General features: G+C 30.9%; 1 protein-coding gene across 1 annotated transcript; it reads right to left on the bottom strand.

Moving 5' to 3' along the window:
• Positions 1 to 61,616: 61,616 nt before the first annotated feature.
• On the bottom strand, positions 61,617 to 117,701 carry LOC129912566 (uncharacterized). The gene is made up of 3 exons (XM_055990871.1): positions 117,610 to 117,701; positions 61,883 to 62,058; positions 61,617 to 61,811 (listed from the first exon to the last, which is right to left on the bottom strand). The coding sequence occupies exons 1-3, from the start codon at positions 117,699 to 117,701 to the stop codon at positions 61,705 to 61,707; spliced, it is 375 nt and encodes a 124-aa protein (XP_055846846.1). The 3' UTR covers positions 61,617 to 61,704.
• Between the last annotated feature and the right edge of the window lie 731 nt (positions 117,702 to 118,432).

Raw genomic sequence — 118,432 nt, 5'->3', positions numbered from 1 at the left:
AGCGAACCATTATCTTGAGGAGACGATGGATATAGGTGTTAGAATATTTTTATCTTGATAAACAGATAAAAATATATTTAGATTAGGTTAGGATAGCTTGTATTAAGGGGGGTTAATTTTACTAATATATTCTATTGGTAATTTCATATTTTAAAATTAATTTTATAGTTAGTTATAAGATATAGTTTATCTAAATTCAAGATAGATATTATTTTCTTTCATCATTTATCCATCCTTTCGTCAAGGTAATGGCATAGGCAATGTGCAGTATGTTCCTTTTTATTTATTTCTTTTCTCCTATCGTCCGAACAAAGTCCGTCTGATTAAAATTATAGATCTTTAGTTTTCTCCTTCTTCTTTTTAAATTTTTTTTATATACAATCGGCATGATTTTTTTGAGAGTGAGCCTAGAGTGTGAGTAAAGGACAAGAACCACCCCGTCCGACGAGCCTTAGCCGTGCCCGAGACAAGCATGCCGTCGTCCTTTAACGAAGCACAATATCGCCCCTATGGCCAAAACCTAGCTCATTTCAATGGCGCCCAACGTTTTTTTTTTAAATCATTTCTCGAGACTAATTGCTACTTCAAGGGGACGATTTTCTTCGGAAAGTCGTCACCTTGGACTTTCAATAGCCTCTTCAAAACTTTTAAAATTTTACTTTTCTATCTTTACTATAAAACATACTCACAGCCGTACATACTCCTGCTTCTTCTCATTAATTTAAAAATTTCTGCCCAAAACTTATAGGTCCTTAGAACCAGTGTTTCCGTGAGGAAATTGGAAGATTGATATGGAAGCAGGAGTGGGACGATTTTGAAAGGCCATATGCATCGCGCTGTCCTTTGAATTAAAGGCACAGTCCAGATTCTAGTGAGGCGTGAGCTTTGGTCTTGAAACATCGTCCGTGTTGATGCTTAGCTGGAAGTTCAGGCCAGCCTTCTATCAGTTTTTTTCAAACGTTGCAAGTAGTGGCAAGAAGGAAAGGTTATGCATCAACACTCGCTGGGATCAAGGGGGTTCCAGCTAATAACATGACAGACTTGACTGACAGGACATACAGACATTTTCCTTTTTTAGAATGGATACCTGACACAGGGACTTCACACACCACCGCATCAACGAAAGAATCTTCCTTAAATAGAAAAAAAAAAAAAACAAATACATAAATAATCCATTAAACAAATAAGAACAAAGAAAAAAAAGTATATTTGCTTATATTATTCTTTAATAAATTCAAAATTTTGTTTTATCGTACAAATACATTTTTTTTAATACATTTTTTTTTATACATTTTTTTTTATATTTCTTTACAACACGTTTTTTTTTTTATTTTTGATATTTTTTTTAGTTCTTTCTTATCAGATTTTATTTTTATTTTGTTTTTTTTTTTTATTATTTTTATACACATTTTTCATTACACTGAAAGAAATTTTCTACACAATTTTTTTTTGGTTTTCATTTAAGAATTTTTTTTGTTTTGCAAATTGAAGTATACTTAAAGCAAAATAAGTGAAAATAATATTTTTTTTTAGTTAGTAATATTGGTTGAATTCCATTTTTTTTTTTTTGTTATTATTTTTTTTACTTTTTATATTTTTTTTTTATACCATTTTTTAATGTGAATTTACAAGTAAATATTATTAATTTTATTGAATAAAATTTACTAATATTATTAGTACACTCTTTTAAATTTCTTAACTAGTTAGTTTTTTTTCAAAAAAAAAAACTAAGTCTAGTATAAAAGAAGATCTGAATTCTTAGTAAAGAGGAATACTTGAATTTTTTTATCTTTTTAAATACATTTTTTTTTTAATTTAACAATTTTTTTTAGATATTTAAGATAATTTTTTTTTTATTTCTGAATTTTAGCTTGAATTTTTTTTATATAATTTCTTTATTATTCTCTTTGATTTTTTTTATAAATCATTGCTGAGTAAAATTTTTGTTTGATTAAATTTTTTTTACGTTTGATACTAATTCAAACAGTTTATAAAAAGTGGAATTCAAATATTAAAGGATTATTCGAAATATGGCAGGTAGAAATACAGGTGCTGTATCTAGGAATGGTTTACCAAGTCCTTTTGTGAGATTTCCTCTCAGGACTCTTACGGAGGAGATGGAGGATAGGACATCTACAGCTGGGAGCAGTCCTAGTGCAATGTCCACTTTGAATGGCGAAGCTCTAAGTAGGTCATTGGGTGAAAATCCGCCTATGCTATATGGGTCAGATAGACCCAGTGGCATTTCAAGTAAGGGAAGTATTCGAAGTGAATCAAATAGGGAATTTGCTTTTCATCGAGCAACTATAGAAGAGATCGATGAAGAGAATAGCCTAGACGGCGTAGATGATGATAACGACATCATAAATCAGATTCGAATTTTACAGATCGAGGACAGAAATGTCCGTGCTGAGATGGAAGAGAGAAATTCACATCGCGAAAAATCTCGTGAATCATTAGATTCTAATCTTGGGTCAGGGAAAAGAGCTTCTGAGAAGATTGAAAAGAAAAGTCAACTCTATGAATCCGAAGCTGACTACATTAAAAAAATAGCAGAAGAAAGTATCTCAAATAAAATAGAATCGGCGATATCAGTGGCAGTGAGGGAATGTAATGATCGGACACTTAATATGTTTCACGATGGTATGACAAAAATGTTTACAAATGTGGAAAATAAGTTTAAAGAAATAAACAAAAAAATAAGTGAACTTGAAAACACTTCCACTTTTATAAAAGATAATGTTCCTTCTCTGTCTAAACAATCTAATAATACTTTTACGTTCAATTCAAGTGTTAAAAATCCGATAGTTCCTCCCACTGCTAACCTATCTTTAAATACAAAACCACCAATAAGTGGAGGTAACCAAACTAATTGTAGGGATACAGAAAACTTTAGAGATACACGAAAATTAGATGTACACAAATGGGATGTAAAGTTTGATGGGTCATCAAAATCTGTGTCTGTTGAAAGCTTCATTTTTAGAGTTGAATTCATGAAAAAGAATCATAACTTAAGCAACAAAGAATTACTTAAAAATTTTCATTATTTGTTGTCAGGTACTGCTCGGACATGGTACTGGCAGTATCTAGAGGAAAATTATTTAGCAAATACAATCCTCAACTACGAGGATTTGAAATCGGAACTTTTAAATCAGTTTAAGAATAAAAGAAAAGATCCTGAAATCCTTCGACAAATTATGGATAGGAAGCAACTTCAACATGAAAGCTTCGATGAATTTTATAGTGATATTAGGGGTCTCTTTTTGCAAATGCGAAATCGCCCTAATGAACAGGATTTGCTAGGGATTTTAATGCCAAACATTAAGGATAGGGTAGCAAATCTAATTTTTAGCTCTAACATAAGTACGATTCGTGATTTAAGGGAAGAATGTAGACGTGCTGAAATTCACTTAGCAACTAGAGAGAAGTTTAGAAAAAATGTTAGCGAAGTAGATTATAAAAAAACAATTTTACAAGAAGATGAAGGGACAGGTGAAGAAAGCTTCTTTAATGGCGAAGAAGAAGAATACGATATTGCTGCTATTCAACAAAATAGATTGAATACGAATTTTAATAAAAGAGGTTCAGGTCCACCTAAACAATCCGAAAGGGAAAAACCACATTTTAGTGGAAATGACCGCAAGAAAGAGGAAGGGAATTGTAATGCAAATTGTCCTTCAAGTTTCCATACAATGACATGCTTCAGTTGTGGACAGGGAAACATATCATTTAAATGTGCATCTTGTATGGGAAAAGTACAAGTCGGAAGTGCATCCGGGAGTCCACTTCCGACGAAAATGCAATCTCCTGCGAACCCGAGTCAAACGGAAAAATAAATATATTAAGAAGAATAACCAATGAAAATGAAATTGAACCAAAACCTGAAATACTACCTGTAAAATCGCTTCACCAACGGCTTCTTGATTATCAAGAAGCTAGAAAACGTATCTTTGGTGAGGAGATAGAACAGGTAACAAAAAAATCTAAAAATTATAAGAAGATTGAAAAATTAAGGGAGAAGTGTGCAATATTGAGGTTACATAAAAAGAGAATCGAATCATCGATTATAACAAATACAGACGACAATAGACCATATACAAAAGTACATATTGATGGAGAAGAGATGCTCGGTCTTTTAGACAGCGGAGCATCTGTTAGTTGTTTAGGGATTTGTGCAATAGATTTCTTAAGAAATCATAATATAGAAATCATAAAAATGAACATTGGGATAAAAACAGCTGATGGTAAAAATCAACAGATCTTAGGTAGATTCAAAACTAAAGTCTCCTGGGGAAATAAAACTGAAGAATTAGATATTTATGTCGTGCCAGGTCTTCAGCAAAAGTTATACTTGGGAGTAGACTTTTGGAGAGCTTTCAAGGTAGCTCCGAATATTGTGAGTGCTCTAGACATTCCATCACCGATGGTAGGACCGGATACTGATCCTGTACGGGATCTTTCACCAACACAAATTGGAGATCTAGAGCGGGTCAAGCAGCTGTTTCCTTCGTTTGCAGTGTTGGGATTGGGGAAAACTCATCTCGAAGAACACGTAATAGAAATGGAAGATGATATACCCATAAAACAGCGGCATTACCCAATCTCACCTGTGATACAGAAGTTGATGTACGCGGAACTTGACCGGATGCTCGAACTCGGAGTCATAGAAGTAAGCAATAGTGCATATAGTTCTCCAGTTGTGCTGGTGAGAAAACCTGGGAAGAACAGACTTTGCTTAGATTCACGTAAAGTGAACGCGGCTACAAAAAAGTTTGCATATCCGCTACCACATATCGAAGGTATTATAAGCCGCCTGCAAGATACACATTTTATATCCAGCATTGACTTAAAGGATGCTTTCTGGCAGATTCCACTGGAGGCCAAGTCAAGGGAGAAGACAGCTTTCACAGTCCCTGGACGACCATTGTACCAGTTTACGGTTATGCCGTTTGGACTGTGCAATGCCGCTCAGAGAATGTGCAAGCTGATGGACAAAGTCATTCCCGGTCATATGAGGGAGAATGTCTTTGTTTATCTGGATGACCTTTTGATCTGTTCACCAGACTTTGAATCTCACATTAAAGCACTAGAGGAGGTAGCAAAATGTTTGCGTGACGCTGGTCTCACTATTAACGTGGAGAAAAGCAAATTCTGCTTCAAGGAGATTAAGTACCTTGGTTATTTCATCGGTGATGGATGTCTTAGAACTGATCCGGACAAAGTCTCAGCGGTGAAAGACTTCCCAATTCCAAAGACTTCCAAGCAGCTCCGTCGGTTCCTGGGAATGACAGGCTGGTATAGAAGGTTCATACCAAATTTTGCGACCATTTCAGCTCCAATGACCGATTGTCTTAAGCAAGGCAAAGCTTTCTTCATGACAGACGAAGCGGTCAAGGCCTTCGAGGAGCTGAAAAACAAGTTGGTAACTGCGCCAATTTTAATAAACCCGGACTTCTCGAAACACTTTTACATTCAGTGTGATGCATCGACTTCAGGTGTAGGGAGTGTTCTTTTCCAGAAAGATGCTGAGGAGAACGAACGACCCATAGCATTCATCTCTCAAAAACTGAATTCCGCCCAAAGGAATTACACAGTGACTGAACTTGAATGCTATGCGGCCGTTCTGTCGGTAAAGAAGTTCAGGGCATATATTGAGGGATTACCATTCACAATAATCACGGATCATGCTAGTTTGAAATGGTTAATGACCCAAAAGGATCTGTCTGGAAGATTGGCCAGATGGAGTTTCAAACTGCAGGGTTTCGTTTTTAAAATCGAACACCGAAAAGGGGTCCTCAATGTAGTCCCTGATACTCTCTCACGAATCCATATGGAAGAGCTCAATCCCGAAATAGAAATGCAGGAAGTTGATCTCAGTTCTCCATATTTCTGTTCTCAGGAGTATGAGGAGCTGAAGAAGACAGTGGCGGAAAACAAAGAAAGATTGCCTGATGTATGTGTTTCGGAAGGTTTCGTTTACAAACGGACAGACATAAGAACCGGTGACGAGCTTCAAGAAGACAGAGCCTGGAAACTCTGGGTTCCGAAGGAGTTGCATGGAAACCTTTTGGAGGCGGCTCATAATTCACCAGCTGCAGGACATGGAGGAATCCATAAGACCTTGGCAAAACTGCGACAAAAATATTTTTGGCCAAACATGACCACCGACGTGCGGGAACACGTAAGTTCATGCGAAATTTGTAAGTGCAATAAACCTCTAACTGTGATATCACGACCTCCAATGGGTAACCAAGTCGTGACTGAAAAACCTTTTCAAAGGTTATACATAGATTTTTTAGGACCGTATCCTAAGACAAAATCAGGAAATACTCATATATTCATTTGTTTAGACCACTTTAGTAAATTCGTGTTTCTAAAACCCATAAGAAAAGCTACTTCAGCAACCATAGTGCAATATTTAGAAGAGAGTATATTCCATATTTTCGGTGTACCAGAGTACATACATTCGGACAATGGAAAACAGTTTGTATCTGAACTGTTTTCCAGCTTTCTCAAAAGATATGGGGTTAAACACATCAAAACTGCATTTTATTCGCCTCAAGCGAATGCATCCGAACGAGTAAATCGTTCAGTTTTAGCAAAAATAAGATCCTATTTGGAAACCGATCAAAGAAACTGGGATATGCATGCAAGCAGTGCAGCATTTTCTTTACGAAGCGTAATCCATGATTCCATTTCATTTGAACCATACTACGCGGTTTTCGGTTCACAAATGGTACAGCATGGAGGATCTTATGAACTTTTGCGAAAACTAAACGCGTTAAAAGATGGCAATATAGCTATAAGCAACACTAACGATAAACTAGAATTAATAAGAAAAAAGATTTTTGAAAATTTAAAGCTAGCACATGAAAAAACCACAAAAACCTATAACACACGAAGTAGGGACATAAAATACCAAGTAGGTCAAATTGTGTATAGGAGAAACTTCAAGCAAAGTAGTTTAGCAGACCACTACAATGCGAAATTGGGACCAAAATTTCTGAAGTCCATTGTTTTAAAAACAATTGGGAATTCTCTATATGAACTAGGTAATCTCAGAGGAGAAAAAGTAGGAACGTTCCATGCTAAGGATCTTCATACTTAAATCTTCAAAAATCCTGACAATCTGTACTGCTAAGTCAAACCTATGTGATTAATTTTTGTGATATACTATTCACTCTGACAAACCTACTTCTGTCAAAACCTTTACTTTTGGAAAAACCTACTTCTGTGATTAAACTGTGATATAAAACCGTGATAAACTTCTGTGATATTTTTAGTTTTTAAGAGAAAGATTTATTTAGTATTTATTTAGTATCAGAGATTTATATTTTTATTTATTTACTTATTTATCTTAACATAGTTTTATTTTTTTTATTTTCCTTTAACTTTAATGTGCAATATAGTTTTAAGGGCATTATTTTATTGATATGCAAAAGAATCTGTGATACTAAGAAAATTTTAAATACATCTTTCATCTGTGATATCCACGTAACGTCCCTTTTATGTAAACTTTAACGTTCCGACTAACGTCCTCCACAAAAAAAAAAAAAAAAAAAAAAAAAAAAAAAAAAAAAAAAAAAAAATCTCGAAACACAGTATAAGCACAATCATGTATCTTAATAAAAGCCCGGCTGTAACAGTAGAGCATTAGTTCAGGGCGGGGCTCTTGCCACACGTTTGACGAGAAATAATTTGTTGAAAATCGCATATACATACAACCAGCACCACTCCTTTTTACGACGCTTTTGACCTCACGACCACTCAGCCAAAATCGTCGAGCTTGTAACGTGAGCCAGTTGTATGTTGAGAAAAAAAAAAAAAAAAAGCATTTCATTCTTAAACCTAACTTTAAACCTAACATGCAATCAACAAACTACCACTACTTTAATAAAAATATAATAATAAATAATAATAATAAAATTAATAAAATCATCTTAAAATAAAATCTAAACTACAATCTATCTACCATTCATACATAGTGGGAGGGAGGAGGTGATCATACACCACCCCCTCAACCTCGATTCATATTTTTGGATCCATATTCCATCTTCCACTTGTGGGTGCATATCATCCACAATATTTTTTTGGAGTGTATCTTGTACATCCCATAATGCATACAAGATATATCCCCCAGATAGTGGAAAAGCAGTGCTGGATAGTTCGCACTACAACAGGTAGTGGCGAATCAAATTTGCAAATTTGCCTTTGTTGTTTTTATCTCCATCTATCTGGGGCACTAAGTCTTTCGTTATTCCATTTATGTATTCATTATCATTCTCTTATATAATATAGTAAATCTAAAAGAAAAAAAAAAAGGTCATTAAAAAAGAAAATAAAAAAGAAATAAATACCAAAAATAAAACTTACCAATTATGCCATCCATTCGCCACCACGTTTAGTTTTGTTTTCATAATTTACATAAAATAGTTTGACATTTCTTAATAACACTCTATCTGTCTCTTTCTTAAAGGAGAGAAAAGAGTACAGATAGAAATTATGTAATTTAAGTCGGCCATTTCTTTTTGCGGCGAATTCAAAAAGAAAGGAAAGTACCAAAGGATGTAGTAGAATTATTTATAGGAAGTTAAGATCGTAGCCGGAAATACGAATTCTAGTGTCGGTTACACTTTGAAAACAGGGAAAGAAGTAGTAAAAGCAATAAATAGTATTTTAGAATGTTTTAGGATTATAAGATGCAATATTTATACTGTGATACTAGTTTATAAGATAGGAATATACTTATAATCTGTGATATTAGTCATAAGGCAACCAAATATAGTACAAACAGTACAATAGTAGTGAATACTTGTTATATGTATAAGGGTAATACGTTACCCATATTAGGCTTGTAAGTACAAAAGAGTGAAGAGTACGAATGTTAATACCAGTAACTATGTCCAGCTACCCTACGGTTAAAGCTTATGTATCTCATAAAACAAAGAATTTTAGAAGTATATTGGGGGTCTTTGTTTAAGGGTTTAGACAAAGGGTAGTCATATGACCAAGAAATCTCAGTCAGATCAGTGTGAATCTTGTCGCAGAATTTTTGATTAGCAGTTGAAGAAAGTTTCACGAAGTTTTAAACCAATTTAGATTTTTTTTATTTTTAAAATAAAATCAAAGTTAAGACTGAAAAAGTGAAAAATTACAACAAATAATAAAATAAAAAAAATTCTAAGAGACAAATAAACTTAAAATTACAAGAAAAGTGAATTAAGTGAGATTTCGTTAATAAAGCTGCAAAGCCCCATTAAGCAGTAAAGGATTTCTTTTTAAGATAAAAAAAAAAAATAAGCAGAGGTATGTAGCTTCACCAGGCATAGATTGTGGTGACTTTATCTTGAACATTTTTTTTACATTCGTGTATAGGTACTCATTTGTAGTCCTGGGGCTACGAAATTCAAGGTGGACACAAAGGTGCCTCTGCCCCCTTTTTTATCAAGACCATAGATGTCCTGTATGAAGGTTGTCTGACAAAAGGAAAAGGAAGCCATTCAGTACAGGAATCCATGTCAAACGAGGGATCTTATAGATTATTAAATCTAGACGGGGACATTAGGATCTAAAAGGAGCTAGAAGCTGCGAAAGTTTAAACAAATAAAACGAAGAAAGAAAGAAATAAGTGACTAAAGAAAGAACTAAAGAGAACAAAAAAAAATAGAAAGAAGTGAATTAAAGATATATATATAAATTTGAATACAAAAAAAAAAAAAAAAAAAGAATATCAAAGAAAGGTTCAAAAATTAAAGTAAAATTAGATTTTTTTAGTAAAGTAATTTTAAAAGTAATTTTAAAAATATAGAAAAGAAAAAGAGTGAAAAGCTTATCTGCATTTGAAATACAAGTATTAGTATCGGTAAGAACAAAAAAAAAAATAAATTCAGTGATTTGAAAACGACGTTCCTGATACGTGCTGCCGGCAGGACTTCGAGGGACGTGTAAAAACGTGAGTAAACCAAAGATTTACATATATATACATATATATATATTTGTCTGGGACGACAAAGAATTCCCCAGATCCAACCTAAAATTACATATATATATATACTTATTATTAAGTGCAGATTTTTTGCTTCTATAACTATATTAAATTTTGATAATTTTTTTTTCTTTAAATTGAATTTTTATGATTTTTATGAATATACTGATGAAACATCAAATATTAAAAATTTTTGAACTTTCAAACAAATGAAAATCTTTCATTGCTACCAGAATTTGGTGGTTATATTTTAATGATTTTAACAGCAGGATGATTTGCTAAAATTCGAAGCATTTGGTGTGTGAAGGGTCTTTGTCAGACCACCTAAAAGGAATGGACTAGAACGAGAACATGACATAAGATATATTTTTTTTAGCTGGTAAGCAATATAGGGGCTATCTTCCACAACATGGGCCAAGGAAGATAGCGAAGGATATGTTTTCGAACATATGGGAGGGATGGCCAAGCGGATGCCAACAACACCGGGCAAACCTTCATGGTTCCAGCGAACCATTATCTTGAGGAGACGATGGATATAGGTGTTAGAATATTTTTATCTTGATAAACAGATAAAAATATATTTAGATTAGGTTAGGATAGCTTGTATTAAGGGGGGTTAATTTTACTAATATATTCTATTGGTAATTTCATATTTTAAAATTAATTTTATAGTTAGTTATAAGATATAGTTTATCTAAATTCAAGATAGATATTATTTTCTTTCATCATTTATCCATCCTTTCGTCAAGGTAATGGCATAGGCAATGTGCAGTATGTTCCTTTTTATTTATTTCTTTTCTCCTATCGTCCGAACAAAGTCCGTCTGATTAAAATTATAGATCTTTAGTTTTCTCCTTCTTCTTTTTAAATTTTTTTTATATACAATCGGCATGATTTTTTTGAGAGTGAGCCTAGAGTGTGAGTAAAGGACAAGAACCACCCCGTCCGACGAGCCTTAGCCGTGCCCGAGACAAGCATGCCGTCGTCCTTTAACGAAGCACAATATCGCCCCTATGGCCAAAACCTAGCTCATTTCAAACTTTCAAATAAGAAAGATCAAATTTAATTGAAAAATTGATACTTTTTCTCTATCCGAAGTAAAAATACCTTTATCCAGAGTATAAAAACAAACGGATAATACAAATTATTAATTCAGCATTGCTTTTAATTGTTTTCTGGATAGAAAAAAATAAGATCTACGCTTTAATTGAAGGTAATAGTGGTTTTCAAAAAGAAAAGACAAAACAAAAATGGAAAAATTGATACTTTTTTCTTTATCCGTGGTGATAATCACTTTATCCGAAAAAAAATCAACCAGATAAGGTAAATTATGATTTAGAGGAAAGAAACAGTAATTTTCAGATAAAAAAGAACATATAAAATAGAATAATCGGAGCTTTTTCTTTATCCGAGGTAAAACCTCTTTACCCAACGTTAAAACTAACTAATTGTTATCCGGATATCTGGAATTATGAAAAAACTAAAGATATATGATTTAATTGAAAGAAATAGTAAAAAGCAATGACAACAAAGATCAAATTAGATAACAAAATTGATACTTTTTACTTTATCTGAAGTAATAACCTTTATCCTGAGTACAAATACAAAGGGTTAAGAAAAATTATGAGTTCAGCAATACTTTTGACTGTTTTCCAGATAGAAATAAATAAGATATATGTATGTACGCATCAGCAAATACAAAATCAAATACTTTTTACTCCGATGAAATAATCTCTGTAGGAATCGTAAAAACTCAAATGGATAAGGAACATTATAAATTTGGAAGTATTTTTTATTCTTATCCGGAAAGATAAAAACTAAATTTCTACGGCTAAAAAGAACAAACAGTAATTTTCAGATAAGAATGATCAAATTAAATAGAAAAATGTATAATTTTTTTTTATCCGAAGTAATAATACATTAATCCTGAGTAGAAACACAAACAGATAAGACAAATTATGAGTTCAGCATTACTTTTGATTGTTATCCGGACGGAAAAAAGAAGATATACTCTTAAATTCAAAGTTATATTGATTTTCAAACAGCAAAAACAAAATAATATAGAACAATATTGATACTTTTTACTTTATCCGAGGCAAAAACCTCTTTATCCGAGGAAACAAACTCAAACGGATAAGGGAAATTATGAACTCAGTATTGGCTTTGTTAGTTATCTGGATGGAAAAACTTGGATTTAAGTTCAAGTCTGTAAAAAACACGTTACACAAATATATCCGAATTGAAAATACTTCATCTGAAAGCACATGATATCATATTAGCAACTTTTTTCCTGAGATATGCCGAAAATAATACTTTTCGTGGTGTAAATACTGAATACATTTTCCAATCTTATTAAGACCTTAATCGTTTTACAATTAATTTCTGCTTACCAACCATCATTTCCAAACCACATCACAGTATAGAGCTCTTTCGCTATTGCCAATTGACCATTTCCTAATAGGTTAGCTACTTATTCCAACACATCATGCGAATTATTACGAACCAAAATTGTCGTCGTTGTCCGTTGGCATCGCTTCGCATCGTCATCGTAGTTAAAGTCACTTTTGTCGACATCAAAACAAAAGTAGCTAAAGAGAATGCAATTGAAATTTTCAACCGCCCGTTGCGCCGCTGGGCGTATTAATTTGTGCAATGCGTGCAACCGCATTTAATTAGGTTATTTTGTTCCCCCTAAATTAATTTTCTATATTTCGTGTTATTTTCGAGTTCTGTTGACGGTTCTCTTTTACCATAGTTAACTTCTAACGGTGTTTTAGCCTCCTTTGCATCTATCAGGCCAAAATCTGATGCAGTTCTCTTGATATAATTTGATTGACATAGTTCGAAATTTCCATATGAGTCTCTGCTAACTTGCATACCCAGATAATGTTTAATTTCACCCAGATTTTCCATTTTAAATTTTGACTTGAGAATACCTTCAATTTTCTTCATTTGATCAATTGTCATACAAACCACTATAATATCATCCACATAGACAATAATGTAACAGTAGTCGTTTTCGATCATTTTTGAATACATGCATGGATCATTGTAGCTCTGATTAAAGTTCCCTTCAATCAACACATCATGTAACGCATTGTTCCATGATCTTGCGGCTTGCTTTAGTCCGTAAATGCTTTTCTTTAATAAGCAAACTTTTGATTCATTGTTACTTTTGAATCCCTCTGGTTGTCGCATGTAAATTGTTTCACTTAACTTCCCATTCAGAAAAGCTGTTTTAGCGTCTAAGTGGTAAACAATCATATTTCTTTTTGCTGCTACTGAAAGTAAAGTTCTGAATGTGGTGTGTAACACAACAGGTGCAAAGACCTCATCATAATCTTCGCCATATTTTTGCGAATAACCTTGCGCTACATACCTTGCTTTGTACCTTTCAATTTCACCACTTGAATTTGTTTTTATTTTAAATACCCATTTACCTCCAATGGCTGTTTTACCTTTTGGTAAATCGACCAGTTCCCATGTCCCATTTGATTCGTGAGACTCAATCTCCTCCTGCATTGCAATGAGCCAATGCTCCTTTTCATCACTCTCGATAGCTTCAGTATAAGTCTTTGGTTCAATCAGTTCTTTTGCCATAAATATTCCGCATGCTTCATTTTGAAAACGTTTTGGTGGAATTCCCTTATTTATTCGCTCTGAAACTCGTCTTGGTTGATGTAAATCTTGTAAAACAGGTCTCTCATTACACTGGTCAACAAGGTTTTTGCCACAAGAACCAGAATATACTTTTCTATATGTTTTTGATGTGCTGAACTCGAAAATGAAGTCAGAAAATATGTATTGGCCTCCGTTTTTGAAATATTACCGTTAGAAAATGCCGAAAAACGTCATTTTGGCTGTTTTCGAGGTTTTGTTTTTATGTGGTGTAATTCATTTTGAAAAAAATTATAACGGTGTCTATAAGAACTGGTTTTATTCTTCCAAAAAATGTTTAAATCTTTCCGATATCACTTTTACTGTCCGAGATATTAAAAAATTAAGTACCAGTCTTTGACTCAGAAGCAGCACTGGCCAACCAAATTCAATTTTTTATGCCACAAGAACCAAAATATACTTTTCTAGAGGTTTTTGGGTTGCTGAACTCGAATCCGAAATCAAAAAAATTCTATTGGCCTCCGTTCCGGAAATATTACCGTTATAAGATGCAACAAAATGGTTTTCTTATAACGGTTATATTTCAAGAACGGAAGCTAATAGAATTTTTATGATTGTAGATTCGAATTTAGCGATTCAAAAACCTCTAGAAAAGTATATTTTGGTTCTTGTGGCAAAAATTGTATGCCCAGGGACTTAAACTTTAGATTAAATTTAGTTTCTCTTTGGCCTACTAACTGAAACTTAAGATATCTCGAGCAATAAAAGAGATATCGGGAAAATTTAAACAGTTTTTGAAAGAAGAATATCTGTTCTTAAAATCATCGGTACAAATTTGTTTATAATGAACTACCCCACATAAAATTTGAAGCTCGAAAACAGCCAAAATGACGTTTTTTAGCATTTTATAACGGTAATATCTCAAAAACGGAGGCCAATCAAATTTTTCTGACTTCAGATTCGAGTTCAGCACATCAAAAACCTCTAGAAAAGTATATCTTGGTTCTTGTGGCAAAAAAAAAGTTCAATTTTGTTGACCAGTGTTATCTATTGGCTGTTCTTGAATGTCTTGATTGTTGTTTTGAATATCTGGTTGAACGTCTTGATTGGTGTTTTGAATATCTGGTTCCGGTTCCTGTAGTATTTGCCCATCATCTGAAGTTTTCTCTTGACAGTTTCTTGATCTATGAATAGAGCTCAATTCGATAAATTCTTCACTTTCGTCATCAATTTTGGTAATTTTCGAAGAACTAAATTTGACGTCTCGACTAATTGTGATCTTTTTCGTTATTGGATTATAGCATCTATAAGCTTTTGACTGCTCATCGTATCCTAAAAATATCATTTCGATTGCAACACTGTCAAGTTTCTGTCTCTTCTCTGCTGGTATATGGACAAAGCATTTTGAACCAAATATTTGAAAAACATCTGTACTTGGTTTTGTTCCGTTCCATCGTTCATATGGTGTCATATCTGTAGTTCTTGTAATTATACGATTTTGAATGAAATTGGCGGTTGTTACTGCTTCACCCCAGAAACTGAATGGAAGATTAGCATCTATAAGCATGCAACGTGCCATCTCAATCAACGTACGATTTTTTCTTTCCGCTTTACCATTTTGTTGCGGGCAGTACGCTGCAGTCAATTGAGTCTGAATACCTTTTGACTTCATGTATTCAATCAAACTCTTCGACGTGTATTCACCACCTCTGTCTGAACGGATGACTTTAGGTTTCTTCAAAAACTTCGTTTCACATAATGCAACAAACTCTTTCAGCTTCTGTTCAACTTCTGATTTGTGAGCCAACAAACAAATAACGGTAAAACTTGAAAAATCGTCAATAAATGTGACGATATATCGTTTGCCACTTGATGTCATTGTTTGCATGGGTCCACAAACATCCGTATGGACCAAATCTAATGTTGCTGAAGATTCTGTTCTTGATTTCTTTGGAAAAGGTACTCTAGTTAATTTCCCTTTCATGCATGTGTCACAAGTTTCATTTAAACCACAGTCAATTATCTGCAAGTCTTGAATCGTGCCTTTTGACTCCATAGAACGAATGGCTTCTGGATTTCGGTGACCCATCTTTCGATGCCATGTATGTATGCATTTGTCATTGTGTTTTAAAGCACAAATTGCATTTGGTTGGCGTAACACATACAAATCACCAACAGCGTCTGCAACCCCTATTTGTTCACCCTTGTACTTTATTTCACCAATGCGATTGTCAAATTCAACGCGCATACCATTGTTTGTAAGACGTTTAACTGACAAAACATTGCCGACCAAATTTGGAACAAATAGAATTTCAGTTATTTTCGCTTTATGTATCTCATTACGTTCGTTACAAAACTCTAGAAATCCAGTACCAATACCTTCGACTCGGGCTATTTCACCATTCGCCAATTTTATTGTACTTTGGTAGGATTCATCGAAGTTTGTAAATAAGTTCTTATGGTTCACAACGTGTCTGGTCGCACCTGAGTCAATTATCCATTCATGCGACAAATGACCAACTGTGAAGAGAAAATCTTGCTCATTGACCTTATACGAATTACCTGATGAAGATTTTTCTTCAATGCTATTGACTTTATCAGCTGAAACCTTCATTTTGCCCTTGAACTTCTTCTCTAACCATTCTTTATACTTTGGACAGTTTTTCTTGAAATGATCTTTCTTTTTGCAGAAAAAGCAAATGCTTACTTTTCCCACAACTTTCAGGACTGAATCATTTATCCCTTCGGAATGTCGTTCATATTCAGCTATTACTCGTTGTTGAACCAACGCATAAATATCTTTAGCGCAAACAAAAGCAAGAAAATAAAATAGACGACTTATTTTGTTGATATGAGCTTTTACATCACCACCTTCTTCGAGTTTCAAAGAGCATATGGATCGCATTAAAAATACTCTATTTGACAGAGTATTCTTCTCGTGATATTCTTTTAATGCATCCCATGATTCTTTGGCTGTTCTTTTCGAACGAATATGTGGTAGTTGATCGTCTTCAACCGACAATCCAATCGTTCCCCTTGCCTCATCGTCCAACTGATCCCATTCATCGATATCTTTTTGATTTTCGACAATACCAGTTGCCCCTTTTCTTTCTTCAGGTCTTTTTCCAATGATTACCTTCTTCCACAAATTTTGCTTTAGCAACAAAAGTTCAGTTTTGAATTTCCAATTTGCATAATTTCTATTATTGAGTTTTGCAAACTTGGATGTAACTTCTGCCATTTCTCTTGTACAAAATTCTGCTTCGTTTTTCTTTTAATCTGGACCTTAGCAATTAATATTGTTTAAACAAATCTATATTCTATTTCTGCTTTTGTTCCACAATAAGTCTCATAATCTGTAGAATTTAAAATATCTTTAGCGCAAACAAAAGCAAGAAAATAAAATAGACGACTTATTTTGTTGAAACAATATTAATGAATAATAAATTTATTGAAAATATTTTCTGATAAGAAACATAAAAAGTATTAGATTATAAATTAAAAATAGAGTGTGAACGAATACAGTAAACATATTTTAACATATTTCAACAATAACATAATGTATTGAATGTATCTAACGTGAATACGAACAACATAGAAACAATCCCCCATTTCAGCATATAAAAGTAGTTTTGATTGCGTCATATTGTTGAAGAAGAAAATTTTAATTTAATTTAATTCGTGTCATGATGATAGTTGTTTTTGTTGTTGTTGTTGTTTTCTGTTTTGAAAACTTAAGGGGGAAAATTTCAAAGCAAATTAGTTTGAAACAATACGTTTCCTGTCACATTGTATAGAGTCAATCGTAGATTTCTGTAATTTTATTATAATTACTTTTGGTAATGGAGTTGAAAAAGTTAAGTAGATAGTAAAGTGGTTAATTGATTTTGGGTTTAAACATTGAAAAAAATCTGAGCTTCCTCGTGCAAGAGATTAACTTATGGTAAACTTGTCTTTGCAAAAAAATTCTCTACCTTTTTTTCTTGTCTAATAGTATGAGCAAAAAACTTGTTTCAATCATTTCCTTCATTTTCTATAGCAAATAGACTACGGTCCCATGTAAACTGCTACCGATTGGCTTCAACTTTACGGACCCTTTATCAATCTTGTCACTTAAATCTTTTTTTGACGTGATAATGTTTTATAAATTGATGAACCAAGGCAGCATCCACGAAAAATTGACGACATTTTCTCCCGTTCCACTTGAAATTTTCAGCAATGCGGCGGAGAATGGAGATACAAAAATATTATATAGCTTTTTGAAAGATAATAACCTAAAATTGAATACTAATGAAGGATTTTTAAAAATTCAATCATTAAACAGGGTACATAGGGGTAAAACAAAATTGCAAAAAAGTGGTTAAACGCGAAGTTAGAAAGTTGAATTAAAACTAAAAATTAAATAAAAAATTTATTAAACTGTAATAAGCATTTGCTATATCTCATACATAGCCGTATTTAGGGGGGGGGGGGGTTTGGGTGTTTAACCCCCCCCCGAAATTTTTTTTCAGAAAATCAAAAGATACCTATACTATAAACATATACAAGTCTAACATATGCAGCACTAAATGATTTGTTTTTGTATTTTAGTGATTTGATTACCTATATGAAAATCTCCCTTAAAATCACTACCAATTTTGCATCGTTGCAGAAGCTGTCGATGAAGTTTGTATAAAGGAAAACAAAAATTGTTTGGTCAATTACAAAGAGTTTTTATCTCTTTGACCATTTCCTTAAGCACTATGTTAACACCTTAAAATTCTCTTTTAAGAACCCTTTAAATACCACAAGTACTTATGCAGGGTTTTTGGTGCCGGGACTAAACTATGCTTTTTCAAAGGGTTTCGGTGGCCGAACTCGAATCCAAAGACGGACTTATTCGATCACATCTCGTTTTTGAAATATTACCCTTAAATCTATTTAAATCTTTCAGACATCTTTTCTACTGTCCGAGATATCTTCAGTTGCTTATTACCCACTTTTGTTCTATGTTAACCTTAAATCCAGTATGTAAGCGAAAATAAATGTATCGATTTATTCAGAGACTGTAGTACCTACCAACGCTAGGAAATAACCCCGAAAACTGGTAAAAAGCGGGATTTTCGATTTTCTAACGTTAATATCTCAAAAACGCGATGTGATAGAATTTTTCTGAGTTCGGATTCGAGCTCAGCACATAAAAAACCTTTAGAAAAGTATATCTTGGTTTCTGTAACAAAAACCTTGTTGGCCATACTCAAAATAAAAAAAATGCGATTATACTTTTGCAATGGAAGAAAAACTTGTTTTTATTTCTAAAAATTATAAGAGAAAGTAACGGGACATTTTGTTCTTCTCAATATTCTTGTTTTTTGATCCCCTTTAATAAATAAAATAGTAGGGTGTCGCTGCAATACTCGGTTTTATATGAATAGCATTTTTATATGGTGCGATTATACTTTTGCAAACCACTGTATTTACAACATTTCGTTATTCTTTTGTTTCAAATTATAAAATTAAACAATTTCAGTTTATTGTTAAATTTAAAAGTGAAGTGAAGTGAAGTACAGAAACCAGGGTATACTCTTCTATAGGTTTTTTGTGTGCTGAGCTCGAAACCGAAGTCAGAAAAATTCGATCATATCACGTTTTTGAGATATTCCCGTTAGAAAATCTAAAATGCCGCTTTTTACCAGTTTTCAGGGTTATTTTTTAGCGTTTACTTATTTTTTTTTAAATTGAATTTGTAAATCAAATTATCAATTACACAATCGGACCTTTCTTCTCATCCAGATTTTTCGCGGTTGGACAATCAATTTTCATGGTAAGCCTTGATTTTGCCCATTTCTGCCTGCGGCAAGGGTTTTTCACGCCTTATTTAAAAATAACCGAAAAATTTTACTTATAAAATGTTCATAATGGGTTAAATTAATTTTCCAACTGTTTTGCTTACTTTTGGTTACATTTGATCTCGCTAAACAACACTTTTAATGTGAAAATCAGCTGTGCCTTTATAATTATTTCGCACCAGAAATTCAAAAAATAATTTTTAAAATTAAGTTTAGCGAATTAAATAAAAATAAAGGGTGGCAAACAATCCAGTATATACTTGTCATCTTATTCGTGCAAGGAGTAAAAATAAAATATCCTTTATATGGTTTAAAAACGAAAAAAATCGACTGCCTTTATAATTATTTCGGTGAGTGTAGAATGTACCTGTCAATTTTCTGCTACAAAATTTCAGTGCAAGAAAAAGTCCATTTTTCAATATTTTATATATTAAATTGTACGAAATAATTTTTTTTATAAAGCCTTAGAATGGTTAAAATTTGTTTCTTAAAAAAAAATTTCTTCCTCGCTAACGCTCGCAATTTATATCAACCAACTTATCACTCTTTGTACCTACAAAACTAGAGATGCCGCTGAATATTCGGCCATTTTTAAATTCGTTTACGAATTCCTCTCTTAAAAAATACTTAAAAAGGATATTGGCAAATTTTTCGCTTCTACACAGTTCAAATGACTATTTGATTTAGCGGGATTTAAAATCGACTGCAGTTACATATAGTTGATACAAAGTATTGTGATTTCTAAAAAAATTTTTGTTTGGTCTGAGCTACCCCCCCCCCCCCCCCCGAAATGAAATCCTAGCTACGGCTATGATCTCATATATCAATACATTTACTAGAAGCTACACAATGTTACCATAAAAACTTGAGAAATACCTCAAAATACCTGTGAGTTTGAAATTTCGACATGGTTGGCTTTAAAAAATTCTTACCTTTTTGTAGACATCGTAAAAATATGATTGCAGCTTCATATGAAAGATGAACTAATAAGCTTTCACATGATATAAAATTTATTACAGGTTGTCAAAGAAAATAATTACTTTAATGGTGTTTAAAGAAAGAAATACATGATTTTTTTGCTTTTTTCATGAAAAATATTGTTTTCAAAAATGGTTTTAATACTTTTTACGCATTGTAAAAATTTGAATACCTATGGCTGTATTCTGTAGAAGGAATATTAAAATTTTTAATGGTGTAATTTTTTTTTGTAAGCTTTTCATATAAAAAAATTGATCTTATACATTTTTTTTACAAGAAATTTTAGATAATATATTTTAACAAAACACACAATCTGTTTTTTTTTTTTGACGTTATCACATAAAATTATTGTCCCTAAACCGACTTTACAGACAACCACTTTTTTTTTTTAGGCCATAATCCCTCCACTCTTGCGAAAAGGTGTTGTTTGTACAGGATGTTGACGTGATTTTGTTCAACACGCGTTACACTTTTTCAACATGATGAAGTGATACCATTTAACCTTCTTTGAGGTAACTTTTCCTTATTCTAAATAAGTGTTTCAATGACGTACCAGCCACTTTTTGAATTAGATTAGTAACATCTTTTAACCCTCCACATCAAATACAAATTGACACCTTCTATTAACCACCCATTTAAAAGCGATATTCAGAAAAAATGCATCATAGTAAAAAAAAAAAGCAATCTCAAACTTAAAACCTCCATTCTGGCACTCAATTCCTGGTTCAATCAAATATCTCTCCTTTCGATATAGTCTAGGTAAGGTACCACTTCACTGCAGACAAACAGACAGTCAGACTGGATTGACATTTTTTGTAGGTAGGTACTGCTACTGCTACTGCATCGAACTATATTATACAGAATAGATAGAGGGAGAGATAGACCAACCGATGAACGACACATCTTTCCGCATGAGAAAACGAAAAATGTATTCAACTGCAAAAAGTCGGTTTATACTCACATAGAGAGTAGGTAGCATTCATCTTTTGGTTCGTCTCTTCTCTGAATCCTAGAACTCAATCCTTTGGGATTTTTTCATCACACTGGGAAAAATAAATAGAAAAAAGAAATAAAATGCTGTCAATGGGTCGTATAAAAATGCACAAAAATGAAATCCAATAATGTTTCTGGAAAGGAAAAAGTTTTAAAAAAAGTTTTTTTTAGGGAGTTGTTTTAAGGGTTTCGGTCAATATTTTGATCAAAAAGGTCTACTGTAGAAATTTCTTTTTTAATACAATGAGATTTTTAAAAGTATGTATTTGAAAAATAAATTGAAGAGATATTCAATCCACGCAAGAGTTTAAATATGAAAATGGAGGTATTAGCCCCACTTTCGGTACCGAAAATTCCACTGTACCCATAGAGATTTCAGAATGAGAGGAATTCACTTTTGTTATTGAGTAGTTCACCTTGTTATTGAGTACACTCAACTCTGGAAATAATCATATACCTAAATCAACTTTCTGACTACCCAAAGCAGGAGATTATTAAAATTGAAAAGAGGTATTAGCTCTAGTTCTCAAACCAAACTGGGGTTGGGGTCATATTCCCGAAAACCCAAAATCCGGAAAATCCAAAATCCCGAAAACCCAGAATACCAAAAATCCTAAATCTCCAAAACCCCGAAAAGCCAAAATCCCGAAAACCTAAAATCCCGAAAACCCAGAAACCTAAAATCCCCCAATCCCGAATGGGATCCCGAAAAATTATATAAAATGAGAAAAAAAGACAATTTTTCAAGAGGTTGTTTTTTATTTTTCCTGTTTAATTTTCGAGATTTTGGCTTTTCTGGATTTTGGGTTTTCGGGATTTTGGTTATTCGGGATTCTGGGTTATAAGAATTTTAGATTTCCTGGATTCTGAGTTTTCAGGATTCTGGATTTTTGGGATTTTTGAAATTCTGGGTTTTCTGTATTCTTGATTTTTAGGATTTTGGGTCTTATGGATTAAAATTTTCGGGATTGTGTCCGTCTCCCATTAAACAGTCTACTATATCAATGGATAAAGTTCGAGGGTACGATTCAGACCACCCGTTCAGTAAAAAAGTCTACTTTAATTCCTTACGACAAAAATTTCATCAAATTTATTTATAAATCCAATACATTCCCTAAATAACTAAAAAGTCCAAATGAAGCAAATCAAAAGAAATCACCGGTAAATTTCTTGTCCTTGATGTCGCTTCGCTACTACCGTATTTTCTATATGCTCATACTACATTGATGCACCTAGACACGTATTTTTAGTCACACATTCACATAAAACGAGGCATAACACACTTGAAGAAATAAAAAAAAAAGGAAAAAAAAAAACAAAAATGGATTAAATCCTCAACAGATTCATTCGGCTGCTACTAAAGGGTAAACAAAGTGTTCCAATGTGTGCACATGCACAGATAGGGTATACGACTTGGTAAGGTTTTTCCTAGAGATGCAATTCGCCCAAAATGAAGATATCAACTTTCTGCAGACAAATTCCTGCAAATTTGGTAGAATTTTTGTTTTCGTTTTCTTTCCTTTTTTTGTTGAAGTTGTTCTATGTGGAATGGATACTCTTTCACTTGCAGCAATGTGGTACCGCAGAAGAAGGTACAAAAAAGGGTTACCTATAGTTGCAAGAGTCTCCTCTACAGACAGAGTTTAGGTGAGCTCTCATGTGCCAATATAACCGCACCCGAGCCCAGTTTTTTGTGGTTGTCATGCCACAGAGACCCTTTTTTTTGGCTTTTGGTCAGCAATTGAGAGTGCAAAGTCGTTTGCAAATTGTAGTATGGTAAAAAAAAGGAGACCTATTTTTCTGGCTGAGATCCTTCCACAGGAAGAAAAAAAATATATGCAATGAAGTAAGCTTTTAACTAATTAGGTTTTATATGTTTCTGGTGAACGGATGGTAGAACGGGTATGTTGGGGGTACCTTCAACAAAAAGTGGTCCCCAGATATGAAGACACCACTTTGGTTACAACAGAGAAAGTGAAACCGAGCTTCGCCTCATAAATATTCATTTAACAAGGATAAAAGGGTACAAAAGAAAAGTTGACTTAAAGGATGAAGTGAGAGATGTGTGTAAGTGCAGTAGCAGCAGTCACATATTCTATGTGTGTGATGAAATAAAGTGTTTTCGGAGCAAAGAAATGTGTCCGGGTAATGTTTTACAGATTTTATTTAAGTTTAACATTGTCTGGTGATATGAATTTCATTAAGCTTAAAAGATTGTCTGATTGCTCTTAAACTCATTTAAACAATCTACCTTCTACTTTGAAAGTTGGAAAAGAGAAGAGAAATAACGTTAAACTTGGATCAAAGTTTGTACAGAAAAATAGATTGGAAAGAGTTACGAGAAATAAAGCCTGGACTTATATTTAAAAGGTCACTGTGGTGTATGTGTAACTAAAAAAATATTGATGTTTTAGAAAAGTATCCTTCTTGAATAATTATTTTTGTTACGCATACGCCACAGTGACCTTTTAAGTATAAGCTTTCCTTCATGAAGGAACATTTTGTAGATAATAAATATTTTTTGACGTTATAACGTCTTATAAATCGATGAACCATGGCAGCCACCACAAAAAAGTGACGCCATTTTCTAACGTTACACTCTCGCATTTTCCCAGTACGGCAAAAAATTTCAAATCTCCTGAAGCTTATTTGAAAGATAATAATCTAAAGCCTAATCCAAATGAAGGATTTTTAAAAACTCCGTCATTTAATAGGGTAAACAGGGGTAAAACGGAAAGATGAAATTTGGGCTAAAATCTAAACGCGTAGTCGCAGAGTGTTGATTCTTTTTGTTATAGATAGAAGAGACTGATTTAAGGATAACTGCATTTAAGAAAAAATTTTAAAAAATACTGGAACTCCGCTATAACGTTTTGTTTGAAAGCCGATCAGGTGTTGTGGGTATGACAAAATGTTGATTATGGGTAGGGGAAATTTTTTTGACAATTGTAAAGGTGCCAGGTTAAAAATGAAGAAAAAAAAAATTAGGTGTCTCATACGGATTTTTTTCCAACACTCTGCGTTTCGAAATATGAATTTTTGAAAAATACCTACTTTTTTAGGGGTATTTTTGGGTAGTTTTTGATTGTTAGCTTTTTTTGGAGCGTTCAAAAAAGTTATATGGGACATGTAGAACTGATAAATGCGCATACATGTGCAAAAAATTGGAATCGTTAAAAGAGTTTTGACTGAATGCGGAGAAAAATAAGTTTTTAAAAAACAGGTTTTTTATCCGTTTTTAACCGATTTTCATCGTTTTTTATTTTTACCTTTTTTTCTTTAATATATAGAGGAATATTATATATGGAGTAATGATAGACTATATGTGTGCGAAATTTCAATCATTTTCGTAAACACAATTTTGAGATAACGGTAAAATAAAATTTTAGAATTCAACAGGTTATAACTTTTGACGAAGAGCAGATAGAATTTTTATTAAACTTTTATAAGCATCCTGATAAAATTACCTTTCATTTGGTATATCACACATAACGGTAGACTAACTACAAGCTACACAATGTTAAATCAAGAAACTTGCGAAAAACATCATACCACCAGTGGAGATCTGTTGCGCCATGAACAGCCACCAGTGTGGGAAGTACCGTAATCTCAGTCTGGAAATTCGACATGGTTGACTTTAAAAAATTCTAACTTCTTTTGTAGGCATTTTTGAAATAAGATTGATACGTCATTTGAAAGGTGAAATAATAAGCTTTTACATGGTATATATTTTTTATAGGTTGTCAAACAAAAAAATTGATTCCATATCCTGAGAACATAAAAATAAATGTTTTATTTTGCTTTTTTTTAATGAAATTTGATCGAGTTCAAAAAATTCTAGCTTTTTTTTTTAGATGTCTCATAGACCTGATAGATATACATATTTTGAGACAATAAGCTTTTAGATGGTATAAAATTTTGTATAGGTTGTTAGGGAAAAAAATGGAATTAATGACGTGAGAAGATAAAAATTCATGTTTTCTTTGCTTTTTTTGATGAAAATTATTGTTTTCAATAAATTATGTTTATACTTTTTGCGCATTGTAAAAATTTAAAAATGGTTTTATTCTTAAGAAGAAATACTTTGAAATTGCATTATTTTTTTTGTAAGCTTTTAAAATAAAAAAAATTAATATAATGAGAAAATAAAAAAGCAATTTTTTTTTAGCTTTTTCTTGTAAATTATGATTGTTTGAAATAAGTAAACTCTTCAATTGACTCATTTTAAACAAAAGCACACAACCTGTAAATCGGCTTTACAGACAACCTCTTTTTGACGTTATAACGTCTTATAAATCGATGAACCATGGCATCATCCACGAAAAAGTGACGCCATTTTTTCCCGTTCGAACTGATTTTTTTTTTCTTAATCGATATATTAATTTCTTGTTAGGCTGGCAAAGATATTGAAAAAATTCTAAAAAACACTTCAAACCAAAGTTATAAACCGTTTTTTAAAGCTAAAACATGTGTTGCTACCCTTTGACAAAGTTATGATTTTAGATAGGGAAAATGTTTTTTGATAATTTGAAAAATGTCATTCGAAAGATAAAATAAAAAAAAATATTATGAGTCTAATACGCACTTTTTTCTAAATCTCTGCGTTTCGAAATATGAATTTTTGAAAAACACCTACTTTTTTAGATATATATGTATTTGGGTGGGTTTTTATTTTTAGCAATTTTTTGGAGCTTTTAAAAATCTCAAACTTAAAGGAAATATAGGCATTGGCCATGCTTTGACTGAATAACTGGAAAAACAAGTTTATTTGCCCCAAGTTTTTTGCCGTTTTAAACGTTTTTTATTTGTATCTTTTTTCTTTAACAGATAATTGAATAATATTTATTTTGTAGATAGATAATAGATAGGACTATATTCCTACAAAATTTTAATCAATTTTGTATACCTACACAATTTTGAGATAACGGTAAAATAATGTTCTTTTTTTAACACGTTGTATCTTTCGATCTAGAGCAAATATATATATATATAATATATCACTCCTTACGGTAATCTTAAATTTAAAACTTCAAAAATACCACAAAACAGCTGTGGACATCTGTTGCCGATGATCACCCTGGTAGGAAGTACCGTAATATCAGTTTGAAATTTGGACATGGTTGGCCTTAAAAACGCTTGCGTTTTTGTAGCCATCGTACAGATATGACTGCAGCATATATTAAAGCCGAAATAATAAGCTTTTAGATGATATAAAATTTATTATAGATTGTCATATAAAAAAATGAACTTTAAGTTAATGGAATACTTTTTTTTGGTGAAAATTGCTGAGTTAATTCAAATTTCATCTTTTTGTATAAATGTCGTACAGATAAATAGTTGATAGGAATATTTTGAGCTTAAATAATAATTGGCTACAATTGGTATAGAAATGATTGTTTTTAAAAAAAACTTATTTTTATACCTTTTGTGCATTGTAAAAATTTAAGTATGGTTTTATTCTTTAAAAGAAATATATAGCTTTTCAATGGTATAATTTGTGTTCATATAAAAAATTTATATAGGTACTAGCTGACCCGGCGGACTTCGTTCCGCCATTTTTTTGTATTTATTTTTAATTTTCGACTCTATATAATTAGTTAACATTTTAAATGAAAAAGGGAATCAAAACTTCAAAAGTTCGTAAAATGAGTTTAAAAATATTCACTTATAAAAATTACAAAAAAATTAAAAACTACTCAAAAATGTCCCTAAAAATTAGTTGTTTTTCAAAAATTCAAATTTCAAAATCCAGGGCCTATGAAAAATATTCGTATAAGACGCCTACATTTTTTTCTTAGTATCTTTCCAATCGTGTAACTCAAGTTTCCGTAAAAAAATTTCCCTACCCTTAATAAGCCTTTTGTCGAAGTTCTACCAAATGTTTTCACTGCACAAAAACCTTCACAACTTAGTTTTGAAATTTTTTTGAATTTTTGCAAAACCTTTTTCAACCTTACAGTAAATTTATCTAGGTATCATTTAAAAAAAAATTCAACTCCCTACAACTTACCGTTTAGAAAATAGCCTCTATTTTCAATGTCGTGTTACCCCTATTTAACCTTTAAAATCATTAATTTTTTAGCTTAAGGGGGGAAATCCCTCTGGAAATTTTCATTTTTGCATTAATTTTTTTTTGCCTAATAAATTCATTTATCAACCGAAGAAACTATTTTTAGTGGTTTAAGCCTTAAATAAAGCCTCAAAAGCCCCTAGATAGTCCCGAAACCCATGCCCTCCGAACCTACCACAGTACGAAAACGAAAACTTTAGACGCTTTTTCCTCGAAACGCGTTTTTTTCCGCGCCGTGCAACGTTACTCAAAAACTAATGAAGCTATCGACTTGAAATAAATTGCAAATTACTCTTTAATTTATTGGTCATTGCATGAACCTAAAAGTTCAATAAAAATTTTTACAATAATTTTTTTTTTAACAATTTGTTTATAAAAAAACACTGTTTTTTCGTTTTTTTGGTATCTAATTTTTATTTTACACTTTTTTGTACTAAATTTAGGTTCATGCAATGCGTATAAATATATTTTATAGGAAAAAAATTTCTTTTTTGACTATAAATAATTTTCTGGACCTGGACCTTGCACGGCGCAAACTCGAGGCGTCAACTTTAAAGAGCTGTAGAGCCGCCATTTTGTTTTTTTTTTTAACTTCAAAAAAATTGTATCAATACTTCATAATGTCAATAATACCACATGCTTTTCCAAATTTCAATAATTGCTTTCAGTCTTCCAAAAAAAATTATTGAAAAAGCTGTCGTCCAGAGGGATTTCCCCCCTTAAAACCTTCTACTCTTATTCCATTTTGATTTTAAAAAAATAAACAAAATAAGTTAGCCGGTGTGGCCGGTTAGCGAACGTGCAAAAAACCAAACTTTAATATATATAAAAAGCAAAAAAAACATGTAATTTTATTGTCTCACGATTAAAATGAAAGGTAATATTATCAGGATGCTCAATAAAGATAAATCAAATTTTTATAAGCACCAGATCAAAAGATGTAATATGTTGAAAAATAGAGTTTTATTTTACCGTTATTTCAAATTTGTCATTACAAAATTAATTGAAACTTTGTACAAATATAGTCTTGTCCATTATCTATCTACACTGTAAATTTTATTCATTTATCTATTGAAGAAAAAAAGATAAAAATAAAAAACTGTTAAAAACGGACAAAAAACTTGGGACAAAAATAAATTGTTTTTCCAGTTATTCGGTCAAAAATCATTTTAAAAATTTCATTTCAAAATTTTGTACATGCATGCGCATGATTGAAACCTATATTTCCTATAAGTTTGAGATTTTTTGCAGACTTTAAAAAATTCCAAAAAAATAAAAGACTACTCAAAAATGTCCCTAAAAATTAGGTTGTTTTTCAAAAATTTTTATTTCAAAATACAAGGCCTATGGAAAAAATCCGTTTTAAACCCCTAATTTTTTTTTTAATATCTTTTTCATGGTATAACTCAAATTTCTGTGCAAAATTTTGGGTACCTCTAATTAGTCTTTTGTCGAAGGGGTATGACTGCAAAAAAACCTTCACAACTTGGTTTTGAAATTTCTTTGAATTTTTTTCAATACGTTTTTTAACTATTGAATAAATTTATCTATCATTTAAAAAAAAAGTCAACTCTTTACGACTTACCGTTTAGAAAATAGCCTCTTTTTTCAATGTCGTGTTACCCCTATTTACCCTATAAAATCTTAAATTTTTTTGCCTTAAACCTTCTCCTCTTACAACTCTTTGATTTAAAAAAAAAATTAAGAAAATAAGTCAGCCGGTGTGGCCGGTTAGCGAACGTACACAAAACCAAACTTTAATATATATAATAGATAATGAAAAAGAAGAAAAAAAGTGGATTTTTTTAAAGCTTTTTCTTGTAAATTATGAAAAAAATTATTTTGTTTTTCTACAAAACATACAGATATAAATATGTAAGGTATTCATTTTTGGCTTAAGTACTTTACTATAAGATTTATTATCTTATAATTTTTTTAAAAAGAAAGTTAAAAAAAATATAATTTTCACATCTTTTTTTTTAACAAAAGCACACAACCTATATTCTTATGGTATCATCACGTAAAATAATCTTCCCTAAACCGATTTTACATTCAACCACTTTTTTTTAGTTACGCATACGCCACAGTGACCAGTGCAAGCTTTGAAATTTTAGCTTGTTACATTAACAGATTTTCAAAGCAATTATACAACCTTGACGAAAAATTAAAGAAAATTTCTACCAAAAAGAGACCAAGATTGATAGAACTTGTTTTCAGACTTAGCAAATCAATTCCTTCAACACAACCAACAAACAAATATAAATTAAAATACCCAAATAATCTGCGACAATCTGATAGGTTTCCAAATGTTAGTTAAAGACATGTGTAGTCCTTCGAATTACCAACCCCAAATCAACACTAAAGTCCTTTTCTGTCCACCATGACACCATCTTCCACAAGAATCTAATTTCATCATCTGCTTCACCTGACCAATATATTGGCCCAGGTGATTTGAACATGCACTCTGGGTGAAACTGGATGTTCGTTAACTGAATGTTAATTATCTGAAGAGTTGTACAAAGTGTTGGCGCGCATACTACTTTTTGTGTTTTTGCACAACATAAAAGTGCACTTTATCAACAATGTGTTGGATTTTTCAGATGGGAACACAAAATATATACCGACACACATTGGATTGTCATTTGTCAAGTGTGTATGTACTCAATACGCGCGAAGTACGCGTCAACGGTTTTTCGAGTAATTAACGAATCGTGTTACCATGGCTATCTGACAGGTGCGACCTTGTGCCTACATTCACACATTTTGTGTTGTGTAAGCAGTTTGCTGTTGTTTGATACCTAGACAATACTTCGATTCGGTGCATGTCAGCCGTGACATTGCTCGGGTGACCCACAAAAAAATTCCAAACTGACGGAGATAATCGTTTGGTTGGGGAGATGATGATAGAACCTTGTTGCCTTTTGGAATTCTCTGTAATTAAATGGTAATAAATTGTCTTTTGGGGGGTTTTGCAGTTGGAGGTGTTTGTCACCGGATAGCAAATGGAGTGTTTAAATACAAGCACAAGGTGATGAATTGTTTCAGGGCACAGTTACATGGACTAAAATTGCATCGTGTGAATTTCCTCTTTTACATTTAATTGAATTTTTTAGTCTTCGAGAGATGTTGTTGGTATTCCTAGATGTCGCTGAATATTATATAGATTTCGGGCTAATAGAATACTCTAGGAAAATATGGACTGGTACTCGTAGATACTCTTGGTGACATGATGTAAACTTCAAGGACTTGACAAGCAAAAACAGTATTTCGAACATAAGCTCAAAAGTTTTGAAATTAATTTACTCAATGTTTTCTCTTTGAAAAAGATTTTTTATATTTCCCAAAGACGTATTTGAGGTTATCTCTGAATACTACCACTTATGTTTTTATAGCTGATTAATGCTATACGAATCTTAATTGAACATAGTTGTTAACAATATAATCCCAAAAATGGCAATTTTCTTAGAATAAAATAGAAAAATGTTAAAATTGTGCTAATTAAAAAAAATGCAAGAAATCTCATATTAAAAGGATTTGGTTTTTAAAATACTTAGAATTTTTATAATTCAATATGAACAGAAAATCTAAGCCCGATATCGAAAACCATTTTGATATCAATATATTTGGGAAATCGCATTTTAATGTTCGGAAGATTATTGCGAAAGAACTAACAATTGGCATTTTTTGATATTTTAGTATGATAAGTTAAAATTTATCTTTTATATACATGTTATTATAACATCTGAAATTCGTATAGTTTTCAAAATATTAAAATTTTTGTCTAATATGAGTTTACCGTATACGCCATGAAAATCAGAAGTTTTTTTTTAATCATACGCGTACGTCAAATAATCATTTTTCTCAAAAAACAAAACCGATTTCCATGTTTTTTCTTATAGTTTCTATGGCCAAGCTGAACGTTGCAGGCACCAGCTTTCCAATACAAAAATAATTATCAAAATTGGTTCACTCAGTCCAAAGTTATGAGGTTAAAAAACATAAAAAAGGGACCCAATTCCGCAAGAGTGAATTCCTCTGTTCACACGAAAAAACGTGTAAATTCCCTAAATAACAAGGCAGAGAAAAACTCACACAGAAAAACACACTCTTGCGGGATTGGGCCACAGACGAATTGAATACCTCCTCTTTTTTTAAGTCGGTAAAAAAACATAACCGCATTAAGACGTATGTCAAAACAATTCTCAAAATTTTCATAAATTGCATGATAAATTTGACGTAAATGGCAAAATTTGGTGTTAAACAATAGGTGAATATCTCAGCAACGAAAAAAGATTTAAAAAAAAAAAAAACGGATAATAGATAACAGGTGGAAAAGAGCACCCTCAAAAACATAAGACTGCATACCTAGTTCAAAAAATGCAATTTGGCGTATACGGCACTGCAATATTAGGACGACGATGTATTAAGGTAAGCGGATTTCTGCATTTTTTTTTGGCCAAAAAGATTTCCGTCTTAAATATAGCGGACGGAATCATCTTTAATCCACTTTACTAAAAAGTTAAGTAATCTTTATATTTTTATGTGGAGAAATTTTAATTAAAAAAAAAACTGGCAATCACTGGAGATCGATCTTACAACTGTTGAAAATAAGTAGGTATAATAAACTACAACTAATTAAAAATAATTTCATTCTTATTCGATTTTTTAAGACGAAAATTAATTTTAAAATTAAATGAAGTTCACATTAAATTTAACAGAGTTTAAACTTATTTTAAGCAGAAATCGTTTTGTTTTAAGAAAGTAATAAAGGATCTATGCAAAGTTCTCTAATATCCCTTTAGGAACAAAAACCATGAACTATGCGAGCTTGGGTTTTGAACCTTTTGAACCTTACTTATTGGTTTAGCATTCAAATTTGAAAAATAGGTATAAAAGAGGAAGTGTACATTAAAAATTAAGTTTTGGTCCATGACTTTTACCTGTATAAGGCGCATTATTGGTGGCTAAATATAATAATTAATCACCGTAAACGCAAGACACTTTAAGGATAATGATAAGAAAACGAGCTCTGTGTCCAGTTTTTCTCCATTTTCTTGGATGTCTCCTCTGCTTTTCTTCATCATCTCTTCCAATTTACAGCTTTGGCCCTTCATACTTTTAACTCGTGAGTCTAATTTTTTTTTTCTGATCGTGACGTGAGCAGTTTTTATCTTGCTTGGCCAGAACCACACTTAAAAATTCTACAAACAATTAAAGTCATAAAAAAAGAGTTATATGTGTTTCTTGTAAAAACAAATAGCTTCGTCATCGTAAAAAAACGAATGCGCGCACCAGTCCTAGAGTATTTTGACTTCAACATCAATTAATGACATATTTCACTAAGTAGTTATCTAGTTAATCGAGTAAATGGTGTTGCTGCCCCCTTCCCTTAACAAATAAATACAAAATAAACAGTTCCCAAAAATCTCTGTAAACTTAAAAGAAAAATATTTGCAACATCCTAAGATAGACTGCTTATATTAATAAGCTGAAATAAAAAAAAAGGTCCTCCTGAAAATGAATTAAATAAAAAAAATATAAAAAATAACATTGGAGCCCCATTTCGCTAAAACGGGAAAAAAACACAATTTTTTTTTGTTGCTGTTGAATAAAAGTCTGAAAAGAATGAATTTTTATTCAGAAAAAAAAAACCTGTAAAATAAAATTAATAAACATTAATAAAAATATTAAAAATATAAATATTAAATATACCATCGCATCGGTTCGAAGGTTAAATTAAATAACAAAAATTAAAAATAAAAAAAAAATATCAAAATATTAAATTTTAAACTAATTTAACCTTCGAACCGATCGCGATCGTAAATAATATGTTAAACTAAAACAGATTGTGTAAACAGTAAAAAAAATGCTTCTTCTGTCCATATCTTTTAAAAAATTCCATATTCTTTGCCTAATTCTATGAAATTTGAGCTTTATCCACTCCAGCCTGATATTTCTTTCCTGAAACAAAAATAAATCAATCAAGTATTCATTTTCAAATAAATTAAAAATTAAACGTCAAAAAAAATATAAATTCTCAATATTTTCATACCGAAAATTGAACGATTTTCTTCTTCGTAAAAATGGGTTCAATTCGTGTTGCGGTTATTACCACATGCTCCCCCTCAGCAAGGGCAAAACCAAGATTCGGCTGAAATGAAAAAAATACCAATTCAAGAAATTAATTCAAGAAAATATTAAAAAATCAAGACTTACAAAGACACGCAATGCTGAAGGAATTGGAGTCTCAATTGGATAAATCCAATGATTTCGGCCCAACTTTTTATGAAAATTAAAACCACCAATCAATAACAATTACAAAATAATAATTAAATTAACCTACCCTCATATATCTTCTGTCGAAATCCATCATTTCAAAAGACAATATATTTCTATTTTGCATTTTGATTTTTTTCTTTTTGTTTTTGTAAAATTTTAGTTGATTTTCAACAAACTGAGGAAAAAAATCATGAAAATTTTCGGGATAAGGTAATTTTTCTGCCATAAGTGGATGTGAATTGGGAGATTTTTTTCAAAACAAAAAAAATGCCAAATTCAAATTGCCATTTTTTGGCATATGTCAAGAAGAAAATTGACGTTTGTTGGCATAATGTCAAAAAGGAAAAGTCATTTTGACACAAAGGTTTCAAGCCCAAGAAATGTTGGAAAATTGGTTGGTGTTCTTTAAAATTTGTTTAAATGGTTATTTATAGCACCAGAATGTGCAGCGGTAGGTGCATCAAAAATCGTAAAAATGCACTTTTTTTGAAAATGTTCAGAATAGTTCAAAACTTAAATCTGTGGTTGAATTTTGGACTAAAGTGCAATGGAAATGCATTAAATATGGTAAAAATGCACTTTTTTCAAAAATGTTCAGAATAGTTCAAAACTTAAATCGGTGGTTAAATTTTTGACTAAAGTGCAATGGAAATGCATTAAAAATGGTAAAAAATGCACTTTTTTCAAAAATGTTCAGAATAGTTCAAAACTTTGATCTGTGGTTGAATTTTGGACTAAAGTGCAATGGAAATGCATTAAAAATGGTAAAAATGCACTTTTTTCAAAAATGTTCAGAATAGTTCAAAACTTTTATCTGTGGTTGAATTTTGGACTAAAGTGCAATGGAAATGCATTAAAAATGGTAAAAATGCACTTTTTTCAAAAATGTTCAGAACAGTTCAAAACTTTGATCTGTGGTTGAATTTTGGACTAAAGTGCAATGGAAATGCATTAAATATGGTAAAAATGCACTTTTTTCAAAAATGTTCAGAATAGTTCAGAACTTAAATCTGTGGTTGAATTTTGGACTAAAGTGCAATGGAAATGCATTAAAAATGGTAAAAATGCACTTTTTTCAAAAATGTTCAGAATAGTTCAAAACTTTTGTCTGTGGTTGAATTTTGGACTAAAGTGCAATGGAAATGCATTAAAAATGGTAAAAATGCACTTTTTTCAAAAATGTTCAGAACAGTTCAAAACTTTGATCTGTGGTTGAATTTTGGACTAAAGTGCAATGGAAATGCATTAAAAATGGTAAAAATGCATATTTTTCAAAAATGTTCAGAATAGTTCAAAACTTTTATCTGTGGTTAAATTTTGGACTAAAGTGCAATGGAAATGCATTAAAAATGGTAAAAATGCATATTTTTCAAAAATGTTCAGAATAGTTCAAAACTTTAATCTGTGGTTGAATTTTGAACTAAAGTGCAATGGAAATGCATTAAAAATGGTAAAAATGCACTTTTTTTTCAAAAATGTTCAGAACAGTTCAAAACTTAAATCTGTGGTTGCATTTTGGACTAAAGTGCAATGGAAATGCATTAAAAATGGTAAAAATGTTCAGAATAATTCAAAACTTTAATCTTTTTTTGAATTTTGGACTAAAGTGCAATTGAAATGCATTAAAAATGGTAAAAATGCACTTTTTCAAAAATGTTCAGAATAGTTCAAAACTCAAATCTGTGGATGAATTTTGGACTAAAAAAGTTTTAGTTTTTTATATGAATAAAAAATATATGGCAATTTGATTCGCCAAAAAAATTTCACTCCTGTTATAAAAAAACAAATATAGTCCTGGCCATCATTTTACCCACCATCTCAATTCTCCCATCAACAAAACGACTGAAAATGACATAAACTCGAACCACAAAAATGCAAAAAAAAAAAACTTTTCCAAAAAAAACCACTACAAGTTTAATGAGTTATAATGTACGACGAAGTCAGTTCGTTTTGGACAAAACCAAAAGCCTGCAAGCTTGGTAATTGTCAACAGAATTTATATAGACAAAACTTTCCAAAAAACCTGCAGTCACAACACAAAATATCCTTCCCTGTCCATCCAATTTTCAACTCTCTCCCTCGTACAAAAAAACAAAAAAAAAAAACAGTTTAACTGTGTCTAATAGTTTCCAAATCCTTAATTGAAAAACTTTTCTACCCGGAAGATTGTTTTTTCGTCTGGATTTTACCGTTTTTGGTTCAATTAAAGCTACAAATTTTGTTATATTCTGACCCAATAAATGGGAAAAATAGTTTTTTACCAACGAAAACAACACAACGACTGCGAGAACAAAGGTAGAAGATAGAACTTTTCCAAACAGAGACATTTTGACAAGAGGCAACCAACTCCGCCACCAAACCGGATCCTAGCGAAGTTCCTTTCGTCAAAGTTGTGAGTGATTGTTTTTTAACTCCTCCCCATGACGAGTAAAAAAACAATCCCAGAATTGGAATACCGCCGCAGTATTTAACTTTTTTTTTTGTCCTAACAATTCTACAATTTAAATCATGAAACAATTGAAGGATTTATTTGAAAAGTTTCTGTTAGCTTTGTCCTAGATTCCCGCCACCAACTCCATCGTCCTCGTTCTCGGCGTTGTCATCGTCAGCGACGTCCTTGTCGCATCCAAAACGATATTGGCTCCATTTAAAATGATAGCAGACGGAAGTAATACGCTTGTCTGAGTGAGCTGCTTTGATTTGACGAGGGTGGAGGCGGAATTCCTTCCGAAAAAAAAACCCGAAAAAAATCCCCAAAAAATATATAGGGGAGCAACAAAAAAAAAAAACCGGCTAATCTGTTTTCTGCAGAATAACATATGTGTTAACACACTGACATTTATCAGGACGAGCAGTGACGAGAGGATAGTCGTGAGGGGGAGTATATAGAATAAAGTGGAACCCAAAAATAAAATAAAAAAAAACGTACACGACGACAAATACATTTAATCCTCCCATATCCCTCAGAGCGTCATGCAGTAAACATCATGTCAAACGAGAGGATTGCTCCTGGCACACAGTGACACACACACACAAACGAAAATGAATTTATACATAAAAAGAGATAAATACTTTTGGTCCTTGATCCTGGAAATCTCCTCTTCAATTGCTCAATGTCAGCAAAATATTTTACGCTTTTGGTCAGAAGTGAAGGACAGGAAGCAAGGATTTGCCTCAGACGCACGGTGATGGTGGTAGTAAGAATTCCTTCAGCATGCCACAGCGTGTCCTTTAAGAAAGTTGAAACTGTATTCAAAAGCTTTCATTGCTGAAAAGTATGGGGTTTTGGATCCCTAAGGAGTTTGATTAATGAGAGCACATTGCTAGGCGGATCTTCGCATTTTATACACCCGCCCGCCGCGTCGCACCCTTTTTTTTTTTGTTTCAAGGAATTTTGTACAACATCCGGTTCCGTTATTCGAGGCGGGCGGATTCATACGTTTATATGTTTGTTGAACATGACTCCATTAATCTTTTTTGTGTGACAACCAGTTTGGTAGTCGGATAGGGTCCTTGGAATCCTTGGCCACGCGAACTCTTCTTTGTTCGTCGGGATTTCTTATTGTGTTTTTTTTCTTGGTCCTTCAATACCGAACAAGGATAACATTAATGATTGATTTTGAATGGCATTTTGTGGCTGTTTGACAGCTGGGAAATCATTAATAACCGAATTGATTGGAAAACTGTTTTATTTTTGTGAAAAGAACACAAACAATATGCCAAGGATCAAATATGGCGAATTAAGAGTTCGAAAAGGTGACGCACGAATAGTGACGCGACTGTGGTATTTCGTTGAAAGTTTTTTTTGTTGGATTCTAGTGGATATCCTTGGAAAGTGAGTAAGGACAATCCATTAATTTTATCATTGACAGGAAAAAGAGTGTTATAACGGAAACGTGCAGGAATTTCTATGAGGATTTTGGTTTGGCAATGAGTAATTGAATTTATAGATTTAAATGAATTAGTTGGCTGTAGTGAAATAATGTTTAGGTACCTACTTTATTAATTTAAATTCTACTTTCTGTTCAAAAAGTGATAGGTAGTAGTTTTTATATCATTTAGTGCTTTTGGCTCAAATTTTAAGAAATATGGGTCAAAATCATGGAGGTGGAAAATTTGTTTTATGATGAAAACTTCATGCTCAAATGTTCGCTTTATCGATAAATGCTTTATTTTCAATTTACCGCAATACCCTAAAATTTGTACAAGAAAAACGTTGCTCGAAATGGTGGTGATATCTTCAAAACGACTTTAGGGGTCTAGAAATAGTATCAATGTGAATGATGTATCATCACAGCCTAAACGGCTGGACCGATCTACTTCAAACTTGGTATATGTAGCAGTTTTTGGATCTTTTACAGAGGGGTTTTTGGAATTAATTTTTTTACCAAAAATAACTGTACTTACGCTGTTTCCGTTATATATCAATTTTGGAAAGGTTTAATATTCTCAAAAACGGCTTCTACGATTTTTATCAAGTATTAGTTTTTAAAGGCGGTTTATATTTTAATGAAAAAAGTTTTTTTCAAAAGCCTTTATTAACGGTACCTCACATAGAATTTCAAACTATCTTCCAAATTACTGGGTAAATTTTAATGAATTTTATATGCAAGAAACTTCTTATACATATAGAAACTATAAATCAAAAACAAATTTTTAGGATTTTTTTTTTTTTTTTGAAAAATCAAATTTTCGAAAACGTGACATTGCATTTTTTTGAAATTTTGGTTTTGCATGTTGATTAAAAGTTTCTACAAAATGACATACCGAATTTATTTTTTAGTTTTTTTTTTTAATTAGTTTTAAAAAATTATGTACCTTTTTAAAAACAGCTCCAACGATTTTGAAAATTTTTTCTAAAAATATGTACATACGTACTGCACACTTTTTTGGAGCTCAATTTCATATACATTTGAAAAACAAATTTTTAGTTTTTTTAATAGATTTACATATAACAGTCATACTCAGATAGGATACTGATTAAAAATACCCAAAAAATGCAAAATTATGTGTTTAATACCACATTATTTATTCAAATTCTAAGAGCGTTCCCGGAAATGACGTTTTGACCTTAATTTATTTTTATTTTGTATGTCACAAAGTAAAACGAAATATTTTTGAGATTATGTATATTGTAGTGGCCTCGATTTTTGATCACCAAAAAAATAAAATTTTAATCTTAATATATCCCCAAAACAAACGTTCCCGGAATGACGTTTAATTTGATGTACGCTACTTAAATGAAACTAAAACTAGCTAACTTATAGGTAACATAAATTTAATATATTTATCCATAAAAATAAGTGTGGACTGTGGAATGATTTATCTATATAACATCAACTTTGAAATCAGCTTGCAAACACCATTTGTACGTTAGATGATTAAAATATTGACATTTTCATAAATGTACCAAAGTACGATGAGTCATTTTTATTGGGAAAACTTGTATTTATGTATAAAAAATGGTACAATTTTATTTTTTTGTAAGAGATGTACACTAATGAAATTAGTCTCAAATGAAAGGTTAGATCAAGCATATTACATTAGTAAACTATTTTAAAAATCATTGTTGGGGTTTTCGAGATATTTGAGTTTGAAGTTTCGGATCTCAGAATCAAGATTTTTGTTGATTGTAGAATGCGTAATAAGTGTCGTACAAAAATAACATATTGGTATCAAATGAAAAGTATTTCTCTTGTCTATAAATCTGAATCAAAAATGTTTTTCATTGTTAAGTAAAATTAGGTGTTTACTAAGAAAATCCAGTCAAAAATCCTCTAATGCGATCTTTTAAGCTTAGTAGATACCCTTTTTTTTGCAGTCTCTAGCATCGTTGCCTATAGTGCTTAATATAATACTCAAGGATCGTACTCCTGCACGTTGCATTTACTAAATTATTTGATTGAAATAGTTAAGTAATTGAATTTAACAGAAAAAAGTAAGAGTACCATTCTTTCATGTAAAATTAAATATTGGACATTTTTTTTTTTTTTTTTGATAGGCCATTATATTTCGTATATTTTACATGAATACCTAAAAAAAATATATCAAATATTTCCAAATAACAAAAAAACAACATCATAAAAAAAAATAAATATATTTTAACACCCAATACCCACTTCCTTGTTAACAATTTTATTTAATGTACTCTCTCCAACTTCCAATATAATGACCTCATCATGACACGTTTTGCTTTAAGCACTTTTTGTATACTCCTCTCCCAGGCAATATCCTGTCACTAAATTACCTCCATAACATCATCATAAGCTGCTGCTGGCATATACTACACTCCTCTATAAAAGTTTATTGTAGAAATATTTTCAAGTACCCCAACACACTTCCAAAAAAGCAACCAACCGTGACAGCTCTTGAACATGGACAACACTTCGGTCCTACGCAATAAATTTATATCCTTGATCCAAAGAAAAAGTCAAGAAAAGAAAAAAAAACAAAGTTATTACACTTCCCTTGCCCATAAATTAAATAAATATTTGGATAATTTAGGTGATTTTGCTTTCAGCGAGGAGGCAGAGAGGAGGAAAAGGAGAAGTTTGAATTTGGACATTTGGCAGTTGCAGGACATTATGTCTCGGAATAAGCTAAAAAGTTTGTTTTTTTTTTTTCTTTCCAAACTGCTGCTTATTCAATGACAACTGAAAGTAGGTATGTTTTTTTTTTTTTTTTATTTCTTTTTTTTTGTTCATCGTTGAAGGAAATATTGGAGCATTCTCCAGTATGACCCCATACTGTTGGAGTTTTCTTAATGAAAGTTTTTTCTATTGCCGGGAAATAAAGAAAAACTTTTCGTATAAATAAAAACGCTAGCTTTTCTACGAAATGATGTACTTTATATAAATCTTTCTCTATTTTTTTTGTGTGTTTTGTTCGAAATACTTCTGGTTTTCTTCAGTTTTTTTTTAAGCAATATCAAGTGGTAAAATATAAAACGAAAAAATATGAAGACATAAATAAGTCTCCAAGTTTGAATTGTACGACGAAAAAAAAATTGAATAAAAGTTTTAAACATGAAAAACATGATAATGACCACTTGCCACTGTTTCTAAAAATAATATTCTCACAGGATAAGTAAGTATAAGAAAGTTTTTAAACAAAAATAAGGGGAAAAATCGGTCTTGAAGTACTTACATTCCTTAAATAATAAAAAAAAATTAAACTAAGAAAGATTTACGTACATAAAATGTTCTAGTAGCTGAAGCCCAAGGATTTGCATGTTCATCTAAAAACAAAAAGTGATATGAAATTAAAAAACTCTTTTATTGGTTAAAATACACTTTATTATACAGTCACTGTAATTAAGTACAAAATTCTTACATATTTTAAATGGAATCGTAATTAAAAAAAAAAATACAATTTTACTTTAATACTATAATTTTATTGTTATTTAGTTTTTATTTTATTCAAGCCTTAAAAGTTTTCTTTTTCGAAACTATGTTTTTGTTGAGCCATAATCGAGTCACAGAATGGTCAATAAAGGTCAACTCGTCTAATTAATTATCGAAAAATAGAATAGTTTCCATAGAGTTTTTTTTAATACATAAAAGGTCATAAATACACCACAGTGATTCTCGAAGTTTCTTATAATTTAATATTTTGATTAATATTGAAAAAACTTCATTTTATAAATTTTGTTTTTCAAAGTTTACTAAAAGTATGCACTTAAAATTATCAAATGATGCACAATAGAAGATTTGCTCAGAATACGACCATTTATATTGATCAAATTCATTGCATACTTTAGGAGTTAAGACAATTTTTTAATCATATCCACAGATTATGATTATATTATTAAACAGGGTGTCTGGAATAAGCCAAGGAAAATTTAAAGGGTGATTCTCGGTTGATACTATTTAGCGATTACACTGGTTAACAAGGGCTCTGTTGCCGAAACAAAAATATAATTTTCTGAAGGTTTTCGGTGTGCTGAATTCGAATCCGATGGCAGAAAAAATTGATAAGCTCCCGTTTTTGAAATATTACGGAAATATTTTGACTACTTCGGACCTTATTCTTTAATATAAGGAAAATTGTTAGAAGATATTTAGTAACGGTTTCTATAAGAACTATTTTCCGTCTTTCAAGAACTTTTCAAATCTTTCCGATATCTTTGTTATTGCCCGAGACATCTTAAAATGAAGTACAGTAAAACCCGGATAAGTACCTCACCTTAAATGCACTATTTTGACAGGCACTAAAGCGGGTAAGGTACTTACAAGAACCCGGTTAAGTGCTCATAGGCACTTATCTCTATATTTATTAAATAATAAAAAAAAATATGTTTGATTACTAAAAACATAATCTTCACAAAAAAAAAATTACTTTGAAAGTTTAAAATAGCTAACTAGTTAATTTCTACCTTTAGTAGAATTTTTGAATTTAAAGCGGTTTAGGAAACGAAGTTTTTCTTTCAGTTCAAACTTGTTTCAAATGTGTACTTAAAAGAATTTTTTGCAAGTAAATTCAACTATAAGTATTTGAAAAGCCAGGCAATTAAGCGGGGAAGGCAGTTAAGCGAAAGGTACTTAAAAGATGAATTTTATATGAAAAAATCCTTAAAATTTCGGTTCTAAAAAACAAAGGTACTTATGCGGGTTAGGCACTTAAGCGAGAGGCACTTATCCGGGTTTTACTGTAAGTGGCTTTGGCTTCATTTATCATAAAGGAGATAATGACGTTATAAAATTTATGAAATATGCAAACAACTAATGATATCTCGAGAAGTAAAAAAGATATCGGAAAGATTTAAACAGATTTAAAAAGGTGCTATTATAAAAACCGTTGCTAAATATGCTCAAACAATTTACCTTATATAAAAGAATAAGGCCCGAAGTACTGCATTTTCTAACGGTAATATTTCAAAAACGGGAGCTGATTAATTTTTTCTGACTACGGATTCGAGTTCAGCACACCGAAAACCTTCAGAAAAGTATTTTTTTTGTTCCGGCAACAAAATAAAAGTTTAATTTTGTTAACCAGTGTTATTTAAGAAAACCTTTTCTTTGGTATGTCTTTTAATTATAATAATGAATAATAATTTTTTTGTTCATACCTAATAGTGGTAGAAACTTGGTAAAAGTCTTTATTTATAAAAGAAATGTTATTCTTTGTAAATGAGTTTAAAAACTTTTCATAATATCTTCTTTGGTTGCTCAGATATTAATTTTTAAAGCTGTTTAGTTTTTCTTACTCATGATAATTTTTTACTTTGAGCCGAATTTTCTGTGAGAAGTGTCTGGTAAACAAATTGTTTTATTTATTCTTATAAAAACAATAGTTATAACGATTTAATGCATGTTAGAATCAGTTTTTTGCGAATATTAAGAGATGGAGGTTTTGAAAAATAAATAATTTCTTACAAACACTGTCTAGTAGTGTGAGCAGGAAGAGCTTCTTCACTTTGAAATATCTGTACAGTCATCTAGTTCCAATATGAAATTATGTACATATATAGTCCCGAGTAAAAATAGAAATTGAGTTTTTAAAAATCATGAACGCCGCACCACAGCTGCACCCACAACCGTTTGGCGGAAAATTTCGACTGCACCACGTCCGCACTATGTAATTTTGTATGAAAAATTCGCCACACCATGATACATAATTTTGGATTATTGAAAAATAAAAAAAAAAACTACCGACAAGAATAAGGAGATTCGAACCCGAGTATTCAGAGCACTTTCATTAAGAAGTCCAACACCTTAACCACTTGACCACCAAGTCATGTTTTTACGAACTGTCAATTTGTTGCTTAAGTCAAAACAACTTTCAAGACGACTTAAACATTTGTATAAATAAATCATGTGGTGCACCGAATTTTTCATTAAAAATGAAATAGTGTGGACGTGGTGCAGTCGTGGTGCAGCGAATTTTTTTCATATTTTTTCATTTTTTCAAAATGAAATGATGCGGACGTGGTGCAGCGCCTCAGTGGTGCGGCAGTTTAAAAATGTTAAAAATTGATCGGATGTGGTGCAGCGGTGGTGCGGCGGTTTAGAAATTTTTGATCATGGTGTGGACGTGGTGCAGCGGTGGTGCGGCGTAATAAAAATGTCTGATAATGGTGCGGACGTGGTACAGCGGAATACCAGTTTTACTCCGTTTCTTTTAAATAACTGACACAATATTGTGCAGGGGTCGCCAAAAACTATTTTTTATAAAACTCGCGAAGAAGTCGAGAAACAAAAAATGCGTAGAAAGAGAAAATCCTGTTAATAACTTTTGATAAGTATTTTAAAACCTAGTGTGGCTGGCAAGTTTTAGTATTTGTAAGAATTTTTAAAAAATTTTCAATTCTCTTTTCTTAAAATAAAAAAAAAATAATAATACCTAACACTTTTTTTAAGGCTAGTTTTGGTTTTTATATAATTGCTTGATAATTTGCGTTACATAAAAAAAATTATAAAAGGAGACTGGGCACTTTTGTATGGGACGTGGCCCATCGGTGTAACACATTGTGACATACATCAAATGAAAGGTCTCGATGAGTGTATTGTTTTTTAGAATGGGCACAAGTCTGTATCTCGTGCAGGGAAAGTGCAGTGATGCATTTTATGTTCAAAAATATATGTAATAAAATTTAGAAAAGTATAAATTTTGACTAGATGCTCGATTAAATTGTTTCAAAAACATTACATAACTGTGTTGGAAGTTCAATTGGGCAACACTGCACTTTCCCTGCACGAGATAGAGTCTTTTGTCCATACAAAAAAATAACACGCTCATTGAGATACCTACACCAATGAGCCACGTCCCATACAAAAGTGTTTTAAAAACCGAAAAATGCATTGCGTCATAGGTGAAAACTGTTGATAGAATAGCCCAATTGATCTCCCAACACAGTTATGTAATTTTTTTGAACCAAGTTAATCGAGCGTCTAGTCAAAATGTATACTTTTCTGAATTTTATTACATACATTTTTAGACATAAAATGCATCACTGCACTTTCCCTGCACGAGATACAGACTTGTGCCCATACTAAAAAACAATACACTCATCGAGACCTTTCATTTGATGTATGTATGTCACAATGTGTTACACCAATGAGCCAAAATGCCCACTCTCCTTTCTTTAAAAAAAATTTAAATTAAGTTTAAACCAATTCGTTTTTTAAATATGATAATGATGTTATATATTTCACATTTTTGTATAAAATTATTTTTTTGCAAGTATTTTAATGATTGGTAGCAATTTTTTTTTGTAGATAAAATAGATCGATTTTTCAAATTTGTTGTGTTTCCATACTTTCTGTCTTACGTCAGTTAGTGAAATCTTTGTGCAGCAACAATTTAAAAATGCTGCCAATACCAACTAAGTAGTTTTATGGCTAGAGTTACAGCTTTTTGGTGGGTAAAAAACCAATTCAATCATTAGACTCCTTTTTTTTTCTATTTATTTGTGGTGCTCAGTAAATCGATTGAACTTCCAATTGAAAATTAAAAAAAATCTCTCCAATATCGTTGTAACGGAATTTTTTAAATTGTTTCCAATTTGTTTTCGTCTCCCATCCGCATAGCAAATTTCTACTTCCACAAGAATTTTTTTCTCATTTCCTTAAAATAAAAAAAAAAACAAAATGGAATCTGCAAATAGAGATCTTTGAACTCACTCAGACATGTGACAACACATTCAACAGTTTCTCCTATATGGCAATCTGGCATAGGTAAAAGGTATGCCAACTATCAGAGAGAGAGAGTATAATTTTACTCCATTCCTAGGCCAAAAGTTATACCTACAGAATTTTGTTGGACTACTAGGTACATAATTTGCAATATGTTCACCGCCCCGGAAATAGGATCTCATCAAAATGGGTGTGCCTCAATTTCCTGGTCAGAATTGCAATAAATTGTCTCCCTGTATTCTGTATGTTGTTAGGTATACCTACCAACGACATATTCAATTTTCATCCTTTTCCGAATTGAAAAAGACCACAAAAAAAAAAGAACACACAAAAATATTTGTGTGTTGTATCCTCTTTTCATGCAGGACATTCAGCCAATTCACCCAAAGAAAACAGACATGTGTGGGGATAGGAAATAAAAATACCGAAAAATTGACAATCAGGATATTTGCTATTTTACTTCAAAATTTTTTTTTTCCCAAAAAACACTTGTCGTAGTCTTATACACTCCGGCATTCTCTGATTGCTTAACACAAGAATAGAATACAGCTTATTAAGGAAGAGGTTTTTTTTTATTGAGGAATTTTTGTGTCCTTGCCTACTTCAAATTTTTTTTTATGATTTTTTTTTTCAATCGACTGTCATCACATCATTTTTTTTTTCCTGTGGTCGTCTTCAGTTGATGGAATAAACTCACAAAACACAACAAAGAAGGAAAGAAAAACAAACTTCCATCACCAGAAAATAATTTCCACCACCCTCCTCCCACTTGAGCTTAACCCCATTTGTGTGTGTGTGTGTGTGTGTTGTTTACACACACGCACACATGTGGAAAAATTATTCGCCCTCTGTATTTTTGTTTGTTTGTGTGCTGACATTTTTCCTCGACTAGGAAATTGAAAAGTACACAGACAAACACTTGATTGAAGGAAAATTCGACACTCGAAGTGATGGACAAACAAACAGAGAGGGGGCTTGTTGGGAAATGGAGCAAGCTTACTCGCATCATCATACAAATATTTGGTCCCACATCAGTACGTCTATATTCATGGCTGTCTCCCCACTCACTTACAGCCCCCCCAATTTCCAGTAGTCATATATGTTTGTGTATTAAAGTTGTCAGAGAAAATGGAACACACTCAATTTCCCCACCTTTTTTCGTCAACATCAGAACATGCAACATAAATTGTTCTTTTTTGGAAATTGGCCATTAAGAGTGAAGATGGCACTTCCATTAAAATCCATATCCTCTTTCCCCCCATCAATGTCACGCCGGGAGAGTTAAATCGAAAAGTTTGCATTTCCAAGACTTGGGAGAGAGACTTCCTTGAATCCTTGCATCAGCAAAAATGGCAAATCTACCCTCTACTTTATTTATCATTATCAAGAAACGCAAATGTTGACTGAGGATGTTTCTATACGTGATAAAAGCATCAAAACATCAAAGTTGATCAGTCAATATTTGACCCAGATTCAAGATGCAGTTCTTTTGAGTTTTTTTTTTCTTTAGCAAATCATGATGGTGATGTGGTTGCTTAAGTTTGAAGTTTCTGGTTCTTTAAGAAGGATACATTTTACCACTACTTTGCCATAAGAAAAGTTCTTCTCTGGGTAAAAATGTGTAATTTTCTATATCAGACTTGGAAGGAGGGAGAATATTGGTTAACAAAAAACTAATTGAATAGAGAATGAGTAGTCTCTTCTTCTATTTATGGCTACTTTTACGTATATAAACATCAGCATCAGGCGTTGATGTTTGACCTAGATGTTTCTTTAATGACCACATACAACAACACCAATAATGTGCTTTCTGCTTTAGGGTAGCACACTTTTACATTAGGTAGATCTCTATACACTTTTGTGATGTGGCAAGGACTTTCGATTCTAGGTTACCAGTCCACATCATCAGTATATTGGTAATCTACTTAGGGCCTTGCATTATAAATACATATATCGAAAGCCTTGGACTAATTTCAAAGTTACTTTTTTTTGTGATTATCGTCTAAAGCTAATTTATATGTGCTCTTGATATCAATAACTTAGTTAACCTCGATTAAGGAGAACATTCAAAGTTAAAGTGGACATTAACTGAAAATTGATTTTTTACTAATTTTAGAAAAATTTAACAAATTCAATTCAAAAAGAAAAAAAAGTTACACATACGCCACAGTGACTCATTTTAATTTCAAGGCAAACAATGTATTTGTGGTTTGTGCAAATGAATTTTTTTTTACGTGATAACGTCTTATCCATGAACCATGGCAGCATCCACAAGAAAGTGACACCATTTTCTCCCATTCCACCTGAAATGTTTAGCATGGCGGTACAAGTTTCAATTATTAAAAATTAAAAATAAACTATTACAGATACAAAAATCTATTTGAAAGCTAATAATTTAAAGGTAATATTAATGAAAAATTCAATCATAAAATAGGCTGGGGAAATTTTTTTTGACAATTTGAAAAATGCCACGGTGCAATAAAATTGTATTTTTCTATTTTTTTTTTTTTTTTCAATTTTACTGAGCATGCTGATAATATTACCTTTCATTTGATATATCAGACAAAACGTTACATTCACTACAAGCTACACAATAGTTTATTAAAAAAAACTTCAGAAATACCTCAAAACATCTGTTGTGTGGCTTTAAAAAATTCTTTCTTTTTTTTGTAGGCATCGTAGAAATATTATTGAAGCGTCATATAAAACGTGAAATAATAAGCTTGCAGATTATAAAAAATTTATTATAGAATGTCATATAAAAAAATGTATTTACTAGTGTTAGAAGATAAAAAAGTTAGATTTTTTCACTTTTTTCATAAATAATGATTCTTTTCAAAAAATTATTTTCATACCTTTATACCTTTAGAAGAAATATTAAACTTTTTAATAGTGTAATTTTTTTGTAAGCTTTTCATATAAAAAATTGATTCCGTTTTTCTACACAACATACATATATAAATATGTTAGGTCTTAATCTTAAGCTTAAGTTATTTACTATAAGAATTATTATCTTATAAATTTTTTACAAAAAAGGTGTCAAATAAATAATTTTTAGATCATTTTATCTCATTTATCATTATTTTATCTCATTTTATCATTATCTCGTAAAATCATCGTCCGTAAACCGACTTTACAGACAACTACATTTTTTTTAAGAAAAAAAAAGGTTCTATTAGGACCTCCTAGAAATATTAGGACCTCAATTTTGAAATAAAGAAATACATTTCAAAAACCTGTTGGAAAAGGGTTATAACCACATATACATAGAACTTTTTGGGATCAAATACTGACTCTCTCATCTTCAGGTACATTTTTTTCAGGGGTACTGAATCTTGCGAGGCCTCCAAAATTTTTTATAAAAAAGTGCTTCAATTAATTTGTTTTAATATTTCCATTCTTGTCCTGTATTCAACATTCAAAGGTCATGAGGAATATTAACCTAACCATATTAAAACTTAAGCCCTTATATAATCATCTATTTCACAAATAAAATACTTCTAACTTTATTAAAAACTTTGAAGTAAATTTAAACTTTCTTGTAATTGAAATTGAGAAAGAAGCCAAAAACATATCTTTTCAATAACATGTCTTGACAATATGACCCAATGGGCTGTTGACAGAATATAATATAGAATTCTATTGAAAAGTGACCCTTTTCTTTTTTTTTTTTTTTTTTTTTGAAGTCCTTTGAGAATTTATATAGAAAAATTTTCTTTCATTCACTCAAATCTAAACTTAATTTTTAATTCAGTTTGTTTCATTTTTCTTACTTTACCTTCTATTCTTTACACTCAAGTGACAAAAGCATAAGAAAATACTAAAAGTTCTCCATTTAGGCCCCCAAGGGACCTTTTTAAATAGTTAAATCTCACTCCAATTCTGTTAGCCTTTTTTTCATTCTTCCGCCAGTTAATCTTGTACTCTGAAATATTGAAGTGAAAGGGTTGCCATGTACAGGTTTTATTTATAAGTATTTTATTTTATTTATTTATTATTTCATTTCATTTTATCATTTTTATTATTTTTATCATTTTATCATTTTTGTAATTTCTATAATTTTTAAAATTTTTATAATTTTTATCATTTTTTATAATTTTTATAATTTTTATCATTTTTATAATTTTTATAATTTTTATCATTTTTTATAATTTTTATCATTTTTTATAATTTTTATCATTTCTATTATTTTTATCATTTTTATCATTTTTATAATTTTTATAATTTTTATAATTTTTATAATTTTTATAATTTTTATAATTTTTATAATTTTTATAATTTTTATAATTTTTATAATTTTTATAATTTTTATCATTTTTTATAATTTTTATCATTTCTATTATTTTTATCATTTTTATCATTTTTATCATTTTTATAATTTTTATCTTTTTTATTATTTTTATCATTTTTATCATTTTTATATTTTTCATAATTTTAATAATTTTTATAATTTTAATAATTATTATCATTTTAATCATTTCTATCATTTGTATCATTTTTATGATTTTTATGATTTTTATATTTTTTATAATTTTTATAATTTTTATCATTTCTATCATTTTTATTATTTTTATCATTTTTATCATTTTTTTTTTCATTTTTATCATTTTTATTAATTTTATCATTTTTTTCATTTTTATCATTTTTATCATTTTTGTCATTTTTATTATTTTTATTATTTTTATCATTTTTATCATTTTTATCATTTTTATCATTTTTATAATTTTTATCTTTTTTATCATTTTTATCATTTTTATGATTTAATCTTTTTTATCATTTTTGTCATTTTATCATTTTTATCATTTTTATACTTTTTATCATTTTTATCATTTTATAATTTTTATAATTTTTATCATTTTTATCTTTTTTATCATTTTTATCATTTTTATCACTTTTATCACTTTTATCATTTATATCATTTTTATCATTTTTATCATTTTTTATAATTTTTATAATTTTATAATTTTTATCATTTATATCATTTTTATCATTTTTATCATTTTTATCATATTTATCATTTTATCATTTTTATTATTTTTATCATTTTATCATTTTTGTAATTTCTATAATTTTTAAAATTTTTATAATTTTTATAATTTTTATAATTTTTATAATTTTTATAATTTTTATCATTTTTTATAATTTTTATAATTTTTATCATATTTATCATTTTTATAATTTTTATCATATTTATCATATTTATCATTTTTATAATTTTTATAATTTTTATAATTTTTATCATTTTTATCATTTTTATCATTTTTATCATTTTTATAATTTTTATAATTTTTATAATTTTAATCATTTTTATCATTTTTATCATTTTTATCATTTTTATCATTTTTATAATTTATATCATTTTATATATCATTTTTATCATTTTTATCATTTTTATCATTTTTATCACTTTTATCATTTATATCATTTTTATCATTTTTATCATTTTTATAATTTTTATCATTTTTTTAATTTTATTTCTATTTACCATGGTTTACCCTATTTTACACAAATAAAACTGAATGGCAACCCTCTTTTAATACTGTCCCTAAATTTTCTAGTTTCGTTTGTATCTTTTACCTTTTTTTTTGTATTTTTTTTTCATACACGAGTAACCATTTATTTTTTTCGGATTACCTATTGTAACCTGACAAAATAAAAAATAACAAAAAAAAAAAAAACCATAACATCCTTCTATAGTATGACACACATCGTGCAATAAAGTTGTTTTTCTTGAATTTGACAACTGTGAGTTGTGAGTGGAACACAGCAAACACACTTCACTCCACATAGTCCTTTTGTAAAAAGGATGTCGACCTGGAAGAAGAAAAAGACGACAAAACCATCGTACCTTACATTCTGGCTAGGAAATTGTGTCAAATTGGTTTTGACATACTCCCCAAGGATTCGAAGGGCTCAATGTCAATGAATTGCATTTTTTTTTTTTTACTTGCTTGTATATTACCCCCACAAGGACTCCATCAGTCAGTTAGTCCTCCAGGTTATGTGAAGTGGTGTGATGTTGTTGTTTTTATTTTTTGTGTTTATTCCCCGTCACTCCCTTACTTTGAAAAAAAAAAGTTTGTTTCACTTTTTTCGCTTGATGAAGCATTTTTACCCCCATTTCGTGTGATGGGGGTTGCAAGCAAGGGTGCATGCCAAAGCATTTGATGTTGTGTACTCGAGTATAGGTTTATACTGCAAGTAAGCTCCCCTACGTGATTCTCTTGGCCTCCCCTGAGAGGGTCGTAAATTGCAATTTTATAAATTTGTTATGATGATGATGATGGAGACGGAAAGCTGAAAGAAAAATAGAAAGACAGAGCGAGAGAGAGAAAGAAAAAGTTTGAAAAACCATTTCGTTGATTTGATGGAAGAAAGAAAAAAATAGAACATGAGAACCGTTGCTGCGATATGAAACGATATAAAACTTAAGGAAATGGATAACCATTCCAATATTTGGAGTAAAGAGAATGATGTTGTGGCAATAGCCTAGAGGGTAGAGCAGAGCGAAGCGGATAAGATAAACATTGATGGATTGAAGGAGTTTAATTATTAATGAGGTTACTATACCGTTAAAGAACGAGTATAAGCTTAAGCTCCCAGTAGAAGTCCAATTTAGTTAATGGTTGGTCACATTTATTGAATGAAATTTTATGATCGTCAATTTTGTGTGGTTTAGCGGTGCATTATTTATCAAAAGATTGCTTGGGAATGATTCTTAGTTTTATGGATGGTTAACTTTGATGGGTCCTGATGGGTGACTCTAATGGGAGAGTGGGAGGTTTGGACATTGTTTATTATGTATGATTTATTTTCACGAATGAGAGAGCTATAACTAGGTTCGTAATACTTGAGGGGTGTTTCTTTTAATCTTAATTACAAAAACAAAACCATAACTTCTGAGTGGAACTTTGAATATATGTATAATTCTTTAAATAAATAAGTAGATATTTTCCAATATTTGAGATTAAAATTCAATCAGTGGCAGATTCAAAAGCGAGTTTCCATATTAAAATTATATAAATCATTTTTATCAAAAGAAAAAAAAAAAAAAAAAAACCGACTTCCATGCATCATAACTGGGTTTTATAGTTTTTCTCATAGTTTCTATAGCAATAACTTGACGAAATGAGACACACTGCATTCACCAGTATACAAAAATAATTATCAAAATTGATTCACTTAGTGAAAAGTTATGAGTTAACAAACATAAAAAAAACTGACAAATATTCTGTCGAAACACATATTTAATAATTTTATAAAAATAAGATGGATTTTTTCAAAATGTTCCTTTTCATTTTTTTTTTTGTGAAAAATTTAAACCTACATAGTAATTAAAAGAAATAAAACTGTCCTTTTATAATAAGAAAAAAAAAATATTCTACTAAAGTATAATATACGACATTAACTAAAAAATATATCAATTTGGCAGAAAACGGCAACGCCATATTTCTGTTCTCCGAAATTTTTGTTAAAAACTAAAAACGCAGTTTTGTTCGAATCACTAAGACTTTAGTGAACACCAAATTTAATAGAAATCGTTAGAGCCGTTTTCGAGAAAATTGTAATAACTCATTAACGATACACGGGAAGAGCCGACATTAGTGATTAAAAAAAAAAGATGGACGCACGGACGCACCGACGCACAGACGCACAGTGGGGCAGCCCCATAGAGTGATGTGATATAAAGGTTGTTTTTTAAACTAAAGCTTTGGGGAAAAAAGATCACGTGTTCTATATTTAACAGTAAAACTGATAAGATGAGAATATTTGTTTTGTTCAAAGTCTTTAATTTATTATTAGTCATGCGGTTGAAGTTGAGTGTTAAAGAGGAAAAGTTCAGTTTTTAATAAGTGATAAAAAAGGTATTTTTGTTTAAAATCAAGAGTTTTTGGGAAAAAAAAATAAAATAAAAATGTCTCGCATAGACGAAGGTATGTCAATTACTATTCTTCTTTAAAAAAAAATAAAAAAAAAATTTCTTATATTAAAAAATTGAATCAGAAAATAATGAATTCTTAAAAAATCGTTTTTTAGTTTTTTCTCAAAATCTTCTGTTTAGGCAAATATTTAGCAGGTCTAAAAATGGAGAAATCATGATCAGTAAAAACTCTATTAGCCCGTATAAACACCTTTGCTAAATGTTTGCCTAAAATATTTTTTTTTAATTTTTGAAATCGACTTTGAAGGAATTAAAGTGAAAAAAAATTTTAAAAATAATTTCTATTTCGTAAAAATTAATGGTAGCCACTTTTTCTTACTTTTGTTATTGTTTTAAAAGTGATTAAGTTATTTTTGAATTTTATATGCGTCATTTAAACAAAAAAAATTGCTTTTATTTATGAGAAACAGTCCATAGTCTCTTTTTGCATAGTCTCTGATTGCAATAATGATTAAGTCACGAAGTTGGTTTCGTAAACATCATTTAGCAATATTTGTGAAACAAAAAACCGTTTAAAAATGTTTAAAAACGAATTATTTCTTTTGTTTAAGTATTCGAAATGAAAACATAGTATAACCCCTGCTAAATTTTATTTTGCTATTTATAGAAGTTTAAATAGATTTAACTATTTAATTTTATTATTATAACCAATTTTTCATTTTGTAATTTCCTACTTGTTTTTAGATTTTAATGAATTTCATGTTTCAAGAAAAAAATTGATTGAACTTTATTTTTCAAGCAACAAAAAAAGTTTCGATGATAAATTCAAAGACATTGAATGCTATTTAAAAAATAAAACTTTTTGTGGTTCTAGTAATACCAATAATTTAACTTTCAAAATACGAAATTTTAAACACCAATTTAAAACAAAATGGACTCGTTCAAACCGAACAAAACAAATATTTTTGTCCAACGAAAAAAACTGGCTCAATGAAATTATAATTTTCAAAAAATACCGTCCACCTGTTGGACGCCCCTCACTTGATTTTGAGTCAAGCACTTTGCAGACAAAACGGAAGCGAACTGCACATTTACGAAGTACTGACTGTTCGAATCCGAAGTCAAAAATATCCTAGCAAATCGCGTTTTCGAAATATTTTTGTTAGAAACTGCAAAAAAACGTGTTTTTACTACTTTTGGTGTTATGCTTTAATTTGAAGAATTTTTTTAAAAATATAAATCATAACGGTTTCTATAAGAACTATTTTATTCTTTCAAGACTCGTTTAAATCTTTGCAATATCTTTTTTATTGTGCGAGATATCTTAAAATGAAGAACATAAGTGTGTTTAGCTTAATTTATCAAAAAAGGAGATGAAAATGTGATACATTATAATAAGCCATAAAACTGACGATATCTCGAACAATAAAAAAGATATCGAAAAGATTTAAAAAATTCTTGAAAGAAGGAAAATAGTTCTTACAGAAACCGTAATAAATTGTATTATTTTTTTCACATAAAAGCATAACCTCAAAAGTAGTAATTTTTGCAACTTCTAACGGTAATATTTCAAAAACGGGAGCTGATAGGATGTTTTTGACTTCAGATTCGAGTTCAGCACACCAAAAACCTTTAGAGAAGTATATCTTAGTTGTTGACTTGTGATAATTAATATCACGAAACCACCATTTCTGCCCCACTGTGAGACGCACAGATCGACGGACGTCATGACGAAAACCACTTTTTTGGACTTCTTGATTATCGTAATGTTAATTTTGATTAAAACCTCGAATTTTTTTTTACGAAACCAATACTTGCTTTATATAAAATAATTTAAAAGTTACAAGATTCCGAATTGAATTAAAAATTAGGTTGTTTTTCAAAAAATTTTATTTCAAAATACAGGGCCTATGAAAAAAATCCATTTTATAACCCTCATTTTTTTTTAATATCTTTCTCATGGTGTAACTCAAATTTCTGTGCAAAATTTTGCAAAAAAACCTTCACAACTTGGTTTTGAAATTTTTTTGAATTTTTTCAATACCTTTTTTAACTATTGAATAAATTTGTCTATCATTTAAAAAAAAAGTCAACTCTTTACGACTTACCGTTTAGAAAATAGCCACTTTTTTCAATGTCGTGTTACCCCTATTTACCCTATAAAATCTTGAATTTTGTTTGCCTTAAACCTTCTCCTCTTGTACCTCTTTGATTTAAAAAAAAAATAAAGAAAATAAGTCAGCCGGTCTGGCCGGTTAGCGAACGTACACAAAACCAAACTTTAATATACAGGGTGTCCCACAGTCACCGCCAAAAATGAAAACCATGGATTCCTGAGGTCATTTTAAGTCAAAAACTTATGAGGTAATTTTCTCGTTTTCGTCCCGTTTTCGAGTTACCACGGTTTTTATGATTTTTGCTGTCTTGTCCTTTAACTGGCCTTATCTTTGCCAAACAAAGTTTGATTTGAAAGTTTAAGTTTAAACTTTTTTTTCTGCGGACAACCGTTTCTCCACAATTTTGCATCAAACACAATTTTCTTCGTTTTTTAAGTTGTTTTTTACACTTTCATATCATTTAAGTCAAAAAAACACGTTAATGAGTATTAATTTTTTGTGCTTTTTATTAAAGCCCAGTTTATTTCCATAAAAAAAATAAGTTTTATTCCATAAAAAAGGCTACTGAAAGTGATTAAAAAAAAAAATAAACAAACTTAGTGAATTAAAAAAAAAAAAAAAATTAAATAAAAAATTAATTTAAATGAATTATAAACTGAGCTATTGTGGTTACGAAAAGAACAAATAGATAAAGCTCAGAAAAAGTTTTTATTCATTTAAATTAATTTTGTATTTAAAAATTATTTTTTTTTTATTCACTCAGTTTCTTTATTTTTTTTTTAATTACTTTCAGTAGCCTTTTTTATGAAATAAAACTTATTTTTTTTTTATGGAAATAAACTGGGCTTTAATAAAAAGCATAAAAAATTAATACTCATTAACGTGTTTTTTTGACTTAAATGATATGAAAGTGTAAAAAACAACTTAAAAAACGAAGAAAATTGTGTTTGATGCAAAATTGTGGAGAAACGGTTGTCCGCAGAAAAAAAAGTTTTGAGACAAACTTAAACTGTAATGAATTCTTGATTGGTTGTAAAAAAAAATCTTTCAAATAAAACGTAGTTTGGCAAAGATAAGGCTAGTCAAAGGACAAGAGAGCAAAAATCATAAAAACCGTGGTAACTCGAAAACGGGACGAAAACGAGAAAATTACCTCATAAGTTTTTCGACTTAAAATGACCTCAGGAATCTATGGTTTTCAATAGGAGCGGTGACTGTGGGACACCCTGTATATAATAGATACAAGAAAACATAAAAGTTAGGATGTTTATTGAGTCATAGCTCATAATTATAAAAAAATCTGTCAACAAGTCGAACCACTCGACTTTTAAAATATTTTTTTTTTCCTTTTGAAAAGTGATATATAAGTAGGACCGAATCAACAAATTTCGTAACGAAAAAAACCCGACGACACTTCATGGGTCGTTCGCTTAACGTGTATGTATATGGTACGATTGTACGAAGCTTGTATGTATCGGGACGAGTGAGAACAACACCTGTGGGTGATCGTTTGCCGACACCAGCCATCAGTGAGGGAAGAACCGTAATCTCAGTTTTAATTTTCACAAATTATAACTTTTTTTGTAGGTGTTGTACAGATGTGGTTGATGCATATTTTTAAAGGTAAAATGATAAGCTTTCCAATTATTTAAAATTTATTATAGATTGCGATGTAAAAATATTGACACTATGATGTGTAAAGAAACAAAAGTAATTTTTTTTTTTAGCTTTTTTTTTCATGAAAAATGTGTGATTTCAAGAAATCATTTTTATACTTTTTACAAAACATATAGGCTTTAGTTATCGTTTAATTCTTTAGAAAAAATATAAGGCTTAAGGGTATGTAAACTTTGCATAAATTCAAAGTTGAGTTGTTGTAAAAGTCTAAAATCTTGATCAGAGATTAAAAAATTGCGGATCTTTTTCATTTAACATGACATATGAGACCTGCTTGTATTCAGTTTTTGTAAATGGTGCGATTTCCTAAAAAAAACACATTTAAAGAACGAACAACATTGTTTTATTCTGGTCACTTACATTAATTAAATTTCAAAAATTACTCTAGTTGGTCTATTTTCAATTAAAATTCGTTTTTCTACTTCCTGTGGAATAGAAAGTACAAAAACCTTCTGGACATTTTTATTGTTCTTAACTTTCCAAAGTTACAAAATATTGCATCTAACTGCCCAGCTGGCCGGCGGCGGTGGTTTTTATACTTGGTCATATTGTCATCACCACACTGAACCAAAAAGGTACATAAAATTAATGAATTTGTACATTAAATTAATGTAAAAATTCATGACAAATGAGCCAATGTAAAAATTCATTAAATTTAAGAATCTTTTTAAGAACAAATTCATAAGGGAATGAATCTTTCTTAAAAATTAAGAATAAGTTCTTAAATTTTAAGAATTCTGTTCATAAACAAATTCGAAAAGTTTTGAACATGTTTAAGAAAAGTTTCTTAGATTTTAAGAAAAATTCATACAATTTAAGAATTATTTCTTAAATCTTTTTTTTTTTTCTTCTATAATTTAAGAACAAAGTTTAAGAAAAGTTTCTTACATTTTATGATTATTTCTTAAATTTTATGATTTTTTTCATAAATTTCGTAAAAATTCAAAAGAAATTTTGCTTAAATTTTATGAAAAAAATCATAAAAACTATGAATTTTTCTTAAAGTTTTATGATTGTTTTCATAAAATATAATACACTTTTCATTAAAATTTATGCAGTTATTTATATAAATGCATATAATACATTACCATTCCAAGCCTTTAATTTGTTCCTAAAAAATTGTATTCCAAACAAACAAACTGCAAAAGAAAACAACCCAAAATCTAAAACAAAAAAAAAATGAAAATTGTTTTTAAAAATAAAAGAAATTATTAAGTTTAAACGTTATAAAAATGTTTTATTGATCACTATCACTATAAATTTCACTATAAATTAATTTAATTTTACTTCTTTAATGGATGCATCATCTGGAAAGATAGAAAAAAGTTTGTATTAGTAAAATGAATATGTAGTATTTGGTTTAAAAAATCGAAATAGCTAGAAGGTTAAATTATCTAATTCTTACCTTATTGTAATCGGCACCATTAGACTCTGGATATGAAAAAAAAAAATAAAAAATTGAATAAGTTGGGGAAAGATAAAAATATAAAGAATTTAGGTACCTATTAGAAATGTTGATAATATTAAGTTAAAACAAAATTTAAATATTTAGAGAAATAAAATAAAATGCAACACTTACTAAATTCCATGTTTTGCTTTAGTTTGCAATGACAATTTCAATTGTACAGGATTTGTTGAGAATTGCCTTTAATACGGTTTTTATTTTGTGTTGATTTTTCCCCCTTTGCCGCTCCAAAGTTGAAGATTACGTACGTGCCTCCATATTTCACAAAAATATCAAATTACGATTTTCAATTTTAAAATATGCACCAATAACAAAAAAAAAAAAGAAAATATATTTAATAAATAAAAGAAAGCAAATTTTAATATTATATGTTTTTATACTTATCTGAGTATATGGGAAAGAGGCAACAGGAACCAACAATATTTTACACTTTTGCAATGTACTTATACTCTTCAAAATTGTCTACGTGGTTAAAATGCTTAACACTATAAACAATATCGTCTTTTATTCACAAACTTTTATAACTTGTTTCGGCAACGAGCGTCCACTTTGAATATCAGATTTTAAATTTAATCCTCAAAGAAATCTTTCTAAGGCATAGATTCAGAACAACAGTTATTATTTTCTAGATTGATGAAAAAGTACATAGACTTTATGAAAATATACTTAAACACTCAAAACATAAGAATTTTTTCATTAATTATATGTATACTTTCATAATATTTAATGAATTAATTCTTAAATTTTGGAAAAATATGAATTTCGAACATAAAAAGTATGAACAAATTCTTAAATTTTAAGAATAAGTTCTTAATACCGAATACATAATAACGGTAAAATATTCCTTGTTTTTTGATTAATGAAAAAATACATTCATTTTAAGAAAAAATGAATTCATTCTAAGAAAAAATACTTAAAACACAAAATTTATGAACTTCTTACAAATGTAATTGTGAAAATAGATTTTTTTTAAATATAAGAAGGGAAAAAAGTCAATTTAAAAAATTATTTTAACTCAAAATACAACTGAATGGAAAATAATAGTAAATTTCATTCATAAAAGTATGTCCAGATTCTAAGATTCAGCAAAATATTCTTTCAAATTGGAGCTAGAAGTTTATGAATTTATTCATAAACCTTCGTATTTGTTCTTAAAAAAAATTCATAAAAAAATTTTCCATAGGAAAATTTTTATGAAAACTGATTCTTAAATTTTATGAATCTTTCTTAAAACTAAACTTTTTTTTTAAGAATTTGTGCTTAAATTTAATGAATTTTTCTTAAAAATGTATGAATTTTGGTTAATGAACGAGATTCATAGTTTTTAAGAATAATACTTTTTTCAGTGCATAATAGTCGTTGTGACTTCAAAAAATCATTTTACTCTTCTACAACAAGTTGTCCAGCGTAGTCATTTAAAGTTGAAACCTATAATCATCTTTCATCTTCCTGCTCTGTGTAAGACCCTCTGAGTTCAGTCAAAGTTTTCCCATTATTCCTTCTTTTTAACTTTTTTACTCTTTATTTTTTTGGAGAAATAATGCATAACCTCTGCTATTCAGTCAGAAAACTTACAAACACATAGACACACAGGAGGTTAGTAAGCAGTGCAGAGTGCAATGGTGCAATGCAAACCAATGAAGCCTATTTTGCGGTATGCAAGTTCAAACTTTGTCCGGAATTATAACGATACGTAGAAGTTTTGCCTTGCATACATTTCACAAATAATAATGATTCAAAAGTTCAATGAAAGGTAAATAATCTTGATGTGGAGAGAGAGACAGAAAAAGATGAGAAAATGTCGAATATGCGGCAAGAAGTTTTATAATATTTGCTCTGATATTAGAATTTTCAAATTGTTGAATCGAAAAAAAACTTAGGGACGAGTTCGTTAGTAAATCTGTTAAAGTTAAAAAAATTCTTTAAAGAGTATCTAAACTGTTCGAATAGACTTTGTAAAAACCATACAAATAATTCTCCATGAGACTATGCAATAACTTTCAATTTGAATCCAAAAATAAAAGACAAATTCATTCACTTTAAGTATACCTACATTAAAGTTTAACGACCTTTATTTAAATCAAATTCCATAATATGTCAACTTCAACCTCTCTACCTACCTTTCCATCTAAAGGCATCAGCTTTTCAATTTCCTTTTTTGAACATCCTCCCTCTTTTAGCCTCGGAAAATATTTTTAATATAATATTTTTGTTGAAAATGAAAAACATGAATGGCAACTTGAGGTAGTTTTATATCCTTTTTTTTTTTGGATTTATTAAAAAAAAAAATAAATCCTTTTTCATTCAATACTCCACATAACAAACCTTAAACCAAGATATCTGGCTGAATTTTTGCCATATTCTTTAGAGAGCCAGGTAAATATAACGGAAATATTTATGATGAGTATACCAATTCTCTCTGTGATGTGCACTGTGCATAAGGACATGCAAACTATATAAAAATCAATTTCGAAGGATATGACATGGAAAAGGAATTTCCTGTTCCTTGTGCTATACTTAAAATCTTCCTCTATAAAGCTTTACTATATTTATCTCTCTCTCCATTATAATCTCGTGTTTTATTTGTTGTTGCAACTATGACAGGCAAAAACGTTCCACAAAGCATCATCTCAAGCGAGCTAATAAAAAAGGAAGAAGAAGAAGAAAAAAATGTCCTTGCTAAAGAATGGTGTCTCAGCTTGATGGTTCGTTGATTCTTGGACCGAAATTCACTTTCTCCATTTTCGACAACATTTCTGGGAAGTGGATAGCAGACGGTGGCGACGACGACGACGACGATGACGACTCGTGCTATAGGGAAGGGAGATGAAAATTTTCTTGGATAGACTCCAAATTCACTAGGATGTATTTGTAAGGTTATGAGCTTTGCCTTCTTGTTAAGAGGAATTATTATTACATTGTAGAAGCAAGTGGATGAGCATAAGTTGAGTTGAGAGGCAAGTGTCCTTCTGGGAAAGGACGACCAAGAGTATGAGTGTTGTTCATAGAGTTTCGGAAAAAATTCAGAATGCGAATCCATTCTTCAAGAGGTCAATTAATTTGAGTCAAGAAGAATCAGGATAGTATGAAGTCGTGTAACAAAATATCAGTCTTTTATTCGAATATTAGCTAAAGTAAATAAATTAAATAAATAAATATATGAGAGAGGCTCTCTGTCATCATGCGATGTCCTCTTCCTTCAAGGCTAAAATCATTTGCTCGATTCGTCGTTTGTTGGTAATTTTCCAAGTCACGTACGATACTGATGTTATGAAGAAACCCATTCCTATTTGAAATGACAGTGAATAGATTGATTTAATAAAAGTGAAGGAATATTGATACATGAAGAATACTTACCAACCAACAGAACTGCTTCTGATACTTCATTATTAAGAGTTTTTGAGACTACACACAGCAGCACAAAACCACATAGCAACGAGAATGATCCTATTATTGCTGCAAATGTGATTATGACTAAGATGGGGTCCTTGAAGGACTGGCTGCTATGTTGGCACCAGGAATTTTCTTGCATTCTGAAGAAAAAAAAAAAAAAAAAAATAAGGTTTCAAACAGTTAGTTCTAAGTTTTTGCTTTTATTTACACGAACTTAAAAATTTTAATAGACAAATGACGTTGCGAAAATGATTTGAAAGTTTGGTTCGCTCTATACTTTACTTCTCAAGGTGACTTATACACAGAGAAGTCGACAGGTAGAAGAAGAATATGATTTCGCCAATTATCTACCTTGCAATAAAACTTCCCGCACATGAGGATCAGTTGATCAGTATCACCTAGTGACTAGTAGATACAATATCACAACATTTCCGGGACGTTCGAACATCTTAAAGACAGGGGCGTACACTCCCTTGGGGCAAGCGGGGCCACGCCCCGGGGCCCCCGACCGACCTCAGGCCCCCCACTGAAGACAATGCAGAGAAGGAAACTGTTAGCATAAATTGAGTTACGAAGTAAATTAAAATAAGTTTGAATCACTTCGGATACAAGGGAGACAAATTATGTCATTCAGTGTAATGTATAATGTAGCCACATAATATATATTGATTTGATAAAAAGGTTACCCCAGGGGCTCCAAAAGGAAATAAACTGCTTTTTTAAAAGAAAAATTACAATTTTATCTTAGGGCCCCAAAAAATATTACTTGAAAAATCTTTTCAACCACAAATAATACATTAGGGGCCCCCAAAAAAAAAAAAACAACTTCAAGCCAGGGCCCTGCAGGGACCCCAAATGCCTTTACTTCAGTACTTAAAAAAAATTAAGTTAAAAAAAAATTGTTTTTTTTGCCCCAACATAAATACATCAGGGCACAAACTAAAAACATTACGCTATTGGTTGCATTCCGAATATTACATCAGAACAGAGGCTTCAATACCTATTAATTCTTGGCTCCAAAAAAATTATATTATATTTTAGGGGCCTCTAAGCACTTAATTTTGATAATTTTGAGACCCCAAAAATTATTTTTCAGGGGCCCCAAAAGAAATAAACTATGTTTGATGATGGAAAATCAAATGTGTACACATTACTTTAGAACAGAGACCCCAAGAACTATCAATTCTAAGCTAAAAAAATTTTATTTTAGGGGTCTCTTAATATTTAATTTTAGTTTTTCCGGGGCCCCAAAATAAAAAAAATATGTCTGATGATGGAAACTCAAATATGTATTTATTACTTCAGAACAGAGGCTCCAAGAACTATCAATTCTAAGCTTCAAAAATTTTTATATTAGGGGCCGCTAAATATTTAATTTTGAGGGCCCCAAAATGAATTTTTCAGGGGCCCAACAATAAAAAAAATTATTTTTGATGATGGAAAATCAAATATGTACATGTACATATTACTTCAGAACAGGGGCCCCAAGAACTATCAATTCTAAGCTAAAAAAAAAATTATTATAGGGGTCTCTAAATATATCATTTTAGGCAAAGTGCATTACGAACATATTAAAACATTAAAATAAACCTAAAAATATATAAGCCATAGAAAAAAAATGTATGGCGTATACATACTTTTTTTTGTATTTAAAGGGCCCCCAAATATGAAAGGGACCCCAAAATTTAGTCTTGCCCCGGGCCCCGACGACTCAACGTACGCCACTGCTTAAAGAGTTTGGAGTAAGGCTTAGTGCAATGTTTAGTGCGTTAGACTGCAACGACTGTTTAGACCCAGCCAGATAGGGTAGCAGATTAGTGAGATAAAATGATAGCAACCAACTCAAATGCTATATAGCCAATAACCAGTGCCAATCCGGTTTTCAGAGGGCAAAAGTTGAACAAATTATTAGCAGCATAAGGGTGGTGGAAAAATTTAGGATAAATGTTATATGAAAGGGAAAAAATAAATTGCCCAAAAAAAAATTGGGGGAAAGGGGGTGGGTGGGTGTCAAAATTAGACCTCCCATCGAAAAAAGTCAAATGCAAAAGTTGTAGGTAGTATAAATGTCTACAACTTTTACTCAAACAAATTTTTTCTATAACCTCAAAAATATTGAAAAAATGCAAAAATACGATTTTTTGATTTTTTGTTTTTATCTTTTACAAAAATGGTTGGATTTTAACAAAACTTGTTTAAAAATTACTTTGTTATGTTGTCTATCTATTAAAAATGTTTTTTGAGCAAAAAATTAATTTTTGGATTTTTGACGAATTTAATTTGAAAAAATAGCCTATTTTTCAATCAAAAAAGTTACCGAAAAAATTTTTGATTTTTGAAAAGTTTAAAATGCTATTACCTATTTGGCTTAAAACCGTTTTTTAAAGATTATGTAGAAAATTAAGATTGATTTTTCCATAAATGACAGTAATATTGGCGAGAAATAATTTTCCATAGAAACCAAATTATACTTTTCTAATGGTCATTGACCTTTTTAATTTGAATCAAGCACTAGAATAGCTCTAACTTGCAAAGTTTTTGAAATATCGAATTTGGAACGTCCAAAACACTATTTTTCTAATTTTTGGCATGGTAATATGTCAAAAACGTGATGTGATAGAATTTTTCTGACTTCAGATTCGAGCTCAGCGCACAAAAAACCATTCGAAAAATATACTTTGATTTCTATAAAAAAAAAACTTTTTGACTAGTGAAATCGAACAAGGCATTCGATTTTTTGCCGTGTTCGATTTCACTAGTCCACTTTTTCGACCACCAACCCCCTTTCCCCCAACTTTTTTGTGGGCAATTTATTTTTCCCCTTTCATATACCATTTATCCTTACTTTTCCCACCACCCATATGCTGCTAATAATTTTTTTATTTTCAAAAATTATTGGCACTGGTCTAATACCTACCTATTTTATATATTATTATATTCCATACGAAAAACTTTTTTTTTCATTTTCAAATTGTAATAGTGCGGAAAAGTTGCGAATGGTGAAGACTTAGAAGTGTTTGAAAAATAGTCACAATCGGTTCATATCTTCCAATCGCGGATCGGCTCTGAAGTTTGAAAAAAATAAAGAAGGGTACATATTTTAACAAAAAAAAAAAAAAAAAACATTGACCACCCTAGCTTCTCATTTTTTTTTTTTAGTATAATAGCTTCAGAAAATTCTTTCACCAGAAAAAAAAATTGGTTCAAATTGATTAACGACTTCCGGTCGAAAAATTACAAAAATCCTATTTTTACGATATTTTTTTCTTTGTTATAAACTATTTCGTAAAATATTATTTTTACCAAAAATGAAGTAAAAACGATATTGTCACAATCAGTGCAAGTCATGAACTTGCTGAGGATTTAAAAATCTTTGGGTCAAGAACTCTTTGACTGTGTGTGTATCATTCTCTCTCCAGCCCAGTGGTGCCTTATGATGCTTTTTTTGGCGTAAAAAATCATTTGCACAGCCATTTCTTGATGAATGATCATGAAATTTAGTACATTGAAGCATATTAAGAAAGAAATATGAAAAATCTTCCAACTTTTTTTTAACTCAAAATGGTGGTTCCAAAATGGCGGACAATTTCCAAAATGGCAGACAGAATAAGGGTTTATAGAATCATTTTTTTCGAAACGGTTTATAAGTTAAAAAATTATCTAAATTGATGTTAAAAAAAGTTTGACCTTTGATTTAGATACAATTGTTCATATTCAATGAAAAAAAATTCAAACAATTCTAAAACAAAGTTCAAAAAGTGCCAAAGTAGTAAACTGCACTTTTAACCTTTTTTATGCTGTTTTTTGATTTTTTTTTTTTTAAGTTAGCACAATTTTTTAATCTCTTAATTTTTCTTAATATTCACATATAGTTGGGAATTATATCAATCCAAAATAATCAATTTTTTATGAAAATAAATAGAAAAGATGCAAAAAATGTGTCAATAATAAATGACTCAATAACAAGAACATCTGAAATAACCAATGTTAGTAACGCCGCATTCTTACAATTTATTTTTTGTTTTATCTTACATCTTTTTTCAATATCAAAACCATTGACTTTACGCCACAATGTTAGTTATTGTGTTAAAAACGGTCAGTTTTCAACAATTCTTGCTCTGTTGTTGAATGAAAATCTTCAATTTACCTAAGTCTCCATTCAATGTACAACTACGATTTTTTTCTTTGACTTTGTAAAATTAACGAAGGATTAAAAATACATTGAAGATTTTTTTTATAGAGTATAACTAACACAGATATAGTTAGCCATTTTTCATCTAGACGAATTTCACTCAAATTTCTTCATAAAAGCTACTATTTTTATAGAAACACGCTATTTTTTTCATAAACATTTTTTTTTTAAATTCATTTTTTTCAAAATTCACAGAACAAATTTTATTGTTCTTGCAGAAATTCACCTTAAACAGTATATTGGGGTCACTAAAACGCTATCAAAGTGAACGTTAACTCCAAGATTCCATACTTTTATTCAAACTAACTAAAATTCAAATCTGTGCTCTTCACTCACTGACACCAAAATTCAAACTACCTATAAAATCCAGAAGATTCCGCCAGCCCCATCACAATCGGGATAATTTTCTAATTTTAGCCCACATTGGGAGTCACACTTCGCATTTTCAAAAATAGATGAACGTGGTCGTGCGCCAACCACCAAAAAAACACAAAACAAAAAATTCGTCTCAACTAAAGTCAGCCACCATGGCAGAATATACAAAAATAACAGTACCAGACACAATCGCAGCATTGGGTTGGGGTTTTTAGTAATTGAGCTCGTTTCCTGAACTATACCCAAAATGCATCACCATTCACCACACCAAGGCAGTTTCCCTTTCCGTTTTTCAAAGATGACGATATTGGATGTTTTTGTCAAGAATAAGAGGAGCACCGCATAAGGGTGAAGGGCTGAATTGTGAGATGCAATTTACAACAGAGAATAGATGCACTATAGTGGCTAATGGTTGGGTGAAGACTTTTTGGGAAAATTGGGGGAAACTTTGATTAGTCTGTTGTGGTATTTTTAGATTTCCACGTTAAAGGGCGAAGAGTAGCGAAGCCCATTAATGCAGTACTGAGAGGAAGTGTATTGAAGTTGTAGTCAATATAATGCATTATAGTGTTGGTTGAATTTATACTTAAGTGTGGACTGAGGCAGCAGACATTTTATATACCTACACATACACAACTGAGGAAATTTTAATTAAGAAGAATCAAATAGTCAAGTCGTAGCGTGATTGATTGTTGTTTTGTTAAGATGACAACGTTTGTTTGTTTTGAGTCTATTTTGGTTAAAATAGAAATGCAAACAAAAATAAAAATCTACTATTTCATTAATGCGAAATAAAATTGATGTTTTTTCTCTTTCACGCGTTTATTAATATTGAAAGGAACATCGCTATTTTAACTGTTAATTGTTACCCCTGTTACTTTTAACCCCATTCTCCCCTAAATCATTTTAGGAAAGGTTTAAAATACTATTTAAGTCGAAGGGCCCTATTTCAATAACATTGACAAGGGTGAAAGGTAAAAATGTATAAAGTGACAAGTTGTCAATTATTGTCAAAATGCTTCTCAATATCAAATTTCACAAGAAGTGGAGTAGGTAACTAAAGCAAATTATTAATGAACCCAGCCGAACATCTCTGATTTTTTTTTCAAACGTCCGTAATTAAAAATACTTTAACCGAAACCGATGTACTTTGCCGATGTTACCTTACTGTTTTTTTTTAAATTAAAGTCATTTTTGAAGTGAAAACTTCTTTAGTATCGTAGTGATTTGAAACAAGATGAAACGAAAACGCGACACGACTTCAACTTGTTATAACTTTTTTGTTTTAATAGATAGATGAATGAAATTTGTACTGTAGATAGGTTATTAAAAAAATTATGATTGTACAAAGTTTCAATTAATTTCATATTCAAGAGTCTGAGATAACGGTAAAAAGATGTTCTTTTCCTACACACGTTTTATCTTTTGATCAAGTGCACATATAAATTTGATTTAACTTTAGTACGCATGCTGATAAGATAACCTTTCATTTGATATATCACACATAACGGTACGTACTCTACAAGTAACACAATCTTAAATTGAAAAAAATGAAAAATACCTCAAATCACTTGTGAAGATCTGTTGCCGATGACCAGCCAACAGTGCAGGAAGTACCGTAATCTCAGTTTTAAATTTCGAGATGGTTGACTTTAAAAAATTCTTACTTTTTTGTAGGCATGGTAGAAACATGATTGAAAAGCCAAATAAAAGGTGAAATAATAAGCTTTCAGATGATTTAAAATTTATTATTTTTTAATTTATAAGGTTGTCATATAAAAGATATGGATTTAAAGGTGATAGAATAAAAAAAGGTAATTTTTTTCGATTTTTATGTTATGCAAGAAAAATAATTTTTAAGGTTTCACTTCTACCACGTGTGAATTGCACACATGAATTTTTTTTTTTTAGTAAAACCATTTTTTTGTTTGCTTATATTTCATAAATTAAATAATACCAAAAGGCTTTCAAGGTAATTTAAGGAAAAAGAATATAAAGGAGTAAGGGACAATCTTTCATTGTTTGAGTGATAAATGCAATTTTCTCACAAACTGACTTCAAACACAAAAAAAAAAATATTTTGAATACAATGGCAACACCAACAATATTTAAAAACACATTTTTAAAAAGCCAGAACTTCATTTATAACTGTAAATTTTAAATCCTTTAAATTTAATGAAGAGTTTTTGAAAAAATAGTCCTCAAATTCAGAATTTCAAAAAAAAATGTTAGGTATTAAAAAATGTTGAATGTTTTTTTTTTTTTTCAAACCTTTTCGTAATTAAATATAAATTTATTTTGAAGAATTTTTTGGTCATAATTTCGAAGCGAAAAAGGTAATTTATATTACAGTTTTGGAAAAAAAAAATTTTTTAAATTACTTCAATTTCAATCGATTTTTGTGAAAACAACTGAATTTTTTTTATAGAAATAATTGATTTTCTCTTAGACTTTGAGAAATAAGACTTTGACTATTTAACCTTCAACACTTCAACAATAAGGGCTGTTGAATGAAGAAAAAATAACTTTATATTTAAATGTTGAACTTAAAAAAAAAATAAGTCAAACTTTCAAAAACTTCTATTAAAAAAAACTGTAATACATATTGAAATTTCCTTGACAAACAAATGCATATTATGTTACAAAAAAGTTTTAAAAACCACATGTTCAAATTTTCTCAATAATATTTTTTTTTTTTTTTTCAAAATTCTGAGTGTCAGGACCAGTTTCATTCAATTTACTTAATTTTAATTATTTTACAAATAAGAATAAACTTCTAGCTTTTTAAAAATGTATATTTTAACATTGTAATTGTTGCCGTTGTGTTGAAATATTTTTGAAGTGAAAACTTCTTTAGTATCGTAGTGATTTGAAACAAGATGAAACGAAAACACGACACGACTTCAACTTGTTATAACTTTTTTGTTTTAATAGATAGATGAATGAAATTTGTACTGTAGATAGGTAATTAAATAAATTATAATTGTACAAAATTCAATTAGTTTCATGTTCAAAATTCGGAAATAACGGTAAAAAGATGTTCTTTTCCAATACACGTTATATCTTTTGATCTAGTGCACATACAAATTTGATTTAACTTTAATACGCATGCTGATAACATAACCTTTTATTTGATATATCACACATAACGGCACGTGCTCTACAAGTTACACAATCTTAAATTGAAAAAAATTTAAAAATACCTCAAAACACCTGTGGAGATCTGTTGGCGATGACAAACTACCAGTGTAGGAAGTACCGTAATCTCAGTCTGGAAATTTGACATGGTTGACTTTAAAAAATTCTAACTTCTCTTGTAGACATCTTTAAAATAAGATATACATCATTATACAAGGTGAAACAATAAGCTTTCACATGGTATAAAATTTTTTATAGGTTGTCAAACAAAAAAATTGATTTAATAGCATGAGAACATAAAAATAAACGTTTTTTTTTCTTTTTGGATGAAATTTCATCGGGTTTACAAAATTCTAGCTCTTTTTGTAGATGTCTCATACACCTGATCGATATATATATTTTGAGTTCTTACAATAAGCTTTCAGATGGTATAACATTTTTTATAGGTTGTTAGGGAAAAAATGCATTTAATAGCGTGAGAAGACAAAAATACGTGTTTTTTTTTCGCTTTTTTTGATGGAAATTGATCGAGTTAAAAAATGTCTAGCTCTTTTTGTAAATTTAAAAAATCAATACGGTGACAGCGCCAATTTTTAATCTATAAAAGTTTAAGTATTTTTAATTACTGAAGTTTTAAAAAAGATCATCAAAATTGGAGCTGTTCGGCCGGGTTCCCTAATATTGCAATTTTTTTAGCTTAAGTTACTCCACTTTGGGCTGATTCTGGAAAACAAACAATCCAATTCATCACAGTTTCTCAGATCAATTATTTCTTCCCTGAATGAATGCATACAATTATTTTTCTGTGCCCTAAAAAGAAACAAGTTCAACTAAAACCCCCATCGATTTTATCCGAAAAAAAAACCGTGCAAATTACGAAACTTTCCCTTAACATCAATTTTATGTGAAGTAATTTCGGTATTAACTTTTATTTTTTTGTGTATTTTCAAAAGTTCGATCCAATAAACCTTCATTTGCAAAAAACCACACTATTTCCTGTACCCAATCATCGACAAAGATATGTATAAAACAAATTTCAAAAAACTTCACCTTGAGAGTTCAGGTTGGTAAATGGGAAATCCGTATCCCCTGATATATATATTTTTTTCTATAGAAAAAAAAGTCATACCTTCATCAATATGTCCTTGGTGGTTTGTTTTTTTGCCATTTCCAAACGAAAAATCAACGCGCCAATAATATTATTACCTCGCAGCTTTGCCACAATGCTCTTATACCTTCATCAGGCAACATGGCAAAAGTTTTAATTGAATCCATAAATTCTCTACAATAAGCGGAAGGCGCATTGCTCTTCCTGGCTGGTATACAGAAAAACGGAAGGCCACCATGACACCGGGAGAGCGAGTCAGAGTCAGCTCAGAGCCACTGATAAAACACCATGAAAAAAACTATACAAACACACCCACACACATCACAGACAAACCTTCATAAAACTCCGGAATATGTTCGCCAATTAGCAGTACCAAGCTGCTTCGGCTCCGGTGTGCGTGGTTGGGTTGAAGCTGTCTGATGTGGCGAAGCAAGCATTAATTTTCCGCGCGAAAAGCAACGAACCGAACTGAGTTCCGTTTCAATCCGAGCATTCATTCTGCTTAATTAAATCTCACCTTGGAACAATAATAATCCAACGCGGTGACCGTGGTGGTGGTAGGCCGACCCGACACACAGGGTGACATAAAACGCGAACCCAGGACGTGCGTCGGTCGTGGGGGGGCTTCCGTCATCAGTGCGGCGGTGGCTAAGGACCTATCCAACCCAACCTCCACTCCCATTTATCACACTAATTATATTGACCATGTGGGGAGAATGCGAGTGCGAAATCTCTACAAATCTCTCAACTTTGTTCCGGCGGCGGACGGGGATGCGAATGGGAAGGGTGGTTATTTATGCGTGAGCATTACAAGCATCCCCCATTAGAAACCCCCTCGCCGGCATTTGATAAAAGTATGAATAAATTTTTATTTCATCCCCAAGCGACTCGCACCGCACAAGAGGATGTTAAATAGCTGATTGCGGATACACAAGTACCAACTCTCCCCCTTGTAAGGCGCTAAACGCGTTCAATTAGGTTGAGTAGTTCCATGATTAGATTCTGGTTCTGATTCAAAAGGACTAAATGCATGCGAAGGGCCAAACAAATCCGCACTGATGCCATTTCTCACCCGCCATATCCTCATCAGCAGCCGAGAAGGGCTTCAGGCATAATATTCATACATTGACGCGCTCTGGGCAAAAGGCTGGGCGTTTGATATAGCTGTGAATGGCACTTAGCCACGCGTCCTGCATATAATTTTATTACGATAACTTGGTTATGTCATACACAGAAGACATCAGAGACCCTCTCCGGTTCCGTTGAGTGTCCATTAAAAGTTCAATTTTGTGGGAGGGTTGGGAGCTATCTATATAGGACTTAAAAGATCCACCATCAGGACTAATCCCTTATGCGCTATGTCATAACTTATCTCTGTTCTTTCGTGCTTTTTAAGGAAGTCTCTTCTTCCCAAAAAAAAAAGATGGAGTGAATGGTTTTTATTCCCTTATGAGTATTTTTCTGCATTATAATAATGATGAGTGGAGGTATGGGAGGTATATAGGAAATGGGTTTTGTTTATCTCGATTTGAGGGGATGTTTTTTTTTTATTTTTTTTTTTTTTTAAGGCCTTTAAAAGGGTCAATTTTAAGCCAAACCCATTAGAAAATGGTTTGGTGTACGAGATTTAGGATTTAATTTTGATGGAAATGTAATAATTTCAAAATACATTTTATCGTTTTAATGCAAGCAACAGTCCTGAAATATATTTAGAAATAAGCTATCAAAAAGGGATTGGGGTCAAAATCCCGAAAACCAAAATCATGAAAACCCAAAATCCCGAAAAGCCAAAATCCCGAAAACCCAAAATCCCGAAAACCACGCAAATTTCGGGAATTTTTATTCGGGGTTTTGGGGTTTCGGGATTCTGGGTTTTCGGGATTTGGGGTTCTCGGGATTCTGAAAAATTTGCACAAATTTTTCATTTTATAGAATTTTTCGGGATTCCGATTTCGGGAATTTTTTTTCGGAATTTCGGGATTTTGGGTTTTCGGGATTCTGGGTTTTCGGGATTTTGGGTTTTTTTGATTCTGTCCAATCCTTTTAATATTTCCTAAGTGTTATCAGCCAATGCTAATTAGAAAAAGAACTAAACAAAAATATCGATAAAAAAAGCAAGAACTCGAAATTTGTATGTGGAATAACTCAATAAAAACTGAACCACTGAATCGATTTGTATGAAATTTTCAGTAATGTCAGTTTAAAGAATAAATTATTATTCGCAATAAAATAAAAAAAAAAAACAACGAGCTCTGTCAAGCACACAAAATCAAGGTCTTAAACAGAAATAAACTAAAACTACAAAAATAAATTTTTAATTCTTACCCATTTTTGACTAAAGCAAAAAAAAAAAAAAAAACACTAATAGTATCATAAAATCTAGCAAACTTGTTAACAACTTTTTTGTTCATTATTGTTTTCTTCATAATAGTACAGGTAAAATAGGCATTTATAAAAAAAAACATTGTTACACTCATGAAACTTGGCAAAAAGTTTGCTTTTGGGATAAGAAATAAGTACAAAAAAAGTCTATAAAAAAAGTTGTTTTTTCGCGGACAAGAGGGATGGGGTGAAGGTCAAAAATATACTGAAAAAAATTGTTTGTCGAATATCATCATATGACCCCTGGTTTTAAGGTATTTTTTGATGCTGAATCTAATGACATAAAAATAAAGTCAATACGATTGCTATAAGAAAAGTTATTTCCGATTAAAAACCAGGGTGCTTGTTTTTTGACCTCAACAGGTAAAATATAACCGAAACCCATGTGAAAAACATGCTACACTGACAAAATTTGGGATGAAGGTTTAAGATAAAACAGGGACAAAGGATTCATAAAGTTTTTAAAAATATTTTGGGTGAAAGGGTGTTTTTTTGATAGGTTAAGTTGTGTGTGAGAAAGGTATCATAACAGCTAACTTATATTTTATTAATTTTTAAAACTTGGTGAAATAGTTTTGGTTGATATACGAATTAAGAATCTATAAAAAGTAAAAAATTATTTTGAGTGAAAGGGTGTTTTTTTTTCAAGAAATGTTGAAATTCGGAATTAGTACCACAAAAACTGGGAAAAAATTGGTACACCAATGAAAATTGGTAAAAATATTTCATTTATAACAGAAAGCAAGAACTCAAAAAATCTATATACAAATATTTTAGGTTAAAGGGTGTTTTTTATGGGAAATAGGGAAAAATCCGCGATAAGTCCGATAAAATCAATGGTATAAATGGTACCCTTCCGAAATTCATTAAATATGTTCTCTTTCCCATGGGAACTACGAATAATGTAAGTCTATAAATTTTTTTTATGTGAAAGGGTGTTTTTTTTAGAAGTAAAGAAAATATGGGTATATTTGAAAAAGTGTGTTATACTAGAGTAATATTAGTGGTATCCTATTGAAATTTAGCAATTATGTTACTTTTAAGATATGAAACAAGAATCTTAAGTGTCTATAAAAATATCATAGTTAACAGGGTGTTTTTTTGAGTGAAAACAAAAATGATGGGTCACCCTAATGAATTTTGGTAAAAACATTGATTTTAAGATAGAAAGCAAGAATAAAGAGTTTTCATAAAAAAAATTTTGGTGAAAGGATGTTTTTTTTTCGAAGAGACAGTAAAATCTGTAATTAGTCCCAAAAAGCCAATGATTCATTTTATTTATGGATTTGATGACAAATTAAACATTTATAGATAAGTTCTTACACATTTTCACGCGAATCATTGGCTTTTTGGGACTAATTACAGATTTTACTGTCTCTTCGAAAAAAAAACACCCTTTCACCAAAATTTTTTTTATGAAAACTCTTTATTCTTGCATAATATGGTTTTCAGTGTTATATATGGAATCAATTAAGGCAGTTTACTTTATCATTCAACTTTGTATTGAAATTCACGGTCTTGACAAAACTAATATTGGATGTGTTATTTTTAGTTTTTTTTTTTTTTACCAAATTTTGACTTTAAAATCGATTACTCAAGGAACTTAATTTAATAAATAAAATTAAGCGTATTTTTCTGGCTTTTAAAAAAGGTATAATTCATGACTGTAAGTGTTTCCGTTGTCTTTTAATTTAGCAGCCAATTGTAGTTTTCAATTGACAATAAAATAGTCAGTGGTGGCAACCAAATTTGGTCTCTATAGAAAAATAATTTCAAAAGGAAAATGCTTTTAATAGTCTCTTAAATTAGGTATAGGTACAAAAATATGAAAAAAAAACAACATATTTTTTCTCTTTTTTTAAATAATTATATAAAATAATTAACATTTTTAAAATTAATTATTTCTTTGATTAACAATAGACAAAATATGGCTACTTTACGGAAAAATAAAAGTGTATAGGTAAGTCGTTTTGTGCAAAAAAATTTTACACAACTTTAATTTAAGGATATTTTCACTTCACTATTTGCCCCTTCACAAAGGTAGAAAAAGTAAACTAAAAGTCCGATTCTAGTCTTTCTTTTTGATTTTGATTCAGATCTTATTCTAGAATTTAGAAATACTATTAAAAATGTTCTCCAAAGATTTTGGAATTTTGGAATTTTTTCCGCAAAATCCCCAGTGTGCGCCACAGTAACAGATCGCTGCTTGCGAAGAGAAGGTCTTTATTTCAAGCCGTTGCGGAAAAATATTCCTCAACCACTTTGAAAACATGAGAAAAACGCGTTTAAAAATGTTTAAAAAAAAACTATTTGATTTTTTTTTTCTAGGTGTAACCTTTTAAGAAAGTCTTTGAATCCGAATGCAATGCTGAATGAGCCCGATATCAATGTGGTTCAAGTTATCTGGCTACTAAAGTTAGTTAAAAAAAAATTTTGATAGAAAGCTTCCGGAAAACCGAAATTGCCCTAACTGAATAACTAAAATTACGCCAACGGAACTTAAATCCGAACAAATGGCAACTCCAAAAATAACATCGACATTTTGTTTAGCCTAGAAGACCAAAAATTGTTGAATTATTTCTTTAAGATTTCGGGACCTCTTTTATACATTTTCCAAAATATGTTTCATCTTCAACTGTGAGCACTTATTTCGAAGTATAAGAGTCCTCCCCAAGTTATATTATTTAATAAATTATTTAAATTAAAGACCACTTTAACTGTCCAGAGACTTGATATTTTTCTTCTAAAAAAAAAAAAAATTCATACACAGTCAATGGTAAATATTTTTTGTTCTCCTTTGTCCCATTTCATCAAATAGTTTTGGATTTAAGATTACGTTCATGGCCATCTCGGATAATAGACCACTGGAGAATTTGTTGAAGCGTTTCTTTCGTAACAACCCCAACTTCTTAAAGAAAATATATAAAAAATACACGAAAAAAAAAAAAACAGTAACGACCAAGAGCAAGGCACTTGAGACACGAGACACCCTCCAGCTTTCTTTTCCTTTTCAATGTTTTAATTACTGGAAGCTTTCCTAGAGGATCTTTGGATTTATATAAGATATTTGTCTTTCGTCAAAAAATACAAAAAATAAAAAAATAAAACAAAAATTGTATATAAACATTTTCCAAGTTTAAAGTGAAGTTGTGTGAGAGACTTTCTAGAGGATAGGATACAAAATTCATCAACCCTGTTTGCTGGGCTGGGTGCATTTAAGTTACCAACAAAACTGATGAAGACGGAGAGGAGATTCTCCAAAAAGTCTCGTTGAAACTTTTTTTTCATTCAGGAAGTTGGTGGGACAATTTAAGTATATTTGTTTCTTTTTTCTTATTTTGTTTCTTCCTTCGTTTCTTTCTCAATTTTTCGTAGTTTAACTTGTTCTGTGAACCTTTCTTTCCTCTCTTAGTGTTGGTCACAGTGACAGAAGCAAAAAAGAAAAAGTTTATTCCTCGTCTTTGCTTTTGGCTTTGCCTGCTTCAACGTTGTCGTCGTTATTTAGAAATGGCGCCCGGGCAATGCCGCTCCGCTATCACGATATCAATTATTCAGTAACCACTTTGGAAATTACAAGAAAAATCAATTAGTTGACAACTTGCCTCCACAATGTTCTGAATATTAATCAATTTAAAAGAATTTCTCATCTCAATTTGTATATCTGAAGGACAAAAAGCTGACTATAAGAGATGTCCGTTCAGCTGCGATGTTTTTGTTTTTCTCATTTCTGATGCTGCGATGATGTTGATGAAGCTAAAAATGCATAAGTTGGTCTACGTGCATTCAACAAACTTTAGATACTCGTCCTTGTACTGGATAAAAACATTACCCCAACTTTAATAATGTCTTCTTATGGGAAAGGATGCAAACAAAAGGATATACCTACTTCGGCTAACAACGTGCACCTGCCCAAGTCAATAATTAAGTTGAACTTTTTTTTGGTGCAAGAATAGGGCGTGCCGTATAGAAAAGTTTTTAGCCAAACAATGAAAAAGTTTTTAAACTCTCTTGCACTTTTGGCAAGGATTTTCCTTTTTTTTTCTATTTCTATATTTTTTGCTGTTGCCGCCTGATATCCTTTTAACTTAAAAGTTTTCTCTGTTACACTATCTAGCCTTTGTCGCCGGTTGCTGAGAGTGTTTAAGTTGTATCTTCTTTTTTTTTGTAAAAGGGTTCTTGATATATTTTAGGCTATTGAATAAACCAAGTTAAATTGTGTGAGTGTGTGTGTGAGGGTGGACTTTTTTGTTTAGTCTTTAAAGACACCTTACACCTGGGTACCAACAACATGGTTTTGTGGAATGTAACTTAAATCCCGATGAAACCTCATTTAAGAAAAAAAAAAATAAATAAAGGTGCGATACTGATGAAAGCCATTAAGGAAGGGAAAAGTTTTGTTTCTTATCTTCAATGAAGAACACTTTAGATGAATACTTTGAGATTTAAGATATGAGAGTATGGAAAAAGGCAGGTATCTTGATGTCATAAAAAAAATGGGGAGAACTTTTAAAATAACTTTCTGAGGAATAAAGAATCTCCAACGATGATTGATACGAGAGTGTTTGTCGATTAAGACAGTTGAGACTTGTTACAAGATAACTTGAAAGTACCTGTTATCTATCACGATAAAGATGCATCAAAGACGTATCATATTCTTCTGTGAAGAGTCTTTAAGCAAACTGATAATTCTTACCACATTCGTGTAGTATGGTCTTATGTTAGGCTTTTGTAGTTGATAGTGCAATCGAAATAGGGGTCTGGATTAAATTGATGGAAGTTTATGAAAGTGCGAAAACCAGAATAATTGTTTTATGAATTTTTACTTTTTTTTTTTGTCCGTGGGTATAACTTCCATTGTTGAAATGGTTCAAAGACGGTAAAAGGAGGCTCCCTTACTCAAAAACTTCTCTTTCCCTAATTACAACTAAGTAGCGTATTGTTACTTTCCGGTAAAATTCAGTATTTAAATACCTAATCCATTCATCAAATTCTACTTTGGTTTTAAAATAATCATTTTCAACTCAAAATCATTCCGAAAAATACACTAGTCCAAAAAATTAAGGGAACAAAGGGATTTTCGAAGACGTATTTCTCCGTGAAAAATGATCGCATTAACCCTTTCCAACCCAAGCTATGAAAATCTATATTAAAAAATGTTTTTTTTTTTCGGTATTATCGGGTCAAAAACATCACAACTAAGAAATATGAATAGAAAAAAGTTATTTTCCAACATAATAAATAGCAAAACTAATGTGTTTTTCTCATGTTACATGTAAGTAACATGCATTGCCTATGACCAACAAAAAAAGTCGGAGAGCTGAGAAAATAACTTTTTATGAAACTACTCAAGTAGCACACTGGTGTATAAATGGGTGTATGTAAATTCATAAATTTTAGTGTAAAATTGAGCAGATTGAAAAAAAAACTGTGTATTTCGTCGCCCGAGAGTTGTTTTGTCGTAAACGCCAAAATGCACTTTTTTAAACTGGATATGTAGTAATAGGTTTTAGAACGTTCTCTTTTCATTTCTGTTATCAGATTTGTCCTATCGTTTACCGTTACTGAGATAATTAGTGTGCATTTTGTCGTATATCCACAAAATAAGCATCGGATTAGCGTTGGTTTGTCGTAAGCGCCAACTTTTGGCGTTTACGACAAAAATTCTATGTATTTTTCAGCTTTTTTTTCTTCAGTATTGGTTTGTCGTACGTCGTACAAAACAGATAGGGTAGAAAATTTCGAACTTGTTTTGTCTTACATGTATGTAGGTGTATGACTTAAATAGAATATAAACAAATATAATAAACCTACTCGAAAAGTATTTATTCAAAATAAGGACTTCATGTGCTATAAGGACAACGAATTTAAAAACTAAGGGCTGTATTAAGCTTTGCGCTACTTGAGGTTTTGCACTATTCCTAGAGGTGCAAGGAAGAAAAAAGTGCATCTGAGAGACATTTCAAATGTTGTAGGTATTTAATTTTGTCATGGTTCTTGTCGTTTGTTCCTGCCGCTAGATACTTGACCTCATCCTCGGTCGCAAGTACCGCTTATAAATATGTACACTTGTTGATCTTCTATCGAACACAAGATTAAGATGTCGACCGTCGGTCGCGGGCGCCGCTTCGTTCAAGCTTGTTGTCTTGAGCGAAGTGAAAAAAGGTCGCAGTTTTATTGTTTTATTGTTGTACACTTATTGATCTTGTCACTTCGTTCGCGCGCGCTGCGCTGTCTTCAACGAAGTAAAGTGAAAAAAAGGTTGCTGTTTTATTGCTGTATACTTATTGATCTTGTATCGAACACACAAGATCAACTAGTCGACTGTAGTCGTGGGCGCTGAGCCCGTGGCGCCTCTTCGTTCACGCGCGTTGTCGTGAACGAAGCGAAAAAGGGTTGCTGTGAGTTTTGTTATTGCACCCGCTCGCAAAAAACACCTGCTGGTCGAAAATTATTTTTTTAAGGCGCCATTGTTCTTTGCTAAATTTGCGATATTGTTTTGCAAATTGATGATACTGATGATACTTTTACACTATTTTATAAAGCGTGCGGTAGAAAAGTGGAATATAAAAGCTCATCAATATTTAAAACATATAAAAAGTCTACCATAGCAACTCCTGTAAATTTGTTCAGCCAATGTCTTCAAATTACTAAAAAATCTAACTCGATAACTAAGGAAAAGATTATTGATATTAAAAGCCTTTTCATATTTATGCCTAAATCGGACCAAGAATATTATGAAGCGTTATTCAAATCAAAAAATTAGAATATATTCTTTAGTTTGATATTTATTTAATTTACTTTTATTTATGACCATATATTAATTTATTAATTTTACCAAACTTGGTTTATTTTTAGTTTATTTCTTTCATATTTCATAGCCATAGGATGACTTTTATTTTTTGTTTATGGTCTTATTTTTTGGTTTTTCTTTATTTTAAATATATTTATTTTAATAATTGAGCCTCTAAGTCAAACCAATACTACTTCTATGTAATAAGAAACTATTTTTTAAATGTTTAATTAATAAATAAAAACGAACTGTGAAAATTTTTTTATTTATTTTTTAGTATTGGAATGTTGTACGTGCGCCTACTTTGTCGTACGTGTACGGGATGGAAAAAAAAGTTGATTTTGGTGGCGTTTACGACAAACTGATTTTGGATAAGAACCTTGATAATTTGAAAACTAAAATAGATGTGACAATTTTGACAACATAAATATGAAGAAGATATCGCACAAAATATTCTATTAAAAATTGAAAAAAATCTATCGGCCAGTTTTTTTTTTATAAAAGCTCAAACCTTAAAATGCGATTTCCCAAAATTCCAAAATTGGCGTATACGACAAAACAATTCTCAGGCGACGATTTGTAAAAAAAAAGTGGTGTAAAAATTATACCATTGTCTTTTCGGTGCAAAATTTCAACATTTCTTTTAAAATTCCGTGCAAAATATGCACCGATTTCAGTTGTTTTTATAATATACCAATAATGGTGCATAAAATGATTCGATTCTGAAGGCAACCAAAATGGTATATTTTGTACACTATACTTTGGTGTATTAAGTACACCTTGTTGAAATAAAATACACCAAACTACATAAGTGGGAGACGCCATATTTTTCAGGAAAAATTACATTCGACTGGCTGCCATTTTAAAAATAAAGACAGCGATTAATATCGACTAAATTATCGCGTATTCTTAATTTGTTTGTTTCGTTCTTAAGAGACCGCTTCTAAAAAAATATAAAAACAACAACAAAAAAATAATTTTTGAAAAATTTATTTTCAATAGTACCTAGAAAAAAATTAAGAATTCATTGAAATATTGGAGGCGCTCGGTTTTTAGACGGGATAGGATCAAAAATCAGTAGGCAGAATGTGCTTCGTTTTTAAATTACACTCAAATTCGTATTTATGCATTATTTTCTTATGGCCTTATTATGGATGTGAATAAAAATTCATTTTCATTTATTTCATTAGAAATGGTGCAAGTTTTAATTCATAAAACTGTTTGAGGTTGAAAAAATAAACTTCGGTTCAAATTTTAAATCAGAATAATTTAATGGTGAATTTTACGCATAGGTTTATTGTGTATCTACTTTTCAAACTCAAAGAAATAGTTTTTCACCAAAAACCAGATCGTTTTTTATACCACTAATGCTATTTATATACAGAAATCGGTATAATTTTTTAACCACCGGTGTTTATTATATACGAGAAAACGGTGTATTTTTTTGGTTCAAAATGTATATCACGAAAGTGCAAAAAATACTCCAAATATTTTGGTGTATTTTAGACTTTTGTGCTACTTGAGTATAATGTATGCTACTTCTTCTAAGTAAAAAAACAAAACACTTTCTGCATTAACATTTTCTATATCTTTTTTTCAAAATTATGACCATATATAAAAAAAATTTCTACGCAATAATTAAAAGTATGTCAAGACCAAAAAATACAAAATTTTTGTTTTGGTTTATAGTCTGAAAAAATAGTAGGAACTTTTTTTTGTTTCAACAAAGTTAAATTTTATCTAGGCAATTTTTTTAGCTTTAAAATGCTTATTTTTTTTCTCTGTACGATTTTTTTTTTTCATATCAATATCAGTCTTGAAGGGAAAAATCGTAGGTACTTTTGTTTTTGAACAACAATATCTCAAGAACGTGCTGATGTACAAAAAAATTAAGGGCAGATTTGAAAACTGCATTTAATTGTCAATCAAGAAATTTAGTAAGCATAGACAAATTTTTGTTTTTTTTGTATTTTTAACATTAATTTCAAAAACATACTAAAAAAACGTGTTTTACTTTGTTTAAAAAAATATACCGCTATTTAATAAATAATGACGATGAGACTAATATGAGGCTTAATTATGTAAGCTTAAAAACGTAGCAATAACTGTGCCAAGTTTCAGTTCAATTAGCCGTTTTTTTGTTCTGAGTCTTCAAACTTTTCTATATACAAAATATGGAATCATTTCAAATCAAATTTTTTTTTGCTCCCTTATTTTTTTTGGGCGAGTGTAGTTAAATCAAAGTGGTTTTCAGTGATGCCTATTAAGTTCTTTTTTTTTCACAGTGCACAATTGAACATCTATTGTTAGTGATAAAAAATCCATCAAAATTTGGATATGAAACGATAGCAAACTCCACTGACCGTTATTATGGAAACAATTTTCTTCAAAGGAGTAAAAAAAACAATGTCCTGTTATTTCTTACACAAACAAATTTCTATCAATAAAAGTTAAGTGGCTTTGCATTACCCGTATTAAAGGTTTCATAATTTAATCTTTTAATCCACTTGAAATTTCGAAGAAAATTAGCCTCATACAAAACACATAAAGAAACAAAACACCCACAACACAAGCTAATCAAAACGACCACAATCCGTTGATTAATTTATTAACTCTTTTCCAAAACAACACCTCTTTTATATAAATGAGAATTCGCTATAACAACACAACCCCACCAAAATAAAGGTGATCCTTATTTGAAATCCTTTGAAGTGCGTTCTTAGAGTAATTAAACAATAATAACCACAAAATACCGTGCACAACGCACAAAACCATTTCCCCATATATCCAACACTCTTATAATTAAATGACAGCCTAAGCTCATTGTAATTTCATTAATTGCCATTTTATTTTGAAGCAGCAGCCAGACAGTCATACAGGATTATTGTGTAATCTACCCCATCTCCCTCCTTCTCCCCACATTTCGTTGTAATATCCCCACAGTAAAACTATGGTTACATCAAAAACCTAGACTATGGTAGGATTAAGTCTTCTGTTGGTAGGTATATATCTCTCTCTTTCTCTCTCTGAAATCAATGGCCCTCAACTAAGGACGAAAAGAGCTTATAATTAAAATCATTGAACTGCAATTATTTAATTGAATTTATCATCAAACGACGAATTGGCAGCACAAAGTGCTGTGTAATTGAATGTACTCCAGAGCTTCGAGTGCGTTCGTTCCGGTCGGATTTCATTTCTCCAGTGTTCAGGCTATTCCAAGTGTGATTACTCAATCGAACGCATTACACAAATTTGCACCGAAAGGGATTAGTGATGTCCTCTCTCTCGGAATTCTGTGCCATTGGGATAAGTTTTACTAAATTGAGTTGAAGTTGGGGAGAAAGCCATCTCCATCTTAACGCACCAAAAAATATTGGCTTACGATAAACCTCTTCAACTATATTTCTAGCTCATGAATCATCGGATTTGTGTTTGATAAGAGCCGAGTAAATAATGGGTCCTTGTATAAATCGATGGAAATGAAATTTCTGTCTAAGAACATTTTCCTATTTTGTGTTTTATGAACTGCAATTTTGATGTCGACGAATCTCCATTTTATTTGACAAAGAGGTCAATTATTCGAAATACCAGGGAGCAATTAAGAGAAAGATTAAAACTGATATTTATGTAAATTCTTTCAATTGAAATGCTAATTTAAATGGGTTTTTGCTCAAAAATGATTTGTTTTCGAATGTGAGTGCGTTGGCCTAGTTCTAATGATTGATAATTTTGGTTGAAAATGGAGGTGGCTAAAATAGCAAATTATTTGGGAGAGAAATACAAAATGTATTCTTGAAAAACTATTAAAGCATTTTTGTTTAGAGTTTGTAAACTGTTTCACCAGTCCAATAAATGGAAACATCTTTCAGAACGAAACGTTAAACTGAAAAATAAGTGTCTTTGATGTTTTATAGAAATTGAGTAGGGTTGCCGAGTACCTACTTGTTTGCATACTTAAGATTTGAACCTGTACATTTTTTTAATATAATCTAATAATGTTTCTAAGGCTTTAACTCTATCAAATATCCTGCATTTTTGGCTAAAAAGAAAGTGTTTTTAATGGTTTTGCATTTTGGTAGGGTTGCCGAGTACATGTTCGTAAATTAAAGATTGCACCAGAATTTTTTTTTTTTTTTTATAGCAGAGAATCTCACCTAAAATTGCCTGCATGATGAAGCCTTTAACTCTGACATCTTTCATTTTGGATCGAAAATACGTTTTTTTTAGTGTTTCTTTAAAATTTGAGCAGGGTTGCCGAGTAGATATACTTGTTCGTATTCGAGAGATGTCAAACTATATATTTTTGTTAGAAGAAGGTCTCACCTGAAATTCGATGCATATTTAAGCTTTTAACTGTATCAAATATCCTACATTTTACCTCAAAAATAAGTTCTAACTTTCTTAAAGTGACCAGTGCCGTAAGACGGCTACAATCCACTGTAGATTTGGGCCACAACTAACAAACTTAGATTGCTGCTTTACGCGCGAAGAACTTTTCTCCAAAAACAATCCATAGGGTTGCCGAGTATTTGTTCGTATTCTAGAGGTGACACCTAAAATTTTGAAGGGAAAGATATCTTATAATTTAAACCAGGGTTGTAAAAAATCATTTTATTATTATTAATGCATTGTTATCCATTACAAATAAAAAATAAAAAACCTAAAATGAAAAAAAAAATAATTTATTGTAACTGAAAAATATTTGCATTGAAAAATAAATATTTATTGCAACTAAAAATATTTTGCATAAAAAAAATTGTATTCGAAATGAAAAAAAAATTGCATTGAAAATAAAATATTTACTGCAAATAAAAATATTTTGCATTGAATAGAAAATTCAATACCAAGTTTGCATATTTTTTTTTTAATATTCGGCGAATTTCCTACAATTTTTAATATTTGACCATATATTAGGTTCAATGTTATATGTAGTTGAAATAGCTAATATATGGTCAAATAGTCAAAATTCTAAGAAATTCGACGAATATTAAAAAAATATATATTTTACGCACACACTTTGCATTGAATTTTTTTTTCAATGCAGAAAATTTTTTATTTGTAATATATTTTTTTTCAATGCAAAATATTTTAAGTTGTGATATTTTTTTTTTTTAATGCAAAATTTTTTCTTTTCAAATATTTTTTAATTTCAAATGCATTTTTTTAATTGATATTTTTACAACCCTGTTTAAGACTTCAACTCTATCAAATATTATACATTTTGTATGACAAATAAGTGTTTTTGTTATTTTTTACCATTTTACCAAGGTTGCCGGGTACTCATTCGTATTTAAAAGAATGCAACTGACGGTTTTTAGATAAAGAGGGTCTCAGCTTAAATTCAGTGTATATTGCACCCTTAAATTCTTTAAAAAATCATATTTTTTTGGTAATTGTAGTACCTATTTGGGAGATTGTTTGTAGTATTTTTTTTTTTTTGAAAAATATTACCACATTTGCAGGACAACAATCCTTATTAAATTTTGAATGGTGCATATTTTTTACAAAGATGTGATGAATTTAGCCATGTACCAATTTTGCCTTTAAAATAGGGTTGGTACATAGTAGTTCCCATTTAAAAAGTAGCAACCCTATTTTTTTCTATTAAATAAATGAACTCGTTAGATTTCCAAAGAAATTTTCAGGAGCACTCTGATGAAGTTCATATCTACGGGACTCGATTCGATCCTACCTCAATCCAAATTGTTTAAATTGCATCAATCTTTTCAATTTTAAAGAAAGAAAAAAAGAATCAACAAAATATATTTAAACTCTCATATCTCGAAAATGGTTCTTTCAAGACAAATGAATGTCATTTCACAGTGAGCCTGAGCAAGTTTAAGGTTGACCTAAAATGGTAGTAAAATAAAGTAGTTTTCCAATTTTTCAATTTTCTCAAAAACTAGAAGGCATAGAAACATATGGTGTTCAGTATTTGATAAGGAATTTATTGAGGTAGTTTACTTTATCAATTTATCCCGTAATGAAACCCAAAGTCTTGACAAAAATAGTAGGTATTCAATGTATTTTCTTAAACTTCTTTTTCACAATTGTTGACTTTGGAAATCGATTATTTCGAAAACAACTGTTTAAAATAACTTGATTTAAAAACTATAATTAAGTGTATAATTCTAGCTTTTGAAAAAGGTATCATTCTTAACTGTAAGTGTTGCCATTGTTTTTTAATAATTTTTTGTTTGATTTTTTAGAAAATTGCCCCTCCCACCTAAAGGGGGGGACATAGACCCTCCCTCCCAAAACAAAAAATGATTGTATTGAATACATCTACTAAAAACCGTTTTAAATTATCGGCGCCTTAGTTATCGTGCTCGAGCCTTGCGTTGGTATGAATTTTTCTAAAAAAAAAACACGTTTACGGGGGGTATCTCGAAAAAGGAAGCTAATCCGATTTTGGTAAAAACGGATTATTATTGCTGAGGCCTTCAGAAACAAAGCCTCATCTTTAGTTTTTGTCGTCATTTTAGGTCAACCTTGAACTTGTTCAGGCTCACTGTGATTTGTTATTTATAAAAAGTTGCATAATTTAAGGAATTATCCATAATTTCTATTGCATACTTTAAGCAAATGTCAAAGTGTTTAAATATCGGAGACTGAATTAACAAAAAATTACATTCCACAATCCACAAATTGTCAACAAGGTTATGCTCCAACGAATTTACTTCTCATATTTTTTTTTAAATGACTTTGAAGACTTGATTGAGTTTTTAAATAAATTTTAAGTAGGTACAAAAATAGAACCATTTCAATTAACATCACGTATGAAATTTATTAATTCCCTTTTGACAAGCAAAAATTATATTCAATTGGTTTACACTTTTACAGATTTTTAATAAATTATGAAGGCTCTATAAAAATTATGTAAATGTCAACAGTTAGCTGTTATTTTTACTTCGTTTTATATTCCTAGCGGAAAAATTATGAATTAACATACATACTCCGTTTCTACATGTGCAAGTTACTTGAAGTGAATTGAAATGATTCATTTAAATTCTCCTGCCAACATTCATAATAATAATGAAGGTGCCATCAATGTTCAATAAAATGCTCCCCTGATAGAACACGAACATCAAGAATAAATTTACATTCATTTGTATATCATTTTGTTGTGGCGATGGTGGCGCCATATCCTTCTCGAAGACATTTCAGAACTCAGAGGCAAGAACGAAGGCGAAGCAGCCGATGACTCGATAACGATGGTTTGTTCTAAGCACGCGATTCATCTGTCACATTAATAATTTCCCAAGGAGTTTCCTTCCAAAGGCACAAGGTGAGTCTAGGGTTTGTCTATAATGTTAGAACACGAGAAAAAGGATATAGAAGGATATACACAACACACATAGGTATAAAATCTAATAATGTATTACATGCATGGGCAATTATCATTAAGAGCATTGAGGTTGAGGTCTGTGTTGTTGCTCAATAATTTATGTGGTTGATGGCTGAGAACACATACAATTTTCAGCGGAAACCATCTTCATTCTCACGGAGGAGGCCCTTATCTATATTCGATTCGGATGTGCTGTTCATTTGATTGAATTTGAAATGAAAGTGTTTTCGAAATTGGTTGAAATGTTGGATATACTTAGTCTCAAGGTGATTAGGATCTTTGAAGTGGAGGATATATTCTCCTCTGTGAATTAGATTTGTATAAATGGAATTGATGGTTTGTCAAAAAGGCTTTAGTATTAACTTTTAATTTTTCTTAGAAATTTGTCAATACAAATCCTTGTTTAATTGAAGTATAGAAAAACTAAGACCCTTTGACTTTAAAAAAGCTTTTAACGGCTCTAAACAAAAATATTATAAAAATACATTAAAAATTCACAAAAAAATGCATTGAAAATGCTTTAAAATACATTAAAAATGCAAATTTTCTGAACAAAAAAGATAAATTCATACCGATGACTCATTTTTCTTAGAATTTCCAAAAATGTCCTTATCTTACAGGATATCTTTTATTTCGCAAAAAATTATCTCAGCTTTTCAGGACATTTCAGCTGCAGGACACAATTTATCTCGACTAGAAGAACTCTTTCTTTTGCATTTTCATTATTTTATTTTTAATGCTCTAGAAATGCAGCAAGGACTTTTTTTTAACTTTTTTTTTTATCAGGACACAAAGTGCGTGTCCTTAGGGTAATTGGATATAAAGCTAAATTCAGCTCTTAAAGAATGACGCCGCCGTCACCACCACCGTTCTCATTTAATCCAATTGTTGAAAGTACAAATCACATTCACTCTCCAAGCAGGGATCCTGCCGTTTTAGTCCTGTAATCAAATTTTGTGTCCTTTAGCTGGCTGGAGTGATATTAAATTAGAATCAACAAGAATTTACTTCGACGATGAATCGGTGCGACTACAATGGACACCAGTTGTTGTATATTGGAGTAAATAATTCACACTTATCCCCTAAATCAGGACGAGAGTCCTTTAGTCGATCCATGTGGAGGATAAAAATTCATTTTTATTCCAGCTCAACTCTGCGCTCTCATCTGCCGAAATTGCGGTACTTGAAAAGTCGAGTGGGATGGTGTTCCTCTGTTCGATTTGTGTATGGAGGTAGATCAAAGTCATGAATAAATTTCGAGGCGCGTCTGTCCTTGATACGAGGACGAACTCCGAGTAGGTATTGTATCAGCGTATCGTGATAGAATTTTATCGAAATGGGATAAAAGTCGTATAGTTGTCTGTATCCTTGCCACCATTTAACCCACCCCGAAAATATCGATGATGGATGCAATCACATTTTGGTCCTTTAGCCAGCAGAGGAGGAACCCTTGTGTCATATATATAATCCACTTTGGATTGCTTTTTTATTCGACGCAGACAAAGTGGATATAAATTTGTTGTTGTTCTTATATTTTATATATGCAACAAACCAGCAACCAGCAGAAAACCCCATGGGATAAGGTGTAAATCAGGGAGAAAGAATCGAAAGCGAGTATTTTGGGGACACAAGCAATTCCACAAACATTTGTCATGTTGAATTAATACGTTACAAGAAGAGACAAGCATTTTTCAACATTCCTCTCAATCTTGCATTTCTTTTTTCTATTTTTTTTTTTTGTTTGTTTGTTTCTATGAATTGGAATATTTCCTCTCTCTCCTTGCAAAGGAAAAGGACATTTTTATTTATATCTATGGTATGTGTGTGTACATGAGATTGGTCTATGTGTGGCATTTCTTTTGTTCTAGTGGATTTTTTTTTCTTTTGTTTCTAAGTAGCATTGTAAATAGTTGAAAAGTCTTTTGGATACAAAAAGAAGGTTGTTTGGAGAAATATAGAGGTAATCAATTTTGTTTACATTTTTTTTTGTCGTTCTTTGTAGGAGGAACTTGGTATCTTCAACTCAAGGAAAAATTGTTTTAACAACTTGAAAGAATATTGGAATTGTTTCTGATGTTGGAGGCAATATTAGAGAAAAAGTTTTCTACTATAAATGTGGACAAATAAGCTGAATCATCAATTAAAACTGGGTCATGGAAGATACACAAAAGGAATTGATATGAAAAAGAATCTAAGAATTTTTGATAAGTTGTGTTATTTAAAGAATTTGCTTTAGTAGCAAAAAATTTGTAGAAATAGGTTCTATATAGATAAGAGCCATTTTTTTTTCGTGATAACGTCTTATAAATCGATGAACCATGGCAGCATCCACGAAAAAGTGACGCCATTTTCTTAAATTCCACTTGAAAGTTTTTAGCAGTTCGGCAGAACATTTCAATTCAAAATTAAAACTTTTTAAAAAATTCAATCATTAAATAGGGTAAAAAGGGGTAAAACAAGCATGCAAAAAAGTGGCGACGTTGTAGAAAATTTAAGCTGATAATATTACCTTTCATTTGATATTATCACACATAACGGTACATTTAGGTACGACAAGCTACACAATGATAAATTAAAAAAATTTCAAAAATCTGTTGCCCGTGACCAGCCACCAGTGTGGGAAGCACCGAAATCTCAGTTTGAAATTTCGAGATGGTTGGCTTTAAAAAATTCTAACTTTTTTGATAGTCATCGTAGAAATATGATTGAAGCTTCATATAAAAAGTGAAATAATAAGCTCTCAGATAATGTAAAATTTATTATAGGTTCTCATATAAAAAAATGGATTTAATGGTGTTCGAAGATAAAAAAGATTGATGTTTTTTTCTTTTTTTTTGATGATAATTGATTGGGTTCAAAAAAATCTAACTCGTTTTGTAGATGTTGTACACATATGACATGGATTTTTTGAGCTGAAACAACATTCTTTCAGGTGGTATAAAATTATTTATAGGTTTTGATAACACCCCAAAAATCTGGAGTTACGGCCAAAAAACGTTTTTTTTACCTTCACCCATTGAAAAAATTCTAGCTTCGTCAATTGTTTATTGTTTTTACAGTTTCTGATAGAAGATAAATATACCTTTTCAACAATGTTTAAAACATGTAACTCGGTTAAACCACTTAGAATTTATAAGCTGTCAAAGTTCAAAAATTCCATTTTTTTCGTCATTTGCCCAACTTCGGCATCAATTTAAAGTATATGTTTTCAAAACAACATGCTATTTAAAAAATATATTCTAAAACTATATCTATTTCCCAATCAATCGGGGTATTTTTTATGAAAATCACTTCAAAATTGGCTTCGATTTCAACCCAGATACAGAAATTCGAACTTTTAAGTAAAGAAGAAAATGTTGTTTCGGCACGTAATAGGATAACTTGGCAGCCAGGATTTGTTAAAAGGTTTTTGTAGGGGAGCTCAATACAGACATTTTTTTCTTTGGGAAGGGGGTCTATCTCTCCCCGTTTAGGTGGGAGGGGCATTTTTCTAAAAAAAAATTATCAAAATAAAAAAAAAATGATTCAAAAACAACGGCAACACTTACAGTAATAAATGATACCATTTCCGAAAGGCAAAATTGTACATTTGATTCTAATTTTTAAATCAATATAGTATTACCAATTGTTTTTGAAATAATCGATTTCAAAGTTAAAAATAGGCGAAAAAAAAATTTTTAAAACTCATTTTATACTATTTTTGCCCAGACTGTGAATTTTAGTAAAAAAAAATTACTCTCACAGAAAACTGCCTCAATTGATTCTTTATCGAACAGTGAAAACTATATGTTTCTATGTCTTTTAGTTTATGAGAAAATTGAAAAATAAAAACAAAAAATATTTTGAAAAAAGAAAAATCTGAAGAACTAGAAACATATAGTTTTCACTGTTTGATAAGGAATCAATTGAGGTAGTTTTCTGGGTGAGTAATTTTTTTGTTAAAATTCATAGTCTGGACAAAAAAAGTATAAAATGAGTTTTAAAAATTTTTTTTCGCCTATTTTTAACATTGAAATCGATTATTTCAAAAACTATTGGTTATAATATATTGATTTGAAAATTAGAATCAAATGTACAATTTTGCCTTTCGTAAATAGTATCATTTATTACTGTAAGTGTTGCCGTTGTTTTTGACGTTCGGCAGATGACGAAAACAATGGAATTTTTGAACTTTGACAGCTTATAAATTCTAAGTGGTTTAACCGAGTTACATGTTTTATACATTGTTGAAAAGGTATATTTATCTTCTATCAGAAACTGTTAATCGAAAATGGGTAAAAAATTGACGAAGCTAGAATTTTTTCAATGGGTGAAGGTCCAAAAAAACGTTTTTTGATAGGTCTATTTTGAAACCTCATTTTTGTAACACCGTGTAATTTTTAGATTTTATTTTTAGAGCACACAACCGCTTTTCTTATGACATTATCACGTAAAATTATCGTTCGTAAACCGACTATACAGACAACCACTTTTTTTTCCCGTAATAAAAAGAGCATTTTTTAACTCATCACTAATCTAGTTGGACATTTGAACCTACCGTAAAAATATTTTCAGATGGATTTCCACCGCTTCAAATAATATTTTAAAGATGCAACCTTTATAGAAGACTGTTTCTCCAGATTTAATTTGATCCTTTCAGTATTTTCAAAACCTAAAACATTCAGTTTTCGACGAAGCTACATACAGTTTTCAGAATTTCGACACATTACCGGATATTAACTAATGTTTCAATCCATTTCCACGAAAGCTAAATTTATTTTCCTTCGAAAAAGAGATTACCATGCTGATGCTAGGAATCAAAACACCCCCGCAGGTAATTATTATTCCACAATCTCCCAGTTTGCACTTTAGAAACCCTAAAACCTGAAGTTTAATTTCACTCACCGGACTAAAAATCCATTATCTCGCTGAGGCATTTGCGGAAGCCACTTGCTGTTTTCCGAACACACACACACCCACCTTTCAGCTGCACACACATTACAATTCATAATTTTGAAATTTCATTAAAGTCATAACTTTCCTTCCATCCTAGTTTCAACCCCCTTCCCCCTCCCACATATAACCACCCTCTGCTAAACCAAAAAAGGACCATTACACATTGTTCTTGAATTTTATCAGAAACACACCTACAATGCGCCACCCAACCAACACCTTCTTCCTCTCTGCAATATACCATCATCACTCCCGGCTCAGTCATCCTTTTTTAACCACGATGAGTTGCATTTTCATTTTCATTTCCATGATTCCCGCGAATAAAAAAAAAGGCCAGAGTAACCACAATAAACAAAAAAAAAAAAAAAAAAAAAATAGAAGAATTTTTTATGAAGGTAGATTCACACAGAGAATAAATTTATTTAGAAAATAGTTATAACGCACGGAACGTTCCTACAACATATAGGGTAAAGTCGGGTCATATGGCACCACGGGTGATATGGCACCCTTTCAATATCTCCCACTTAATGACTTCTTTTCAAAGCAAAAAGAGCAAAATAGAATTCAGTCTGACGTAAGCTTTCAGTGGATGCATTCGGATCCGCAGTAACCATTGCCACTTAAATTTAAAAAATGGACAAACAAAAAAGTGAGTTCAATTTGAGCGAAAAGTTTTTTTGTGTAAAATTGTTGTACGTGTGGTTCTAAAAGTATTTGACGCCGAGGGTTCATTGTAACACAAAAAGAACGGTTACGGTTGTATTTTCGTGTTTGCTCATTGCAATAACTAAGCAAACGTGATTATTCATGTCATTTGAAGAAAACAGAAGTGTAGTCAAATGGGGGATATGGCACCCAAAAACCTCGGGATATATGGCACCGGTGCCATTTCCCCCGCATCTACTTTTGAACCTATTTTTTTTTCAACTGACAATTGTATTTACAAAAAACTTCAGTAAACCAGGCCAAGTGGACTAAAACCCAGATCACAACAGCCGTTGGAGCTGCTGAATGTAAAAAAAGCAGGACCTAAGCATTTTGCGATTCCCTTCACACTTCAATACATTAAAAAGGCTTGTTAAATGACCAGAACCTAAAAGTGTGCCAAATAGCTTTCAGATTGGCTGAAAAGTGCGGAATAAGTCAGTAATCATAATGTCACTTTTGGTCTCATGATTCGTGTACGTCTTTCAACACATGCAACAAGTGTCACAAGAAAATATCAAGTAGAAATAGGGTGCCATATCACCCTCGATTAGGTGCCATATCACCCTCCATTTTTTCCATCATGTTTTTTTTAATGTTTTTTATTTTTGCAAAAAATAAAAAGAAATTATATTTGAATTACACTTATGTACCTATTTTGTGTTTAAGAAATAGTTTTAAAATAAATCTGCTTTTGTTTGAAATAAATATCTTCTTTATTTCTCAAGTAATAACGAAAAACGAAAATGGGTGCCATATCCCCCGACTTTACCCTAAGGTAGGTGAGTCGCAGTAGTGTGGGCTTTAATAGAGAACAGCGCCATGGCTTAATTTTACAAATTAACATGGAAGAACGAGTGTGTGTGTGTGTGTGTGTGAACAGGGACGAAGATTAACTTGCTACACGGGCAATGTAGGAGGAAAAAACTAGGACAAGGACGAATTATTAATTTTTTTTTATAAATGTATAGTGTTTATAAAAAATTTCTTTGTACGGTTTTATTTTTGTACCGGGGGGCTCATTATATTAAAAAAAAATATATAGGTATAAGGGTACAAAAATTCATTATATTTTATAAGAAGAATTTTTTTTCACACCAAATAAAATAATTTAAATCCACTTTCTTATATATATTTTTTTTTTTTTTTTTTTGTAGAGAGAAGGGAACGGAAATTATGAAGTGTGAAACAGGTTAAGTAGAGCAAGGACATTGAAGTGTATAATTTTTTTAAATTTTCAAGTTGCTTATTCAAAAGTTTAAATTTAAGACACTCATGTTAAATTTTGTGTAAAAAGTTTACACAAAACCATCCTAAATTTCTACATACAAAACGCATTGAAAGGGTAAAGATGAGTGTAAAGATAAGACGGTCTGCCTCACAATATTGTTTGTTTTTGGCTGAAAGATTACTATTTATGTACTATCATCAATGTCCGTGGCAATGAAAACTAGTGATGGGAACTATCGAATGATTTGAACTATCGATAGTTAGTAACTGAATGATTTAAACTATCGAATAGTTCATTTATTCATTCATTTATTCATTCGAATAAAAACTATCGAAAAAACTATCGAAAAAACTATCGAATAAACTATCGAATAAAAACTATCGTATAAAAAAACTATTCAAATGAAAAAACCATCGTTTAAGAAAACTATTCAAATGAAAAAACTATGGTATAAAAAAACTATTGGAATGAAAAAACTATTCGAAGGAAAATAAAATGCACGACTGGGTCGCACGTACTTGCTCTTGTAGTTCACAGTATCTTTATATTAAATGTCTATTGGAAATTTAAGATTTTATTTAGTGTCGAGAAAAAAAATCAAAAAAAAAATCGAAAGTTTAAAAATTAAATTAAATTTTTTTTTTTTCAAAAATGTTTTTAAAAATATTTTTTTTTATATTGAATGCATTTTTTGAGAAAAACTAAAAACGCAGTTTTGTTAGAATCTATAAGTCTATTACGTATACCAAATTTAATCAAAATCGTTAGAGCCATTTTCGAGAAAGTTGCAATACCTCGAAAACGTTTTATGGGAGATATGCGTTATAAAAGAGATATTAAAAAAATAAAAAAAATGATCTTAGGGAATAACCTAAAAGGCATCTGTGCCAAGTTTCAAGCAAATCCATCCATCCGTTTAGGCCCTAGCTCGATGTACAGATGGACGCACAGACGCACAGACGCACAGACGCACGGACTCACAGACGCACAGACCGACGGACGGCATGACGAAAACCACTTTTTTGATCTTCTCCATCATCGTAATGTTGGTTTTGATTAAAACCTCAAATTTTTTTTTCTACACGAAACCAATACTTGCCCTATAGAGCAAGTAAAAAACTATTCGAATAAAAATTGTAACTAAATGAATGAATGATTTAAAACTATCGAATGAATGAATATTTTACAACTATCGATAGTTTGATAGTTTTTATTCGATAGTTCCCATCACTAGTGTGGTATAGATTGCAATTTCATCTTATGACACCAAATCTTACTTACTGATGCACGATAATTCATGCTAGAGTGGTTTGAGAATATCTTCAAGGTTTTAATATGCCAGCTTTGGATTGACACACGGTGAAATACGGATTTGAGTTCAAAAGAACATGTCTAGGAAATGTTGAAAAGATGCATTCGCAGCCAAAATCCACATCCAAGCAGTCTTGATCAACTGAAAACTGCAGTGAAAGAGGAGTTACAACAAAACATTCAAAAGTTAATTCGTGGAATTAACAGACGACTCATATGCGTTAGAGGAGTCAGTACCAAGTATTTTTCTAAAATGTTGTTCTTAAAAAAAAACAAAATTTTATTTTCATATCAGTTTTCAGACCTTGAATTGTTAAATTGTGTTCATCTTTTATTTTGGTTGGTCATACTGCTGCAGTTTATACCAAAGAATTTTAAAGCCATTTTATATAAGATACAGGGGTAAAACTTAAGAAGAAAAAAGTGTGAGTTAATTTTGAGCAGGAGTATATATTAATCTTTGAAAAAATTTAATTTTGAAAAGAAATAAATATATTTTATACGATAAAATACGTATAAAATATAATGACTTTTTGAGATTCAATAATTAATTTTCTAAAAAAAAATACACTTTGGTAGAATGTCACTTCAAAAGTATACCTAAAAATAACGTTTTCTATCAGTTATTATTCAAGTATTTCAAAAACGTGATAGCGGAAAGCAATTTTGACTTTGGAAATTCTTTTAGAAAAGTATGGTTTGTTCAAGCTCTATTCTGTAACTTTATAGGTAGCGGAAGTACGTCCAATATAATACAATACCATAAGCTTTTTCGTCAATAAAATAATACCCGTGGTATATAACACAATTTTTGCATTTTTTATTCATTCTTTATATTATTAGGAATATTTTATAATAGTTTTTGTACTAAAAAAATAAAAAAAATTAAATAAATTAAAACTTTGAAAAAAAAAGTATCGATATTCATTTTGTCCATATGGCATGGACAAAATGACATAGGTTATATGGACAAAACGACATATGGCATTTTATATGAAAAAATACAAAAATTAGTTGGCAAGTGTAGATTTTCAAAGGAAAGCTAACTTGAATCCACCTAATCCTTTGTATAGGGCTTAAAAAACTTGTTGGTGTCCAGTATGCTTCACCTTAATGTAGCCTGCGGGACACCGAATGTTTTTGATGTTGCAAACCCGCCCATTTTGTTTTCATAAGCAGCTTCAATGGCCCCCGCATCGCCTAAACCATGATTAGCGGTCGGAAGTTCGCTTATACCCCATTGACATATTTAAAGTTAAAATTTAAAAAAAAAACAACAACAATTTCTATGAAGTTGAAGGTATGTCGTTTTGGCCATATCGTAGTTTTGACACATTTTTATACAAAACACTGTTTTAAACCCTGATTTCATAAAAAAATATTAATAAGTTTTTAACTTTAAATTTTTAACTTTAAACTGTCGTTATACCCAATAAAATATTCAAAAAAGGTACATACAACTCCCAAAATAACAAAATTATTCCAACCCCATAAAAAATGAAATAGCTTCTATAAACACACTTTACTTTATATTTTTGGTTTGAGGCTGTCAATTGAGTTGTTATTTTGACAGAATTTCAAAATTCATTGGTTTCACCTACTGAGATAAGAGGTAGGGTTACATGTGGTACACATTTCAAGTTAAGGCTGGTATTTCAAATAATTTTAATCAGTTTAGTTTTATGAAGAAAACAAAGTTTAAGCTTAAGAACGCTCTTACTTTAAGTTTTGTATACACCTGGATAACTGTTGCTTCTGTCGGCGTTGAAAGTTTTTTTTCTCAAGGAGATGATAGACTTTCTGATCTAGCTTTTATATTAATAGGTAGAAAACACTTCTTTTAAATTTTAATTACTAAAAGTCGGCTTGACTTTTACGTAAGAGTTCTTGCAGAATTTTATAAAAGAAAAGCGTAGAACTTTGCACACTTTTGAATGGAAATTTTATTAACAAAAATATATATATCTTATGTGACAATTGGTTTAAATAGCTTAACTTCATTACTTGAAACACACGTTTTTGAAGTGAAAACTTCATTAGTATCGTAGTAATTTGAAACAAGATGAAACGAAAAAGCGACAGGAAAAATCAAATTTATACTGTTGATAGGTAACACGGTGTTACAAAAATGAGGTTTCAAAATATACGCGGGCGGAGACCTATCAGGTTTTGTAGAGCTAGTCGCAATGAATACGAAACGGTATTTGAAAATCCCCTAACACCCCCAAAATCTGGAGTTAGGGGCAAAAAACTGTTTTTTGGACCTTCACCCATTGAAAAAATTCTAGCTTCGACAATTTCTAGCTTTCAATTTTCTCAAAAACTAGAAGACATAGAAACATATAGTTTTCACTGTTCTTTAAGGAATCAATTGAGGCAGTTTTCTGTGTGAGTAATTTTTTTACCTAAATTCACAGTCTGGACAAAAATAGTATAAAATGAGTTTTAAAAAATTTTTTTCGCCTATTTTTAACTTTGAAATCGATTATTTCAAAAACTATTAGTTATATTATATTGATTTAAAAATATGAATCAAATGTACAATTTTTCCTTTCGGAAATGGTATCATTTATTGCTAGAAGTGTTGCCGTTGTTTTTTAATATTTTTTTTTTATTTTGATAATTTTTTTTTAGAAAAATGCCCCTCCCACCTAAACGGGGAGAGATAGACCCCCCTCCCAGAGAAAAAAATGTTTCTATTGAACTCCTCTACAAAAACTCGTTATCGAATCCTGGCGCTCAAGTTATCCTACTACGTGCCAAAACAACATTTTTGTTCTATACCTAAAAGTTCGAATTTCTGTATTTGGGTTGAAATCGAAAAATTTTTTTTTCTAAGCCAATTTTGAAGTGATTTTCATAAAAAATACCTCGATTGATTCAGAAATAGAAATAGTTTAAGAATATATTTTTAAATAGCATGTTGTTTTGAAAACATATACTTTAAATTGATGCCGAAGTTGGGCAAATGACGAAAAAAATGGAATTTTTGAACTTTGACAGCTTATAAATTCTAAGTGGTTTCACCGAGTTACATGTTTTATACATTGTTGAAAAGGTATATTTATCTTCTATTAGAAACTGTAAAATCAAAAATGGGTAAAAAATTGTCGAAGCTAGAATTTTTTCAATCTGTGAAGGTCCAAAAAACCGTTTTTTTGCCCGTAACTCCAGATTTTGGGGGTGTTAGGGGATTTTCAAATACCGTTTCGTATTCAGTGCGACTAGCTCTACAAAACCTGATAGGTCTCCGCCCTCGTATATTTTGAGTGTTACACCGTGTAATTAAATAAAATAGGTATAATTGTACAAAATTTCAATTAATTTCATATTCAAAATATTGAGATAACAGTGAAAATATGTTCTTTTTTTATACTCGTTATACCTATCTTTTGATTTAGAGAACATACAAATTTTATTTAACCTTAATATGCATGCTGATTAAAGTACCTTTCATTTGATATATCACACACAACGGTTCGTGCTCTACAAGTTACACAATCAAAAATTGAAAAACTTGAAAAATACCTCAATACCTGTGGAGATCTGATGACCAGCCATCAGTGTAGGAAGTACCGTAATCTCAGTTTGAAATTTAGACATGGTTGGGTTTAAAAAATATTATTACTTTTTTGTAGGCATCGTAGAAATATGATTGAAGCGTCATATAAAAGGTGAAATAAAAAGCTTAAAGAAGATATAAAATTAATTATATGTTGTCATTTAAAAATAAAATGCATGACTGGGGCCGCACGTACTTGCTCTTGCAGTTCAAAGCACTTTTATGTTAGCTTACTTGTAGATTATAAGAGCTGCCTCTATATACATTTTTAAGAAATTTGATTGATGTAGGGGAAGAGCCGGCATATAGGTTAAATAAATTAGTTAGTTAGTTAAATATTTTTTTTTTATTTGACTTGACTTTTTTGAGAAAACTAAGAATGCAATTTTACTGCAATTACTTTGAATATTACGTATGCAAAATTTTATCAAAATCATTAGAGCCATTTTTGAGAAAATTGCAATAACTCCATAATGATGTACGGGAAGAGCCGACATCCGATTAAAAAAAAATATAATGACCATATTTCCACTATCCGTATTTTTTGAGAAAAACTAAAAACGCAGTTATGTTAGAACTATATACAGCATTACGTGTGTTAAATTTAATCAAAATCGTTAGAGCCGTTTTCGAGAAATTTGCAATAACTCGAAAATTTTGTATGGGGGGTATACGTTCTAAGCGAGATATTAAAAAACAAAAAAAAACCAACCTTGGAAATTACGAAATAAACATCCATACCAAATTTCAAGAAAATCCGTCAACCCGTTTAGGCTGTAGCTACTTGTACAGATGGACGCAAGGACGCACGGACGCACAGACCGACGGACGTCATGACGAAACCCAGTTTTTTGGACTTCTCCATCATCGTAATGTTAGTTTTGATTAAAACCTCGAATTTTTTTTTTGACACGAAACCAATACTTGCCCTATTGAGCAAGTAAAAAATGGATTCAATGGTGTTAGAAGAGAAAAAGAAATAATTTTTTTTAGTTTTTTCATGAATTTTTTTTTTAATAAATTATTTGTATGCTTTTTGCGCATTGTAAAAATTTAAGCATGCCTTTATTCTTTAGAAAAAACCGAGATTTTTAGAAAAATGATTTTTTAAGGTTTTTAGAGAGCCAAAACTTTTGTCCTATGTTATAATTCTTTTTCGTACGCCCAATGTCATCAGTTGAATGTTTTTTTTTTTTTTGAGAACGGCTATTTTGTCAAAACTAAAATCTATATTTCTATTCAGAAAAGCACTTTTAGAATTTAACCATGCAAACATTTAAAAGTATGTCGTCTGCACTAATTAATTAATGTTTTTGTACCTTTATTTATTAAATTTTTATAAATGAAAAAACTTTATATATATCTATGCACTTTTTCATATTTTGTCAAATTTTCAGATTAAATCACACAACGCAGCCGATGCGGCTCTTTAGTCCTTCAATATTTTATCTAAAAAGTTTTTAATTTTTGTTATCTGATCCGTCCACATATGCAATCTCTCTATTGCCCAGCTTCAATCCCCATTCATTGCACTCGTGGAGTCATCCAAAAAACCAAGAGTGCTTGGTTTCAATATGCAAAATTAGCCACATCCCTTTGAGGTTTTATGGCTTTTCGCTTTTCGAAGCTGACTTTCAAAATGGCACAGACAAACACACAAATTCATAAAACTGAGTATACGACCGACGACGACGAGGAATCTCACGCTAACGTAGGTTTAGTTTGTGTTACCCCCTGTGAAGTACCAATATACCAGATGAAAGAACCCCATCCTCCTCCCAAACAACATCAATCGAGTGGCTTCCTTCTGCCAGCATCCAACCCATTCCTCAATTCAAAAGGATTTCATTTGTCGCTGTGGTGCGGGAATCATGTTTGTTATGCAAATTAAATTTGTTTGCAGCCATAACTTTTCGGCCTGACTACGATTTGAGTCCTCCTTGAGTGAGTGAATGACAAGCAAATTCTCGTGATATCTCTATCAGAAGAGTCTTCCGAATTTTTTGACAACCATAAAATGTGTACGTGAGTATTTGTATGAGCGAGAGTCATGTCAATTCACAAACAACCACCTTAATAATATGAGAAACTGTGATAAGGAACATTTTTTGAATATCCTTATGATAATATACATACACGAAACAGGATACAGGATATTCTGATACACACTGAAGGAGCATGTGGAGCATATGGAGATATCGGTACAGATCCCAGGATAACTTTCATTCAAATATATCCGTTTTATGTGTACCTATATGCGAATAAGAGCCTAACCGTATACAGGAACAGGAGCAGGAGCAGGACATTAATATTTATGGTACCAAATTCAAATGAGATTGATGAATAAATCATTACAACCAGAAAAGAGACATTGGAGTGAGCTTCTGTATCTACATAAATTGCCAACAAGACTCAATGAGGCTTGTTTATGGAATGCAAATTTACTGATTCAATTGTGTGATTTGGCTTCATCGAGATCGAGATAGCTCACACAATCCCAGCCAGCAACAGGGGAAGATTCAGTCTCAGCATTTACCCAGAAATAGAATCAAGAAACATGGACGACAAACCAAAGAGAGACAGAAAGCTATAAAGAGAAAGACTTCCTTCCTTCCATCCTTTTTGGCAAACAAAACGTCCTTGGTTCGTCGTCGTCTTCATCGTATTAATTGATCTGAGGCTAAATATAGAACCCTCTCGTTAAACCCCTTGCCGTAAACTTTAATTAGTTAAACACGAACGGCAACAAAACGCTTTACATACACTGCAAAGGCGGGGATCGGGCGCATCCTGCTTATAAAGTGAGTAATTTTCTTACAACGAACGTAGCGTCTCCCGCTGCCATCGTGACTTCATCAAGCTTAAATTGGGTAATTAAGGCATTTTGCTTGGCTCTCTTGCAACGTCGACCCTTTTTGATATTCTTCCATGGCAAACATCGTAAATTGTTAAAAGAAGAAAAAACTAGATGAGAGGTTTTATTTTAAGGACACCCACCCTACACGTCATTCGCATTCTCTCATCAAAGCTTTACAAGTTTGCTGCAAGCAAAACCTTTTATTGAACTACCAAACACAGCTGCAAGCATAGGTATATTCTATAATTATTTTCGCTGGAATGATTCGTAGGTGGTAAAGGACTCACGTTCAACGATAGATAGAGAAAAAAAAGGATATTCATGCAGAATCTTTTACAACCGCATTAAAAGAAGAAAGAAAACCGCAGAGCACGCAGAAGAACACGAGTGCTCCTTGCAGATATGCGCAAAGTCTCTTTATGACACCATTAGAAACGGCAAATAAATTTTCACAAAAGCATCGCCTTGTTCGAACTTGTTACATTTTACAAATTTTCCAACAGATGCGGGAAGGTGGGAGAATATAATAGACAAGTCGTAAAAGAGCGTAGCAATAAATTGACAAGCTCTGAAAGATTTCTGCGTTCTATTCGGTTACGGATCATTTAACAACCCTCTTTTGCATTTCAAACGTAAACAAAATCAATCAAAAAGATATTTGTGTAGGATGAGCTGAATTTAGTTCAATGCGGATAATGCGTTGCTGATTCTTCTGGCGACGGTTTTTTTTTCAATATTACCATTAAAATTCATAGATCCAAAATGCAAAGGATAATTAATTATGCGACAACTTTAGTGTAGTTAGAAAATAATTTGTCTCAATCATCTCAACTTTTGGTGTTCAATTAAATATAAACTTAATAAAATTGCACCTTTTTTATGTTTTATGGGGTTTCTAAACTGTTTTTACTAATTTGGCATCGCTGATTTCAAATCTGTTTTTTCAGGCAGGTCTAGTTTGAGTGATACAGGTAGCGAAAAATCGATTATTGAAACTTTATAACGGGAATATCTCAAAAACACAAGGTGATAGAAAAAATCTGATATTGGATTTGAATTAACCACACCCAAAAAAACAAATAAAAAAAAGTAGGTACTGTTCTGTTTTTGAAAAAGTACAAATCCAAAAATTGATTATCGAGATTTAATAACTTAAAAATCTTGAAAACGCGAGCTAATAGAAAAATTACAAAATCCGTTTGAAAAGTATTGTTTTGTTCCTGAAACGAAACCACTGTAAGCTAGGGAAATGCTTAAAAAGTAGCAAAAAATCGATTAGTCATATTTTGTAACGGGTTGATTGAACATTTTTGACTTCGGATTCGAGTTCTTTGACAGCGGGTCTGCCGTTTGCTGGTTGAAGTGGTGGTTAATCGTTCACCGGCTGAAGGGCCTTGGTAAGTTGGTGCTATCGGCCTTTGGACTGGATCTTATGGTCATAGCCGTATTTAGGGGGGGGGGGGGTGTTTAAACAAATACAATCCTAATACAAACCTGTGCAAACCTTTATGTATATGCAGAACTTGATGGATTGCTTTTATATTTTAGTGATAAATCGAAAATCTCCATTAAAGTCCATTCCAATTTCGTAGAGGTTAAGTTTCAAAAAAGATTTGAACAAAATAAAATATATGAAAAAAGTATTTTTTTTTTTATAAGAAGTAGGTACCTATTCTGATTTGAATGAAATTTTCAACCCTCTTATAAGTGGGAACCATAAGTCGTACTTACACAAAAATGGATAAACATAAATTGATTGTCTCTTCTTTTTAAGTACACAATTTGCTTTTCCTAAACGAGCTCACTTTTGAAATAATCCGACATAAACACAAAAAAATTTTATTTTTTTGTTTTTTCTTGGGAATGCCATTCTTAAAGTTGTATGTTAAATAATTTTTTTAGTCAAATTCAGATTCGTGCCCAACACCCCAGGGACTTGTTAAAGTTTGTGGTAACACAGCAAACTAGGCTGAATATGAACAAGAAACGATAATGCAAAAAAAATTGTTTCTTCAGCCTAAATATTTAAACTTTCATTTTTAAACGTCATAATATTGACAGTTTGGATTGAAATTTTTTTGTAGATCACGAAAACTGATTATTTTTGTAAAAGTTAACAACATTTTTTTAAATATTTTACTGAACTTCGGAAACAGGAAATAGAAAAATTAGATTTTTCAAATTTAGACGTGATATACAATTTATTTAACAGTGACATTTAATAAAAAAAAAAACAATTATTTGAGCTGAATTGAGTTAAATATTAAGCCAAGGATATGGACACTATAGAGGTGAAAAGTCAAAATTTCAGCTGCTGAAGATTTATCCTGTTCTGGGTGCATGTTAAATTTGTATCTTTAGAGAACTCATTTTTGATCAAAGGGGTTTTGTGTATTTTCGTTAATAAAGCCTAGAACGCAGCTGAAGCGGAACGAACAATGTTTAAGTCTACAAAATCGACAACGAAAAAGCAAACGAAAAAATATCATCGAGTATTCTGCCAAAGTCAAAATAAAAAAATCCAAATTAAAAATTAAAATTAAAAACCTAGAAAAAACAACAGAAAATCATTTCTAACACAAAAAAAATGAATTAAAAGTGAAAAAACTGCTTTTGGAATCAAGAAAAATGCACAGGACAGTTAAAAGTAAGTAACAAATGAGTGAACACTCTCCAAATTTTCACTTAAACTGCGAACTGAAAAACGAAAAGCAGAAATTTTGATTGATTGTATCTATGTATGCAGTATTTTTTTATATAATATTTTACTATACAGTTTTTGAATAAGGCTTAGGAAGGCTTCTAAAAAATTTTTTTGCTCGCTTATGCTCTCATGTAAAAAAAATTTTGCTCGGTCTGAGCTAACCCCTCCCGAAGTGAAATCATAGCTACGGCTATGCTTGTGGTGCGATAGTAACGGGGAGGAATTGACCTCTAGCTGAGGACACGTCGATTATTTTTGAAGTTATACTTCTTATGGGACGGTGGGTATAAAAATTTGCTTTTTGACAAGAATGTCAAAGGGATTATGACGCGATCGACATTGGGCAGCAGGGCTGTCGTTTCACCTTTAGAGTTGGCAGTACTTAAGTATTTAAAAATGCAGTTCGCCGCAGTACACAAAAAAAAAACACACAACACGTTGCAAATTGCATGTTTCATGTCGCAAGTTGTGTGAAGCATGTGGCAAGTACCATGTGGCATGAAACATGGTGCAAGTGCATGTTGCATGTTGCAATTAGCACGAGGCATGTGGCATTCAGTATATGAAACATGTGGAAGTGCATGTGGCATGTTTCAAGTTGCATATGGCAAATTGCATGTGGGAAGTTGCATATGGCAAATTGCATGTGGCAAGTTGCGTGTGGCAAGTTGGTTGTGGCAAGTTGCATGTAGTAAGTTGCATGTGGCAAGTTGCATGTGGTAATTTCCATGTGGTAATTACGTGTTGCTACTACTAGTGCTCGAGCACATACAATTTTCTTAAAATAACCATATCGCACATATGCGCAATATAAGGGAAAGGGAAATTCGTTTACTTCGGTGGAAGAATTAATTTAGGGTTCACTTGATAAAAATGTAAAAAACGAAGTGTGGGTTAATTATTTCAATAATAAAAATTAAAAATATCATATGAAATTCATTTACATATACTGAGTGAAGTGAGAAGTATAACTTCAGTCGCACGTACATACATATGTACTCGCACACTCTTTTTTTTTCATCTGGCCTCTAGCTTACCTGGCGTTTTGGTCGATTTTTTGCCCTGTGGGAATTTTTAACTATGCCATTTTATTCTACAGGCATCATACACAAGTGAGCTGGAAAAAACCGCTCGTGCGGTGACGCTGCGTCAATTTACCGCTCATACTCGTCTGTTTTCCCGAAGCGTCACCGCTCGAGCGATAAATTGACGCGCATACTTGTGTATGATACCTGTAGAATCAAATGACGTTCAAAAAACCCACCTGTGCACCAGGCCTTTGTCTGAATATATTCCAAGACTTTGACTTCTCGGTGTAGTTGGGTGTTCGTTGACTTTTTGAGGTGTTTGATTGAGTCCTTTTGGGCCGGCGCGCAGTGGGTATGCATGTAGGTTAGGTTTCTGGGCTGGTAACTGATGAAGACTGGAGTTCGTGCCTTCAAAGTGTTTCCATTTTATGTCGCAAAAATAACAGCAAACATCAAGCACTCTGGATTTTCTTTGATCTTTGAATCTTTTCAGTCGAATTTCACCACTTGGTATGGTCCGTCATATCGGGGGACCAATTTCTCAGTGGAGTGGTCAACAGCCGAAGACAATAGTTTCACTTTCTTGTAAACGAAATGCTTACAAATTGTCCTTCTCAAGTTGTAGTGTTAAGCTTGAGTTTCCGACGGTCGCGCGATCAAAAACGAAATTTATACTCTTTAAAACTATCTAAAATCCCGTATAAATAAAAATATTTGACTCCTGAATTCCTAGAAAGTACACTTATTAGAGAAAACTTGAACTAAAAGTCGAAAGTGTCTCACTTTTTTTTGTTGAAAAAAAAAACCTGTTAAAGAAACGTTAAAATATTTGTCAAGAGCTACTGTAAAATTTTATTAATCTCGTTAAAATAAAAAAAGCGCGCATTATTTCCCCAATAATCGAATTCCTAGAATTGGTATTACCATTTTTTTTTTTTTTCAACAAATTATATGAAAGAAAATGAGCAAAATCATTCAAGAATATCTTGTCCTTTCAATTTATAAAAAAAAATTGTAAAGATTTGCTTAGATTATTTTCTTATTCACTTTACCGGAATTATACAAAAAAAACAAACATTCTTTTAGAAAATATTTCAAAAGGTATTCCCTCTTGTTTAAATAACATTTTTTCTCCATTTCCTGCCATTTTATGTCTTCTCTCAAAATGCGAAGCAATTCTCTAAGGACACCAATGAAAATATTTAAAGAACCAATTTTTATTCATCTTCTTTGATTGCATATCAAACTAAGAGGAATCTGTGGTAGAGAGGAGAAAATATATTGCCAAACGAAGTGAAATGAATTTCTAATCAATTTACACATGAATAATATTCCCCATTAGTAATTTTCGGGGAATAAATTTAATTTTCGGGTAGAAATTCCATCTCAAAATCGGTGCCAGTGGTGTGTGTATATGCTCTAAATCTTCAAATTGGGTAACTCTTGAAAAGCCTAATTTATACCATAGAAGTAGAAGCTACATGCTCTCCACGACACGACCTCCTTTATGTCACATCAATAAGTGACGTGTACTTGTAGAAAATATGGTGAAGCAGGAAATTTGCACATGTTTCATATTTTCATAAATTATGAAACATAGACCAGGAACCTCTTGTTTTGATACCTCGAAGCAATGTCAAGACTTGTCGAAGCACCACAGCTTTTTAAAGCAACCCCACTCGCTGCTTGCGGCAAGATAATTTGTTTATCCCAAAAAGTCGGGTTTGGGTAGGGTTATACCGGGCAAAGTGTTGGGGGATTTGCCCCATTGCAATAATTCATCGTCATCACTTTCAAACTTCCACCCACACCACCCACCGGGATGACGAACTCGAACAAATGCGTCTAAAGTTATATCCTGCATTTGAAGCAAGCCTCCATTGTATGAGTAACCTAGGGGCGGATGATGCTGCAATTGTGCTCCTCTCGTTTGTGTGCCGTTGTGAATGCTTTTCAAGGAATTTCGAAAATCTGGTTAATGGAGGAAAATATTTGCGAAACACACAGACAATAGTTTCGTTTTCAGAGAGAGAGAGGGAAAGAGACACACACACAAACAAACAAAGAGAGATGTGAATCCATCAGGAATGATGCAAGAAATTTTGCGAATTGGAAAAGTTAGTGTGAAGTGCTTTGAGGAGTTTATAATGGGGTTCTGCGAGCGAGTATGTGTGTCAATGTTTGGCCTAGAGAATGTTGAATTTTACTTTGTTTCTTTGGGGAAATTTAACTCAATATAAAGTGAACATATATCCAGCAAAAAGGGATTATAACAAAAGTGAATTCTTTCTCATAACTTCGAATGGCGCAAGCAAACGTGATGTGATTTTTGTTTTGCAAAAAAAGAGCACATGCAGCATGCACATGCCATAAGCATGTTTTTGAATGAGGAGAACAAATATTTCAATTTAAAGTTATACAAATTGGAGGAAACTTTTCAAGGGTTGTGTTTTTATATTATGTGTATTGTGGAAGTTTGGGAAATTATTTTATTTTTCATTGGGGACAGAAGTACCTTTCTACCTTTACCTCGGCGGTAAGAAGTCTTAATTAAATCATTTCAACCTTTTTTTCTTCGTTTTTTACCTTTTCAAAATGTTGTCATTCATGGACGAACTTTTTCACAAAAAAATAAGAAACAAACTCAAATATTTCTTATAAGTAGGCAGGTAGACTGGAAATTTGCCTTGCCTTTATACAAACAAGATAATTAAAAGAAAAAGGTTAAAGGTAGATTGGTAAAAATTTAACATAGTTTACTCAGAGTCTAATTGCAAAAGATACTTTTTTGGAAAATCAAAATAAAAATAAAAAATTAACAAACAAACAAACTTTTTCGTTGAAAAAGTTTTATAGTGCTGTTCAGTTTGCATAATGAGAATAAGTCTTTCACATATAATTTTGGGGGAACGAAAGGTCCTTAAATAAAAAACCTTTTGTTATTATGATATTTTTGAACAAAGGAAATGATGTGAAGAACGGAAAATGTTATAATAGGTACTTGAGAGTTTTTTTTCATTGTTATTATTAATTTATAAGGATTTCGTCTTGGTTGTTGTTTTTTTTTTTTTTTTTTTTTTTTTTTTTTTGTGACAGTTCGATTCTTGACAATCTTCCAAAGTAGGTAAACTTTGTAAGAAACAAAAGTTTTGCTATTATAATAATAAGATGCAACAGAGCAGTTTTATTTTGAAATAAATATGTTGTTTATGAAGAAAAGTGGAATGTTGATTGCTTTAACCGTTTAGAAGATATTCGTATAAAAATCGCAATGCATAAGAAAACTATTGAAATCAGTATGGGCATTGGTTTGGAAACGAATATCTTCTAAACGGTTAAAGCAATCAATTTGATGCCAAGGATTCCTTTGTAGAACGTTTAAGCCCCTATAAGAATACATCTTGCTAACTTGATAATAATGAATTTTCGGTAAATTAGAAAATTTTGAAAAGTAATAAATGTTTTTATAATGTTTTTTTAACTTTGACCTCAAATATCTTTACAATGGTTAGATTAATAAAAAAAGTTAACAAGACCTTTTTTGTGGAGCAATGAATTTCTTACATAGAATAGGTCTTGCGCGTTTGATTTTATTATAATTTTTCAATTTGTTACAAAATTAACAAACAAAAAACAAATTTTTAATGATTTTCTCGATTTTTGGACCTCAAATTTCTATTAAACGGTTAGATAAACGAATAAAGTGTAGAAGCCCTTTTTTGTAGAGCGCGTTCAATTTCCTACAAGAATATGAAAATAAATTTGCTAAAAAGTCAATTAATAAAAAAAATGATTTATTTTTTAGTAGAAGCTTGATGTAAAAATGGAAAATTGCGAAGCGGATCACCTTCCCATTACTATAAAGAGCTCATATTTGTTGTGTATTTTCTAGATGTGTCTAGCAATCGATTTTTCGGAGTACAAAATAAAAAAAAAAAAATTTCGATTTTTTTGACCCACCCTAATACACATGTGTATAGAAATGGTTATAGATTCAAAATCTAGAAAATAACAATTTTCAACCCCTTTTCTACCCCTGGTAACAAAAAAAAATACAGACGAATTATTGAATACTCCTACTTTTTGGAAGTCGGTAAAAAGTTAATTTTTTTTTTTTTGAAAAATCAATTGATTAATAAATTTTACTGAAACTTTGTTTGTACACTGCGGTTCACTTGAATAAAGGCACTAATATTACAAAAGATAAAAGCGATTGGTGCTGTGGTTTGATAACTTAACAGATTTTCGGTTTTGGGTTTTCAAAGAGTAACTTATTACAAACAATATTGTAAAAACAAAAAACCAAAAACAGAAACCGTTTCGCTACTAGTTGCGTTTTTTCGCATTTCCTGACAAAACACTAGAACAAAGGCAGGCTCTTAAATCTTGTAAAAACGATAAAAAAGCGTGGACAAAATTAGTTTTAGTATAGAAAAGTGCAACTTTGTAATAATTTGTGTATTTTAACAAAATCTGCGCTAAGAGCTACCATTAGGTACCACAGAAAATGCAAAAATAAAAGCTAACATTAAAAATGCACAGTCGTGAATGGTGTTGATAAATACGCTAAATTTTTATGAGAATATTTTGAAATCAACGTAAACTAGTGATTTAATGTAAAATTCAATTCAATGTAAAAAGCATGAGGCACCTAGACAAAGAGCCAAGAGAAAAATAATTCAAAAACTAGCTGCACGTTCCGTAAACGTTGGCTCTAAAATCAAACGAAAAGTGGTGTTTATTTGATGTTAGTGTGATGTTTTGTACCTTCACTGAAGTTAAAAATGTGTACAATATATAAAAAGCTTCAAAATGCAGAATAAGACCACTATTATGGTCAAATAAGGCAAAATAAAAAGTTCATTATTTACGGTTGCATTTGAACAAAACAAAAATGGGGTGGTGACTGGTGAGTGGTTTTTGGATGGAAAACAAGCCATGTAAAATGTTCCAGAACGATATTAGTCCTATTTCTTAAATTTAGAAAGGAGGTACATTTATTGCATCACCAACAAAGATCGCTAAAAAGTGTAATAGGAAACAATACTTTTTTATAATAGGTATGCAACAATAAACTTTTAGTTACGTGGTTCGAAAAATATTGCAAATTTTGACAAACAAATAACAGTGGAAGCTTTCGTTGTGGTTAACACTATGGGTAAACAAATGTCATGAGCATTCCATAAGGTAAATGCCCGAAATCACATCGCAATAGAAATAAAACTGATGCATATTGGATCAAGACGAAAGTTCACTGGACTAGCCTTCATATTCATCGAATGTAAATGTTAGGGTAAAAGCGGGTGAGATGGCGCGGCGGGAGGGATGGCGCACTTTAAATATCTTGCTCTAAAAATGTATGAAAAATATTTTTAGCTTTCTTTAAATATTTTAAATCGAAGTAGCCAGTATTCGTTTCTTTGACTGTGATACAAAAAATTAAAAAAATTTCAAAGCAAATCATGTAATGATTTTTTTCGAATTTTTTTTTTTTTGCTCTTTTTTTTGTTCCGATATTTTGTGAGTCCTTGGGATCTTAGATGCTTTTGATACACTAATACATACAAAAGAGTATAAGTTATGCATTGCATGTGAAATCTGAGCTGTAGTTCTATCTGCTTTTTATGTGATGTGCTTACGAATAGGAATTATGCGAAAAAAGGTGAAATGGCGCGGTTTTTTGCGGGTGAAATGGCGCATTCCGTGCTAAATTTTTTTACTTGAGTATAGTGTTAGCATGTGCCATATCACCCTCAAATGTTTTTTTAAGTACTCGTAATTCAACCAAGTTCAAATTTTCATTAAAACACACAATTTAGAATGAGGTTGTGTATGTGAACTTTTTAAACGTTTGCATTGACATAATTTGTATTTATTGCTTCGTTGACATATAAAACATTCTTTTAACTTAAAAAACAAGTAAAAACTAAATAGCTTCAAATTTGAAGGAAAACCAACTTTTTAATCCAACATTTTTATAAAAAAGACGACTAGTTGCAATCTATTATATGGCATTTTATGTAATTTCTCCACTTTAGTTCGTGATTGTGCACTGTGAAAATGCATTTCCAGAGCAAACTTCGATTTTCTTCTTTTTCGTGGTTAATAATAAAAGCTCTTGGTCCATATTTTGTTAAAATGCACAAATAATATCAACTCTTCACTTTTCTATACTAAAACCAGTTTGATCCAGCGTTTTTCATCATTTTTACTCGACTTGATAGCCTGCCTTGTTTTGTGAAAAATTGCGAAAAAACGCAACTTGAAGCCACACGGTTTCTGGTTTGGCTTTTTGTTTTTGCAATATTGTTTGTTATAAATTGCTTTTTAAAATACCAAAACCTAGAATTTGGTAAGTTACCTTACCAAAGCTCCAATTGCTATTTTCTTTTCCAAAATAAGTGCCTTTATTCAAGTGAATCGCAGTGTAGGTCGATTGATATTTTTTTTCCATGGCATACCAATTTAAAAAAATTTTTTTTTTAAGTTTTTATATAAAAAAAAAAAATTTAAAAATGGCGCTGACAATTTTTCAAATATTTTTTTAAGTTCTTGAAATTCAAATATTCACAATTTTTATGAAAAATCCGTTATGAATTTAAAAAAAAAAATTATATTCCAAGCTGCTTTTAGTCTCAATCGAAGTACATATTTGAGTATGACATCAGGTATGTAAATATCACTAGAACATTGTTACATTGGAATTTCATGTCAAAGTTTTTTCATTTTAGCAACAAAAACAACATTCATTTGCAAAGATTTAAAGGATAAATGTTAGTATCATTTCTGCTTTGGTAGGTAGATACAATACATTATATTATTATATCAATACAAATTCTATTGCCGTTTATTTCCGTACTCCTGTACAATTATCAATGAATTAGTAATCTTTTGGCTTTTAGAAAAAATCAGCCAACCTTATGATTCTAAAATTTAATATTTAATGCAGGTTGAGTTAAAAAACAAAAAAAAAAAAAAATAAACTAAGTTTAATGTATCGACTTTATAAATTATTTATTATTTTATTTTAGCTAGAAAAACAAACTTTTTTTTCAATTTAAAAAACTTCAAACAAAACGCACTCACTTTATTTGTATTTCCACAAAAAAACCTAATGCAACCATTTTCCACATGGGTATTCAAAGTAAAAACCCATAATGAAGTGCTTCTAAAACCTATTTCAATCAATACTAATTACGGTTTCCCTTGCAAATGTTAACTTTAAAAATGCAATAGAAAAAAAATACAAAAATCTAATTAATACCCAACCACTTTTACCGCATCCACACAGAAGCAACCTCAGCAAATGCAATTTTTTTATTTAATTTCAATTTTTTTTTTTTGCCTAGACCGGAAACGCATTTCCGAAACCATCATCATCATCATCATTGATACCAAATGGGAATTATAACTACTAAAATTGTTAGCCAGGTGTACTTTTGGGTTATATAAAATGGCGGCATCGAGTAGTACCTAGTAGCATTTCGAGTATGGAGAACGACATATTTTCTATCGAAATCGATTATTTCCAGTCGATCTGAACTGGATAATGTGCAATTTTGGTTTATAATTAAATCCAATTGCAAATTCATTCAGCCATTTGGTCAATTTCAATGTTCGCGCCAATGGTTACTTTTTCATATCCGGTTTAACTTGCCTCCCATGTTTTTATTTTCAATTTTGTGGTATAGTTTTACATTTTGCCTATAACACAAATACCACACGTATACTGACGTCATGTTGAATAAAAATTTTACATCGGAAATTGGCAGAATCATTGATGGGGGGGGGGAGGGGTGAGTGTCAGAGTGGCACGTGCAAAAAATATAACCGAACTTGGTAATCTGAGCCGACCACCATGCTGCCAACCGGAAAAACGAAAACGAAAAATCCTCCTGTCGAATTCGAATGAAAAGAACCATTTTGACAAAGAGGGTGTTTGGCCCCCTCCCACTCGTTTGCAATTGCAATCAAAACGGATTTAATCTAAATTGCTGCAACATGGCGCCCGGCGGCGGCGGGCATGCTGCGTGAGATTTCATAATTTAAATTTATGCGTATTGTCAATTTTTACCGTTAACCAATGCAGAGTGGCATATAGGCAAATGGCAGTCAGTTACAACATCATGAGAGTGGTGGTGAAGGGGGATGAAATAGTTTTTAATGATTTATGTGAATGAAAAAAGGAATTCTCGGAAGCCTAAAAGTTCAACGGAAGTTCATGTCATCCGCTTAGGTACCTGCATGATTGTGGTTTGCTTTTATGGGGTCCCATAAGCCGCTAATAAAAGTTTGTGATGATTTCAATTGAATGGAGGTTAGATTTTTGTATGTTTTTATTACGAGTGTCACCAGCTGAAAAAAAACCAAAATTTTAAATTATCTTCAATTGATGCCTCCTTTTTTATTATCAAACTTTTAAATGAGATAGCTTCACTTTAATTTAACAATTTTGTGGGTTCAAAATCCCTTTTATTCATCACCAGTAAACAATAACAAGCCAAAATTGTCAATTTGGTTCACCATAAAAAAAAAGAAAAACAAAAAAATGTAAAAACACAAAAGTGCAGCAAACAAATTTAAGCTTTATTATATCCCTTGGGTGATAGCTCGAGTTGGGTCTATAAACATTATAAGAAGTTCTTTTGGCTGAAATGTACATTTTGTGTTTTGTGTTGTAAACAGCAACCAATTTCCTTCCGCACAAGGGATGACTTTTATATAAATACGAGCAAAAAAAAAAACATCAACACAAACAACATTGCAATTTATTGACATTGTTCCCTTTGTTGTGGATTTTCATTTCGTTACAAAACAAAACAACAACAAAAAAACACTTTATCCTCGGAGGTTTTTTGTCTATGATGAGGTATTCAATTTTAATGAATTTAACAAAAATAGAGCAACGTGATGTAAAATAGTTAAGTTTTGGTTAATAAAATAGCGATTGACTGACAAAAAGCAGCTGAGGTTTCTGAGTACCTACCTTTAAATTGTTAGAACATTGTCTTAACATTAGGCATAATTGGCATATTTTTCTCTACTTTCAGCCCTCCACCTCTCTAATCCCTTCGACATAGCGAAAAATAGGTTATTAAACCGGTTTTACTATATGTAAGCATGTATGTTCCTCCATAACTTCTTAACTACTCATCATAATTTAGCAACTGAGGTATCGTTAAAAGAGTCTTGCTTGTCCGCTGGTTACAAGCTATTTAACTTTGTCAAATATGACAGCCTATAGAACAAAAGTCATAAAATATCTAAGTTTTAGTTTTAAAACATATTTGTTTGGTTTACATTATTAAAAAAGTTATACTTTTATAAAGCATTTGCAGAGCGACTGTGCATTATAAATACAAATTTTAGTTTATGTCTATAAGTAAGTTTGAGTTTGTGTCATATTACTGACTTTATATAGATTACAGTCAGAAAAAATCCAAAACGCCGCTAATGATACCTACCTTAACTGTCCAATTATGTTGTTGCCAGCCGTGCATTTTATTTTCAATTCACAGTAAAATCTATCCAACTTAAAAACTGACGACATTTTCTCCCATTCCACCTGAAATTTTTGGCAGTGCAGAAAAAATTTCAATTAAAAATTAAAAATAAACTATTGGAGATACAAAAATCTTCTATAGCTTATTTAAAATACAACAACCTATTGAAGGATTTTTATTTGTTCTTTAACAAATTAGGTGACTTTAAGCCTACAATAAAAAAATTTATTTTAGATTTTTATTTGTAGCAATTTTGTATAGTGTTCAAAAAATCTCAAACTCATAGAACATATAGGTTTAGTTTATGACCGTTCTCAGTTTGAAATTTCAGTTTCGAAATTCTTAGGTACTTTTTTTTAGGCATCGTAGAAATATGATTGAAACGTTATAAAAAAGGTGAAATAATAAGCTTTCAGATAATATAAAATTTATAACAGGTTGTCATATAAAAAAATGGACTTTAAGGTACCTTACTGAAAAAAATGAGGTTAATTTTCTTGTTTTGATGAAAATTGATTTGGTTGAAAAAAATTCTAGATCTTTTTGTAGTTGTCGTGCAAACATAGTTGATATGAATACTTTGAGCTGAAACAATAGGCTTTTAGATGGAATAAAATTTTTAGGCTGTTATACCAAAAATGGATTTTTGGGTGATGGAAGTGATTTTTACATTGTTTAATGAAAAAAATACACAATAATTTTCTTATAACGATTTAATTATATTTCTTTTATGAATTCACTGGAGGAGCAGTAAAGAAGTTTATTTACTGTAATCTCACTTTCAAATAAACTTTACCCCTTAAATAATAAGGCTAGATTTGATGCCATTTTTTGGAGAGACTTTGTCCACTTTCATAATTAAGGGCACATTTATCATAAGAAATGATTGTTTTGAATAAATTATTTTAATACTTTTTACGCATTGTAAATATTTAAATATGTCTTTTTTCTTTAGAAGAAATATTAAACTTTTTAATAGTGTTTTTTTTTTGTAAGCTTTTCATGTAAAATAAATTGCACGACTGGGGTCGCACGTACTTGCTCTTATGCTTAAAGTAACTATAATGTTAAAGCTTTTTATTCAAGAAATTTAAAATTTGATATTTTGAAGAAATTTCATAAGTAGTATAAAAAACTTAAATCTGTTTTTATAATTAATAAAACTCCATTTTAAATTATCTTAAAAAAAAAAAAACAAATATGCCATTTTATTTCTTGTATAAAAAGGTATTTTTAGAAAAAAAATTTCGAAAATTGTAGGAGCCGTTTTTTAAAAAAATAATTTTTTATGTATAAAAATTTTTTAACATTTTTCAAAAAAAAAGTTGGTATGCCATTTTGAAGAAATAAATAATTTACACACAAAAACTAAATTTCAAAATTTTTCATTTATCCGTTTTCAAAAAATTGATTTTTCAAAAAAAAATTTTGAAATATTTTTTAAAAATCCAAAAATGTGTTTTTTGAAAATTTTCTAAATTCTTAATATTATCTTTACTTACACACGTTTGTATAAAAATTTTCATTTAAATCGGGTTAATGTTGTACGAGATATTCAGAAACGAAAAAAACCGTTCTATCACAGGTACCGTTAATAACGGTACAAAAAATATTTTTTTTATTTTAAAAGTTGGCTCTTATGTGTAGTACTACACACAAAAATTTAAATCAAAATCGTTAGATCCGTTTTTGAAAAAAATTAACTTTTCTATTTCCGTTATATGGCAAGTACCGTTAGTTTTGGTCATAAGAAAAAAATTTCAATTTCCCCTTTAGGGAATCACCAAAAACTGCTAACTACCAAGTTTGAAGAAAATCACTTCACTTGTTTAGGCTGCAGCTCCAGATAGAGACAGACAGACAGACAGACAGACAGACAGACAGAATTGCCGGACCCACTTTTTTGGCATTCTCCATCATCGTAATGTCATGTAAAATTGTTATCTCGAGTTCGATTTTTTTTACGAATCCTAAACTTGCCCTATAGTACCTATATCGCAAGTAAAAATTGATATGATGAGAAATGAAAAAAAGGTATTTTATTTAGTTTTTCTATAAAAAATACAGATATAAAAATATGTAAGGTCATAATCTTTTGCTTAAGAGTACTTTCCTATAATATTTATTATCTTATAATTTTTTTTTAAGAATGTTGACAAATAAATAATTTTTGCATCATTTTTGTTTAACAAAAGCACACAACAGTTTCCTTATGACGTTATCACGTGAGATTATTGTCCGGTAAACCGAATTTACAGACAACCACTTTTTGAATAGAATGCAGCTTAGACCTCATTTCCTTTTTTTCGCTGCTACACAAAAATATAAATATATTTTTAAATTCCAAACCTTTTCTTATTGTTCTGATATTCTTTCACTCGATAAATACAAACTCTCAACTCAGAAACACTGCGGATAAAACGTGTCCCGGCTGCATAATTTTGTAGCAGATATCCACTTTTCTATCCACATTGCCTAGCTTTACATTATTAGGTAATAAAACATTGTAAGCCTGCCGAAAATACTTGACTGGCTGTGATGGTGGTGGTCCTAGGTCCAACGCCCAAAATCGATTAGCACATAATTCCACTTGACACAAAGCCTCTTTACCGTACATTACGAGAACATAGCTCTCTCTCTCAGTCCAATTTTTACCAGTGACTGTAGCCTTGTTTATTAGGCAATACGTGCCCAGTTTCCGGCATCTGTTACATTGTCATACGTGTGTTCTAAGGACACGATAAACATGAAACATAAGGACTGGGAGCAGTGACTGGGAAGGAGAATATCAGGAGACGCCAAACTATATATATTTAGGATATGAGGTATTAAGAGTTTTATTTTCATGAAGTGTACTTTCAACTGCAATAAGCACCATAAGGATCTTATAGAAAACATATTGTTAGTGTCTTGTATATTTTGCTAAAGGACAATATAAGTGCCATATGGCTTAATAGATATTATTTAACGTTGCAATATTACATTGTCACACTTCTGGGGAGAGTGAGAATGAAAAAGACTCCTTTTTCAATGTGAAAGCAAAACTTGGAACCTAAGACTTACAAACATTTCAAAAGGATAAAATAAACTACCATCCTTACAAAGAAAATTTACACCAGAACCATAACTGAGTGCAAAATGCAAGCGATTAAGCGTCGAACACGACTTAAATGTTCTCTCTCTCTCTTTTGAAAACTTTTCAAGTGGTTATCCACTGGAATATAGAGAACTTCTTGTCTGGAGTTGATGGTCGAGAGCTAATTGTTTTCTGTCAGATCTTTTTGTCAATATTACTCTGGCCCTCTTCAACTTTTTGAATGTTTTTGAAGTCAACTAAAATATTATAGT

Source organism: Episyrphus balteatus, chromosome 1 (genome assembly GCF_945859705.1).
Source record: "Episyrphus balteatus chromosome 1, idEpiBalt1.1, whole genome shotgun sequence".
NCBI classification, from domain to species: Eukaryota; Metazoa; Arthropoda; class Insecta; order Diptera; family Syrphidae; genus Episyrphus; species Episyrphus balteatus.
This window is presented reverse-complemented; position numbering and strand designations above follow the sequence as displayed.

Coding starts and splice junctions, on each gene's coding strand:
- LOC129912566 (XM_055990871.1), bottom strand. CDS start 117,701: ATGTACGGTAAAGAGGCTTTGTGTCAAGTGGAATTATGTGCTAATCGA. Junction 62,059..117,609: donor CCACCATCACAGCCAGTCAA/GTATTTTCGGCA, acceptor TTTTTTCTTCAG/AATGCAAGAAAATTCCTGGT. Junction 61,812..61,882: donor AGAAGCAGTTCTGTTGGTTG/GTAAGTATTCTT, acceptor CATTTCAAATAG/GAATGGGTTTCTTCATAACA.